Consider the following 104,753-nt stretch of genomic DNA (forward strand, 5'->3'; position numbering starts at 1 on the left):
GACTGGTTCCAAACTTAAATTACAGCAATGAAAAGAAAAACCTGTGGAATAATTATAATTCCAACTAACAAATCTCTCAATGGTCAAAACAGACAGGTCACGGGTGAGATCAGCTAAACGTGGTGAGCTATAGCTTTGAAAGTATATTTTCAAGCTGCATGGAAGGGTTTCTCAAAAAATAAATAACTAAATGGTTTCATATGCATGTTAAACCTTTTCTTTACTTAAGGCTTTCCAAAAATATAATGAAATGAAATTGTGTTGCACATTACACAATATAATAGTTTTCTGTTTTCTGTTTTTTTTGTAAGGGGTCCGTGCATGGCCTGAAAAACGTTGAAGACCCCTGCTAGTGAATGTGTAATGTAACCAGCCTACTACATTACAGGACCGCACCAAGCACTTCAAGAACGCCGTGATCTCACTTCGGCACGCTAGCTCACACATGGGCTCAAGTTGCCCCTTCCTCCCTTTCCCTTCCTTCACTCCTCCTCCTCATTCTCGGCGGAAGCGGGATGTGATGTAAAACGTACATAGAAACTTTTTTTTTGAGTGTGCAAATCTTCTTCCGATGCATTGTTGCTGCAATACCCCAACCGATATCAATTTTCTTGATAATGATCTGAGTTGTTTAATCGCCGCGTGTCTCTGAAGACAAAGGGAAAAGAATTAACCTTGTCGTCGGGATCTTGTGGAGAAACTGCGACCAGGTAAATAGCTGGATGTTGTCGCCGTTTCATAATCTAAGAGTGTGAAGTTGTGTGGAATAGACAAAAGTTTCCCCATCGCTGTTTTTGTTGGCCTCTTTGTTGCTAACCAGAATGGAGCCAGCTTTTTACGCACGAGCATCGGCGGACGTTGTAATATTTGGAGGAATTTTGGAAGAGTGGCATTTACATCTCGTGACAGCGATGACAGCACTGTGAGAATTGCTGTAGGCCTAGATGGAAACAATAGGTGAACAGAATCCTATCTAGACTAGAACTTCATAAAAGAGACAACACATTTTACGCACCGCTGCCGTTAAGTTAATCACGTGAATTCTGAAAGGACGATAGCCTATGTTGTCTTTAAGAACTTTCAGTTAAGTTCAGCCTGACACCTTTTCCTCGTATGTCATACTTTTTAAATATGCTATACGAGAGAGGCAAGCAAAAACAAAACACAATTTACTGTTAGATCAATAGTTAGTACTACTTACTACTAGAATCTAGTCTCGAACAGGCAAGGTTGCCACATTTACAAGTCAAATGAAGCCGAAGTTACTCCAGGCTGTTGGGATAACGGTAGCTATATGAGGGCTGTAGTAGGCCCAATTGATGCCTATTAATTTCTGGCTGCTTCAACGTCATGTGTGGTTGACAGGTGACTTGACCCAACGAACAATCACTTGTGGGCAGTAGGCCTATAGGCTATACTTTGATTAATTGACGTTTATGTAAATTAGCTTAATAATTGTGTTTTGAGACACATTTCACAAGAGGGGTCAGAGAGTTCAGGGCAATGCTTTGTTTTGATGTTCATTTGCCTCGCTTATAAGTTATAATAACCACTTAATACTTTTCTGTTTTTGTTCTACATTAGATAACTTAGCTGTTTTGACTGAGCTTGTATACCTGATATTTTCTGAGAAGCTTTCCCCAGAATACAGATCCTGGGGTACAGTATAAGTGGTTAAGGGAGCTTCCATATGTATTGACAGGATTTGGCATGTTGTTTGGTTTTGCAAATCTAGTTAGGCTAATGGAACTAATCAATTTATTTTTGTTATGCAAAATAATAGATCATAATCGATTAATAACCGACCCCCATTTTGGGTATGTCATTAGGCCTATAAGAACATTTCAAGAAATAAAAAAGAAATGCAAAATATAGTCTAGTGAAAATAGCAGATCTACAAGCTCACAAAGAGTTGTTGCTATAGGCGATCTGTTGTGACTGTGAGGTTGTATGTCTACTATTTTCACTATTTTTGCATGACCGCTGTGCATTTCATTAATTAATGATTTGATTAATGATTTGTTGATTCATAATTTTTAACCTATTTGCGAATGTGAGATACAAAAACCCAAAGGGTTTATAATCCGAATTAAGTTAAACTACATCTGTGGTCATCCCTGCATGAAATTGGTCATAGATTATGCAGAATTGCAGATGGGTGACATAATCACATTCTAACCAGTTTAAAGACTAGTCACTGTTATGTGTTGTGTCCTGCAGGAGTGAGCTCTAAGGGAAGCAATGTAACCTGAAACTGCAGGGTTATGGGTATGTAAATAGCAAATAGGTCAATTGGATCCCCAACACACACAGAGAGAGAGAGAGTTTAGGCTAAAGGAGCAACTACTGATTGCTTCATATTTAGGACCGGTCGGTGTGGTGAATAAATAGTTTTATTATCAAAATGGTGATTTGATTGATTCAGTGGGTCTGCATAATCACAGAAACACTATAGACAATATGTATGGATGACAGAGAGGGTGGGAGAGGGGAAAAAGTGATGATCTGCATTTGAACCTTTCACTGTGCCTCTAGAATACATATTGATAACTAATAAAGGGGAATACTCTCACAGACAGCCCTAGTTATGGTTTGTTCTGGTACTACTAGAACAAACCACAACTAAATAAAGGATAATGTGCGGTGGAAGGCCGTTTAACATATCCTAGTAGGGACAGAGCCATATCTACTGTAGATACAGAGACATAAAGTAGCTGTGACAGGTTTGAAGTTAGTTCCTACTGGAGGCAGAAGAGCCTATAGAGATTGTATCAGTAATTGTCATGTCAACCCTGTCAATAATAACCACCCAATCCACAACAGCTTCTTTCAGTTGTACCATTTTACAATCCTGTATTCAAATGAAAGCCCCAATTATGAGAAGATCAATAAACATTGAGTAGACGATAATTAAAAATACGTGTATGTTTTACTTAAATGGTTGCAACAACAAGTAGAATTTACAGCATCCAAATTGATTCAAAACTCATGTCTGTCATAAACAGCCAGTGCAGTAAAATCACATTTTAGTTAAGGCCGGGCATTATTTGCCAAAATACAGAGTGACTGGGGCTTCAAATTTAATAGGCTACTTGCAAAGAGGGAGTCTGAGGGACAAATAATAGCCAATAGCTGCATAATAGTAGCTGTGACTACAGTGAGAACAAGGATTATTGAAGAATTTAAATGACAGAGTGAGTGCTGCTTGTGTGTTCGTTTGTGAATATTTACAGTTACACTGCTGCCAAGCCATAATCTGTGTCTCATTGTGTCATTAGAAAAACATTATCCGTTAACTGATTGTTAGCAGAGTCAGTGTCGCTAAACATGGCTCTCTCCTCTGAACTGACAATATCTAGCCTTTCCTCAGTTTCCTGTACTGTTGAATCATCTTCAATATGGCTTGCTTACAGTAATATAATTTCAATAAATACTGTTAATTCAGTAAAGTCACTGAAGTGTCTTAATTCTCTGTTTTACCCTGCTAAGTCAAGTCAACTTGGTTGTTGGAGAAACTAGACTTGTTGTGTAGGCTATGGTCTTAATCACTTCACAAGCATAGATCAATTTGGCCTGATCATACAGTTGTATCATGGAGCCCCTGGATAGACATACAGAATATCTTCAAATAAACACCATACATTGACAGATGAACCATTCTCTACATACCTGAATCTAGGTGCATGCATGCACGCACATGCAGTAAATGTTCATTACACTTTATGTCGCTCTGGATAAGAGCGATGCTACATGCCTTGTGTTTATTTGTGTGTGTAAACTGTGTATGCAGGGGCGTCGGACTGGCGGGAAAGTGTGACACACTAGGGCCCCAGGGTGTGGGGGGCCTCAAAAGCCTAGATTACACATACAAAACACTAAATAAAATGTATGTGGGGGACCCACAGTGATTGCTTTTCCGAGGGCCCAGAATTTGGTGCTACGCCCCTCTGTGTACAGTATATGCATACATGTGTGTTGATATCTTTTTGTGTCTGTAGATGCATATACTGTAGATGTATAGGCTACCCTGCAAGGCCAGGCACACTATATGACTATCCTATGCATGTTGGCAGATATCCAGTGCAAATTTAGTTTACAAAGCCTAAAAGTTAAATGGAATTGTGATTATTAGAATATATATGTTCCAAATGTCCAATGTTCAATGTCAAAAACTACATTAAATTGGTAAAAAAAAGGTATGACAAAATAATTGTCAAGCAAAATGTCATGATTGTGAGATTCGTGACAGCCCTTTACAGTATGTTATATAGGTGGATAGTATACCCTGCAGCTACACATTTGTGGGCATATACGGTGTGTGTGTGTGTGTGTGTGTGTGTGTGTGTGTGTGTGTGTGTGTGCGCGCATGCGTGTGGTGTCATAGGTGTATAGTATACCCTGCGGCCACACATAACTGCCCTACACATTACAGTATTGTGCTTCAGTATCTGTATTCTTTACGAGGACAGACCTGGTCTGAAGTGACACGTTCACATTCAGCATTTCAGCGCAGATTGGATTTACTTACGGGAATCATATAAAGTCTGTAAACATCTCTAAAGTCTGTAAATCGTTGGTGTAAAAAGAGCAAAGCATGGGTTGAGAAACATTCACATATTATGTACACATCAAACTCCTCATCAATAAAAGTAGGTGTTTATCCTGTGTATTGTGGCTCAACTGGAAAAATGAGAATACAACATTTCCTTGGTTAAAAATCCTACATTGTGTGTTTTGATTTTGTTGACCTTGACTAGAATGTTTTCGAACAGTGAGTGAGTGGCTGTTGAAGGGCCTGACAAGTTGCATCAAGCACACCCCAGATTCCTCGGATGTTTGAAGCTCTTTTTCAAACCTTGTTATTGTATTACTCTGGGATAGGGATCGTGAATCCCTCCATAGAGCATATATGGGCAACTGGCACCCCAGGGGCTACATGCGGCCCTCACCTTCACTTAATGCGGCCCGCAGGTTAATATCGGAATACTGATATATTATTGATTTCAGCTGTTACAATTCCAAGCAATACAAACATGACCCGCTTTAATTACTTCAGTCTATATTAGTAGCTTAATGACTAGTATAAAAATGTTTGTCTTTTTTATGTCTAATATAAATAAATGTATTTGAAATTAAATAAAAAATGTTACTTTTTAGGATTCCAATTTAATGACACCCGTGTCAGTGTGAAGTTATATGTGAATTGTGTGAATTATACATCATCAGACATCATCTCATGATCAACTGAATTTATGTGATTGGTTAGCCAATTTGCTCGTCTACATATAAAGTACATTTTCCCATCATTGTCAATGGCATTTAATGTTTGTGACCTAATTTCTCCTTTCATTGTCAATGGAAAATATGAGACGTGTGGGGACAAAAGCTGTATATAGGAGGGGCTAGCGGCCCTCAAAAATCACACCTGTGTGAAGTGAGGGGCGCTCTTATCATCGTACATCATCATGACGTAAAATAGACACTGCCTATTTGCTCAGACACAATGATGTAAAATTCTCCATTCATTGTCAATGGGAATTTAATTCAAATATAGCAAAAATAGCATATCTAGAAGCTCAAAATACGTCGTAGAGCGACACGTTTTGATCTTTTTTTTTTTTTTTTTACTTCAAAGTTGCCCACCTCTGAATATAGAGATAGATAGATTTATTTATTTCGTTGTCATGCATCAGCCCACATGGACTTACAGGACACAGCATAACGTTGATGTCTAAATGTAAATCACTGCTGTTTATCTATCAAAACCTAAGAATAGTTTGGTAGGCCACACATTATAATCGGCACGCATATAGTGGACACTGTCCACATACACAGTACATGCCAATAACATTTGTGTAAGTAAAATGCACTGTTTCTCCTATTTTATTAACATGACTCACAGTCTGTGTGAGTCAAGTGAGTAATGTTAATCAGAAAATGTTACTGTTATTATAGTTTACTTCGTCATGACTCGCGCAAGTCGCAACAAGTCGCAAGTGAAGTTGCACTGTGCATATATATTGCACGGAAATTTGTGGGATATCATATCAGTACTGTGGTTGTTTCATACCATGGTGGTATACTGAAAAAATTGTACACTGTTACATTCCTACAGTTGTCCCAAGTTACTGAACTGATGACCTGTCACCTTAGTCACTGAACTGTGAACTGTGCGTTATCTTGAATGACAGTCTAGAACAGCTGGCTGTGGAGTGTGGACACTCAGGCTCAATGGATTCTGTCAGGACCTGTACTGTGTGTGTGCCACCGCCCACCCCTTTTTTCCCCTCACTGTATATGTTTCTTTTCCCTTTTTACCTCCATTATGATGAATTCCTGTTCTGTTCTTTGTCTATATAGAAGTGTCTATTTGTACGTCTCTAAATGTTTTTGATGAATTGAACATGGTGGACCCTATTGGAAACAAGTGTAATGCTTAATTGGGTCGTCCACTCACAGTTAACAGCCTTTGTATTGAGTTTGTGCTTGAAATGTACTGTAATTCTGCAAACTGTTAATAAATATTTCAATCAATCAATCAATCAATGTGTGTGTGTGTGTGTGTGAGAGAGAGAGAGAGAGAGAGAGAGAGAGAGAGAGAGAGAGAGATGCTAATAAAGCCCTTTGAGAGAGAGGGGGAGAGAGAGCATGCTTATGTATTGTACCATGCTTGTGTAAACAGTTTCTCTGATGTGTGGATTCTCCTTCATTGTGTGTGTGTGTGTGTGTGTGTGTGTGTGTGTGTGTGTGTGTGTGTGTGTGTGTGTGTGTGTGTGTGTGTGTGTGTGTGTGTGTGTGTGTGTGTGTGTGTGTGTGTGTGTGTGTGTGTGTGTGCGAGCGTGCATGCGTGCATGCGGGCTTGCAGAGCACTTGAGTCTTACATTGTTTATTGTGTTGTGTAATCAGATGGCCTGCTATGCAGCCACAGCCTGTGTGAGAGAACCAGTCAGTAAGACATTAACCAAGACGGTCTGGGAGTCTGGGAGTCAGTGGGACAGTCAGACTACATCCACCAATGTAAGCTAACAAGCCAGTAAAGCAGTCATGAAATTAAGTTATCTGGTGAACAAAAAGTGTCTTCAGGAAACCAGCAACTTAGTCAAGTCAGCCAGCCAGCCTGCAGGCTGCAATAAAACCCATGAGTCAGGGAGCAAGACAATGAACTACAAAAACAGACAGTAAGCTAGCTTGTAAGCCAATCAACCAGCCAGCAAACTATAGTCAATCAAGGCCAGGCAATTACCCAGACAGTTAAAACATCTGCCTGAAAGTAGCCATAAACTGTCTAATGTTTGTCATTATTTACCCCAGCTTGCATCATGTGTTAATGTTGTTCTGTCTGTGTCATCTACAGTAAATTATGTACAGCACACACTACTCTTCAATGATCTGTTCTGGTGTCAGTTAAGTTCTTGAACTCAGCCTCATTGACCTCCCAACCAGAATGCATGCTGGTTCCTTAGAGAGGTGTGTGTGTGTGTGTGTGTGTGTGTGTGTGTGTGTGTGTGTGTGTGCGCGCGTGCGAGCGGGGTGTTGTGTAGAGAACAGGCAGTAATGCTGCTTTCCGAATATGAGAGAGAGAGCAGAGTGCGTGCGTAAGGCATGTGGATTCCTGTGTATATGAGCGAAAGAGTGCGCGCGAGAGAGAATGGGATTTGGGTTGCGTTGAATGTTTGGAATGTTGAGGCTTTTGGCTCATGTTTGGTCTGGTGAGGGAGGGTATAGGGACTTCTCTCCCTGGGTCTGTTTGGTCTGGTGAGGGAGGGTATAGGGACTTCTCTCCCTGGGTCTGTTGGGTCTGGTGAGGGAGGGTATAGGGACTTCTCTCCCTGGGTCTGTTGGGTCTGGTGAGGGAGGGTATAGGGACTTCTCTCCCTGGGTCTGTTTGGTCTGGTGAGGGAGGGTATAGGGACTTCTCTCCCTGGGTCTGGTGAGGGAGGGTATAGGGACTTCTCTCCCTGGGTCTGTTTTTTAGATGCGTGTTTTTGTTTCTCTCCCTCTCCACCCCTGAGACGGGGGGACGGACGGACGGACGGACGGACGGACGGACGGACGGACGGGGGGGGGGGGGGGGGCAGTCAGGTGATAGCAGAACATAGAGAAAAAGGAAACGAAGTAGAGTACAAAAATTACAACTACATGGGACAAAACTCAGGCTCTGAGCCTGAGGCTGTCACTGCAAGCCTCGTTATTTAAGTTATTTTTCCCCCTTTTTTTACTAATATAACTACTGGAAGTGGTCTACTTACTCTTCAAAGGAGCAATTTAGACCCAATTCACCCAATTCTACCCTACCCATCCCTGCATTCATCTTAGTTTAGCTTAGTAGTAGAAATGGTTTGTGTCCTTTTGAATCCCAGGAAGAACTTAAATCTATGGATTGCAACTTTAAACTCCAAAGAAAACCAACAAACCCTTTGTTCACTGAAAATGTCCACCAAATGGGAGGCGCTATATCATTGCTCATTTTGCAACAGTTGTCTGCTCATCATCTGAAATTAAGGCACGGCTGTTCAATTTCTATGATTTCACTAAAGTACCAGTAAGACGCCTTGAGGGCAAGAAACGACGAGGTCGTGTGCTGTGCATGCATCTGCCTGGGTGACGGAAGACTGCTGGGCTGGCGCTTTGGCATGTGGGGTCAGATCAACATATGGAATGAATTCTGTACTGGCCATATATGTAACGTGTCTTGAGTGTACAGGGTTTGATGAGTTCAGATCAACATATTGAATGTCAGAACAGGTCAGCTCCATATATCTAAGGGTGGCAGCGGGGACATTGTCTTTAGTGTACAGGGTTTGATGAGGGCCCAGGTAGGGCCGGGCTTTAAATTTCAGGCCTGTTGAATGGACAGGTATCAGTCAAAACGGTGACAATCGAAGAGGAAGGACGGGTGGGGAAGGATCAACATATGGATTGTCATAACAGATCAGCTCCATATATGGAGATCTAAGGGTTTGAGGTTTGATGTCAGATGTAGAGTTGCTGGCCGGCTCCATATATGCAGATCTAGGTGATGATCCAGTCTTCTCCATGTATGGCTATCCAGGGTTTGATGAGGTCAGTGTCGTGATATTCATATATGGAGATGGCCATATATGGAGCGTCAACCATATGGTGGCGTGACGTGTCACGAGGCGTAATGGGCTGACGGCCATATATGGTCGCTTGACCTGACAGACGGACGGACAGGTTTTGCAGGTTTTCATAGTAAACTTCAAATGTTAATTTTCCTGCCATTGATCTTCATTGCTCTGAGCTAGAGCACTAGGATACCTGAATGAAATGCCTACTTGAATACAGTAATAAGAACTAGGCTTATGCAACATTCAAAAGTAGCATGCTCTTTCACCCTTTTATAGGCTCTCCTATATCTTCTATTTATCACTCCCCATTTCTCTCCTTCCTCTTTTCACTCTCCCTGTGATCTTCAGTTCTCCATTTCTCTCCCCCTCTTTCATATACCCCCCCCCCCCCCTCTCTCCCTAGTCATGTGATAGTAGAGAAAGATGAGCAACAGTAGAGGAATCTGAGCAGGCCCCTACAGAAGCCAACACATTACATAAAGCTGCTGCTCGCTCTCTGGTGCTGCTCTTAAAGTCTCTCTCTCTCCCTCCCCCCTCTATCTCTTTCTCTGCCTCCTACTCCCCCGTTTCACTCATTCTTTCTGACTTTCTTTCTCTTTCAGTGCTTCTCTGACTAAAAAAACATTTACATTACATAAAACAGCTGCACGAAAAGCAACTGTCATTCTAGGTATCCCTCTCCCTCTCTCTTGAACTGTCTCTCTCCCCCTCTCTCTCTTCCCTTTGTCTCTGTGATTTAATATCTCGCTCTTTCTCTGTTTTTCAAACTCTCCAAAAAAACCAAAACAACAACCTATATCAATGTCTGTGTAAGCTGTTACACAGTAGGCTACAGTATATATATCATCTCTTTCACGCCTCCAAAGTCTGTCTGGTTCTCTTCTCTATTTCTGTTTATCTCCCTCTTCTGGATATCTCTGATTCCGTTATCTGTCATGCTTTGTTTCTTTACCTCTGTCTCATTCTCTTTCTTTCCCTCTCCACCTCTCATGCAGCCCCATCTAAAAACAGTGGTGTAAAGTAACATTTTCTGCCCTTAACTGTACTGTACTGTTAAGTACCACAGACGAAAAACAGTCTAAGTCCAAATTTCAGACTGACCCCTCCACGAAAAGGCCTCGTTGTCCTGAACCCTTATCTATCATTTATATATTATGGATCAATAGTGTGGACTTAGACTGTTATTCGTCTGTGGTACTCATGTTGAGTTGTTTTTGAGCGGTGCCTCCGCTCCATTACGCAGCTACAGTATGTGTGTCCATATGTCTGCCCCTATGCGTGTCCCTGTGTCCAAGCACGGAAAGCTGCAACACAGTAACTCTGTCATTTCTCGACTGTTTCGGACGCGGGAAGGCTCGCCGGAACAGGGCAGGCCCCCTGGGCGTGTTCCTGGGGGTCTGGATGTTCCGTGGACCCCCCAGGGACCCCCACACGGTAACTCTGTCATTTCTCGAGTGTTTCGGATGTGGGAAGGCTCGCCGGAACCGGGCCGGCCCCCTGCGCGCGCGCGTTCATGGGGTTCTGGTTGTTCCGGGGACGCCCACAGGGCCCACACGGTAACTCTGTCATTTCGCAAAGATTTTTTCCAAAAATAATCAAAGTACAGAGCAGAGCACAGTACACTACAATACAGTACAGAGCACAGTACAGAACAGTAACTGTAACAATAAATGTATAATTGCACGGTGCACCGCTCAGTTCACACAGGTGTGATTTTGTGTTTCCAGTTTTCAGTACTTCTACTCTCCACTACATTGCAGAGGCAAATACAACACTACAATTATTTGAAAACTTTTAAATTACTACCGGTAGTTACTTTGTAGATTTTGATTATTATTAAAAAACATACATTAACCACTTCAGCCCTATATACATTTCTGCCATTTGAAAAGAGCCGATCTACAAGTGAGCTTATAGATCTGCATAACAAGCACTTTCTACTTATGGTACTTTAAGTACATTTTGATACCAATACTTTTGTGCTTTTACTCGAGTAAATGTTTAATTCTGAACTTACTGACATACTTGTAATCTAAGTATTTCTTCTACATTGCAGTATTGATACTTTTGCTTAAGTAAGAAATGGGAGTACTTTTTTGACCACTGTCTAATAGTCTACCCCCTCTCTCCTGTCCAGCTGTGTTCTCTAGTGAGTTGATGATGTTCTGTGCAATGTTGCCAGATTTTGTAGGAGAAACAAGCAACCAGGTCTATTAAAAAAAGAAGAAAAATGGGATTAATTTGGTTAAAAAAATAAAGGAGAAAAAATATTTCCCCCCTTTGTTTTTGCCTCTGGGGACACCTCATCCTTTTTTGTGTAGAAACAGGAACTTGGTTTGGCCCCTCCCCTTTCTAAGTCCACTTCCTCCTGGGTGCTTCTGTGTTTATACACTGACACCACGGCGCGTAAACAGCGCCTCAAACTGTGACTCCGCCCACAACCGGGGGAAGTTGTGATTTGCGCTCGTTCACTGCAATGCAATTTGCGGCATTTTCAAAACAATATTGAGCAGAGTAGCGATTATCAAACGTATTTGCAATGCCATACGTTGAAAGATCTGTTGCCCGTGGACAAGGCACGCTACCTCCGCAAGTTAGATAGCATTGGCATAGATGTTTGTCCGTATGTGATTAAGGATTGGACCAAGTTGCATTGGCAGCCATAGAAAATTCTTACCCCAGGCTAAAACCGGATGTGACGTTTTTGGGCGTTCCTGTCTAGCGTGGTGTCAGTGTATTCCTACTAACAACAACACTACAAGTTTTGGGCAGTGGTGCTGATGTTAGCATAATCTGTCTTGAGAGATTAATAAAAACAGTCCCAAATAAGTGAATACAGCAGGTCAGTCAAACCTTATTGTCTAAAATTGTTTCAGTGCAGTGGTTCTCAAACATTAAAACATTTGTCAATTTGTTTTTCAATAATTTTTGAAAATAGCAGATCTATAAGCTCACACCATGTGGCAGATGTTGTGAACTTAATATGCTATTTAATAGCCAGTGTATATTGTTTTAAAGTAGTTCAACTAAAGCAAGCCCACATAAGCAACAACACTTTAGAAACAAGCCAACCCACAACTTCCAAAGAAAACAAGCCAGAGCCCAAAGTCGCTTTATAATAAGCAGACATGGCAACACTGGTTGTGCGTGCTGAATCAGAAAGCCAGTTGCAGACAGTCTGGAGAGAGACAGATAGTTGGGGGATGTTGACCTCAGAATGATGAATGATGGAGATAGAGGGAAGAGACACAGGCTTAAAGCGTTTTAATAAAGCATTTACAGACCACAGCATGACACTTAAGCCTAATTTATACTAGTCATCCGACGGCTTTGCTCACCGAAATGAACAGATTTTCAAGTTTCAAGTAATGTTTTACTGTGACACTGTCGTACACCAAAGTATAAATTATTTTCAAGAATCACAGGTGTTGTGGATTGGAAAAGAGTACAGCTAGGCCTAGGTTTCATTGTTCATGGCTGGGAATAGGCGAGGTTATCGTTTATGTGTGTGTGTGTGTGTGTGTGTGTGTGTGTGTGTGTGTGTGTGTGTGTGTGTGTGTGTGTGTGTGTGTGTGTGTGCGTGCTTCCTTTAGTTCTGTGTTGCATAACAGCTCTGAGTAGGCCTGTGTTTGAGTTCAACTTTTATAAACTTCTTGGCTCTAAAGCAATAACATGGAGAAATGACTCACGCACACTTTCTGGCAGAAGCACGCACGCACGCACGCACGCACGCATGCACGCACGCACGCACGCACGCACGCACGCACGCACGCACGCACGCACGCACGCACGCACGCACATTCACACACACACACACACACACACACACACACACACACACACACACACACACACACACACACACACACACACACACACACACACCAAAGGGCATTGATTGGAATTATTGGAATACATTAAGCAATACTACAGTATACATTGGCGTGAACGTTGTCTGTCACAAAACAACCCACAGTGGTCTTATTGGAGAGCAATTTCCAGCACAGGTGCTAATAGGCCTAATACAATGGTTCTCAATGTGGGGTCAGAGGTCTGCCAGAGGTCTTTGAGTGGGTTCCAGGTGTCCCCAGCTAAATCATTGATAATTAGGAACCAAATAGATCCTTCAATCTTGCTACTGAGAGTGTTCTGTCAAATTTTAATCCACACCGTACAAAGAGGATTCTGGTTCAAAATTGTCCTTTAATTGTCCAACTAGGCAACACAAGCACGACTGAAAATGCCATTCATCCGTTTTGTTTTTATTAGCCATGGGGCTTATAAAAGAGCAGCATGCACATGTAATGTAATGCAGTTACACCAAACTACTTTAAATTATGAGATTCAATCAAACAATGAGTCGATTGGAGACATCGTGTTGATCATTAGCTACTTATAGCCACCTGGTTCTGTGTGTCTTTGTCTTTTAGTCAATCTGTTTGCCAGCCACAGTCTAGTTTTGCTTTGTCTGGGTGCCTGTCTCCTGTAGTGTCTGGCTGTTATCGGGTACCCTTCTGTCCTAGCCAGTCTATTTCTCTGTCAGCCCAGGCATTAGTCTGTCTTTCTTATTCTTATCGTCTATGGCCTTGTTGCACCATAATCCATCATGAAATGGGCATTTACATTTTGTATTTCAAGTTATGACAATTATATTAATCCCCTTCCATTTCCTCCTGTCTTTTGTCTCTCTCTCTCTCTCTCTCTCTCTCTCTCTCTCTCTCTCTCTCTCTCTCTCTCTCTCTCTCTCTCTCTCTCTCAGAGATGTAGCGTGTGTGTTGGTGTGATCGGCGGACCATCATGCACCTCTTCCTGCTGCTGATCCTCCACGTCACAGCAGCCTATGGACAGATAGACCCTGGTACACACACACACACACACACACACACACACACACACACACACACACACACACACACACACACACACACACACACACACACACACACACACACACACACACACACACACACACACACACACACACATCGTTGTCGGTTGGAAACGTTGTAGCGTATAGAGCACCGAAGTCTGACGTCACTTTCAGTAGAGGGCGCCAGTCCACAGGTTCATGTATTTTTTTATTTGCATTGAAATCCCCATAGGGGGATTTTAGGTCGCTTCATATAAGAGCTGTGTTTGAAAAAATGAAATGAAAAAATCCCGGCCTTTCTGTCAGGGGGGTAGCTGTGCGTTGTTAATGATGTCCATTCATATTTGATACAGCCAGTTTCTGGAGAAAATGGAATTAATGTGGCCGCAAAAGCCTTGAAACTACAAGGGTATGAAAGCAATGCCGCTGCTAATATACGTCATGCCCAGCTGTCAACACATTGCGTTCCTGAGATTCCTCGTTGACTCGTAGTAAAGTAACCACGAAACATTAAATATATATTCAAAAATAAATAAAAAAATGAACATGTCAGTTTCTGTTGTGCGACGGGCAGCTGCAGCCACCCCGCCTACCCGGAAATGTAGTCTCTGGGTTGTTTGACCTGTTTCTAGCGCTACTCTTTCCACCTTCAGTCGATGCTTCATATCCATATGAGTGAAAAGGCCGGGATGATCGGTTTATTTTTCAAACACAGTTCTTATATGAAGAGATTTAAAATCCCCCTATGGGGATTTCAATGCAAATAAAAACAAACTAGCGCCCTCTACTGACAGTGACGTCAGGACTTTGGTGCTCTATGTCCAAAACCTTTCCTTTTTTATTATTGTTTTAAAACATTTAAAAATGGCTCACAACGCGTCACGATGCGATGCGTCGTGAGCTTGTACATCTGCTCTTTTCACTACTTTTGTGTGACACTCTTGTATGATGAAGTAGGGACCTAATTTATGGGAAACGAAAACGGTTGTAGTTGTATGTAGGTATAATATAGGTTTCTGTCTGGCAGCAACAATGTAGAGATTACATCACGCGTGCGTGTGTGTGTTGCAGCACACTGTCGCTATGCCTTGGGCATGGAGGATGGCCGGATCAAAGATGATGACATCACAGCATCCAGCCAATGGTATGAGACCACGGGCCCTCACTATGCCAGGTCAGTCCAAGTATGGTACCTAATGTGTTTGTTTTAAGCCTCATTTATGCTCCTTCATGTGCCTAGCACGGCCCACAATAGCAGATCTACAAGCTCACAACGTGTCTCGTCTGCGGCGTGTTGTGAGCTTGTAGATCAGCTATTAAGCAGTCCGCGTTGGTTCTCAAAGAGGGGTCAGGGGTTCCCCGAGGGTCCTTGAGGGGGTTACATTTGGGTTCCAGCAAAATTAGTTAATATACATCAGCTATTTGAAATGAGCAGATCTACTAGATCAGCTATTTTCAATCACATCTTGGGGAAAAAAATGGAAAGATTTGGAATCTTGTATGGGGTCCCTGGCACAACATATTTTCCGATGGGGGTCCGCGGCCAAATTCATATTAATTTTGGGGGTCCTTGAGTTTGAGAATCACTCAACACAATCAGTGGCGGGATTTCTTTCAAAATAGAAGCTCGGGGTGCCGGGAAGATATGGCCGCTTTTACTCTGTAAGCCATACATATTTTTGCTTGCTTACCTCGCTAAGATACCAATAAAAGTCGCTGATGATCACTCGCTTCATATTTTGAACGAGAGGCATGTTGAAGTCAGAAATTAAGACCTCAGTATATGCATCTGGTCAAAACCACGGAGAGCTCCCTAGATAATGCGCGCCGAGCCTTTCTTTGTGAACGGTAAGCGGGGATGTGAACGACAACACGCATGCGCAAAAGAGCAAGGAGTGCAGAAGGACAGGCCAACTAAAAAAAGAAAGAAAAAAAATCAGAATATTTTTCTCTCGGTTGATATCAAAGAAAATGCGCTAGGACGTGTGTACACACGTCCTAGCAACCCGTCAGTTGGATTAGTTATGACGTGCCCACACATCGTACAGTCTGAACCAGTTAATGTGTCCAGGTTCAACCGCGAGGAGGGAGATGGAGCCTGGTGCCCTTCAGACACATCAGACAGTCAATATTTACAGGTTTGTACCTTTTCAATCTATGTATTGTATATGCTCTGTGCCTCTGTCTATAGTACAGACCTGCATACAGCGATATATTTCATATAGTATATAGTACAGCATGAACAATCATATCATATCATAGCGTCGCTGTTCGTGTCCAAAAAAGTTACTTTTTAGGTAATATAATAAAGGAGCTGTGTTCCAATGGATACAATGCAGTTATTATTTAGTTACATACTTTTGCTAATACTTTTCATTAGATAAATATTTGTAAAAACCTAGGGACACGCTTAACTAGTTCCACTTTAAAAAAAAAAAAATCTGAATTTTTTCATAAATAAATTCATAATAATATGTTTGGGAAACTCAAATCTCCCTGCCATAGTTCTCCCACGGATCGATTGAATAGTCTCGCATAATGCGTGACGTATTCAATGTGCAACTTCTCAGTCTATCATTGCCAAAAAGGCAGATCTACAAGCTCACAACGCGGTGCAACCAAACGCGGTGTGAGCTTCTAGATTTTTGGTGCGTGACACCGTCGTACGATGATGTATACATTACGCTTTTACAGTGACGGTACACAATTAACAGTTCCCTCTGTCCCTTAGAAAGTTACTGTATTTCAAGGCCCTAGTAAAATGTAGTGCAAGCCAAGGGATGTCTTGGTTGGTTAAAATAAAGAGAAGATTATTAAAATGCTCGATAGTGGGCTCGATAAGGACCCGGTTCTATAAACCTGCTCGATAAGCTGATCGATAATCTCCATCCCTATCCCTGGGTGCTGTTTTAATACCGCCCACTGCTCCTAATAGTTAGGATGAGTGAATCCAGAAACCAAATTTCATGAGAGGGGAGTGGACAATATGATGATGATGATTATTATCATAACACATATTATATTACATCACAGCACATCATCATATCATATAGCACATCATCACACAGGTTGGTGCCTTACAATGAGCACCCTTGCATGGTTTCCTCCGCCATCGGTGTATAAATGTGTGTGTGAATGGGTGAATGTAATGCACAATCTATGTAAAGCGCTTTGGATAAAAGCGGTATACAAATGCACCATTTACCATTTATCCCCTGTCCATGTTGTAAACAAGTGTAATACTTTATCAGTGTCGTCCACAGTAACAGTCTTTGTATTGAGTTGTGCTTTCATGTGAAATGTACCCATTCTGCAAACTGTTAATAAATACTTCAATCAATCAGTCAATCAATCAATCAATCAATCAAACAAACAAACACGTGTCCCTGTAGGTGGATCTGGGAAGGCTGACCTTCCTGACAATAGTGGGGACCCAGGGGCGATTCGCCAGAAGCTCAGGGAATGAGTTTGCACGTGCCTACCGCCTCAACTACAGCAGAGATGGTCTGAGCTGGAAGTCCTGGAAAAATAGACTGGGCAACAAGGTGAGAGGAGAGGGATGAGGAAGGGATGGAGAATTAGATGATGTCCCAAAGAGATTTGCTTTTGAAATATAGAAACTTCTGTCACACTCATGTATTTAAAACATGCTCATAACTGCTATGTAAATCTGCAACATGTAAGAACTCTAACCACTTAAACTCTATTGCTCTTCAACAGAGGGTCCGGGACCCATAGAGGGTCCTCAGAGTTGCAACAAATCTTTGTGTGATGGGATAATTATTTTTACATTAACAACTTGAACCCTAGCATGATGTAGCATCCCGTTTCTGTGGAAAACGTTATACAAAAATCTATAAGCTCACAATGCATAGTACTGCAAGGAATTGTGAGTTTGTAGATTGGCTAATTTCGGCAAAGAGGATTAGTGTAGAGGGGGGGAAAAAGAGTAGACGACAGAATGAAAGGTCAAGTTTGAGGGTTTAAGTAGTTAACATGAATCCAACTTGATAGTGCTGTCAATGAAGTCTATGAAGCTATCTATGAAAAAGATAAGATTTTATGCGATTATAGTGGGGGTCCCAGCTTCCTCTCTCTCTCTCTCTCAGCTAGGGTTTTTTTGGCCTGAAAAACATTGAAGATCCCTGCCCTATAGTATACTGTTGACCAGCGTTCCCAGGAGTCTTTCCTCAGCCCCCTCATTCCTCTCTCCACAGAAAATATCTTTGCTAAAAATATCTGAGCTACAAGTTCACATTGCATCGTATTGCAACGCATTGTGAGCTTGTAGATCAAACATTTTTGCCGAACGTTACCCTATTTTGTCATCCCCAGAATAGGGATGCTCTATTGCTCATGTGGTTAAAACTGGCAAGAAGAAAGAGAGGAAAAAGTGAAGGAGGAAATGTGTTAATCTGATAAACATGTAAATTGAGAAAAGAATAGGTGAAAGAGGAAGGACGGAAAAAAAAGTATTTGGCTTTTTGTGTTTTAATATTTCATTATGCGCCATTTCTGGTCATTCAAACTTCTACCACAAGAAACTTATAGGGCACTTCCTGGTGACCTCAGCATCCACTGGCAACGCCATTAGGACACCATTAAACACCATCTCATGCGTGTCAACAGTTGCCGCCTTCGTTTCCTGTTGTAGGCTGACCGAGTCGGTCCAAATGAGCTGTTGGGGGTTAAATGCCTTGAACAATGGCACTTTGAAGCTAGCAAGCATACACAGGGAGAGCATGGCTTTGTTCTGCCAAAGGTCAGGTGTTGAGGATGTTAGTTAGAAGACGGAACCATCAATCATGTCAGGGTCAGAGAGAGATGAACCAGAGTACAACCACAGTATGGCTTTGTTGAGCTGCATGAAATATAATAAAACAACCTAACCATGAGGATGTTGCCCTCACTTCCAAACGCACTGTTTTGGCAGCTACAAAGATACAGGCTACTGGCATTCTTTTGCAATGAAAGCCAGCAACATGAAGATAAAAAGATCTGACATTTATAGCTGCTACAAAGCTACAAAACAGTTGAGCTGGTTTCAACTTCAGCTACAAATATGTAGCTTTGTATTTTGAATCTTTTGTATCTGCCAGTGAGTGTCACTCACTCACTCACTCACTCACTCACTCACTCACTCACTCACTCACTCACTCACTCACTCACTCAGATTGTTTTCAAGATTATGTTTTGGTTCTATTGTTATTACACTGTTAAACACTGTTCTCCCACTACTCACTGTGATATTGAAGTTTGTATCTCAAACTACAGTGTAGTACAATATACAAGGTAATCTCAGTCTTGGCCAAATGTACACAAAACTAGGTAAATGTTGGACTTACTGTATGATATGAATGATAATACTATTCTAATATTCTATTATAAGCTTGAATGAAGGATGGAGTTAAAAATAAGAGCACATACTGTATCACATAAATAGGCTATATGTTAGCTAATTGTGTTAATTTTGACAGCACATTTGGATTTAGTTTAGTCACAGTATTTTGAATAAAAATTATTTAGTTTTAGTCATATTTTAGTCATTTGAAAAGTTTTAGTTTTAGTCTAGTTTTAGTCAGACAGTTGTGTGTGTGTGTGTGTGTGTGAGTGTGTGTGTGTGTGTGTGTGTGTGTGTGTGTGTGTGTCTGTGTGTGTCTGTGTGTGTGTGTGTGTGTGTGTGTGTGTGTGTGTGTGTGTGTGTGTGTGAGACGTGTGTGTGTGTGTGTGTGTGTGTGTGTGTGTGTGTGTGTGTGTGTGTGTGTGTGTGTGTGTGTGAAAACTACATATTCTACATATTCTATCCTTTTTTGCCTGACAATCTAAGGTAATGGATGCCAACATCAATGCCTATGCTTCAGTCATTAAAGACCTGCGCCCTCCAGTCATCACCCGCTATGTCAGACTGATTCCTGTCACCAAGCTCTCCACCACTGTCTGTATGAGAGTTGAGCTGTACGGATGTCCCTGGGAAGGTACACGCACGCACGCCCACACGCCCACACAGTTACAAATTCTCCTTGAACTTGTGAATATCAAGTTATTATCATATACAGTAGATGTTTTTATTTGATTTGCATTTAGACAAGGCACACACACATACACTGCTGACACCTGCACGAAGATTCTCAAAATATCATTTTTGAAGAAAAAAAACCATTAAAGCATAAGATAGGCCTTACATTGTGGTAATAAAAATAGTAATAATAATAATAATTATTATATTATTTGTTCTGAAAAGGCAACCTTTTCTAAATGAAGTGCCATGTTTTTATTTTCTAGATAGTGAGTCTGCCATATCAATATTAATTTTAATGACACCACATTAACATTTCCAACATATTTTGATTGTCCACAAATATAAAGTTCTTCCTTCTTTTTAAATATTTTCTTACACATTGTTATAATGATCATTATATCCCCATGCACTGCACAAAGAGAGAGTTGGAAATACATAGCATTTCAGTTGCCTTTGACAGGCAGACAGCCCCGTTTCGTTTGGAACCTCACTCTACGCTCTATATCTCCGAGAAGAGTATAGCATGTATAGAATGTGCTGTGCAGAATGTAATTTACATACAAATGTGGGGGATCTCATAGATGTTTAAACAGACAAGTGGTCACCACCCTTTGTGCCAACGTGGTGCCCATTTACAAGCTCACAACGCGTCGTGATCATGATGTGATGCATTGTGAGCTTGTAGATCTGCTATTTTCAAAAGGAATCTTGGAAAAAAAGTGATAATTGTGGAATATTTTTTGAATTTTATTGAAACATTTAAAAACACAAATCTGTCATGGGGGTCACTGGCCCAAATATTTTTGGATTAGGGTTGGGCAAATGCATTCATCTGGGGGTCCTTGACATGGCAATGTCACTGTGTGAGGATCACTGGTTTAAACAACATTAGGAGAAAAGCCCAAATAAGCACTTTAGAAACAAGAAAAGCAACCACAACTAATATTTACAAGCAACTTTACAGAAAAAGAAGCCCAAAGTCGCTTATAATAAACAGACATGGCAACACCGCTGAGAAGCGCACAGAGCGATTTTGTGTCAAATCAAACATTGCTCTTTGCATTTAAGAGATGGTCAGACCCAGGTGTAATCGGTATGCACGGAGTGTTTTTAGGTCAAGGGGCTTAATAGCAAATTGAGCAAAGCGAATATAATTAACATATGGACTCTCCCCACTCGATGACTGGCTAAAGGGTTGTATAGGCCAGGGTTCACAAACACATATACAGTGTATTTAGAAGGTAATCTCTAAATTCTCTCTCTAGATGGGCTGATCTCCTATAGTGCTCCAGAGGGCCAGTTGATGATGCCTCCAGGATTCCCTATTGCCAGCCTCAACGACTCAACATACGATGGAGTGAACGAGAGGAGGTGGAGAGCGCACGCACGCACGCACGCACACACGCACACGCACACGCACACACACACACACACACACACACACACACACACACACACACACACACACACACACACACACACACACACACACATAATGCATAGATACTGTACATTATGGGTGCAACACTCGAACCAATTGATTTAATCTATTAGAGGGAGATGAACCAGAGTACAGCCACAGTATGTGCTCTGTTGATCTGCATGAAATGTAATAAAACAACCTAGCCATGAGGATGTTGCCTTCACTATTAGAAATGGTCTTGAAAGCAATACTGCACTTTATGCACTCGTTACAAACCTCTATTGCCCTATACAAATGCTGCTAAACCATATAGATGCAATTTATGCCTTTAAATGGCAAATGGTGCATTTATATAGCACCTTTATCCAAGGCGCTTTACATAGATTGTGCATTACATTCACACATTCACACACACATTCATACACCGATGGCGGCGGAAACCATGCAAGGCACCAACTAGCACTGGAGCGATTAGGGGTTCAGTGTCTTGCTCAAGGATACTTCGACAGTAACTCTGGGGGAGCCCGGGTTCGAACTGGCAACGTTGCGGTTGCCATCCAGCCACTCTACCCCTGAGCCACCGCCGCCACCCCTGAGCCACCGCCGCCTTTGTACATTGTTCTTGTGTTTTTATGCTTTGTTTCCTAATGTAATGTATTCCACTGTCTGCCTGTTTTGTTTTTATGTTTTGTGTGGGGACTGCGGATGTAAATTAGCATTGTCCCGTCTAAATAAACAAATAAAGTAAAGTTAAGCAATAAATAAAATAATTGCTAATACTATGACTGACGGCTGTCTGTCTCTGCCAACAGGAAGCTGTCTGGGGGGTTGGGCCAGCTGACAGATGGTGTGATTGGTCAAGATGACTTCCTGTTGACGCGCCAATATTTCGTCTGGCCCGGCTACGACTACCTGGGCTGGAGGAATGACTCCATAGGAACCATGGGATACGTAGAGATGGAGTTTGTCTTCAACAGACAGAGGAACTTTACATCCATGAAGGTAGGAGAGAGAGAGAGAGATCTACATTGAAAAACAAAACATATGAATGGATTGATTGATGAAAATGTGTCACCCGCATTCTCTCTATCTATCCATCCTCTCCCACCCCTCCTTCCCTCCCCATAGGTCCACAGTAACAACATGTTCTCCAAAGGGGTCAAGATCTTCTCCTCGGTTTCCTGTTGGTTTAAGCCCCGCCTTATTGCGGGCTGGGAGGCGGAGCCAGTGGAGTTCCGCACGGTATTGGACGACCGGAACCCCAGTGCGCGCTATGTTACAGTGCCGCTAAACCGTAGGGCGGCCAAAGCCGTGCGCTGTCGCTTCTTCTTCGCTGATGTCTGGATGATGTTCAGTGAAATCTCCTTTCAGTCAGGTACAGGTACAGCTACAGTCAGGACAGAAGTACACATCGAGTAACTGAGACACACAAATTACTTATTTTCATGAACTTTTAAGTAAACATTCCGGATGCACAATATTGAAATTAAGACCGATCTCCGATTATTTGCAGGGTCATATCGGCCGGTACTGATACCGATATATTACATTATTATATTTAATTATTTATATTGAACTTTTTGATATACTGAATTTTTTCATTTTTCATTTTAGTTTTGCTGGTGAAAGTAGATGGTAAACCCGCCTCCCCACTAACAGCTGACGCTCTTAAAGAGACAGAGACAGGTAGACTGGCTGCTCTGCGAGTACAAAGCCATTGGCGGTCACATTATTATTATTGCGTCATCATGTCGGTACCGATATGGCATTTTTATGACCGATATGGCTGATTTCGATACGCTACCGATTATATCGTGCATCTCTAACTTTGGTTAGCCTTCGCCAACTGTTTTTGTCTTGCAGAGGACACCGTAGGTCCAACACAGATGTCCCCAGTAACCACTCCCACTTGGTCAAGTGAAAACAGCCCCATTGTAACCACACCAAAGACTGGTAAGAGCTTACAGATTTACCATATTGAAAAGAGTTACCTTCATTGAAGTCACATGTTTTTTCCTCTCAACCAAGCATTTGCCATAGCTAACAATGAATAAAGTTGATACTACATAACATTTGTTGTTACCTATCTTGTTAGTATCATTAGCATTGATAATTAGAATCACTTGATATACTGATAGCTTGCTAACATCCAGGGAAAGTTTTCCATGCATTCCTTCCTTTTTTTCATCTCTAACCTGTCGCCCATGTCGCCATAGCAACTAGCCCCTCAGCCACTGATCAGACAGATGATGGAAACACGCCAATCCTGATTGGATGCCTGGTGACGATCATCCTGCTATTGGTTGTCATAATCTTTCTCATCCTGTGGTGCCAGTATGTCTGCAAAGTGCTAGAGAAGGTAAGGCCATATATATATTCCTCAGCCTAGTAGGAAAGTCTGTGAAAGACTTCACGTAAATTGCACGCTGCGTTCATGATTTGAGGCTTTTTGTTCAAAACGGGCCAATCCTGCAAACTTTGAAAGCCAATGTTAGCCAATTAGGATGGAATATGAAATATCGGACAGATTCGGCTTGAACACATTACTATAGAGATAGTGAGTAACTATTTGCACGATTTTTGGACAGAATCTGGAGGAGTAATAACAAAAAATGCGTTTTTCAAAAGTCGGCCTCCTGGTGGCACTATAACAGGCCGTTCTGGAAAATTTGGGGCAGAGGTTCATCGTTGGCATCCAGGGAGTGTGTGTGCAAAATTTGGCGTCGACCGGGTTAACGGTGCCGGAGATTAACTGGTAACAGACGGACGGACGGAGTGCAAAACATATTCTCCCCATGCCTTCGGCCTGGTGGAGACAATACGCTCTTGAGCATTTTTGTGTTCAGACAGATACTTACAAATATGGTCCTATACAGCAGGGGTTCCCTTGCGCGGTAGTCGTGCATCGATTGTACCAATACAAGACGAGACACACAAGCTCACTCGCAGACTGTCAATGATAGTTGTACGTGAATGTTGACATGAAATAATAATCCCGTTTAGGGTTTCATTAACACAAACGTGACATATATGGCTTAATGTGACGCATCTGATCGAACACGTGAAACTAAGGCTACGATAAAAATACCAAGGATGTGACAGTGATGTCACTGTTATGCAACACGGAAGTAGCACAGCCTCTTAAGTTGTTTATAAATCACAGTGACATGACATTACTGACGAATCCTTGGTATGGGTATCTTCATGCGACCGAGTCAACTTGTCTCTGCTGGAAGGTTATCGATTCACGTCTCCCGTGGACCATTGTTGTTTTTGGCAGCAAAATTATATTTTTGTTTTAGTCATAGTCTTTTGAACAGTTTTAATTTATTTCTAGTCACATTTTAGTCACCCGGAATGTTTTCTAGTTTTAGTCGACTAAATGTCATGCGATTTTAGTCGACTAAATCTACGGTTGATTTAGTCGACTAAAATGTATTTTGGCGGGCCTTGATGCCGTCGTAAAGGCTGATTTTACACTTGCTGAAAATAGCCGATCTACAAGCTCACAACGCGTCGCAGCGTGACGCGTTGTGAGCTTGTAGATCGGCTATTTTCAGCATGCAACCAATTGTAAAATGGCTGCGACGCGGTGTGAGCTTGTAGATCGGCTATTTTCAGCATGCAACCGATTGTAAAATGACTTATACTGCATCTCTTGTCCACTAGTCTCTTCCTAACATTTTAGTCTAGTTTTTATTTGCTGACAAAATTGTCAATATATTTCGTCTTAGTTTTATTCATCATAGCTCGTTTTTATTTAGTTTACATTTAGTTTTCGTCAGTGGAAAAAGGTGGTCGGCGAACATTTTTTGTCTTAGTTTTAGTCGACGAAATCAACACTGCCGTGGACCAGTTGGGAACCCCTGCTGTATAGTACAGTATATGCATGAATCAATCAAAGTGCTTCTCTCTCCTCCAGGCTCCTCGCCGCATCCTAGAGGAGGACGTGACGGTTCGCCTGTCCTCCTGCAGTGATACCATCATCCTCCAGACGCCCCCTGTGCCCCCCCGCTCTGGACCCACAGGTACTACACTGGTACCAGGCAGGGACGTGCATAGATATATATAAACACTAGATGGCTCAAGGCGGAGTTTCTGACGTCGTTCACCCGGCAGCCATCTTACTTCGGGGCTACAGTACAGTATGTTCAATGGCAGCTCAAACAGAAACAGTCATAACTCGCTCAAATCTTGACGGATTTACAAACGGGTTGGTTTATTACAAACGTTGTCAACGTGGCTATGATTCAGGACGCTTATCTGCTTAATTTATGTTTTTTATATGAACGTCGTATAAAAGCATATAAGTATGCGGACGTCTCTGACGTTTATAACAAACCAAACCGTTTGAAAATCGGTTGAAAATTGAGCAAGTTATGGTCATTTAAGAGTACATGCCCCATATACACAATGTTATGTGTCCCGAGGTAAGATGGCCGCCACGTAACGACGTCGCTCTCCATTGGCCAACAGCGTGGGTGAGCTATCTAGAGTTTATATATATCTATGGGGACGTGCACACGTAGACATCAAAGGGGGCTTCAGCCCCTGCCCTTTTACCTGTCTGTAAAACAACTGCCCTTTCCAGACCACGAATGCAGCATTTACTATGGTGAAAGAAATGCAAATGCCACTCCTCTCCTTTCCATGCCATGCCGGAAGGCAGCAATCAGGAGAATGGCTTTTTGCGTTGAACTAATTTGTTTAGAAATCCATGTCGTACACCGCATCTCCACTAGCTAAAGAGTGCTGGGTTGCGGCCCAAAAATAGCTGATCTACTGCGGCGCGTTGAGAGCTTGTAGATCGGGGATTTTTGTCCAAAATCCCCGTAAGAGGGCACCCTCTTACGGGGATTTCAGCCCCTGCCCCTCCAACACTCTTTGGACGTCCCTGGTACCAGGTACAACCCATTAAGACCAGATACACGTCCCTGGTACCAGGTACAACCCATTAAGACAGAGGTACCTGCAGGTACCAGGTACAACCCATTAAGACCAGAGGTACCTGGTACCAGGTACAACCCATTAAGACCAGATACACGTCCCTGGTACCAGGTACAACCCATTAAGACCAGATACACGTCCCTGGTACCAGGTACAACCCATTAAGACCAGATACACGTCCCTGGTACCAGGTACAACCCATTAAGACCAGAGGTACCTGGTACCAGGTACAACCCATTAAGACCAGAGGTACCTGGTACCAGGTACAACCCATTAAGACAGAGGTACCTGGTACCAGGTACAACCCATTAAGACCAGAGGTACCTGGTACCAGGTACAACCCATTAAGACCAGAGGTACCTGGTACCAGGTACAACCCATTAAGACCAGAGGTACCTGGTACCAGGTACAACCCATTAAGACCAGAGGTACCTGGTGCCATGTACAACCCATTAAGACCAGAGGTACCTGGTACCAGGTACAACCCATTAAGACAGAGGTACCTGGTACCAGGTACAACCCATTAAGACCAGAGGCCGATTCTACAAATGCCGCCTAAATCAGTAGTTGTCAATATGTGTTCATAATTCTAAATTATTCAACATTTCAAAAATAGCAGATGTACATGCTCGCAGCACGGCACGCAGTGACGCTATGTGAGCTTACATCTGCTATTTTTGAATAGCCAACACTAAAACCTAAAATGACACAAATACTTCCCTCTCTTAATGGTGTATGACATGGGTTATTATGATATTAATAACCCATGTATTAATATGATATATTATAATAATGTAATTGTGTACGTACAACTTTGGCCATATATCGTACATAAACAGATCATTTGTACTAATAAATGGCTTTATTTATAGATTTGTTTTTCCAGTCCTCAAAATGTCATCAAACGTCCCTGAATAAACGATCCACTAGCCCCTTTCATACAGATAATGGCAATATTGCCATAATGATCTGACATTAGGCTGGCTTTTTGCTTTTGCTTTTTTACACATCACAAACAAAGCTGGCATGATTCCACATTTCCATATACTGAAATCCATACTATACTGAAATCAATGGTATTCAATGGCTTCCACAAAAGTGAGTGTAAGGCATTCCTACTGCATTGTGTCACTCATTCATTCCTACTGCATTGTGTCACTCATTCATTCCTACTGCATTGTGTCACTCATTCATTGCTACTGCTCTTCCCTCATCTATCCCCTGACCCTGACTAGGCTCGGCTCAGACAGACCCTCACTATGAGAGAGTGTTCCTGTTGGACCCACAATACCAGAACCCTGCGGCGCTCAGGAATAAACTTCCAGAACTGTCACAGAGCGCCGAGGCCTCAGGTAAATAAACTCTTATAATGGCAATTCTGACCAGAACGACAACGTTCTACACTACAGTTACAATCACTGTATACCTTTTTCTCTGTTATATTGTTGCAGAGGAAATGTGCAGGCATTTGTGCTGCTCACAGACACACATGGTATCTGCAATATTACCTCACATTTAGTGCTATGGGACAGTGCAGAAAAACACACTAATGCATTGCACATATCTGAGCAGTACTAAGGGAATACAATATCTTAACTGCTCATTAAGAAACAGAACTGCTATACTACGCCTCCTGGTGGACAATTTGAAGCCCTCTGACAGGGCATTTAGCTGCAACCATACACTGACAGAAGGTAGACAGGAACACCCACAAACGTCACATCCGGTTTTAGCCTGGGGTCAAGAAAATGGTCTCCCCCATAGAGATATAATAGCGTACGATCCTTTGGATCACTTTCAGAGTGATTTGTTGGATGATAGAAATATTGACAACCAAGAAAAATCCATCAGAAGGACATCTGGAATGCAATCGTTCAGTCACCCTCGGAAAGTTGACTTATTATTAAGTATATGAGACGATTTAGCCATGGTTCACATGGCGCTGGTCTGTCATGGCGGAACTTCAACGCACTTTACCCATATACAACGTTAACATCTACATACATGTTCAGATTTCAAATATAAAGTGCTCGCCCTAGAGCCACGGATGTGGCCATTTTATCAGAGTTATAATGTATCCGCATGCACCAGCCGATAGGGGCGCATAGTTGAAAGCACATGGCCAAAAACAGATTAAACTTTGCTTTTTATTGAACAATATGGAAGATACCGGTACTTATACCCGCCCTAGCAGAATTGTAACATCCATGGCCCTGGGGTGAGCACTTTATATTTGTAATCTGAACATCTGTATAGGGCTGTAGGCGTAAGCCGTAAGGACTGTAAATGGAGAATGTGCGTAAAACACTTCAGGCCAGGGCTACCATGAGTTCACAGCGCATTGCGACGCATTGTGAGTTTGTAGATTTTTGGTTTATGCTGGGGACCTGGGGTTCAAGTGGTTTATAGTCAGAGTATCCTTATCTCTTTATACTTTATTGCATGCGTCAAGTTGCACAAGCAAGTACCACTGAAATTGGAGATCTATTTTCCTCTCCATGATCTCCCTCTCCCTCCATGTACAAAACATTGTGTTACCGTGGCGCAGTGTTTAATCGCCTGGCAGAGACACTATGATGTGACTCAATGATGTGATATGATCTTAACATAATATCAAAAACCAACAGCCATTAAGTCATCAATAATGTTTATAGAACACATTGTAGTGAATTCTAAGTAGTTTAGAGACAGTTGGAACTTGGCACGGAGTCATTATCGTTTGGCAAAGTGCGGTCGTTCACTATTTAATATCACGCAGGATTTACACACTGCTTTAGCTCGTATTTCACTAGTACAGACCACACATTCAATCGAACATCGTTTGACATGGTTTAGCGTTTATTCAGAAGAGAAGTGGAACATGAAAAGGAACGATAGAAATGAGGTGCATGTTGACATGCGTGCATATTGATATGCGTGGGATGGCCTTGGCTGTCCGTGGGGACGAGGGGGAAGGGAGGAGGACGAGGGGTTGGGAATAGGGGAAGGAGGGGGGGAGTGAGGACGTAGGAGGTTTCCGAGGGGCTGGGTGACGGGTGAAAGGGGGGGGGGGGGGAGGGTCGAGGGGTGAGGAAGACATGGATGATTTGGCGTTACGGGAGGGGGGGGGGGTGAGGGGGGGGATGTAGGGCGATCCCTGATAGTGAAGACTAAGCCCCTGGGGGAGGTGAAGGAAGAGCCAGCTCGTTGCGAAGCTCTGTGGGGGGGGGGAGGTGGTGGACGAAGGCCAGGTAGGATGAAGGGCGAAGCCCTGAGGGGGGATGAAGGGCGGAGCCCTGAGGGGGGAGGATGAAGGGCGTAGCCCGGGATTGAGGGGCGGCGGCCCTGAGGGGTGCCCGTGTGGGCTCCGATGGGGGTATTGGACCCTGAGTATTGGCCTGGGGTCCGAAGAGAGAGGCGTCCGTCTTGGCTGACATCTGGGACGGCCCGAAGAGAGAGGCGTCCGTCTTGGCTGACGTCTGAGACGGCGCACTCCGTCATTACAGGACCCCCATCTGGAACCTGAAAATGAGGATATGGTTGCAATTAAACTGGTTAAGGTGTGGAACACTGCAAGTTGTCTCGGTGCACTCCTGTGGAGACCCGATGTTGTCCTATCCTGAGTAGGCAATTGCGACGGGGCGCAAGCAATTTCTGAAGTGGTGACAAAAAACTTCCCCTTGGCGGCGGAAGAAAAGTCAGGCTGACCAGACTCTAGGTCTGGAAAAGGGAGGGAGGGAGGGATACGAAGAACCAAGCACGAAATGGCAAGTAGACGTGCAGGTATAAATACGTGGAGAAAGGGGAGGGGTTTGGGTGGAAGGTTATCAGTTACCATGGTAGATAGTCGAGGGGAGGTACTGGATGGGTTACCATGGTGATTGATCATAGATTGAGGAGGAGCAGTGTTAGTCAACGATTTATCATTGAAGGCGTGGTCTTCCTCCTGAACTTATGTTGTACCAACTCCATTTCACTAGTACAGACCACACATTCAATCGAACATCGTTTGACATGGTTTAGCGTTTATTCAGAAGAGAAGTGGAACATGAAAAGGAACGATAGAAATGAGGTGCATGTTGACATGCGTGCATATTGATATGCGTGGGATGGCCTTGGCTGTCCGTGGGGACGAGGGGGAAGGGAGGAGGACGAGGGGTTGGGAATAGGGGAAGGAGGGGGGGAGTGAGGACGTAGGAGGTTTCCGAGGGGCTGGGTGACGGGTGAAAGGGGGGGGGGGGGAGGGTCGAGGGGTGAGGAAGACATGGATGATTTGGCGTTACGGGAGGGGGGGGGGGGTGAGGGGGGGGATGTAGGGCGATCCCTGATAGTGAAGACTAAGCCCCTGGGGGAGGTGAAGGAAGAGCCAGCTCGTTGCGAAGCTCTGTGGGGGGGGGAGGTGGTGGACGAAGGCCAGGTAGGATGAAGGGCGAAGCCCTGAGGGGGGATGAAGGGCGGAGCCCTGAGGGGGGAGGATGAAGGGCGTAGCCCGGGATTGAGGGGCGGCGGCCCTGAGGGGTGCCCGTGTGGGCTCCGATGGGGGTATTGGACCCTGAGTATTGGCCTGGGGTCCGAAGAGAGAGGCGTCCGTCTTGGCTGACATCTGGGACGGCCCGAAGAGAGAGGCGTCCGTCTTGGCTGACGTCTGAGACGGCGCACTCCGTCATTACAGGACCCCAAGAGAGGAGTGCGTAGAAACAGTTACTTGACGGTGGCGAGGTGGGCGTTTCTTAGACCCGAGGGCGCCTTGTCTGATGCGTGCGAGGTTGCATGCGAGATTGAAGTACTGAATTCCGAGTACCCTAGGAACCCAGGGAATGCAGGAGAGGTTGACGTGGTCCGAGTGGAGCGAGTCGATTCGTCCTACGTGGGTTTGAGGTGATGGTTTGAGGCGAGGAGGATGACGTGACTAGTTCTTTAGAGGCTCTCGGGAAGCCGGGTGACGTGGAATGAGACGAGGGGTAGGAGTTCCTGACTGGAGTCTGTAGGGAAGTTGTTGCTTGATGGTGGGAATTGCGAAGCAGGTCTAGTGTGTTAGAGAATGGGGGTGAGTAGCGCCGACGGAGAGCTTGGTAGGTAGGTGTGGTTTATAGTCGTGCCGGTGACCCGGGATGAGTCATCGTAGGGTCTTCCCCCATGATGGTTTGGGACAGAATGGTAGGTTGGAGGTGGTTAGGGTGGAGTTTAATGGTCTGGACGAGCTTCCGTTTGGTGTTGTGAACTGTGATGGTTGTTTGAGCGTAGAGAAGCGGGCGGCTGGTCAATTAAGCCCAAAGGAAGCCGCGACGATGATCTGGTAGATTCGATTGATTCTTGTAATGGACCGATATCACGGGGTAGTTGATCCTTGTCATCGAACGGCATCACGGGGTAATCGATTCTTGAGCATGTAGTGCAGAGGGGCGGTGGCACGCTGTGTCGATGGAGGGAGGCAGGGAGGGGAAGGAGGGAGTAAAGGGGGTACGCTGTGCCGATGGAGGGAGGCAGTGGTGGAAGGGGGCACGCTGTGCCGGGGGAGGTAGGAGGGGTTGTAAAGAGGCACGCTGTGCCAGGGGAGGTAGGAAGGGGTGGAAGGAGGCACGCTGTGCCGAGGGAGGGAGGCACCCTGTGCCGAGGGAGGGAAGGAGGGAGGGAAGGGAGGCGGGAAGGAAGCGCCCTGCCAAGGGAGGTAAGGAGGGAGCACGCTGTGCCGGGGGAGGCGGGAGGGGAGGGGAAGGAGGGAGGGAAGGAGGGCTGGAAGAAGGCTGCAAGGGGGAGGGAGGCGCCCTGTGCCGAGGGAGGGAAGGAGGGAGGGAAGGGAGGCGGGAAGGAAGCGCCCTGCCGAGGGAGGGAAGGAGGGAGGCACCCTGTGCCGAGGGGGGGAAGGAGGGAGGGAAGGGAGGCGGGAAGGAAACGCCCTGCCAAGGGAGGTAAGGAGGGAGCACGCTGTGCCGGGGGAGGCGGGAGGGGAGGGGAAGGAGGGAGGGAAGGAGGGCTGGAAGGTTATGTCAAAGTTAATGAGCACACAATCAGGAAATTGTTTAGACTGAAGATGTCCGATGATGTTAGCGGATGCCCAGCATGCGGGCAGATAACTGGGTAAATGCTCGTTACATCAGATGTTAATGAGCAGACGATCAGTAAATTGTTTGACTGTAGATGTCCGTTAACTGGGTAAATGCATTGCCATGATGGCCCGTTAATTTCTAGTTCACCAAGGGAGTTGAGTGATTGTGCAGCCCTAGGGGATGGGTGGGTAGTGTTAGATGGGGGCTGGGTGAGGGGTGGGTGGGTAAAAGGCTGAATGGAGGGTGAATGAATTCAGTAGGTTAGGAGGGGGTGATCTGCATGATCGTGGAGCATGAGGAAACGAACACACAGATGATTGAATTGTAGCGCAATAGAATGCGTGGTTGTGATGAAAACTAGAGGCTGTCAGTACAGCCAATAGCTACGGCGAGTGGGCGTGAAGGGCACCGCAGAGAGAACGTTGTCCAGCTGTGCTTACACGGCGGTTTGTAAAAGGGGAGCCCTTTGTGGAAACTGGGTGCACGGCCCACTTGGAACCCGAGCCCATTAGCCCATGTCAAAACCCATGTGGGGCCCAGATGGACATGTTGGCTGGGTAGTGTGAATGAATGGTGTTGAAGGAAACTTAGCTTTGTGTGTTGTAGTTGCTTAGTGGGCGGGTGTGTAACTCAGCCTCAGTCAGCGCAGCATTTGGGAGTGACGTCATCGAATCAGCGAAGGTGACAGGTCCGTGGCAAGAAGTGTGCCGGTTTTGAAGTTGCAGCGGGGGGGAGAGAGAGGTGGTCTCTCGGATCGCGGTGGTGTTTGTGTCCCGCGACGTCGATGGGCCAGGTTGGCGTTGGAAGAATAAACTGAACGGTGGTTCAGTGAGACGGCATTAACGAGATCGATGAGGAAGCGGTTGATGGCGGGGTGTCGGCGCTGGAATACGGGGTGGCTGGCTGGCGTTGGTGGCGTCTGTCCGAGGTTTCTCCGACGGGGACGGTGCTGAATGCTGATAGTGTGGTCCGTCCGTGGTGGCAAGGTAACTTAAGTTGAGGGTAAGTTAAGTAATGATTACTTTGAAATCGGACGGGGATTCGGCGGAGGAGCAAACACGGAAGCGGCTGTGTGACTGAGAGATACGTGACGTGAGTCATACGAAGAACCAAGCACGAAATGGCAAGTAGACGTGCAGGTATAAATACGTGGAGAAAGGGGAGGGGTTTGGGTGGAAGGTTATCAGTTACCATGGTAGATAGTCGAGGGGAGGTACTGGATGGGTTACCATGGTGATTGATCATAGATTGAGGAGGAGCAGTGTTAGTCAACGATTTATCATTGAAGGCGTGGTCTTCCTCCTGAACTTATGTTGTACCAACTCCATTCATTGCCAAGCCATGCTTTAAACTGTATTTAAACTGTCATTTTAAACTGTATTTTTTCTGAAACCACTATTATTCGTTTATCTTCGTTTGGCTTGTGTATAAACTCATGCATAATAATACCCCACTTCCAAACGAATGGTGTCGGTAGCCTACTTGGAATTCACTAAAACGTGTTCTATAAACATCATTGATGAATTAATGGCTTTTTAAAATATACATTATGATAAGTTTCAGTGATCATATCTATAGAAAAGTGTCTCTTACCATGCGAATATATCAGGCCATTGTGTTGTGTTGGATCATGTCCAGCAGTCAAGGAAAACATTCCAATCGGACTCTAGCTTGTTTCATTTTCAGTTCCTTGTCGAGTGGCAACAAGGATCTGTGCCTGTGATCTGGCAAGCCATGACGCCTACTTTTAAATTAGTAGTATTTTAAAGCATCTGTGTTTGAAAACCCAACACCCACTGTTTATTCCGGTTGGGAGAACTCTGAACTTTACCCCAGCTCCTCCCCCCAGCTATATTGATGCCCCTGATGACACAACGCTGTGTGTATGTCTGTATGTGGCTAGTACAAGTCACTGATGGTCAGCCCAGTCAGTCCATGATCTTCAAGTAGAAAATGAAAGCTTGGCTCAGTTTGGCTCAGCTTACCATGGATTACATGCTTGTTTTGTTGTCAGTCATCTCCACCTCTGTTGTCTCTCAGGAGGAAACGTCAGACAGACTCTCCCAGGCCATCTGGGTTCAAATCTAAATCACGTTCTTTGATGTAATGTCCAGGCTGTCAAGCTTAATTTCTGAGCTAGTATATCGGCTATTTGTTGTGTACGATACCACCATACAACAAAGTATACCTCAGGCTTTACTGCTGTCTTTGTCAGGCTGTGTTAACCACAGTATAGTTAAGTATGTGCATGACCTGATATGCATCTTTTACCTCTGTCTCCTTCTCCCATCCATTAACCCTCTATCTATTTAGCTAACTCTATCCTTTTTCTATCTCAGTTGTCCTCTACTCTTCCTCCTCCTCCAGTGTTCTTGTATCCTCTCATTCTTTCTGTGTTTCTCTCTGTACTCTCCGTTTTCTCCCTCTCCATCCTTTTTCTTTTTTCTATTCTTTATACTCTGCCTTTTCCGGTCCTTGTCTCGCTCTATTCCTTTCACGTTTACTTTTCCAGCCCTTCTACTTGGTAACCCTTTCTATGACCTGCTCCTGCTGACTTCCTGTCACATGACTTCAGGCTGGCTGAGTGGTAAGAGCTGAAAGGTGTGGCTTCATCCTCTAGTTTAGTCTGTTTCTTCACTTTAAGCACAGATAATGGTGCGCTTTAATAAAGCAGAGGGAGTTTGTTACTGTGATTATTATGAGTAACTATCTTCCACTGGTAGACAGTACAGTATAATATCATATACTTTACTGTAAAGAACACTCTTCTATAACACTCTTCTATACAAACAAACAAGTTACTGTAACTGACCAAAACCTTTCATCAAAGGCACAAATGTATAAACAATATAAACTAAATGAAAAAGATTACCAGCTACTTCTGTGATTCTCGAATGTTTTCTTGTCAAGTACCCCCACCTGTAAAGATTTCTGTTGTTAAAACGTTTCCAAAATATTCCAAATCTTTTCACAATTTTTAGAATATCTACTTTAAATTTGTTCAACTTTGGAACCCCCTCAAGGACCCCTGGGGGTCCCTGGACCCCTTTTTGAGTAGCACTGGTCTTCAGATAATAATAAAGTTATTAAACTTCATGAAAGTAATGGCTTTGTGTCTTTCCCATACTCCACCACCACTACCGGCAGGATGTGGAGGGGGCTACGCTGAGCCCGATGTCACCCAGTGCACCCCACACCAGTGTTTCCACAGCAACGCCCCCCATTACGCCGAGACTGACATCGTGCGGTTGCAGGGCGTTACCGGTAGCAACATGTACGCCGTTCCTGCTCTCACCGTGGACTCGCTCACCCGGAAGGACATCTCTGCCGCAGAGTTCCCACGCACACAGCTGGTGTTCCGAGAGAAGCTGGGAGAGGGACAGTTTGGCGAGGTGAGGAAAGGAGGTGGAGCTAGACTTTAGGGCTGGAAATATTGATTATTTCCTTGGCGATTACTACTATTTTGTATAATTGATTAAATCGATTAGTTTGATTAACTGTTGCACCTATTGTTGCTAGATTCACTTTTTTTGGTGGGCTAGCTCCTCCTATGTCCAGCTTTGAGAGTTTGTGTAAACCACAGACATTGTGTTAACACAAACATTGAATGCCATTGACAATGAATGGCCGGCCAGCTTTGAGTGTTTGTGTAAATTGAAGACAACGGTGAGGACGCAAATTGTGATTGGCCGGAATGAGATGATGTATGATGATAAGAGCACCCTTCACTCGGGTGCAGAGACTAGAAGCAAAGGCATTGTTCAACTCTCCGTCTCTGGGTTCTAGGTCCATCTGTGTGAGGCAGAGGGTCTCCCAGAGTTCCTAGGGGAGGGCTCCCCACTTCCCGACAGAGACGGCAGACCTGTTCTAGTGGCTGTCAAACAACTGAGGGCGGATGCCACCAGCCAAGCCAGGTACATTGTTTTTGTGTGTGTGTGTGTGTGTGTGTGTGTGTGTGTGTGTGTGTGTGTGTGTGTGTGTGTGTGTGTGTGTGTGTGTGTGTGTGCGTGTGCGTGTGCATGTGCGCCTGACTGACTGTCTCTTAACATAAGTGCCAAATTCAGTAGTCTAACTCTAATAGGATGTGCCAATGATTCCAGAGTCAGTTAGTAGCCTTGCCCTTGAGAACAGTTCCTGAGCCGAGGTCAAGAGTTACACTAGTACAATATGTCGGAAGGGACTTGGGCATTGGGTACCATTGTTATAGTCTTTGGTATGAGGATTGGCCATGGCCAATGAGCTGGTTCAAGAATCAAACAATAGAGATATTGTTTCTTCATTCTGTCTGTCTGTCTGTCTGTCTGTCTGTCTGTCTGTCTGTCTGTCTGTCTGTCTGTCTGTCTGTCTGTCTGTCTGTCTGTCTGTCTGTCTGTCTGTCTGTCTGTCTGTCTGTCTGTCTGTCTGTCTGTCTGTCTGTCTGTCTGTCTGTCTGTCTGTCTGTCTGTCTGTCTGTCTGTCTGTCAGGAATGACTTTCTAAAGGAGATAAAGATCATGTCGCGTCTCAACGACCCCAACATCATCCAGCTGCTGTGCGTGTGCGTGTCGTCAGACCCGCTGTGCATGGTCACGGAGTACATGGAGAACGGTGACCTTAACATGTTCCTGTCCCAGCGCGAGATAGAGAGCACGCTAACACATGCCAACAACATACCTTCAGTCAGGTACATATACTGTACACCTTACATACTGTACACACAATGTAACCATATATTCAATCTTTATTTAACCAGGTGGTTGCTGTGCTGACTTTGTGGCGCACCTATTAATGTAATTTTGCCCCGCGCCTTTTTCTAATACTGTAGGTCACTGTTATGCAAGGGATAATCAATCAGAGGTCATTATTGAGAAATAAACCCTGGGGGATGACTCATCAATAATGACCCGCTCCCCTTTGATTATCCCAATTATTACACGAAAATACTTATTTTTTACCGAAAGTAACAAAACTAAGAATTTCCTTGATTATGATAATGAAAGTATTACATTAATCAGGTTTACAATGAAGATGGAGCAGTTAGGGCTTAGCTTAAAACCTGATTTATACTTTGCTGCACAAAGTCACTAACAACACCTTTCTGTCCCTTCCACCCCCCACCCCTCTCTCTTTCTCTCTCTCTCTCTCTCTCTCTCTCTCTCTCTCTCTCTCTCTCTCTCTCTCTCTCTCTCTCTCTCTCTCTCTCTCTCTCTCTCTCTCCAGTCTATCAGACCTGCTCCACATGTCGGTGCAGATCTCCTCTGGGATGAAGTACTTGGCGTCTCTGAACTTTGTCCACCGTGATCTGGCCACCAGGAACTGCCTGGTGGACCGCCGGCTCACCATCAAGATCGCTGACTTCGGAATGAGCCGGAACCTTTACAGCAGTGACTATTACCGCATCCAGGGCCGAGCGGTGTTACCTATACGATGGATGGCCTGGGAGAGCATCCTATTGGTGAGGAAAGGTGGAAGGAAGCGAGTAATAATCACTTGTTAAGGTTAAATAACTTTTCACCTACAATAAAACCTTTCCTGGTTTTACACAGACAAGTCCATCCAATGTGATTAGTTATCGAGACGCAACATCATATATTTACCGTAATGTGTTTTCTTCTGTGAAGAGATTTGTTTTTATTGGCTAATTAAGTAATTCAGAAAAATATTTGTTACAACAGACCTAGATGCGCTACACTATAATCAGTAAGAGCTGGATAGGGGTACATACAGTTCATGCAGCAGCTCTGTTTTAGACTTGTAAAAGACAAAGAAAGCAACACTGTAGCTTGATTTACTTAGGGTGTCAAAATAACAGATCTACAAGTTCACATCGTGTCAGCGCAATGTGTTGTGAGCTGCTTTCGGTGTGCAATACAAGTAAAGTATAATTCAGGGATAAGAGTAATTGCGTTGCAAATATATAGGCTTACACATTTAATTATATTTCCATTTCCATTGGGGGTCCAAGATGGGTGGCTGTAGTGGAAAGTGCTTTAATAAAGATCTCACTGTCTGTTTTACCCCCCAGGGAAAGTTCACCACAGCTAGTGACGTGTGGGCATTTGGAGTGACTCTGTGGGAGATCTTCACCCTGTGCAAGGAGCAGCCGTACAGTCTGCTGTCAGATGAACAGGTCATAGAGAACACTGGAGAGTTCTTCAGGAACCAGGGCAGGCAGGCAAGTTGAAATAAACACCCCCACATAGCAAGGGGTGCATGGGCAGATACATAGGGGCCCTGTATAGTCTCTATAGGGGTTCCCAAAGTTTTAAGCTTGAAATTAAGTATAGACCCCCCTGCTCTGTCCTCATACCATTTTCTGTTATTGTTGGTTATAGGCAGGGGTGCACATAACTGGTGCACAGATGTGCATGCGTGGTCAAAATAAATGTTGTGCGGCAGATCAAACAAAATGAAGCACTATTGTATACTGACGCTAGTACCAACATTTAGTAGCTCTGGTGTCACATACTACAAATGTCTATCTACTTACAGGACGTAAGTAGACTTAGAAATGAATCAAGTGTTGACTAATCATTACAACAAGTGGCTCTTATTTTGAAGAGGAAGTCAGTTTCGGTTGTAACCAAGCTGCCATGACAGTTGTTGAATGTGAAAGTTGTTATGATGCTGCTGCCGGTCGAAGCGCTAGTCTAACCAAGTAAACAACAACACACATGGATTAAACACAAGCTTTTAGCCAAAGTTCATATATTACGTTATGAAAACCACGCATCTCTGTGACTTAAACAATGTACACACTTTGGAATTACGTTAAACATGGAACCTCCACGACATTGGTGAGTAGTTCATTTTATCTGTCTGTCTCATGCTGGCTAAAGTAACGTAGAGACGTCTGCCCGCAGTACGCACCAAGAAACATCTCCAGGAACTAGCCCAAAAAAGTGTGCACAGAAGTCATGACAATAAGTCTCGCTGGTGTGAGTGTGTGTGATGATCCAAGTTAAAGGGAAGGTAGTAATAGTTATTTGTTTAGAGAGATATTATTATAATATAATGTGTTTCTTTTTTTCATCTTTTGCAAGGTGCAGGTAAATCACAAGCATGACCAAAAGTATTTTACATTGTCTTGTACACTTACATTGTCTATTCAATAGATAGTCATTATAGTCATTATAGTATAGTCATAATAGTCATTAAATGTTATATACAATATTGTATATAACATTTAGTGACAGTCATTTGTTTTAGTTTATAATTGCAGACATTTAGCCTAAGTAGGTACTTTGTTTTTGTTTTTTCTAACATGTAACAACAGTCATTTGTTTTAGATTTTATTGCTAACATTAATGAGAATTATGTATTTTAGTTTTTAGTGCCATCATTTTAATTGACTAGTCATTTGTTCAATATGATCAATATGATCTTGTTGTTAAAACATGCCTGACTCCTCCTGTGTATAAAGAAATCTGATCGAATACCTCTGTCTGCTTCTTTCTGCTTTCTTTCAGATCTTCCTGTATGCCCCTCCCCTCTGCCCTCCCTCTCTTTTTGAGCTGATGATGCATTGCTGGGCTCGTGACATCACAGAGCGACCAACCTTCGAGGGGCTTTACCAAGCTCTGAGGCCCCATGTCAACCAGTGAGCCAAGGCCTCTGGGAATGTCCCACTTGGGGGGTTGTTCAATCTCTGGATTGTTGTGAGATGACCGACTGACTGATGTGAACAGAGTCAGGTGGTGAGGATATTAACATTTAAATAGCATTTCAACAGGTCAACCTGATAAACAAAATGGAGGTGGATAGCTGATGCCGGTCGACTCTACTGGGAGACTCAGACTATCCAGTCTTTTAAAAACAATCTCTTCTGTCTCATTCAGTGAAACAAGACGTTACACTCTCTTTCCTGTTTCTTTCTGAACTGTGTGTTGAGCTCTGTTCTGCAGTTTCTCTTCTTGACTTAAGACTTTTGTATCTTATTATATAGTTTACTTTGCTTCTGGTTGAACCTTTGAACATGCCAACAACTGGACAGCCTTTGTCTGTTTCTCTTATCCCTGTGGTTTGTTGTTGTAAAGCACTGTGTTTACCTATGTGTCTGTTTCACATATCCATGTTCATATTCACCCACACTGGAGCTAACTGTTTTTGTTTTAGATATTCTATTTTATTTGTATTTTTTATTATCTTATTATCGTTTCTTGGTCATTGTTATGGATATGAAAGGTGAGCATCACATCACAGTGGTAAGAATCTGCATTGAAACGAAACCTATGGGAATCACAGGCAGAAAATCAGTTGACAAGTTGACAGTTGAAAATCATGACATTTGCTACATTTATACATACCTTCCACACTAGTTGTCAAAGTGCTGTCAAATGTGATATGAGTTTTCAGGCATGTAGTATAGACACAGATTATTTCTTCTATGGTGCTAAAATGCGTGTGTGTATGTAGCCTAGTGAACTCCACTTGGCTGTGGGTAATTTGGTTAAATATGCCCTAAACATTTATTTTGTTTGCTGTCAGGACTGTTTATACGAAAGAAAAATAACAATTCAGCACTTTGTTTACTGTAGAACAATTGGATGGTGTTGCAGTGTAGTTCTTGCTCTGTTGATGTGATGAGAGTCAGAAATAGAGACAGATTTCAAAGTGATACCTTGACAATTTCATCATTTGCCACAATAATGGTGTTGGCTTAAGTTTCCAGTCAACATCTTAGCATTCTAGCATTGTTCATTGAAATCAGTGGTCACTGCTATCAATAGTGCCTGGCAAAATAATAAATAAAGAACAAAACAAAACAAAACAAAACAAAGAAAGAAAGAGTCAAGGTATCTCTTCATTTGTGTACTGTTTCAGGTCAGAAATATAGATGGTGTGTCAACTGTTTGTCTTTGTAGGGACCTGTAGATGTTTAAAGGTAGGGTAAGTGAATTTGTTTGTTTAAAACAAATGTTTTTTTTGTTGAAAGGTGAAAGCACTATATTCTGATAGTAATCATTGCTATAGTGCTGTTTGTTCAGTAACAGGGGTCTCCCTGTCTCTCCTTTAATAAACAGAAAATAGATTTTCAGGTAGGTGATAACATTTCAGCCAATCTGGAGAAAGTTGTCATTTATCAGCTTTAATAACAAAAACATTGCATGGATGCACCTGGGACGTATCCTCAGTGATGTATCCCAAGGTCATCAAGGTTTCGGGTCTCTCGAACATACCCCTCACTCAAGCGCCCCAGTCCTGACTTACGTCCCAGTAGCTACCCTCGATCAGTCTCATTAGGGAAAGACCAAGGCCACACAATCCGTTGGAACTACTCCAGAACTACTCTGCCAGGGCTGGGAGGTACGCTTCTGGCGCATGGAAGGACTAGGCTCTGTGGGTTGACTCCTGTCCGGGTCCCTCCTACGTCTCACCAGGTCCACTCCTGCTCTCACCAGGCCCAGGACCTGTGCGTTGCACCAGAGTCCCAGCACCAGACACTTCATTCAGGAGTGGTGGATTCCTAAGCCGCAATAATAATAATAATAATAATAATAATAATAATAGCTCAAATTTATATAGCGCTTTTCTAAATACCCAAAGCGCTTTACATAGGAACACTAGGAACTGACTTTATTAAAAAAAAAAAAGGAGCAAAACATAACAGTACAACAGTACAGGGTTAAAAAGATAAAAGGATAAACGAGGGAAAGGGGGGAGGGGACGTCCTAACCAGACCTCAGCTGGGGAAGGCTATCCTGAAGAGGTGGGTTTTGAGTGAGGCAATGGTTCCGCAGACTCCACCTGAGCAGCAAGGTGGTGCTGCAGGCTCTGCTTGCGGCTTTAGTGGCCCTCTTAAAGGCCTCACCGAGGGTTTGTTGGGCTTCCTCCTCACGGAGGACACAGGCTGGGGCGCTAACCCATACTGCTCACCCGGGTGCTGTCTACATTCCGGCTGTCACGGTCTCTACGGTGGTCACCACACTATACCTGGTTGTCACATAGCTTAATTTGTATAGTGTTCCAGTTCCAATTTAGTCTGCTCATTTCTTTGTGTCATCACTTACAATCCCACTTGTTTAATCTGTATCACGACTGAGTTCTCTATACTGATTGGATCAAATTTGTATCTCGACCTGAAAATACATTTTCAGTTGAATAAAAAGCTGGAGAGACATAGAGTAGAGACTCCTGTTACTGAACAAATACTCTATAGCAATGAGTACTATCACAATATAGAGCTTTTTAACACTTATTTTAACCAAAGAAAATCACTTACCCTACCTTTAAATATTCAGTTTTTGTATCTATGCAGATAACTGTAGCTATAGATTCTGTTTATATATGCAGGGGCCTGTACATACAGTATATAGATATGTTAACTTAATATGTATGTAGTGGCCTGTAGATATATAGACAAATATCTGTGTCTATATAGGGGCCACAGCAGAACTACTGTGTAAGAACAGGGCCCTCTGTGATGAGGGCCACTGAGCCACTAGGGACTGTTGAGGTGGGTGGAATAAACGCCAAAGAGAAATAACCATTGGAGAAGTCCCACTTACTGCATAACCTGCACTCACCAGTCAATGACCGAGGCACCATTTATCTGCCTGTCAAGACAAACTGTATTAACCTTTTATATTATTTATCTAGAGAAGGTTTCATATTATTCTCCACACTGGCCGGTGTAAGTAATGATCTGCTAATGAGTTTGAGAAAGACATTACTATTTATAATTTAAGCAAGGGCACAGTGAACTGAAAAAACAAAACAAACTAGAAAAGAGTTTTCCACAGAGCGCATATCTTCATCGGGACGGTGGCCTACTATACACAGCGCTGTGTAAGTCTTGGGTTTGCAGCCGCCCAGACCAGAGGAAGTCATGGGGGGAAATAACATACAGTTCTTCTAACTTTTATCATTTTGGCACCCCCCAATGGGCACAGGTGAAATTAAATTTGGGATTGATGGATGTTGTGCTCATGATTTATGCCTATTTGTAAGAAATAGGCCCCTCCTGAGTTTGGCACTCATTGACACCAGAGCAACAGAGTTACGACAACTCTGTTCACGTCATGGGGCCAGGCTCTTCTACATAGACTTCTATTGAATAGGGACAACCGGAAGTTTACGGAATGCATTGTCTATGCCTGGGCTCGCATGAGTACCTGAACCACGTGACCAGGCTATTTTCTGCCCCCTCAATGTCGTAACTCTGTCTTGACACCACTCCTGTGATTATGTAAAAAATAAAATAAAATGATGTCTCTGCAACAGTGACATTTGTCACATTTGTGGCACTCCCTATGGGTCTAAGCAAAGTTGGTTTTGTCTCTAACTTATTTAGAGGCCAATCAATATGTGATTCAAATCCAGACGTTATCACATTACACATGATTTGTGTATGTTTTGGAAATGGGTCAAAATGGGTGGTGTCATTAAAATAATCCAGTGAAAAAAACATTGTACAACCTATGGTTCAAGAGTGTGCTATAGGCAGTGAGGTCAATGTGAGGGCCGTATCTTCTGTGGTTTGCTGCTGATTAGTCCAGCAGTTGGTTAAGATTAGCTCAGGATTCACATGCATGCATACACAAACACACACATACACATGGGCAAAAACATCATCTCCGTCCCTGGCCTTCAGTGTGGCTGAGATAAAAAACAAAACAAAACACACACACACACACACACATATTTCAGTTGGGGTCATGGTGCAGGGTAAAATGTAAAAACAAAGCAAATATAGTTTTTCATCTGCGCACTTTCATGTAAAATAAAGGACGTTAAAGTACGTTTACCATGGCAGTATTGAAGCAGCATGTGGGACTTCTGCTCTGGATACATCTAATACTTAATCCAAATGTATGATCTGTCGCACAACAGTGTCGCATATTGAAAATTGCAGGCCTACACTGTGAGCTTGTTCACTTGTTCATGTTCAACGCGCAACACTCGTGCGACAGTATGAATCGGGCTTTAGAACTAAGGAAAGTGGAGTAGAGAGAAGATAATGGGGATGATGATGATGATGATGATGATTATAGTATTGAGAAGAACTATCTTCATTCAGTTTCAGCCAGCTGTGCTCATTTCAGCCTATTGCCTGCCTATTCTTGCCCTCTGGTCGCCCGATGTCATCATCATCTCCCTCATAATCACAAAATGTTAAAGCACATTTGACCTTTTTTTGATATTTTATCATTCTGTGTCCCATTTTATGTTAAATATATTTTGTTAATGTCAATGTGCCATATATGTATTGTGTGTTCTCTCTTAGAACAATTGTTTGCTCCCACAGTTTTTTGGAGGGCATTTTCTGATCACCTTGTTGTGTTCCTCCCAGTAAGCTTTGGAATGGCATCCGTTTACTGACATTTATGTGTGAGACTAGGAGAGGCAATTTTATTAGGGGAGTCCAAAGACAGAATTGTATGTGTTTTACATTGTTTCTGTTATTGTTGTCATAATACAGTAGCATTTTGTTTGTGTTATCTGTACTGTATCCTAACACTTCTAGATATGCGTGGTGTATGTGAGAATGTAGATGCATGTTTTTGTATGCATGGATAGGTATTAGGTATGTGGGAGTCTGGGAGAGACATTAGATTATTTTATAAGTGACATTCCTTTGAGCACTGGGAAATATTTGAGACTGCAGTCGCTAAGCGTTGAGGTGCCCAGTTTTGCTTGGCTGTGCAAAAAGCCAAAACAGGAGAGAAGGAGAGACTGAAGAGGGGGTGGGGGGTTTTAAGGGGAGAGAAAATAATTGGATGTAATAAGGAAACCACTAAACTCAGTCTCCCAGAGTCCTTTGCAATCGTGAGCCTAGTGCCTTAATTTTCTGGTTTCATTAGAGAAAGAGAGAGAGAGAGAGAGAGAGAGAAAGGCTGGTCTTTAGACTGTGTATCAGTTATAATCTCAGTGTGCGAATGCAGATTTAGTGTGATAACTATTGATTATCTATCAGAATTTATATACTGCTTTTTTCTCTTAACATGTCTGCTCTTGAATCATGTGACTTTTCTTCTTTACAGGAATTCAGGTTGTTTGGACATGCTGGAGCTCTTTCATTTGTAATGGAGCTTTCCTGTCTTCCTGCTTATTTTAAAACTATTATATTTCTAAACACATCCCTGCTCCAGATGACTCCACCCTGTGTGATATTCTGTCTCATCTACAGCATTGTGTCAGACATGTACATATGCTAGTCAGAGTAGCTGTGTATAGTAATATATTGGGAGCCGAGCACTTTTCGTTCTGTGGCCCTCATGTAGGTTTCTATGCTTTCATGTCTCGGTTTGGTTTCTTATAATAAACAGATTTCTCAATTTACACGTCTCTTTGTTGTGTTACATTTAGTGAATATTTAAAAAACTATTACATGTATTCAATTTTCCAAATTAGGCATTTAACTCTACAGTGGTGTTATCCAGAAACTATTTTGTTATTTAATATATCAATATATATTTATTTAAACAAGTCCAGAGACTGACAAAGAGGAAAGGGTTTGGTCTGTCACATCCTGCTCAGGAATGCTTGAGTCATTGATTTGTTTGAGGTTTGAAGCAGCCTGACATTTTGTATTAGGCTACTGGGCCGGCCAGGGATGTCAAAACATAAGTGCTATTTACCTATGCTACTTTTAATAGTTTTATTCTACTGTTGCTGTACAAGCTTCTCAGGAAAAAGGGTCAGCTGAATGTTTAAAATATAAATGGAAAATGTATTCCGGATAATTCCATGTGCTTTTCTGTTGGAGAACAGCAAGGGGCAGTAGAGAGCTAGCTCTGACTTCACTAGTCCACTTGAACAAGTGTTCTTGTAAAATGATAACAAATTTTAAAATAAAATTATGGCGCATTTTATAAATTGTATTAAAATATATCATTTCACTTGTGAACATTGGGGATTTGCTCCCAAATCTAAAAACAAAAAGTCAGGACTCACGTTTCTAATTCATAGCCTACATTATTCTATTACATTATTGATTGATTGATTGAAAAATGTATTAACAGTTTGCAGAATTACAGTACATTTCAAGCACAAACTCAATACAAAGGCTGTTAACTGTGAGTGGACGACCCAATTAAGCATTACACTTGTTTCCAATAGGGTCCACCATTTTCTTTCTTTTCAAAATCTTTTTATTCAGGTTTTTGACAGTAGCCCAGGGGCAAGTATTAAACAGACATATAAAATATAAAAATAAAACTCAATCCCCTATCCCACCCTCCCCCCACCCACAATCCCAAGGATAGTCGGAAAAACAGTCTGGAGGAAATAAAATAAATATATATATACACACATACACAAAATACATGCATACATAATTACAAAAATTAAAAATATATTAAAATAAAATGCAGATTTTTCATAGCAGAGCAGATTTTGTTTCCGCTGTGGTTTGGCGTTAGCCGAGGCATAGGCACGGCACACTATGCAGTTTGTGTGTTGTGGTAGAATGTCATAAACGGGCCCCAGGTCTTGTAAAACTTTTTTTCAGAGCCGGCAATTGAAAACCTTAACATCTCCAACTCGAGACAGGACATTATATCACGAAGCCACTGACGGAGCACGGGCGGGGCAGCATCCTTCCATTTGAGCAGAATGGCACGCCTAGCGAGCAACAAGGCAAAGTCGACCATACGACACTCTATGTGTGTTAGAGGAAGGTCATCCCTTCCAGCAGTGCCAAGGAGAGCCACTAAGGGATCTGGGTCTAGATTTTGATGTAGAATGTTGGATAGAGTATCGAACACATTCCCCCAAAATGGTTGTAATTTAGGACACATCCAATACTGATGGATCAAAGTTGCATCACCGCTCTTGCACTTGTCACAGGTAGGAGTTACGTCAGGATAAATACTAGCCAGTCTAGCCTTAGACATATGAGCTCTATGGACTATTTTAAACTGCACTAAGCAATGTCGTGCACAAAGAGAAGACTTATGTATAGAAGAAAAAACAGAATCCCAAACTTCATCAGACAGTGTGAGGCCCAGATCATGTTCCCAGTCGGCCTTTATCTTATCTAAGGGCGCTGGCCTCGAATTTGAAATGATATCATATAATATTGAAATGGCGCCCTTAATCGTCGGGTCAAAAGACAGAAATTCATCAATAGGGTTAGCATTAGGCTTATTAGGGAAGTCAGGTAGTATAGAGCTCACATAATGTCGGGCCTGCAAAAATCTGTAGAAGTGTGGTCTAGGTATATATTTCATCCTTTGAAATTTGATCAAAGGATGCAAAGCTCCCCTCTATAAACAGGTCTTTAAACCATTTGATGCCCTTTCCATGCCAACTCTGAAAGGTCATGTCTTGCATTGATGGAACAAAAAGGTGGTTGGAAGCAACAGGACTGACCAGGGAGAGGTCTCTATAATTATAAGTTTTCCTGAACTGGGCCCACACTCTCAGCGTATGACGCACCACCAGGTTAGTTATTGAATCAGGCAGGGGGCGGCCAAGCGGTGTACTAAGAATAGCTGGAAGTGATAAATCCCTACACGACTTTAGCTCCAGAGATGTCCATTCCGGGCAATTAGGCTTAAGGTAGAAATGATTCCAAAAGGCAAGACACCGGATGTTAGCAGCCCAATAGTAATGACGAAAATCGGGGAGCCCCATGCCTCCATCCCTCTTTACCCTTTTAAGTAACATTCTGCTCACACGCGGCCTCTTATTCTGCCAAATACTGTATATGATGAAATTGTTGAGTCTAAAGAGGAAAAGAACGATTTTGGAATGAACACAGGGACGCATTGAAAGAGGTATGTGAATTTAGGAAGAACATTCATTTTGATTGAATTTATGCGGCCAGCGAGGGACATTGTAAGAGGCGACCACTGCTGTAATGACTCCTTAACTCTGTTTGCAAGAGAGACAAAGTTTTTTGGGAAAAGATCCTTAAATTTGCGCGTAACCGATACGCCTAAGTAGGTAAATTGACCCTTCTCAACCTTAAAGGGTATGTGACTATAATCTAGGTCAGATGCAGCTTCATTGGCTGGAAATATTATGCTTTTATTTAAGTTTATTTTGTAGCCAGAAATACGGGAGGCATACTATGGTCCGACGGAGCATTGGTTCGACATGCGTCCGCACCTCGGACTAGCGCCTGCTCCCGTGCTTGCGGTTATGGTTAGGTTAGGGGTTAGGGGTATCGGATCAATGAATCGTCGGACCAAACACATGTAACCCAGAAATACGACCAAATTGGTCAAGTGATGATATAGCTGCTGGCAAGGAGGTTAATGGGTCAGAGACAAACAGCAGCAGGTCGTCTGCATACAAGGACACTTTATGCTCTTTATCGCCTTTCTGAATGCCCACAATGTCGGCATTTTGGCGCAAAGAAATCGCAAGAGGCTCGATTGCCAGATCAAAGAGGAACGGACTTAGTGGGCAACCGGTCCACCATTTTCAATTCATCAAAAACATTTAGAGACGTACAAATAGACACTATATAGACAAAGGACAGAACAGGAATTCATCATAAAGGAGGTAAAAAGGGAAAAGAAACATATACAGTGAGGGGAAAAAAGGGGTGGGCGGTGGGGGGGATTCACGTTCAGCTCCGTTCATTTGTTTGTTTTCCTTGGAGGAGCTGCGTTGGGTCCCCAAGTCGGCTCCGTGGCCGTACCTTGAGTTGGCTGTGTGGCCGTGACCGTCTCTTGTGTTGTCCTTGTGTTGGGTCCCCAAGTCGGCTCCGTGGCCGTACCTTGAGTTGGTTGTGTGGCCGTGACCGTCTCTTGTGTTGTCCTTGCGTTGGGTCCCCAAGTCGGCTCAGTGGCCATACCTTGAGTTGGCTGTGTGGCCGCGACCGTCTCTTGTGTTGTCCTTGCGTCCGTGTTTGAGGGATTCCGATTTTACAGGGGCCAGTTTCGAATTGCAGCCATCCGTAGGTGCCCTTTGAGAGCGGTTTTGAAGGAGTCAAGGGATTCGCATGTCTTAATGACTGTTGGTAGGGCGTTCCACATTTTGGTGGCATAGGAGCGAAAATAATTTAGTCCCTTGTTTGTGCCGAATCTGGGTTGTACATGGTTCGTTGCACTCCCTCTACATTATACTATTACAACCACTATGTGTATTTCTCATCTACCACTGCGTTTTTTGTGTCCGTTTGACTCCTGCACGCAAGGAACAAAACTGACTATGTCGAGGCCTTTAGTCCTGCATCTAAATACTGTATGTGTGACACGTCTCTCTCTCTCTCTCCCTCTCTCTCTCTCTCTAGCTAAGGTCAGACAAAAGCCAAAAGGTCAACTATAGCAGCTATATTTGCACACAAATGACTGTTATATTTTAGAAAAAGCTGTAGAATTAATTGTATATGACTTCCAAGTTCCTGTAGTGCAACCTTAAAGTAGCGAATAAAATAACCACATTAGTTAGTAGCCTAGTCTAAATATAAAGCGCACATTCTTTAGAAACTGTTGGTCCCAAGGGATGTTTCAATACCATTGTGCTAAGAGACAACAGTTTTTATATGACAACATTTTCAGTGTGGCGTGATGCTAGAGTAGTTCCTGCCAAAACCCTAGCCTAGCTGTAATTATTTTTTTCAAAGTGAAAGAGAGAACTTGGCCGTGGAGTAGACAATCTCCACATGTGTGATTTCTGTCACGTCGACATCGACCGGAGGTCAAAGTAAGAGAAATGTTCAGGATAGTGTCCTGACCTCTACTCAAACCTGTTTGATATGTGGACCAGAACAGGTCAAGGATTACACACGCAGACACATGGGCATGTGTGTGTGTGTGTGTGTGTGTGTGTGTGTGTGTGTGTGTGTGTGTGTGTGTGTGTGTGTGTGTGTGTGTGTGTGTGTGTGTGTGAGAGCGTGTGAGCGTGTGATCATGTAACTCATTCACATTTTCCCTTTCTGCAACAGTCACTGTGTTGTCATCTTGACCACTCTAAAACATTTATTCAAAAGTACAGTAAGTAAGTAAGTAAGTTGTTGTTGGGTGTTGTATATTTATTACATAAAAAGTCACATGTATTCTACAGGAGTGGTCCCAATGTGAGAATGTTGCATAGATCTGGATATGTTCAAACAAAAGTATCATTATATCTAGTAAAATAAGTCTAAAGGCTAGAGGTTAACAGTAGGAAAGAGCCAGTCAAAAGAGACTGACTGGTAAATCTGCTGTGGGGATGCAGTTGCTCAGGAGGTAGTGAAGCTGCTTGGGAATCGGATGGACCTCAGCTCCCCCTGGTTAGTGCATGTTGAAGTGTCCTTGAGCAAGACACTGAACCCTCAAACTGCTACCGATGAGCTGGTTGGTGCCTTGCATGGTTTCCTCTACCGTCAGTGTGTGAATGTGTGTGTGAATGGGTGAATGTAATGTACATTGTAAAGTGCTATGGATAAAGATGCTGTGTTGTAAATGCATCATTTACCAAATTCAATCAATCAAAACAAAATCACACCCAGTGTGAAGTGAGCGGTGCCGTGATGATGACGTATGGTGAAGGCACTGAAGACGTCTGATGATGATGTATTGACCCACATGACGTCACATGGGGCGGAATTATAAGGAATATAGACACACATACACAGAGCTTCATCTTCCACTTTTCTTTACAGTTTTGGTCTGAATAAGAAATCATTTCCCATTCCCCACAGACATAAACTGACACTCCTATACTGTTTGCCTCCCTCTTACAGGAGAAAGACTGAGCTATACCTCTACCTTAATCTACCCCTGAACTGTATATGTCGGACGCTATTTTAGTGTAGAAACGTCAAACTGGTGTATATGTTCCTTCTTAACCAGTTTTATAGGCTGCTGGACTCTGCAAGGAAAGTTCTTTCTTCTGTTTTTACTTACAGTAAAGTCTACACACCTCTCTGGCTCTGTCTCCATCCCGTCTCCCCCACATACGTCTTCTTTTGTTTGATGCTCTGGGATGCTCATGTGCTGCTGGAGCCACGTAGCACAAAGTCAGGGTTCTCTTTTTTTATTTTCTTCTTATTTTTTCTCGCTCCAGGGGAAGGAGGTGGTTCTGTGGGACAGACTGGAAAGACTATAGGCAATCTTTATCACATCAATATATGGTCTGGAAGGGACAGCTTGCATGAACCGGTGACAACATGTAACGACAGTCTTTCCCAGTGCCTTATGTAATTCAGATGGAAATAGGCCTATTAACCCATTTAGATCTGAGGCCGATTCTAAAAATGCCTACAAAAAATATGTTATATATAGCAACTACCCCAAAAGGGGTTCCCGTCCTAGTTGTTGGTCCATACATAACCCTACTAGGTACTGTACAAAGCCCATCCTGCACCTACTATATACTCTAGTTATTCTTTTCTTAACCACTTGAACCCTAGCTCCATATTATGTCATAATAGTTGAACATTCAGTGGAAAAAGTGAATCAAACACATTGCAGTATGTTGTAGATCGCCTATTTTTAGTAAAGAGATTTAGTGTGGTCCTGGAGGTGAAAAAGGAGTAGTCCAAAAAGAGCTGACAGCTGGGGGATCCTGGTCAACAAACTTGAACAAAGTACAGCATATAGTGTTTACTGTTTAACTTAAGTCAGTGGTTCCCAAACTGTGGGTCGGGAACCATTTTTGGGTTTCAAAGATCGACCCATCTTTATTGGTTGCAAGAAAATATCCTCCTTTTTTTGAGTGGTGTAAACCACTCCTACAACTGGCTTTTTTGTGCAGAAAAAATGAGCATGGTTGCTATGTTCACCCTGTTCACCCGGGTGTGATTTCATTACGTCAGACATGATTTCATTACGTCAGACAGACCTTACACCACTCCGTTCACACGGGTGTGATTTGTTAGACTACATGTATGTTGGTTGTTTCCCAGGGGTTTGAGCCATCACTCCACCAGAATCTGCATGATGCAGAATCACATGGTTCTGATTCTGAGGGGTTGTATTGTTTTATAGGCAGTTTGACCAGAGTACAGCAAGCCCGGATGGAGTTTCACTGGGTTGGAGGTTCAGAATGGAGATGCCTGAGGGGCCCAGGCTACGACTCCAGCTACCTGCCCAAATTCCTTTAGGTACCAACAGCACAAGGCCAGGTCTGGGGATGTGATTAGTGTGTTTTCCACCTATATGTTTATGGACTAGTCACTAGTCCCTTCTTAAGGTGAGGAATGACTTTAATAATTTGGACTAACAAGGGCGCTGCTGAATTGTAAAACCGTTTTAAATATGTTCAATGACAGTGTATCGCACACACGCACGCACGCACGCACGCACGCACGCACGCACGCACACACGCACACACACACACACACACACACACACACACACACACACATTTTACAGAGCCTGCAAGGCCTGTGTGATCAGTGCTTCCCCTAGAGGACAGGGGTCAGGGCTTATGTGGGGTCAGTTGCTGCGTAGATGCTGTGTTCTAATCTATACTATAGTATTTACAGCAAGGAAACAGACACATTCAACTATTTATACAAATTTCCAAATGACTGGCTGTTAAGCTGCCCTCACTCACTCACTCACTCACTCACTCACTCACTCACTCACTCACTCACTCACTCACTCACTCACTCACTCACTCACTGCTCACTCACTCACTCACTCACTCACTCACTGCTCACTCACTCACTCACTCACTCACTCACTCACTCACTCACTCACTCACTCACTCACTCACTCACTCACTGCTCACTCACTCACTGCTCACTCACTCACTCACTCACTCACTCACTCACTCACTCACTCCTGTCCATTGGCTCTACAGCTATTAGTCAGCAAATTAAAATCAGCAACTGGATATTAATGTTGAAGGGGATGCTTACCAAATTCCGCTATAAAAGCCTAGCCTAAGGCTTTCCCTTTCTTTTAATTAGAAGATATGGATTGACTCACTGTGGACTTTTTGCAACAGCTACTACACTGACTGTATATGTTTTTAGTTCTGGAAAAAGAACAGAGGATAGTTACATCAGCTACTGTACATTGGGAAATGCCAAGCCAGTTTATCCATTCAGTCTAACCATGGTGTGTCTGATTAGACCCAGCTACAAGGCCAAACAAGCTGCTAGAATATCACTAGTAGATGTACTGTTAACTTGAATTTGATTCACATTTCTTATATTTGTGAACGATAAGCTTTTGTGTGTGATTTACACAACAAGTATGACTGTACCAACCAAGTGTTGTTTAGTTCCTTTTTACAGGCAGGGTTGGTATGCAAGACAAGCAAGACAACAAAGCATACTCTCAATCTCTCTCTCACTCCCACACAATGAACATGGTTCTGGTTTTCGTGCGCATTCGTGTGTGCGAACACAAGCTTGCAGTTGCACACATGCACGCAAGCATGCAGTGTGCATGCATGCATTAGTTGCAACATAGCAAGTAGCTAACTTCAAATCTCATTTTCTCCATTTCTCTTTTATTAAATCTTGCAGCTGCTGCTGATGATGATAAAGGTAAACACAGTGCTACTGTGTCTACAGTTTCCATGAGTCTTTATGTGTTCCTGTTTGAGTGAGGGCCCCTGCAGGCAGCGGGGCCCTCATTATGGAGCCTCTAAAGAAAAGCCTCAGATCAACCCCTGACACCTGCATCTCATTGGGAACAGCCTGCCTTTGATGTTTACACAGATGTTATAAAAATGAGCTTTTGTTCGGCCTGATCGCCGTTTTCCTAGTGGCAGGCAGTAGTGGCTGGCAGGGACAGGGTGGTAAAATGTGTACACATGTTGTTACCTAGTGGCAGGCAGTAGGGGCTGGCTGCATGAGGCTGGCAGCAACGTGGGGGTAAAGTGCATACACATGTTGTTACCTAGGTGTTGCCAGGTAACAGTGTATATATACAGTATACAGTATGCACTGTATACTGTATATACAGTGCATACAGTATACAGTAGCTATACCTGCTACTGATCAGCACCAGCCTGGAATGGGTTCATTTCTATGGATACAGTCCCCGACACAGTCCATCCAGATTTATGCTCAGGTGACATGGTTTGATTACAATATATCCCGGACCCTACAGTATCTCACCTGTGAGGATGACAGGAAAAGACACTGTAGAAAGAAAAACATGCAACACGCATCAATGAGAAGACCAGGAAGAACAATTAGCTCTGGAAATGCTAGTCCCCACATCCAGGCTATGAAAGATTGACACCTGTCTACCACCCACACACGCACACACACACACACACGCACACGCGCACGCACACACGCACGCACACACACACACACACGCACGCACACGCACACGCGCGCACACACACACACACACACACACACACACACACACACACACACACACACACACACACACACACACACACACACACACACACACACACACACACTTATCTCGTTATTTTTGCTGCTACAAAAGGGAGGAACCAAAGCCAAAGACTTTTACTCTTGTGTACTCAGAGACATGTGCATGTATGAGATGTAACAATAAAAAATACTTGATTCTTGAATCAGCTGGATTTGAGCTTATAGATGTTACCCAGAGGGTCTCTATAGTAGTTGTTTCATGCAACAAACTGACGCACTAGAAAACCCCAAAACCTTTTCCCCCCTTTTTTACTGCCTAACGTTACACTGCTGGATAAGGAATAGTGACAGAGCAGTTAATGTTAGCAGATGTCCTAATGCCATTGCTTTATCAAATTCAGGATCACCATTTACACGTCTTACTTGTATAACCTGACCTGTACGTTTGGAAACTACAGCATGACAACAAGAACACAAACAGTAATGATGATTGATGATATATTATATTTTCTTTCTATGCCTTTCATTGACACATTTTTATTTCAATATGACGGTCTTGCTTAAGGCAGTATTTTTATACAATTATAGGTTTTTAGCAGACATTACTTATTCAGAGTGACTTAGTTACAAGTGAGTTGTCTATAATATATATCTGGTACTGTATTGCTATGATTATTTCTGCTATGTTCCGTTTCATAAAACAAATACATTGGACATAATTTGATGATCGAAATGTTGCTTCCTGCATGGTTTTATACACGTGCATGTTGACATTCTAGGCCTGGGCAGGTAATTTAGATGAACTGTAACTGTTAAATGACTAGCTTGAAGTACTTGGAAAAAATATTTTTAAGCGACTTAAACAAGTAACTCGTTTGAAGCAGCTCGCAGTATAATTTTAAAAGGAAAGATGAGAAGCACGTGTGTGTGTGTGTGTGTGTGTGTGTGTGTGTGTGTGTGTGTGTGTGTGTGTGTGTGTGTGTGTTCGCGCGCGCGTCCCCGCGTGCGTGTGAGGTGTGTAAGGTGTGTGTGCGCATGTGTGAAATAAAACAAGAGCATACAATGCATGCATTTTCCCCTTTTATTAGTGCTAAGAAGCATATAAATCAATAAATGTGCCTAGGCCTATACTGTTTAAAGCAGGTGATGAGCATATAGATGGGTTAGACATTCAGATAAGCAACATGTTTATGTGTGCTTTGTGCCACGTGGGTGTGTGTGTGTGTGTGTGTGTGTGTGCTTTGTGCCACGTGGGTGGCACAAAGCACAACTGGAGGAAACCTCTCAGTCGGTAAGTGCCTCAATTCCAGCCTTTTAAAGCATCCTGAGGTCTCAGCAGGGAGACGGGAATATGAAACATGGGGAGCAGGAGGGAACGCGTTCCACTCATAAAATAAAACAAAAGCCTGGACTGTCTTTATAACAAGGAGTTTACTGTATGTACCACTGAGCGAATCCATTTCACCAGTTTTCAACTTCAGAATACTAATGTCCTTGTTAAATATATAAAGCTGTGTTTTAAGTGTACGTGTTGTAAGGTAGGCAGAGTGTTTGACAGGATTGCAGAACTCTAAGAGGACACAACTGGCTGACCACATGTACAGCACTAACTCTTTCCAATGACAACTAAGCAAACAAGGTAGAACGTAGTAACTACAGCAAAACGTTGCCAGTTTACATCTGCTGATGGTCTGCAAAGATCTAAGCACTATATACTACTGACAACTTTGACCTTGACTACAATTGAACAATGATTGCACTGAGCATCCACTGTCAAAAACAAATAAACAATAATATTGATAATAATAATAATGATAATAATAAATATTATAAATTATAATTTAACATAATATGGAGAGGGGGCAGAAACAAGTCTGATGTATCTTGTATAAAAAACCCCTGCAGTATAGTGCAGTATAGCTATACCTATAGCCTACACATTGTGTAATAGTACACATGGATACTAGGCTACTGTGGACTATACCATACAAATCCATCTGAGTTTAAAATGAGAGACCTATACTACTGCAAAAAGAGATAATTAGCTAGGTCACAACAGGACAGCTGAGTGACCAAAAGAATGTCACAAATTACACCTCCTGGTGTGGAGAAAGGAGCAGCGCATAGTGAGCTAAAGTGAATGAAAACAATAGGACAAGGCTTAAAGAAAACAAGTAATTTTTTTTATGCCATTCTATTTTATTCCATTCTAAAACTATCTGTTTATAAATTACATGAAAATGCCGAATTAACATGGCTATTAAAGAAAAGGTTGTGTGTGTTGTTCTGGTAAACGTATTCATAGCTATAAAACAAATGGCATGCATGGTCTGATCAGTTCAATAAAATGGGAATGATGGTCAAATTAAAGGTTTCACATTGATGACACTAAATGAAGTCCAATCTCACAGTAGATCATCTTCCCACAGTGGTTTGTGTAACTTGGAATCCGTTTAAAACTGGAGCTCCTCCTCTGCCTCCTCTCCACTTTCCATCAGCAAGTTAGATGTGGTGACCTCTTCAATATATAGAACCCTTAGTTGTGAAAAGTAGGCCTATATTTGAGCAGCAACTGTGCAAGTGGATAGAATATTTTTCCTATACCATTAGTTATAGTTTAATTTATTTTTAATCTCATCTTTAGGAATGAAGGGGCTGTCATTCGACGCAGTTTTGTTGTCCATCACACAGCTATGTTTTCTTTGTAGTTTCTTAGATAAGGGTTGCTGTCAGGACGGCTCCCGGACAGGTGCGCTGAGGCAGGGCTTAACATGGCAACATAACGGGCAGGTCTTCAGCATTCGGAGCCGCGGTGGTTCTCAGTACCAGCCGTCAAACCGGAGACATGGCGACCCGGCCCATCAACGGAATCCCGTCGTCGTCGTAAGCAACAATAACGACACCTTGGCGGCCCCTTCTTCTCGAGGCTCCCCGAGGCTCCCAGCTAGCAGCGGCGGTGCGCAATTACGCGCCGCGCGTCAGCAGCGCCCACACCGACCAGCAGCTCCCCGCGCTGAGGACGACCCTGCAGCTGTTAGGCGGGAGGACATGATGGTCGGAGATGATCCATACAACCCCTATAAAGCGTCGAACTATTATCCTTATTACAACTACTACAACTCCTACCACAGACCGAGGCCCGCTGCAAGAGCCAGACCGTCACCTGGCCAAGGCACCAGCTATCACCAAGCTGGTACGGGGAAATTCCATTCTCGCATTTACTCTTTTTTCCCATGTGATAAAATGAGCGTATAGACCGCTGTGCTTTCATGCTTGCTGAGTCACAAGATTTCAAAATCTGTATAAGATTCAAAAGATTGTAGACCTATATGTTGTTATGCTTTATATAATGGTTACTGATCTTTTCAGGTAGCCTATAGTCAAATGAGATTGTTGTGGCATTGTTCTTTAACACCGTGCTGTGTTAGTGACTCATATATTTGAGGCACTGGCAAGTTTTTACTACTTTGACACGTCTTTGTCAGAAATGGTCACATTAGGCTACTTATCTTCAAAATATTTTTTGGTAAAGATTTTCCGTTATACAGTCAAGATGATATGCATCACAATTTACCTAACTTTAGATTTTGTAATTTAGGTGGATTATGATTGTGCCATATATCTACCAAACTGTATAAACTACATGCATATGGATTAGATGAAATTCCATCAAATTGAGAGTGACAATTTAGTCAAAAATGTTACTCACTCATTTATTTTTATTTTTTACTTTATTCATATTTTTTTAATTTAGCATGGGGGCAGCAATCAATGTTGTCCCCAATCCCAAACACTTTTTAAACTATTCACAACTTGCTTATACTGAAGTAGAATAAAAGGGGCAGTAGACAACATTTAGTGGCGTGCACAGATAGACACTAGGGGGTGCATAAGGAGGTTAGTGTGGAATCAGTGCGGGTTCCTCAAGCCAATTAACTTTTCACATTATGCAACACCTGTTGCATAAGGTTCTCTATTTCCCCATATCTCCCCATCAGCAATAATCATGTAATTTGCAACATTGTAAAAAAGAAAAAAGACAAGAAAAATACTTTGCCCAACTAAAATGGCTTACTGTGTAGTTGCCAGACTGACGCAAGTATTACAATTAAATATTATTTCACAATCATAACAATGTTATTCCACAGCTTTTTACAAGCTTTGTTGATGCCTTGCCTATATTATTTCCTGTATTTGTATATCCATGTCCATATGTATAGTAAGGCCAAGAATAAGTCCCCATGCACCCCTTCTGTCATATCAGATTGACAGTTCCTTAATACATTACGACAGATAAAGATGGATGACAATGATAGGTACCCTAACCTTGCAATACCATGCAGGGTTTAGACAGTATAGGCCTACCTGTGGAAAGCCTGTTTCTAAATTCTATTAGCTACTCAGAGCTCTGATCCAGTCTAGAGCTACTGTGTCCGCCTGTCCGGTAAAAGCCAGTTTCCTCATCCCTTACTCCAGATCAGATCAGCAACCTGCAAAGGTTGTGTCTCCCAAACAAGATATCTCGAAAACTTGGCTGGGTTGCCATGCATGAAATGTACTGTGCACCTTTGTGTTCTGCAAGTGATGAAATCTACTGACTTTGGTCTAGTGCCACCCACAGACCAAAATGTCCACTTACACAAGGTAGATAATAAGTCTAATGGTTGGATTACCATGAGTGCATTCATGCTCCCCAGTGGATGAATTGTAGCCTATCTGCTGCCAGTAGTGATGCCATGTATTTTCCTATAGCACCACAAAATGTTAGCCTCAATCCCAGCCTTACTCATCTGCGAAGAGAAAAGCCAAAATGTCCACATGCATGCAAGATATCTCACAATATAATGGACAGATTTCATGAAACTTTTATCATGGCCATAAAACTAAAAATTTGAATCTGTGTCAAAATAAATTTGAAAACCGCAAAATAGGATATTCATTAAATATAGTAGACCTATATAATATAATTAAATATTAAACTATTTTTTGACACAGAATCAAATATTTTATGATCATGATTTACCAGGAGCCTGGATGGCTTGGTTCCAGGCTTAACAATAATTTTATCTTTAAAGATTAGTTTTATTGATAGTCATCAGTGAAGACAGACAGTAAAGTGGGAGGGAGAGAGGGGGAGAGACATGCAGCAAAGGTCGTCATGAACGGGACTCGAACATGCGACACATTGTCAGGCCAGAGCCTATATGTGGCATGTGCCTGGACCACTTGGCTAGCGGGTCACCCCGGCTTAACAATAATTCATATAAATAATTTCGGAAATCTCTATGTGAAAACTTAATGGGCTTGAGGAACCCACTGATTCCACACTAACCTCCTTAATTATTATTAATATTATTTTATTTATTCTAGCCCCACTAAAGAGAATGAGGATGACAATGACAGTCAGCTCAGACCACGTTGGTCTGGCTTGGTCAGCCTCTGAGTGCCGCTGGTGGATCTTTAAGTGTCATTTAATGTTGGATGGGATCCTTTAGTTTGTTCTCTCTCAACTGTCATGTTGGCTGAAGGATATATGTGTCCTTCTCCTGAGTGTAGGAGGTCTCCCTGACCTGTACCCTGACCCCTACTACGTCCAAGTCTCTACATACGTCCAGAGACTCCCCATGTACAACCTGCGCTGCGCTTCAGAGGAGAACTGCCTGGCCAGGTACAGTACAGTACACTACTCTGTATACACTACTAAAGAATACAGTGCAATACTAATGAGTTGTGTTGAATATACTATTAGAAGAGTGCTCATATACATCACAAAGCAAAAACATATCACATCCTGCCACAGCTTTGCTATATCCTAACTCCACCCACAGGCTTACACATCCTCGTTTTTTTCTGCACTATACATTATTGCAATTTCATGTTAATTGTATGGGAATATATTGTATTTTATTATTGAACACAAAGCTACTATGACCACATGATTCATAACTGCACCGTTTGCATTGATGACTGAGTACTTTGCAATTTTAATTTAATCCATGCAGGAAGCAAAATTGTGCAATGAGATTTATGATAATTATCAATATGCACGACCCGATGTAACTATTCCTTGTCCAATAACTCTCCTGCAATCCATTCCTAATCTCCTCTCCTCTCCTCTCCTCTCCTCTCCTCTCCTCTCCTCTCCTCTCCTCTCCTCTCCTCTCCGGTCCTATACAGTTCAGCAAGTTATGCTCAAGACTATGATACCAGGGTCCTCTTGAGGTTTCCTCAGAGAGTGAAGAATCAGGGAACAGCCGACTTCCTCCCCAGTAGACCTCGCTATGCTTGGGAATGGCACAGCTGCCATCAGTAAGTCACAGAGACTTTAATCATTTTGAGACAAACAATGGAAATACTTTTACATGCAGTAATACGGCAGTAGACTAGTCACACTACACTACACAAATGGTCATGTATAATGCCTCTGATCATCTTAATCAGAATAAGGTAATAAGCATCCAACATCCAATTAAAAAAACACAGTTGTTATTTGGTCTTCCTTGAACAAGACTTTGTTAGACCATTAGTGATTTATTATGCTTTTTTCCTATGCCGAAATATTTCTTGCTTAAATTATCTGCAGATGAGGGGCTATATCTTGCGCCACCCCTTAACCCTTATCGCTAAACTTATTTGCCATTTTTACTATTTAAAAAAACCTTTTAAAATAGGTCAAATAGCCGATCTACAAGCTCACAACGTCTCAATGTAGATCGGCTAGTTGAACTATTTTAAAATGGTTTTCAAAATAGTAAAAAATGGCAAATAAGTTTAGGGATACGGGATAAGGGTGGCACAAGATGGAGCCCCTAGTGTAAACTCATGTATAACCCTTTAATTCTATCAATCTGCAGGCCAGTAGCCAGTAGGCATTGTGAAATCAACAACACAACAACACAAACATTAAATGCCATTGACAATGAATGGAGAATTTACGTCATATGTGTCTGTGCAAATCGACATGTTACGTCATGATGATGTGCGATGATAAGAGCAAGCAAATCGGCTATTTTCGTCCTACACAAAGATTAAATTCCCATTGACAATTAATGGAGAATTTACGTCATAGCATGTGTTGTACGATGATAAGAGCGCCCCTCACTTCACACGGGTGTGATTTTTACTTGACTAATAATTTGTTTAGTTGAGGACAGCCCTAAATGACAATTACATATGCTGTGTTTGTATGTCAGTCACTTCCACAGTATGGATCAATTCAGTCTGTATGAGCTGCTGGATGCAAGCACCCAGAGTCGGGTTGCTGAGGGACACAAAGCTAGCTTCTGCTTGGAGGACACATCTTGCGACCATGGATACTACCGCCGCTACGCCTGCACCTCTCACACACAGGTTTGGATAATACACATGTACAGTACAGTAGCCTATGTATGAAAATCCTGCCAGAAGCCCATAAGCCTAATATATCTCTTTGCCAGAGGGGATTCCCTATACACAGACACAGATCTGATCTGATCTGTTGATGATGATGTTGTTGTTGTTGTTGTTGTTGTTGATGATGATGATGATGATCATGATGATGATGATGATGATTGTTTCTGTCCAGGGTCTGAGTCCTGGTTGCTATGATACCTACAATGCTGACATTGACTGCCAGTGGATTGATATCACCGATGTCTCACCAGGAAAATACGTACTCAAGGTCTGAGCCTGAGGCCCTGTCACAGGGGACATATTAACATACCCTAACCCCTGAAAGCCAAAGTGCAGTAACTACGTTTTTGGACACACTGACTTATTTATTTGTCAGTATTTATATTGAGCGAAAACAGTAGCCTCAAGAACAGATACAAGAACAGCCCTGCCAATCGGGCTCAGCCCTATTGGCACGGTAGGTTGCGCGTTGGTCTGGCGAGTGGGAGCCCCGGGTTCAATCCCCACTTCTGCGTAATGCTACATACGGACAGCAAAGCAGGCTCGGCTCCAGGATTAAATTACTATATACTGTACTTTGTTGACTGCTGTTCTTATAGCAGTTCCCCTCCTTTTTTGTCTGCATAGTGCATACCAAATCTCTTTGTTTAAAATCTACAATCGCAACGCATTGTGAGAATTTTGATCTGCTATTTTTGGCAAATATTTTTGTTGATTGTTCGCCTGTTATGACATGCTCAGTATAGGACCTATTACCATGCCGTTTGACTAAGGAATGATGTAATTTGTGGACAAGCTAATTATGTTTGTATTCTCATATTGCCAGTGGTAGGCAATAGATTTTAATATAAAAACTATGTGTTTGTCTTATCAGTTGACGGTAAACCCAAATCAGCAGGTTCCAGAGTCCAACTATAACAACAACGTAGTACGTTGCGATGTACAGTACACTGGCACAGCAGCACATGTCTCTGGCTGCAGTATCACCAGGTAAGACTTGCTTCTCCTCTGTATCTCTATTACATTTCTGTTTCCTTTCTACTGTAGACAACGAAGGGATGACTGTGTCCCCCCCCGTCCCCGTCCCCGTCCCCGTCCCCGTCCCCCCGCCCCCCAGTCAACAATACGACTATGCATGGCATGGCACTGATACTGAATTCAATAACACACACATATTACACACAGCTACCCATTGCTCTGGCTATAGCAAGTAGCTACTGAATGTTATCTTTGGAACAGAGGGGTTTAAGACCTTAGAGTGACCTGAAGTCAAGTCAATTTCTTTACAAAGCATATTTAACAACACATTTTGACCAAAGTTCTGTACAATGAAGAGAAGTAAAATCAGCAAAAACATCCATAAAAACAACTTAACTTTAACCGGAGTCCCCCAGGGCTCTATAATTGGTCTGCTCTTTTCCCCCCCTTTAAATACCAAAAGAGCTTGTAGATCAGCAATTTGAGGAAATTATGATGTAGCCTAATGTGAGCCCATGTCATGAAATGTGCTAAACAAATTATTATTATTATTCTGTCCATTGCTGATTTAACTGTTTTTCTGTGTTCTCACAGCTACTGAGCCTGAAAACAACAACTAAACCAACGCAGTGGAGCCGAGGAGAAATTATGCTAAACATGTTGACACTCAAAGGCTGTTTTTACACAAGCACTGCATGCACTGTAAAATCTTGAGTGTTAATTTAACTCTGAGTGTGACTCTTGAGTTAAGGTCCCTGCACACTGCTGTGTGCTGTGTTAAGGACCTTAACATGGATAAATTAACACTGAGGATTTTACACTGTATGTGACTTTCAACTGTCCATCTTGAGTGTCATCAGGTCTCTGTGGGTAACATTCATGATGCCTATGGAAATGCAGCCAAAATGCTGATGTGTCACTTCTACAGTAGTTTTGTAAATGCCTGATTTATTTCCGTACATTCATTCTTTTTTAACCACTTAAACCCTATATACTTTGTTGTACTAATAGCCAATCTACAAGTTCAAGCAGCATCGAGATGTGACGCCTTGCAAGCTTGTAGATCGGCTATTCCCCCCACACACTTTTGAACATTTGAGAACATTATAGGGAACATTTGGAAGATTTTCTCCTATAGGTCTACTGGCTAAAATACAGACGCCAGGTTAGGAAGGAAAATAAATTGAGAAAATGGAGAAAGAGATAAACAAAGTATTCAATCAAGAAGCCTTTGTGTATTGTCAGACATATACTGTTTTGATGTCTATGTAATGTATTCAAGTGTAGATAAAGGCCATTTCCAGATTTGGTGAATGTCATGAAGATAAACATAAACAGGTTTCAGATTTAAAATATTTGTTGGTTGCATTTCAGTAATGGTGCTTAAATACAAAATGTTGCTGTTTACTGTAATTGTGTTGTCATTATAAGGGTTGTTTTCTAATTGTGCCAGTGTGAACCTAAATCAACCACCTACCTAGGAGGACACAAAATGGCCGCAACTTGTAGCTGTCATTTCTCATGAAAACAGGGTAACAGATGGATTTAAGTCTGAATTATGCTTTGGTGACCAGCGACAAATAATTATGTATTTTCAACTGAAATATATAGGCCTACCTTATTTAATTTTTGTTGAGTGACATATTTTGCACAACATTGTGTTGCAGAAGCATAAATCAGGGTTGGAATGTGGACGTCAGTCTATAAGGAGAAATCTGTATATAGTGCAAGATGTATTTTCATGAAGGCCTGTACTTGTAAAGTATAATATCTGCAGAGCATGTATATTGGCTTGGCTGTAAGGTATCAATAAAGTTTGCTTGAATGTGAATGTGTGTAATGTATTATTATTGTTATTATGTCATATGATTGGTTAGTAAATTGTAAATATAGAGATAACTATAAGTGAATAAGGAAGTTAGATGTTAGATCCATTTATGCTATGGCTGGGTATGCAAAGATGGCAGTCTGCAGTGGTTCAACCCTTTTCATATCAAGAAACCTATAGGCAACATTATAGTCATTTGAGATTTAATCTCAATTTTTTTTGAATATTTTGTTATTGTTGGATATGATTTTGTCAAAAATCCCAGCCGTAATCTGAAAATCTCCATGAATGCACTAGGTTGTTTTTTTTTACACACGTGTGTGCATTCAAGGAACAAAACCACTTTGACTGAAACACGCATAGTCATGGATGTGGTTGATATAATTGCGACTGTAGGTGAATACCTGTATAATGGAACCGGCCAGCAACTCTACATCTGACCTCAAACCTCAAACCCTTAGATCTCTGACCTGTTCTGACATTCCATATGTTGATACTTCCCCACCCGTCCTTCCTCTTCGATGTCTCCCGTTTGACTGATACCTGAACCTACCTTTAAACTCTAGACAGGCCTGCCCCAAAGTATTTAGTGCAGCCACGCCTGGCAGTTCTCAACAGGCCCGAAAATGAAGGCCTGGCCCTACCAGGGCCCTCATCAAACCCTGTACACTCAAGACACTGCCCCCGCTGCCACCCGTAGATCTCCATACAGGTCCATCTCAATGAATTAGAATATTTTGTAAAAGTTCATTTTCTTCCGAAATATAATTCAAAAAGTGAAACTTTCATATATTCTCAATTAATTGTGCATAAAGTGAAGTATTTAAAACCATTTTTGTTTTAATCTTGATGATTATGGCGTACAGCTCATGAAAATCTAATATTTCACGAGACCACTAAAAAAATGATTTTTTTAAACGAGAAATGTCGACCATCTGAAAAGTATATTAATGTATGCAGTTAATAATTGGTCTGGGCTACTTTTGAACAAATTATTTCATCAATAGGGCGTGGCATGGAGGTGATCAGCCTGTGGCACTGTTGAGGTGTTATGGAAGCCCATGGTTTGCTTTGATAACAGCCGTAAATGAATTTGTATTGTTCAGTCTTATCATAAGATCTAGGTTGTATTGTCAAGAGGAAGATGTGAGACATAAGACTCTTATGTCTCACATCTTCCTCTTGACAATACAACCTACTGTAGATCCTCTGTGGGGTTCAGGTCAGGCCAGTTGGCTGGTCAGTTAAGCACAGTAATACCATGATCAGTACACCAGTTACTAGTAGTTTTGGCTCTGTGGGCAGGTGCCAAATCGAGCTGGAAAGGGAAATTAGCATCTCCATGAAGCTTGTCAACATTCTGAAGCACAATGTACAATGTATGTGGATCAACACCATGGCAGATAACATGGCCTAAATCATCACTGTGTTTTGTCATGTCCAGAGTCTATAGTAGGCTATACGCTCCATATATGGCCAGTACAGAATTCATTCCATACCCGTATGTTGATCTGACCCCCACGCCAAAGCGCCAGCGCTCGCCCAGCAGTCTGCTGTCACCTAGGCGGATGCGTGCATGCGACCTCGCCCTTTGGTGTCTTACTGGAGTTAGACAAGCAAGATACAGTATGTTCTTATAGTAGTCATTGCATGAGTGTTTGTCCAGTAACAGGGGTCGCTCCAGCTGAGTGTTTGTCCAGTAACAGGGGTCTCTCCAGCTGAGTGTTTGTCCAGTAACAGGGGTCTCTCCAGATGAAAATGCATAAGGTGGGTTAACCATTGCCAACCCTATATTGTTCCAGTTTCATGGAAGCCCATGGTTTGCTTTGATAACAGCCGTAAATGAATTTGTATTGTTCAGTCTTATCAATTTTGTCTGCAATTAATTTGTGTAATTGCTGCCAATTTCATTGTTTATCCTACTGTCAGGGCTCCATTTTCGTCACCGCTAAACCCCATATCCCTAAACTTCTTTGCCTTTTTTTACTATTTTGAAAAACATTTTTGAATAGTTCAACTAGCCAATCTACATTGTCCACAAGCCCATGTTGTGAGCTTGTGGACTGGCCATTTTAAATATTCAAAAATGTTTTGCAAAATAGTAAAAAATAAAAAAGGCAAAGAAGTTTAGGGATAAGGGGTTTAGTGGTGATGAAAATGGCTGAGTTCTCTCTTCTGATTGGATGAAATTGGTATCCCAACCAGAAAATTCATCTTCTGTTTATCTTTCTGTTTAGTAAAGAGCTGAAGACCCTTGTTAATGAACAAACATTCTATAGCAGCATATAGAGCTATTTAACACTTATTTTAACAAACAAAATACACTTACCCAATCTTTAGCCTACAGCAGAAGGTGGAATCCAAACCCCAGCAGAACAACATGATGGTGTATGGAATGGGAAGAAGAGAATCCCTGGTTATAGAAATTCCAGGTCATGGCAAATGTAGAAGAAAAAAGTCCTTATGCACAGTTGCACACCTACGGAGGACAGGTGCGTCGGATAATTGACTGGAGTAGAAAAAATTGAATCCTGCACACTGTCTACACTTACAGCATTTTATTGAGCAACAATTTGGTCGTTCAGCCAGACCTTCATCAGGCCTGATGAAGGTCTGAAAGACTGAAACGTTACTCAATAAAATGCTGTAGTGTAATTAGTGAAGACAGTGTGCGGGATTCCTTTTGTTTTCCCCTTTTTTCCCCTAGGTCATGGGAAATTAAAATTAACTGAATACATTTTTCAATAGATAGACCCCCCTGAAAATCCCCATCACAACTTTGGACCATGTAATTGCAAATCATGCCTCTGTCTGTGAAAACCGGCTCCAAAAAAGGGTTGTCCCATGTTTTTTCCACACAATATGAAGACCTTTGAGCGCCTGTTCCTTGGCCACCTGAAAAATCCCAGATGAATAACCCTGGGACCTGGTCAACCCAAGCAATTTCATGGACCCTCTCCCAGTTCACATACCACTCACAAAGGGAGGGAAGATGCTGCTGCAATGCCATCTTCCTGCTCCAGAGGGCGTACTCTAACCTTGTCTGGAAAACATGAAGAAAACCAATACTATCAGACAAAAGTGATGAGTTTATATTGAGTTCAGCCTTCAGTTGATAATAACTAAAAACTAATTGAATTGAAGTGCAAAAGAAAATTGTTGTAAAATGATCTGAACATTTTATAGTGGTCAAAATGTCCCAGAAGTTGCAGAATGATGTATTGCAGAATGTCCCATGTACACTTAATGTACAATCATGTACAATCTTTAGAAAATAGCTGATCTACAAGCTCAGCATCGCGATGCATTGTGAGCTTGTAGATCGGCTATTTGAAGTGGTTAATGTATGTTTTGTAATAATAATCAAAATCTACAAAGTAGGCCTAACTATTCAGATTTTACGGAGGCCAGTTTCGAATTGCAGCCGTCCGTCCGTAGGTGCCCTTTGAGAGCGGTTTTGAAGGAGTCAGTCAAGGAGTAGAAGGAAATCAGTACAGTAGGCTATTTCAGTAAATGTACTTAGTACTTTCCAGAGCCATATGTATCTAAGGCTCTGGTACTTTCCACCAGACCACCACTGCCAATCACGGTCAAATGCACCGCCCTTCAATCCAACAGGGCGGTGTATTTAAAACGCAGCCGCAGCAGCACTCCCTCACTCAGGCAGCAACACATCAGTGGGCTTGAGCTGGCAAGTTTGTTTGGCCACGCGGTTAAAAAACAAACAAAAAAAACCTACATTCACTTACAAGAAATAATGGACCGGTAAGTAACATAAGCCAATGATAAATGAACTGCGTTGCTATCATAGCATTTTCAGACCGTGTTACCTTTCTCACCCACGTTCTGTCCTCAATTCTTCATTGTGCCTGTTTGAAATGTTAAGCTAACATTAGCCAGTAGCCACCATGGTTCGACACGTGACGTGACGCTCATTCTTCATTATGAGTTTATGACGGTCATGTTTCAGGGAATCAGGGCTAAGCTAACAGTCCACTTGCCAGAATGTGAAACCAGGCATGTTGAGTACACCAAGGTTTTATGTTAGTAATGTTGAGTATGGGTCCCCAGCATGTAGAAACTGCCAGATGCTAACTTGCATATATTGAGCAATTTCCACAATTGGCATAATATGTGACTTGGGCTAAAACGGACATAGGCCTATCCGTCATCACAAATGTGATGTCAGCACATTTGGGCAAGTGGCTATGGTTGTTTTTGGCCCAATGAGTGTTTTTGGTAACATCTGGTAATATGTGTTTTGTTTAGTTACTATTATGGCTGTGGAAATGGCACATTATCAATGTCCAGTTGAGTTGGAAGGAAGTTCAAGTTGTGCTAGTCTGCTAGTAGTGCATCAGACATCACATTACAAGACATAATTTTTGACGTGTTGTAAGCTTGTAGATCAACCATTCCTTTAAAAAAAAAAAACTAACATTCATTATGTTATGGGTCATACAGTCCCAGGAGAGTAAGGGTCCCATATTTGAGTGTTCATGATTGTTATGATGATGGGCGGTGGTGGCTCAGGGGTTTAGAGTGCCTGGATGGTAACCGTAAGGTTGTCAGTTCGAACCCGGGCTCCCCCAGAGTTACTGTCGAAGTGTCCTTGAGCAAGACACTGAACCCCTAATTGCTCCCGATGTGCTAGTTGGTGCCTTGCATGGTTTCCGCTGCCATCGGTGTATGAATGGGTGAAGGTAATGCACATCTCTGTAAAGCGCCTTGGATAAAGGTGCTATATAAATGCACCATTTTATGAATCTGTATTCCATTTCTATTGTAAGACAAATCGATCTTCATATGTAATGTACAAGATAAGGAAAAATGGATCAATCATTTCTAATTTTGAAAAATGTTAAACATGGAAACTGTTGCTGATAATGCAAAAATAATTGTTTATCTCAAATAATTGCGATTAGGAGATTATGTAATTGTGACAGACATCAGTCTTAACGATGCTAGAATCGCTTCTTCCAGAAAGAAGAAAACTGCGGCCTCTAGCAGCAGAATGTCAGAGAAGCCTTTGAGGGTGGCTGATCCAAGCAGGCAGAGCATGTATGCCACACCACAGAGGTGGGTTTGGCCCTGGGGGTCCTCAAAGTTGTAAGAAAGTAGTAAGAAAATGATTCACAGCTTAACATTATTTCTATTTGTCTTTTTGTTCATAATGTCCCATACCCGAAGGAATCTTAACAATGGTGGTGCCTACGTCATCAGTGAAGTTAAAAGCTTTTGTATTTGCCATAGTCATGGATGTTAAGCTGGAAAGTTACAGGGATGCTGCTACATATCAACTTGAATTTATGTGCCCAGTTAAAACTGTATGGACATTTGCATTAAGTGTTTTGATGTCTTTAGAAGCGTTTGAAATGGATCGTGTCAACATAATTTACATTGCTCCCATTTAGGTATTATTTTTTTTAGCCCCTGCTCACAAGTATGTTTTCAATTCATCATTTGGGGTTTAATGTATTTACAGTAGTGCACAACCCTCTTATGGAAAGCTCAACCTCGGAAAACCCCAGTCTGGGACCTCGGAGAGGAAAACCACCTTCTTTGGCGCTCGGTATGTAACTCACAAAAGAAAAAATTATAATAGACTTAATATTCAATGATAACATTTTGGATTTGCACTTACTTACCCATTAGAATGTTTTAATATGAACTTGATCGCTACAGGGCTAGTGGAGTAGGTCTAAACCGTAAAAGCAGCATCGGAGGACGCAATAGCATGTTTGGAGCATTGGGAACAGCCGACAAAATGAAGGACCCCAGACCTCTGCACGACAAGTCCTACGTGCAGCAGTGTGTCAGGAAGCTGTGTGAGGTACTATGAACCCTTCATTACCTTTACCTTCATTACCTTACCTTCGTTTTTTGTTAAAGGTTTGTGTACAGAGTTTTAAACTCTGTATTCTGATCATAGTGGTCATACTTGATTGGGTGTTCAGTATTAGGGTTTCCCTGTCTTTCCACCACTTTAAGCAGAACATTCATATCGGCTTTTACCTGGGGGGGAAACTAACCTCTTTTGCTCATTCCCCCCCCCCCATTAATCACTGCCTCTATTCTTCCTGGGGTCAAGCAAGGACTGTCTAAAGAGGATGAGACGCGAAGACCGTTGTACATGCCCAAACTTGTGCATGTACTGTACAACTTCCTGGTCTCGACTGCGAAAGGTTTCTTTCCTTCCATGGAGCAACATGGCGTCGCCCGTACGGTCTTCGCGTCTCGTCCTCTTTAGACAGTCCTTGGGGTCAAGGAAGTGTCTTGTGTTAGCTGAGAGACTTGGCCTAGCCTCTTCTGGAAGTGACTTTACTTCCTAGGGCCTAAGACCATGTCTTGGATCTGTACATTCAAGCCTTTTCAGCCTTAGGATTTCGTTGGTTCTGTGTATCTTGATTGTCTTTTTATTTCTAGTTCCTCTCAGAAAACTTGTATGGAGAGGTGTCCACCAAAACGTTCCAGTCTCCTTCTACCAAGGAATTCCTGAAAGTGTTTGAGTTCCTTTTTCAACAGCTGGAACCAACCTTTGTGCTGCCTAAATCCAAAGTGGAGGAGGAGGTACCTCGTTTGCTGAGAGACCTCGGGTAATTGAATAATACCATCGTACTTCACATGTATAAACAGTAAAACATTCTTTTAATTGCCGTGAGGTAAAGGCAAAACATTGTTTGCCTATATACCAGTATTAAAGGGAGTGTTTAGATTTCCTTTTTACTAATACGAATGAACCCTACTGATTCAAGGCCTTTGGCAAAGATTTCTGGTTTCATACAATATTCTGTAACTCAAAATGTAATGGGCGGCTTGCCAGATTTGCTTGAACTCTGCTCTGACCATCTTTCTCTGTGGTTTAATGTATACCGTTCTGCTGACCATCTTTGTCTCTTTGTGGTTTAAGGTATACCTTTCCTCTGTCTAAGAGCGCCATGTATTCTGTTGGAGCTCCACACACATGGCCTCAGCTGCTGGGAGCTCTCATCTGGCTCATTGACACGGTCAAAGTAAGGCTTGCTATATACTTCATTGTGCACTGGTGTCGCTAGGAGTGCAATGATTAGTCATAATCAAATCGCTTATTAAACTGGTTGCCAGCAATGTAGTAATTTATCGGCAACTAATTGCTGAAGATTTTTGCAAGTAATCGTGTGTTCTCAACTAGAAAATAGTGTTTCCAGTGTTGTAGCTAAGGAATGAGCTGTGTCCCTTCCGATCTGCAGATCGTTGCAAAATAGCGACTGCAAAGCAAAATATGCCGCATGGCATTCACAAACATGTACGTTCTGAGGCCATTTTACCCTCCACGTCACAAAAAAGGATTGCCTGCAGTATTTGTAAGATGTATTGGATTACATTACACACTAGAAACTCCCAACTACATAGTGGATTTTTGAATGATTGTCAGATCTCGACTCGATTGCAGAAGAGCTGCTTTTATTCTCAGTGCAACACCGTCACACAACTAAGAATATGTACTGGCATGAATAACATTTAAAATGTGCTGTCTATGTCAGATCTCGATAATATTTAAAATGTTCTATTTCTGTCAGATCTCCCGTGGTCTTGAGAGTGAGGACCTGCTCAAGGGTTTTTCTGAAGAAACTGGAGAATTTGTGGAGTGTAGCAAGGTACCCATTAATGTAATACAATAAAAGTAATCAAACATATTTTTATAGCTTTAAATATCTGTTGGATGGATGTGTTTTATTTCTAAATGACGGTCTGATGACAAGATCACTCATTTTTGTTCTCTGAATGTCTTTCATAGCTGTGTGTAGACATGGTGGCTGACACGTACACCAAGTTCATGCAGGGAACCGACTCATTTGAAGAGGAGGATTGTCTATTCCTGTCAGAACTTAGTAAGTATTTGGGGGATGTTGCACATCTTTAAGAAGAAACATGCATTTATTTGAACAGTTAGTTTAGTGAACTTGACCGTTTGTTGTACAGGTCGGTTCTAAGAAAAAGCATTGATTGCAGTTTTGTCTTCTTGTGTCATTAGAAAAGGCATACAGTGTGGATGAGGCCCAGCTGATGTCAATGGAGGAAAAATTCACATTACTGACTGAACAGGTGGATCAGCTGGAGAAGGAGAAACATTTGGTTGGTATTTTGAATTCATGCACCTTTACAGTGCTCCACCAGTGCCGTTAGAAATTGTATATAAATATGCTAAGGACACATTCATAGAAATTGAATGTTTTCAGGAAGGTTTTTGCTGAGCTGAAGCCATTAAAATATAGGCTTTTTAAATGTGAAACGGAGTGCCTTGGATCTCCTTTGCATGTTTTCAGGATGGTTGATCGATTGAGCATAGACTTGAGACTACTTTTTTTGTTTTTGCTTAATTCATGTATATATTTATACACACGTGATGATGCCACTGACGGCTACCTTATTGATCCTGCTGGGAAATGTAGGTGCCAGAGATGGCACAAAAGAGTAACCTCTCAATCCATGCCTTTTGTAAGAATATGTCAAAACAAAAGGTGTCGCCTTTGTCATGTGTGTAGCACCCATGATTTCAGACTGATGCTCAGCACATGCTTTTGGGCCAAACAGTGACTCCTAACTTTTTGTGCAGAACATTTTCCAGAGATTAATCAGAACTCTCACCACCAGGATCCGCTCATGAAGTTGAGACTCGAGAAGGATCATCTCCAGACAGAAAACCAGAAATTGGACACCTACCTTAGTGAGCTTAAGACCTTCATAACTAGTCTGGAAAGGGAGGACTCCAGACTGGCTGAAGAGCTGCAGGCTGTTGGTAAATTTGCTTCCATTTTTACCTAGCCTGTTGCTTGACATTCCACACAAACCTTTTGGTTTTGTTTAATGGTATGCAGCCTTGCATGTATTGACCACTTAAACCCCACAAATGTTTTGATCGGGGTACCCCAGGTGTCTGTATTTCGGTCCACCATCTAAAAGCTCAAATTGCATTGTGTTGGGATGGTAGATAATCCATTTCTGCCAAATGTTCACCCATGATGGCAAGAATATACTGACACTAGGGTTCATTTGGATGTGTACAACTGGATGTGTACACTAGTCTGCAAGCAAAGGAACTGTAGTTAAAATAATTAGTCCCGTCCCCACCTACTGAAACCTTAAGTTGGTCTGTTTCAGTGTGTCTTAGCTATCCTTCCCACTCTACCTGCACAGGCCACCATCTTGATTCTCTGACCCAGGAGGGTGCCAGACTGCAGCAACTCCTGGATAATCAGAATTACACTCCAGCTGATGTGGAGAGGCTCAGCCGGGAGAAGATGGAGCTCCAGAAGGAAATCTCCATCCTCGTCAAGGCTCAAGAGGAGGCAGAGCAACACGCGTGGCAGGAAGAGATGGGTCTGGCCAAGATCAAGGAACGGGTGCGTATACAGTTATACACGCAAGAGTACACACAGTGAAATCCTCAGTGCTCATTTAGATACAAAACTCAATGCCGTTGTGGTGCTGCACAGAAATGTATATTAGCGATATTAATAGTTGTTTAATAGTTGTTTAAGAAATTATTCAATTAAACTGAACAATTAACAATCGCAAATTCGATGGAACGCACATGTGGTCCATTTTAACTGTCTGTCTGTGTCCCACATGGAGATCTGTATGTGTCTGAAGAGTGCAAACTGACTGTGAAAAGACTGGTTAATGGTATTGTTTAAAGTCAAAATTGCTTCCCCATCACAGGTTCTCTTGAGAGTGGCAGAGTACCATAAGATGGCCCGTAAGCTAAAGTTGATCCCAGCATCTGCAGAGAATGCCTGTGGACATGATTTTGAGATACAGACCGCATCCATGGATCAACCTGGTGCTATGGTCAAGTACAAAGCACAGATCCAGGTATGTAACTTATGGATCTGAATCCATATTGATTGTCTGGTAAAAGCCACCCATCTATTTTTTTTTTTTAAACCTGTGCTATTGAACTGCCTTTACATTTGTGTTTTCTTTTGGTTTTTTTTACTACAAATGTAATATTGAGCTTCCTCACTTGGCTTTCGGGAGGTGTAGTTGCAGACTATATGGCATTCAGAGTTTGCATAATTGTAGTAAGCCAAGATGTGTAGTTTGTATGATGCATGTTTAGATGTATTGTATGCTACATATTTATCTAGTCATTCTGTCATATGTTTAGTTGCCACTGAAGAAAATGATCGCTGACGTGGAGAGGGAGAGTGAGCAAATGGCCAACAAGAAGCTCAGTCTACAGGCGACTAATGAGGAGGTAATCTAGTGCAAAGTTATTACCGTATACTAGGGGACTAATGAGGAGGTAATGAAGTTATTACGTAGTAAACATTAAACCACCAGGAGTGAGGAAGAGATGAAGTAATACAATTTGAACTAGTAGTCTGGCAGCTGGGGGTGTGGAGTGGGAAATTTGATATATAGTTTTTATTTTAATTGGCCTAAAATATTGTCTATATACATACGTACATTCATGAATCCACTTGCCGACCGGCTGTTGGTATTGAGCATTTTCTTTTATAGGGGTTTATATGTGACCATACTTAACATCCTATAAGGCGAAAATGTCAACATTTCATTTTGCTTTAAGTAGCATGTGAGTGTTAAACTAGTTTTCCCCCATGATTCTGAACCCATTCCAAGCATTAGATTTGCACAAAATACTCCTTGGGCTAAAAACGGCCATAGCCGTCATCACAAATGTGATGGTCAGCACATTTTGGACACATTTGAGCAAATGGGTATGGCAGTTTTTAGCTATGAGTGTTTTGTGCAAAACTAATTTAAATGGATTCAGAATCATGACCACACCATAGTTTGACATGTCACACGCTATATATAGGATGTTAATGTTTACCAGACAGTGGCCTTGTGGTTAGAGTGTCTGCCCTGAAACTGGGAGGTCGGCGTTCGATCCCCGACCAGGTCATACCAAAGACTGTAAAAATGGGACCCAATGCCTCCCTGCTTGGCACTCGGCATCAAAGGGTTGGATTGGGGGTCAAATCTACTAATAAAATGATTCCCGAGCGCGGCGCACGCTGCAGCTCACCGCTCCTTGGCTGCGGCTCAACCGCTCCAAGAGATGGGTCAAATGCGGAGAACAAATTTCACTGCGGTAACGTGTGTGTGTGTGTGTGTGACAAATCGTTTGACTTTGACTTTGAATGGTATGGTGTGTGTGTGTGTGTGTGTGTGTGTGTGTGTGTGTGTGTGTATATAGGCAATATTTTAGGCCAATAAAAAAAACCTATATCAAATTTCCCACTTTAATCAAAAGAAACCTGTTTGCTGCCGTACTACAGGCACAGTCTGAGTATGCATGTGTTTTAACCACTTATGCCCGGTTTTATACATACGATGGTGTTGCAAGCTTGTAGAGCAGCCTTTTTTGCTGTGCAACACCTTAGCTACTTTTGATTTAGCACAATTAAAAACGACGTGCCAGGAGGAGGCAAGAAGCCCAAATTGCTTATACATGGCCTCGAGTCTCGACCATAATAAAAACATGATTTGTAAACGAGATGCATATAATTTAATTTACAAATGCAATATAATATAAAAACCTAATGAAACGATTAGCTTTTTGTAACCCTACCCTTCTGGATGGGAACCCAGGGCTTAAAGTTCTCAAACCCTGGAGACGGATTTCCGTCCTGAGGATTTCATAGGACCATTACAATTTAGGCATTTAGCAGACGCTCTTAATCCAGAGCGACTTACATTAAAGGAGAATTCCATACTAAAAGGCTTTCTTACCTTTCTTTGTAGTTGTTACGTCCCCACCAAAGAGGTCCAGGTGTTTGTTTGTTCTTTGTGCAAAAACTCCTTATTGGCCATTTTCCATACCATAAGCCCTAAATTAATTGAATGGGGCTATGGGGTGTTGTGCTAATTCGCTTATTTCCATCGCTAAACTTTTTTTTTTGTTGTATATCCTCTCTTCATAATGTAAATAATATCCCAAGCGGCACACTTTATACTAATTTCGATGGAAATAAGAGAATTAGCACAACACCCCATAGCCCCATTCAATGCTTATGGTAGATGAAATAGCCAATAAGGAGTTTTTGCACAAAAAGACACCTGGACCTGTTTGGTGGGGATGTAACGACTACAAAGAAAGGTAAGAAAGCCTTCTAGCATGGAATTCTCCTTTAAGCAAGAACGGAGAATAAAAAATCATGGTAATGCATACAAAGTAGTTATCATGCATAAGCTAAGGGCATAACAGTGGAAAATGTATATAGTGAAACTGCAGATAAACTACGGTGCTATGTTTACATAAAAGGCTATAAGTCTACATAAACTGCTCTCTAAGTCTGCATAAAAATGCTATCTAAGATAGTTGAGCCTTTTCATACACCTGTAGGAGTTCTAGGCTAGGTCAAGTACTACGGCAAAGTAAGTTGGAGTCTGAAGAGGTGCGTTTTCAGACTGTGGTGGAAGATTGGGAGCGAAGCTGCAGTTCTGATTGCAATGGGAAGTGCATTCCATAGTTTTGGAGCCAGAAGGGAGAAGAGTTTGGGCCGTGTGGAACGTTGTCCCGGTGTTTTTAGGGAGGCTACTTCCAGCTTCCCTGTGTCGGCTGATCTGGGCGCTCGGGAGGGTTTGTAGGGTGCATTAATGAGATTGGTGTAGTTCCGCAAAAAAATATTAAGGGGGTATGTATGTGTACAGTAGATTGCCGTGGTGTGAATGACATGACCGAAGCAGTCGCAACACAGCAGGCTTGCTATGCTAGTGAAGTGATATGAGGGGCTCAGGGGGGGCAACAAAGTGCCAATCCGATCCTCATAATAATTTTCTCCGTGTCTCCGCCGCTTAATTAATAACGAGCGAGCAATAAGTTGAAGGATCAAATTAAGTCTACCAGGCACGTTTACATTAATTTAATGACCATTTTTCAAATATTTTCTTTCATTTTTGATAAAATAGCCAGATGTTGAGGTGCCCAGATGTCATATTGTGCCCACCTATCCTGTATCCAATGTTGGTTGCCAAACCAATGGGTTGTCTCTCTTGTAGCCTAATTGACTTTTATTCTCGCTTGCAATCTTATGCAAGGTGCATAATGGACTACTGAAGGCTACATGCCTATAATTGTCTTTTAACTTTAACACACTGCTATTCACCATGTGACTGTAAATTCAAGCCCTACAGTAAGTTCAAGATATGAATATTTGAATTGATTGGCCAGACTAGCAATATAATACAACAGAACTTCAAAAGCTGCTTCCATCCATGAAGCATGGATTGGCACACGCATTCGGTAAAAACTTTGGGAAAACACCTTTTTACCAACCCAAAAATTGATGTTATTAATTTGATTTATTTTTCTCTTACAGACTTTTATCCCCGTCTAGTACAGGGGTAGGCCGATGCAAGTTTGGGGGGTTCCCCTTTCACAACATTTTACAAAACATATATTGGGACATGGTCTGAAAATGTTAAGTCTTGGGATTTCTTTTGGCTTTAAGCCATGGGAACCCCTTTTGGGGTTCTGTACAGTATTTAAAAATTGATGCTATAGAAGTTTTTTTTTTCCCAGAACTTAGGTCAGGATTTAGAAGGTGTTTTTAGAATCGGCCTCAGTTTGGTTTAAATTGTGTTAAATCAAAACTTGTTTCAATCTGTTAAGTTTAAATGTGGTTGTAATGTACCAGCCAGATATTAATCATGTTAAATGTGGTTGTCTCAGATGGAAGGTCAAATCCTACACAAGATGAAAGAGTTAAAGCTACTGAGAGAGAACAACTGCAAACTCGATCTACAGTTGGAACATGACATGCAGGTAAAGTGTGTGAGAGTGTATAATGTTGTGAAGGCCCGGGCCTAAATGGTCTCGTAGATGTGTGTGTGAGTGGGTCCTCTGTGGGAACAAGGAAGTCAAAACCGTGCTGTTTGTTCTGATTCATCGCCGTCTGGATAAAGTTTCTTTGGGTCTCACTTTGATTTAATATCTTGTGTGTGTGTGTAGGAGATGGAATGTGAGGAGCAGAAATTGACAGCAGAGAAGGAGTCTATTGAAGACCACGAGAAACTCCTGCAGAAAATGTTTACAAGTGGCCATGATGAAGTTGTCCAGAAACTGAAAGCCACAAAGCAACAGTTGGTGTTTTCTCACTGTATTTACTGTCGAAACCTATTGCATTTAACCCTTTAAGATTGGGAAAGCCTGTACCTCTAAAACCGGGAAAGCTTCTGTGTCATTGTAGATGTTGCGGTGTGTGTATACACATTAGCAACAGGATTTCTGTTTTTTTTAATAAACCTCTAAATGGGTTAACTGAAGAGATGATTGTTGTGGAGGAGATGTTTGTAATTGCAGTATATTATATTTCAAAGGTAGTTGATTTGGATGTGTTTATTTGATCACTCATACCCAACTCTGATTTTAGACATTGACTTAATCTGTACCCTAGGTACCACCTGGTGCAGATTGAGACCACTGAAGAGAGACGAACAGTGCGTAACAACCTGTCCACTATCTTATCCACTGCTGCCGAACACGTGGCCCTTTGGGAGGTACAACATGTGAACTATAGCTAACTTAATGACTTGACACTATCTGACCCGTCAGACTAGATCAGGGCTGCTCGACTTTAGATGGCTCAGGGGGCACTCTGCAAAATTGCAAAAGTCCAAGGGCCGCAAGCTAAAGATTTCAGTGTTTTTGAGTAGTTTACAATTTTATTTTGCAACGGACTACACGACTAGTCTAAAAATTAAGGACTGCACAGTAAAAAGCCACATTTCCATCTAAGGCCAAACCTCACTGAACAAAAACATTGTGATTAATGATTCATTCACGTAGAGAACATAATGAACAGATTATCACAGGTGAATTAAGTAATACTCGGCTGACATCAGGCCATATCACTTATCTTGGATCAAATGATAAAATACCTACAATCTTGTTCAAAACAATAAAATAAAAAAAAATTGTATTGGTATGGCCATGACTGGCTGCAGATATATTAAGCGGTTGAGTAGCACTGGACTAGATGATATACAGTAAATCTAGACTAGTTCAGTTGTTTTCAAACATTTTCATGTTTCAGAAAAAGCTGATTGTGATTCTTTATCAAATAATTTGGGGACCCCAGACCCCCACTCCATTACCACTGGACTAGATGGTGTAGATCTGGTCACACCAAAGAGATCCCCAGTGACTGGCTTTTTTCAGTATGAAACAATCTTTCTTTTCCGTTCAGACTTGTTACTTGGACAACAAATATTATTTAATTAACATCTACCTCAACCACTTAAGCCTTAATTTATACTTGAACATGGTCAGTGAGAATAGTTTTTTTTTTTTTTCTTTTAAGAATTACAAGCATTGCTGAAATGATTATCAAATGGTTTACATGTAGGAAGTTAAATTTGGACATTGCAAAATTGAGTATTTAATCATGGTTTTATAACTTATCTTGTACCCCTTCCAATCAACAGAAATTCACGGAGAATCAAAAAAGACAAATGCATGGCATGTCGGCATTGACAGTGGAACACCAACAGTTTCAGCAGATCAAGGATATGGTTGACTCCTTCAAGGAAAAGGCTGATGCTTTGTATGCTCGATGGGACAAAGCTGAGGCTTCTTGCCAGTTCATGGGAGAAAAGTAAATTGAAATGAGAGAAGGGAAACGCAGACTTTCACAGTAGATCGAGGTCCCAAAGATGTTAAATTTGTTAAAATTGTTCGATTTGTACTTCAGTCATAGAACTGCACAGATCCATTTGAATAATTGTATTTGTGAGAATCCCCAGCAATAAAGGATTTTTAATGTGATCAGAGTGCCTTGGATGCCTTTTTCTTTTGTCTGTCACTTTATACTATGGATTTCTTAACCCATTAAAACCAGGAAACTTTTTTTGTGTAGGTAGCAAATTCAGATGATGTATGATAAGAGCCAGAACCATCGATTAAGACTGAGTTACGACAACTCTGTTCACTTCATGGGACCAGTCCAATGGTGGCTCTTAGCCTCTTCTACATAAACTTCTATTGGTGAATAGGGACACCGGAAGTTTATGGAATGCAATGGAGTCTATGGGCTCGAGCAAGTACATGATCCATGTGACCGGGCTGTTTTCTGCTCCCTCAATGTCGTAACTCTATCTTACTCTATGGCTCTGATAAGAGCACACCTCACTTCACTTTTTTTTTTTTTTTAATAAACCTGAGTAAGTTTTCGATGTAACCACTAGATGGCACTGTTGTATCTAAAATCTTAATGTTGCAAGCAATCTTATATTACCCACAGGCATTCAGAAGGCTATAATTATGGAACACTGTTTATGTCCGCATGCAGTGCAACTTTTTTTCTTTTCTTTTTTGCTGACACGATAAAAGTATGGTACGATTGGCAATATGAAAGATCTTATTTCATTGGTCGAATGATATACAGCTGCCTGTCACGCTATTCAAAATAACTATATTGTTGAATGTAAAAAATGGTTCGTACTATAGATATATATAGATATAATTATTTTTTAAATTACTATTTCTTTACTTAACTAATTAGTTAAATGTTAGTTCATAAGTAAATCGTATGCATGTACATACGAAAAAATATTGTCCACATCGAAATGTTTTTTTTGGGGGGTTTTTTCCTCCCCTAAATATCTTAAGATAGAAAAAAATAGCCCTTGATGTAACATTCATGTGTTTTATTCTAGGCTACTTTATTCTAAGGATAACGGACCGACCCACTTCCGCTCTCTCAGCAACTCCCCATATGTCAAAGCCTTTGTGCTTCAAGACAGCAAGAAGGAAAAAAACAGCTGGATCCAAGGATTCTAGCTAGCGCTTTCGCTTGCTCTCAGTTTATCAAGCTATTACTTTCCTCATCTCACCATTTTTAATAAGGTACGATAGATTAAAGTCCTCCAATTGTTTTCAGGAAAAGTAAGTCTTTGTGTGCGTGTCTGTGTCTGTCTGTGTCTGTGTCTGTGTGTGCGTGTTGTGCTCAATGTGTTGTAGAACGGTTTTACCTGAACCATGTCTGTTTTGACCTAATTTTCCAAGTGCCTGATTATAGCTAGCCAGCAAGCTAACTAGCTAGCTTCTTGGGATGCCATGATCAGCCATCTAGCTCAACTAATTAGCCAGCCAGCTTTTGCTTTTTGCTAGAACTAAGCAAATGATGGCTAAACTGGCTACATCCAAGTCTAAATCTTGGGCTAGTATATGATGCTACAGTACAGTAGCTGGCAAACTTGCAAGGTAGAAATACTTAAAGGCAGCCTATCATAGACTATATCAGCATTTTGATGGTTATTGTATCTGCTTATGTTGTCCAAATGTTTTGGGACACTTTTGGTGTGACTTGTTGTTTCTGTGTGAACACAGATCAAAGTAACATGATGACATGCAAGTCACACTTACATAAATGGCTGCAATTTTGATTAGTTAATCAAATGTGAAATATACCATGACATTGGATATTATTTATCTGTACATTTAGTCAATTCTTGGTATGATATAAGCCTATATAGTTTTTTTAAATTAAAGTACTATAATGACAGTCAGGTTAAATTGCGGACTAGACCCAATGGACTCAGCAGAAGTCAGGCTTACTCATTCGGATGACAGCTCTTTTTCCATTCTCCAAGTTAGTTTAACTACAGGTATGCTTTTGTAGTTACCGGTAGCTTGCAGTAGGCTAGCTTTTAAAATTATTAGACATTCAAACTGGCTTACACACACACACACACACAACACACGCTTTCTCTCTTTGGCTACCCTACAGATTTATCAACTTTGATTACAGCAAGTACAATGGTTAATTTAGTTGTGCAGTAGGGGCTGATTGATACAAACAAATTATTGAAGCGGAAATGGAAAACAGCCTTTTTGTAACATTCTAAGCCCTTTTTTTTTAATCAAACTCAGAAATGCACGTCCTTCCACATGTCAGTGTTTGAAAACACTACAATCCTAAATAAAGCTCTGGAAGCTTCAACCCTAACATTAGAAACTCCTGTCCAGCTGTTGCCATTGTATCGAGAGCTCAATCACTCAGGGAGTTAAAAACATGTCTTATGTTTGGGTTACAAGGCAAGAGAACCCATCCTTTTGTTTTGAGCACAGGCATAGGGTGGGAAATAACACTAGTCACCAGCCAACTACTGGGAAATCTTCAGCTATAGTTGGCAAGTGTGTCTACAGTACACTACCAGCCATTTTAGCAAATAGCCTACTGTAACCATTCAAGGGTAACTATGCTATTTAGTGGTTGAAACGGCTGCACTGTGTTTGGAATGTTTTAAAACATAGTGGACTTGTAATGTTAAATATACATACTTGTTAAAGAAAAAGAAAGGTCCCTCTACTGTGTTTGTATGTTAGGGTGGTCAAATGCTCCTTTTAAAGTGTCACACTGCTGTCTAATTATACCAGATTATCCTAGAATTTTGTGTTGGCTTTGATCTAGAGATTAAGCCGTTTGTAGAGGATTAAGTAGTTTGTACAGCATTGGTCTGGTTTTCTACATCCAGGACCAGGATCAGAAAGCGGCTAGTTTTGTGTTTAATTTATCAGTTACTAAAGGGACAATCCACTCTAATGTATGCTCCATCGTGCAACAGTTTCACTTGTTAAAAGAACAGTAAGAAAAACTATGGCTATTGAATGTGACAGTCCTGTGTTTACTATACAACACTACTGACTACTATATATCAGTAATGTTGTGTATATGTTTTGTACAGTACACACAGTCCTGTGGCTGATGATGGTGTGTGAAGATGGAAGCTCCTGAATACCTGGACCTTGATGAGATTGACTTCTCTGATGATGCAGTGGTCAGTATTAATTACAGTGACCTAAAAAAATACATGCAGCATGAATTGAACCAACCTTTGGTCAAATCTGCCCACAGGAAATTGGTAAATGAAAATATGCTTCACGCAACATAATAATTCACAATAATCGGTGCAACACAAGAATAGATGACAGATGACAGTGAATTGATCATTTAAAATTAATCTATCAAACTATACTATAAGAACTGGTCAAACATTGGCCAAAGAGGCAAACAAGTGAAAAAGCTGATCTACTACAAGCTCACAACGCCTCGCAGCGTGTGAGGCGTTGTTGTGCTTGTAGATCGGTTATTCATTGTTGTGCTTGTAGATCGGTTATTCATTGTTGTGCTTGTAGATCGGTTATTCTCATTGTTGTGCTTGTAGATCGGTTATTCTCACAATATTTGTCTATAGAACCGAGTGAAACAAAATGTAATGCCTCAACTACTACATTCCAAGTGCTTATCAGGGTGGGGTGTCCCCAGTTCAAATATGATTATTTTTGGAGGGTCATGGCCTGAAAAGGTTGAGAACCACCCTCTCCAAGACGAAGGTGTTGGGAGTTTCGGAGACTATACGAATTTGGCAGCACCTACATTAAAAAGGAAAAAGAGAAAACTTTCATTTGAACTGAGCTATTCATTAGCCTTACTTTCTCTGTTGCTCTCTGCAGTATTCTGTGACGTCCCTAAAGAGCATTCCAGAGCTGTCAAGGAGGAGTGATGTCCAGGGAGAAGAGAGACCAGGTATAGCTCCCTGAAGCCTCCTTCTATGGTGTTATTCAGTATGGCTGTAGATATCCATTATTTTCTTATCGATTACTTTGTTAATTCATCAAATAATTGAGAAGCAATTTTCTTATTTATATCGACAAATTTATGCAAAAATACATTCTACTTGATTTTTTTTAATAATCTAAATTGATTAGTCCGATGAACCATTTGTAAGCACTATTTTATAAAGAAGAAATGCTGATCTATAACATCACAATGCATCGCATTGCAACACGAGCTTGTAGATCAGCTATATCGACCTAATTTCCCCCTCTGTATTCAGCATCTCTTTAGTGTTCTTGCCACTAAGGATGAAGTTATATTTACGCTGAACTAAAGCTGTGCATAGCTTAATCTTATGTTGGTGTGTATATGCAGTAATTATTCCTTGTGCACACAAATTAGAGTGCCGTCGACTAGCTTGAAGTGGATTAGTTTAAATTAAATTACACTAAAGTTCAGGTGTCCTGGCGAAATAGTCAGATAATGTGTTTACCACATGATCTGTGTCTCTCTTCCCTGTCTCCTTCTACTGCATGGCCTATGTACCAGAATTACCCCCAAATACTGTACATTAAATAAAAAGGGAAATATAAACTTAAACTTAACTTTTCCCCTGGCTTCACCCAGTGCCAGCCATCAACTGGAGCCGCGGTGTCTCGTCTCACTCTGGAGGAGGCATCAAACCCACAGGCCTCGCTGACGTCCACAGCAAGTTCCGCCCGGTGAAGAGGGTCTCCCCTCTGAAACACCAGCCAGAGACCAATGACACCGACTCGGATGGCAAAGTCCAGGGGCAGGGACAGGGACAGGGGCAGGGACCGGGGCAGGGACAGGGACCGGCGGAGCAGGAGGAAGACAGCAAAGAGGACTCGGGCACGGATAAACCACCCCAGCCTTCAACCTCTTCTGACGGTCATGGGGGGAAGGCAAGGGGCTTGGGTGTTGGTGGGGGAGGAGGAGGAGGCAACAACCCTCAGGCTCTGTTTGGAGAGCTTGAGCACTACGATCTGGATATGGATGAGATCCTGGATGTGCCTTATATTAAATCCAGCCAGCAGATGTCCACACTGCCCCGCGTGCCCCACGACAAGCGCTCCATCACTGGGAGTAACCTGGGAGGAGGCACCCTGGAGAGGAACCCACGAGGGAGCCTGAAGAGCTCAGCCCTTCCCCACAACGAGCCTCTCAGTGCCCAGACACAGGTGAGGAGGTCTATGAGCTGTGGACATGACACACACATCCTTCCTTGAAACGACTACCTGCACTTGCTAAGACCAACTATGTTGGACCTCTCGTGTTTGTTAGTGGTAGTTTCAAATAAGAGTCATTCAATTCAATTATGTGCCCAACCATAATTATGCCGTCTCATCTGAACTGGTTCTACAGTAAGTTGTGTAATTCTGTGGCATTTACAAATCTCTCGCTCTCTCCTCTCTCATTTTCCTTTTATCTACCTTAATGTGTTGTGTTTTGTACTTCAGTAATAGAGCAGTAATAGAGCATGCATAAAGTCAGTGGCAAAGTGACTTTAACTTTAACGTTGTTTAATGCAAAGATAGGACTTTTCTGTTTGGATGTATGGGCTGTCAAGGTCAGAAAGTAGTTTTTTGCCTCTCAGTGAGCGTTCCCGCATAACATCCGGGTATGATGATGATGTCACGTGCATACCCTCTATACCACCATATTCCTGTCCATTCTGTAGTACTGTACTGTTCTAATATAGTGTATGTAGTATCCCTGTCAGAGTGTCAGTACCTATGCCAGGGTAGCTTGTCTTTTAGATGTGTGGTTATGCAGCATACGATACATGTGTGTTGTACTTCCCTGTAGTACTGTGTGCTGTCGCCAGTGAAGTGGTCAGACCTGAGGAAGTCTAAATCCATGGATCCAGACTTCCACCACCATCACCTCCACCGCTCCCCGGGTGCAGGAGGAGCCTACCTCCCTGACCACCACTCCCCTGGACACCTCAGCTGCTCCTCCTCTCTCTCCTCCTTCTCTGATGCAGGTATGTTTCATAACACTAATAGTTATCAGCATAACACAAAGTTGAATCAGTCCGATGTTTTGATATTTTCAGGTATTTTTGTCTCCACGTGGCCGAGACTATGTTTAGCACCCTGTCCATCCGTCAGTCCGTTAGTCCGTCTGTGAACAGCTAACCTCTGGCTCCGTTGGCCAGATCTGCATGAAACTACACATATTCCCTGGATGCCAGAAACGAACCTCTGCCTGAAATTCTTCAGATCGGCCTGTAATAGCTCCACGAGGCCGACTTTTGCAAAACAAATTTTTTGACTCCTACAGTTTGTGTTTAGCACGACCAGGGGGCCGATGCATTCTGAACATACTGGCCCACAATAACCTACCTGACCTGGCAGGGACTTGTGCTGCGAAGCGCACTTTTTCTAGTCTAGGCATCTCTTTTCCGTCTGTTATTTGATAGCTTTTTCCATTTTTAATATCAATGTTTTTCGTATTCAGTAAAAGTTAACGTTTATAATAAATGTTCAAATAATAATTTGATACAGTATATCACCCAGCTTTAGCCATATATTTACCTAATGCCGATTCATTTCCAGATAAGCTGCTGTCAGCGAGAGTCTACTCAGACTCCCAGAGGCCTGGTGTGGAGGCTCCAGGTGGCCAGCTCCAGGGGATGAAGTTCCCTCTGCCAGGCTGCAGTCTGAGCAGGCAGGACAGCTCCAAGGGCAGGCCCCCTGGACTAGGAGTCTCCAGGGGCTTCGGAGGAGCAGGAGGAGGAGAGGTGGACGAGGAGACAAAGAAAAACCAGAACATCATCAACATCATCAGAGAGGGACAGATCTCGCTGCTGGTGAGTGTGACATCATCACAGAGGGACAAATCTTGCTCCTGGTGAATGTGACCTTCATAAGAGAGGCGCTGTTGGCTACCAAATAGTTAACTACCAAATAGATATAATTTTAGGGAACCACTGATATAGCTATGTAAGTTTTTCAGAAAAAGGAAGGGGGGAAAAAAGGATTTAGAAGACATTTGTAGAATCTGTCTTAGATCTTAAAACACTTGCGCCCACGCAAAAGTGGGTGAAAATCACTTTCACCTAGAAAATCCATTCAGTTTTTTTTTATTCAGCTGACTGTGGAGACACATGCTGGAACTTTTTACTTTGAAATGTTTTATAGTTTCTGAGTTATTTAATTTAAACGCCCAATGCATTCTCAATGGCGAAAACACAAACTTTGGCACCATGTATTAAAAAAATAAAATAATCATTTGTTTGATTTTTTTGATTTTTTTTTATTAATGGGCACTCTACTCTACTATATTCTGTAGCCACATCTAGCAGCAGACAACCTGGAGTTGATCAGGGACGAGGATGGGAACAACCTGCTCCATATCGCAGCCTCCCAGGGCCATGCCGATTGTCTCCAGCACCTCACCTCCCTGATGGGGGAGGACGGCCTCAATGAACGCAACAGCCAGCAACTCACTCCTGCAGGCCTGGGGGTCAAGGTAGGGCAAAAGGAGCAATAAACAACAATAAAATGTATTGGGACAGCAGACAATCTAGGTTGTCATTTAAAAATTAACAATTAAGCTGGAGAAATCTTGAAAAACATGTCTTTCAGAATGGCCATCTGGAGTGTGTGAGGTGGATGGTGAGTGAAACGGAGGCCATAGCAGAGCTCAGCTGTACCAGGGAACACCCCAGTCTGATCCACTATGCTGGCAGATATGGACAGGTAACCAGCACACTTTTATTCCCTAAGAATTGCCGCAGCTTGCAGATGTCATTATAGGAAATAAACAGTGAAAATATTTATGTATATACTATGGTTTGAGTGGTTACATGTAAGTGGTTAACTAAATTAGTTACACACACTCACATCTGGTACCTGTCTCTTAGTTTGGGGAATGTTCACCAAGGGCATTAATGATGTCTGTGTGTGTGATTTCCATCTCTCGCTCTCTCCAGGAAAAGGTGTTGCTGTGGCTGCTGCAGTTCATGCAGGAGCAGGCCATCTCTTTGGATGAAGTAGACCAGCATGGGAACACTGCAGTTCACGTAGCAGCCCAGTATGGACACCTCACCTGTTTACAGGTAGAAGAAGTAGTTTACAAGTAGTTTTGTTTATTTGAGGTTGAGTGGTGCACTCAACCTTTTGGGGGCCAGCTAGCGCCCCCCCTAGCTAATATCCAGATACGAGGTCCAACTGCTATACCACCCCCATTGAGAAACACTAATGCATGGGAACACTGCTGTCCATGTATTGGCCCAGCACAAATGCCTCACCTGTATGCAGACTGACAGATGGGTGACTGGATGGGATAGATAGGTGGATATATGGAGAGTGAGGTTCATACAGTAAGACTCCATCTCAGTGGCTGCAGTATAAATGGAAACCATGCAATATTCTTTTACCCACAGCTCATGTGAGCAGCATTTCCTATTGTTAGCAGCATTCTGCCTTAAATGCATTCAGATTTATACAATATACCACACAAATAATACACAATAAATTACAACAGAACTGCATTCATTTTAACACCTCAGGGTTCTGTGAAAGCCCTGGTGTGTTTTCTTTTGGGCTTTGCCTGTTTCCTGTGGGCCAATCTGAGAACCCATTGACAAAAAAGGGAAAAAAACGCCTTCTGCTGTTTGTTTCCATTTGAATTTGCCTCTGGGGGGGCCGCCCAATAGAATGTGGATAACTGGAGGCTGGCCCTCCTCTTCCGGTGGGGTGCCTATGTTTTCATTCCCACTCAAAACAATATATACACGTTCTGAATGCCCCTGCTGACAGAATCAGTAGCGCAGCTCGAAATCTGTTCTTGAGAGATTACTTGTGGGCCAACCTGGCCACCAATCAAATGTCTGGAATGACGATACTTCACCTCCACAGGACCAGAGCCATAGAGTAAGACAGAATTACTCCATTCACTTCATGGGGCCAGGCTCTCTACTGTACATAGACTTCTATTGAAAAGGGACAACCGGAAGTTTACGGAATGCATTGGAGTTTATGGGCTCGCGCGAGTACCTGAACCACGTGACCAGGCTGTTTTCTGCCCCCTCAATGTCGTAACTCTGTCTTACCCTTAGGGCTAATGTATACGTGTGTAACTGGTGTGGGGAGAGCTCATGGGCTCATGGGTCCATTTGGTTGGATTTTTACTGTGTACAGTGCAGTACAGACATAAATATAAAAGTTAAATACAATGGATAATGAGTGAGCCTTGGTTGGCACTGTAGTGCGAATAAGACTGTTGAATAGCTTCCAGACAGGAAGTATGTCCAGCTGCTGTGGTCAGATTAGTGGGCGGACTACCTGATCTTGAGCAAAACATTGTGATTCTACAGTAGCCCTGTTCTAAAGTGTGTGTGTGTGTGTGTGTGTGTGTGTGTGTGTGTGTGTGTGTGTGTGTGTGTGTGTGTGTGTGTGTGTGTGTGTGTGTGTGTGTGTGTGTGTGTGTGTGTGTGTGTGTGTGTGTGTGTGTGTGTGTGTGTGTGTGTGTGTGTGTGTGTGTGTGTGTGTGTGTGTGTGTGTGTGTCCGTGTCCTTTCTCCCCCTCCCCCGTCCGTCCCCAGACCCTGGTAGAGTACGGCTCTAATGTTACAGTGCAGAACCAGCAGGGAGAGAGGTCTTCCCAGAGTGCCGAGCGGCAGGGTCACACCACTTGTGCACGTTACCTGGTTGTTGTTGAAACCTGCATGTCTCTGGCCTCGCAGGTGGTCAAACTTACCAAGCAGCTCAATGAGTGAGTCCCCCCGTCCCCCCCACTGACACTATTACTGTTAACCATGTCTGCCCTATGTAAACTCAGTTGTAGTAAAGTAGCAAAAACAGCAGATCTACAAGTTCACAATGTGTCGCATCACAATGTATTGTTTGTAGATCGTTATTTTTCCAAATGTGTGATTTGTTTATTCTTTCACTTGTTCTATTACATTGTTACCTACTGTATATGCCCAAAATACGCATGGCATGGTAGGTTTACTATCACTGTGGCCATAAAACCCTAATATATCCAAAGTGCATAGCCAATATTTCTGAGAGAGAAGCGTGTACCAGTCCCAGAAGAGGGACAAGAGTTTACCACTTTCAAAAAATGTAGATTTGTTTTCAAACATTTTCAAAACATTTCGGAGATAAATATAAATATAGGTAAAATAGCTGACCTACAAGCTGAAAACTATAAACACATGCGTGTTGTCCCACTTGCAGACAAGCCACAGAGAGGCTGGCTCTACAGAACCAACTGCAGAGTCTACTGGATCCCAATAAGACTGAAGGAACACCCAACAGGTCACCCAGGTAACAAACACACACATGAACACATGCATTGCACACATCCCCTCTAGCCTACCTTCACACATCCCCTCTGGCCTACCTTCACACATCCCCTCTAGCCTACCTTCACACATCCCCTCTGGCCTACCTTCACACATCCCCTCTGGCCTACCTTCACACATCCCCTCTGGCCTACCTTCACACATCCCCTCTGGCCTACCTTCACACATCCCCTCTGGCCTACCTTCACACCTCCCCTCTGGCCTACCTTCACACATCCCCTCTGGCCTACCTTCACACATCCCCTCTAGTCTACCTTCACACCTCCCCTCTGGCCTACCTTCACACATCCCCTCTGGCCTACCTTCACACATCCCCTCTGGCCTACCTTCACACATCCCCTCTGGCCTACCTTCACACATCCCCTCTGGCCTACCTTCACACATCCCCTCTGGCCTACCTTCACACCTCCCCTCTGGCCTACCTTCACACATCCCCTCTGGCCTACCTTCACACATCCCCTCTAGTCTACCTTCACACCTCCCCTCTGGCCTACCTTCACACATCCCCTCTGGCCTACCTTCACACATCCCCTCTGGCCTACCTGCACACATCCCCTCTGGCCTACCTTCACACATCCCCTCTGGCCTACCTTCACACATCCCCTCTGGCCTACCTTCACACATCCCCTCTGGCCTACCTTCACACATCCCCTCTGGCCTACCTTCACACATCCCCTCTGGCCTACCTGCACACATCCCCTCTGGCCTACCTTCACACATCCCCTCTGGCCTACCTTCACACATCCCCTCTGGCCTACCTTCACACATCCCCTCTGGCCTACCTTCACACATCCCCTCTGGCCTACCTGCACACATCCCCTCTGGCCTACCTTCACACATCCCCTCTGGCCTACCTTCACACATCCCCTCTGGCCTACCTTCACACATCCCCTCTAGCCTACCTTCACACATCCCCTCTGGCCTACCTTCACACATCCCCTCTGGCCTACCTTCACAAAACACTGGTTTCTTACACTGCAGATCAGAACCCCAAATGGGTGTGGTCTTCCCATGGAGTATGTTTCTAGTATACAGTATTATTAAGCCCTGGTCCCAGGGTGAAAGACTACTTATCAAAATGGGGTCATTAGCTGAGAAAGTTTACTTTCCCAAATGCCAAAACTGTTTTAATTCAAACTAAAACGACATTGTCCTATTAAAGGGAAATTCTTCACAGAATACGCAGATTGTTATCTCTCTCTTACAGTAAAATCTGTGAAAGAATGTAAGAAATGAGCCAATTCTGTCCAGTTATTATCATAAATAAGCACCACAAAGGTATTAAAATTACAACCTACAATTTGCTGCGATAATATCTCAGCCAGTGACATAAATATCGACGTTGCAACCAACGATCCAATTTTCTCTGCCAAAAACCTGCGTGCGTCCTGGAGTTGCATGCGTGTCCATGTGGATCTGCTCAGAGCTAAAGCGGCTTAAAGTCACTGGCAGTGACTTTAAGTGTTATTTAGCACCAACATTAGGACAAATCTATGATGATTGATAACAAAGGAAATGCAACCCCCGCTATGCATGATGGCATAGGTGTCTGTAGTACTCTCTCTGAATGAGAGAGATACTCTTTAAGAGTTTTAACTTGACTTCAGTTCTATAAGCTGTAGAACTGTATTCACTCTAATTAACGAATACACCATTATTGTCTCCACCAGGCCGAAGGCATGGGGAGAGAGTATGTTTTTGCTATGATTCCATGCTTTCATTAGAAAGAAACTAAAAACACAATGACAGTAAAAGTATAGTCACATCACAACAGACTAGACTAGAGTGACATACATTAGGATATTTGCTATTTATTGTGATATGGCATAAGTGTTATATAAAAATATAAAGATCGGATCGGGAAAGATCGGTATCTGTATGTCTCAAAATCAAATGATCGGAATCTGGAAAAAAATACGTGATCGGGACATCCCTAGTCGATATACATGCTGAAACACGCTCCTCCGTCCCACCTTACATATAGGCTATTTGCACGCTTGCGCGCATGTGCCTGAGGGGGGTGCAAACAAAATATTTGCAACGGGGCCTGTCACTATGATGTTACGCCACTGTCTGTCCTCAATGCCCCCTTCAAGAGAAACAGCACTGCACACCCCAGTAGGCTAAAATGTACACATTTCAAACGGCCTTCCCTCTTGTCCAGTGAGATTTCAAAACATAATCTGGATTTGGTTTACTTTTTTTATTCGTCCACACGTAAAATCTAAATTCTCTGAGGACAAGCTCAGATGGTTCAGTAAAACTGTGTGTGATGGCTGTCATTTCTTCTCATGTTTTATGTCAGTGTCGCCTAAAGGAACATTTCAGAATAGAGCTTTGTGTGATCACTTCTATAGAGCAGAGAGAACATGCTTATGCACATCTTTGCTAGAGATAATTGACTAAAATGCTGACTACGGCAAACTTTTGTTTAAAGCTGTCTAAAAACTTAAATATCAATTTTAGAATAATTTTACATTTATAATTGGTAGTAATAGTATCAAGTGCCAGTGGAAGTACTGTAGGTGTGCAATTGTGCATGTCATTAACAACTTACCTGCCAACACTGATTTGTGAAAATAAGAGAGATGTTCTCTCTCCCTCTCTGGACTTCAGTTCCCATCAGCCCTCAATGGAGGCGTGGTCAGAGATGACACTGACAGCAGAGGGCACTCCTGGAGACAGCCACTGGGTTGTTCGACAAGGGGGTGTAGCTCCAGACTCAGTGACACGGCAGCTCCTGGGAAAGGACATGTCGGAGACACTATGTCCCAGAGATAGGCTGCCCACAGCTGGCAGCCTAGCCAGAGAGGGTCCCTGTGGCTCTGTGGCTCCTGGGGGTCCCCCTGGAGGCCGCAGAGTAGGTCTAGTCGAGAAGAGAGAGCTCAAACTAGCAAGACTCAAACAAATCATGCAGCGCTCTCTCAGTGAATCAGATTCAGACACTTACCCACCAGAAGAGGGTAAAAACCCTGGAGCCCCATCTGCAGGTGCGACACGCCCTGATAGGCCTACCCACCTGCCAATCGCAGAGGAGGAGCCAGTCACAAATAATCTCAATTTGGTGACGAAAAAGCACCTCCCCTCGTCTTCCTGTTCCTCTACTGTTGAACGAAAGCTGGCATTTGCTCATGGGGCTTCCAAATCCATTGACGTTGCTGGGTGCAACCGTTCTCCAACGTCTTGTGATCCAGAGACTATGGATGGTAAACCGGCAGATGGTTCTGGTGAGTTTCTTGACCATAGCAATGGTCAGAAAGTTGCCACCAGTCCCAAAAGTGCCCTGAAGTCCCCTTCATCTCGCAGGAAGACATCCCAGAATCTTAAACTGAGAGTCACCTTTGACGAGCAGATCCACAAGAGCTCCAACCAGGAAGCAGAGCCAACCAAGGGGCATCATGGGAAAGAGAGGACTCCTGCAGGCGGTTCTGAAGGTAAACGACCATTTGGAACATTTAGATCCATTATGGAAACATTGAGTGGCAACACAAACCACAACAACAACAACAACAGCAGTGGTAGCAATCAGTCAGCCACTGCTGTTAAACATTCTGTTGGTGGAACACCTGCAACTAAACATTCTGTGTCCGGAAGCACTCAGAACTCGCCTGGCAGGAAGTCAACAGAAAGTAAAGGCAGTCCTGGACAAGGCCCCAAGGGCAAGAACAAGACCACTAACGTTTAGTTCAGAATAAGTGCCTACTCAAGGGCAAGGAACAAAACTGTAGCAGTGGGTTTTATAATATTCAGCTTATTAAGGTTTAGATACATGAGCAACATTGAGAGACAATGCTAATTCTACCTAAAGTTATGACCAACTAACATTTTATTATTTATTGTCCACTCTGTTTTCAAATTTCAGTTTTGCAACCCAGACTTCCTCAGCCAGTCTGGGAATTTTAACTGGTAACTATCTGGTCCCTGCTGAATTTAGTGTTAATCAATAGTAAGACTTTTCCCCTCCAAATGTTGCTCATGTATAATAACTGTTTACAGTGTTTTCATACAATGTGGGGCTGAAACATGTTTCTAGGCTGTTGTTTCTATGTTATCGTTGGCATGATGTATTTGATATGATGTTAACTGTAAGAGGTGAATGAGAATATGTGTATTTCATACCACTTTGAGACGTTTAAGCAGATTAGCTGATGGATGTTATGATGGTTTGTTTCCATTTGCTTGTCAGTCCTATAGAAACCATATCTCCAGAACAGAACTTTGAATAGGAAAACAAATTGATGTTCTTATTCATATACATACATTTACACAAATAGTTTTGACTTGAGCCTAAGTTATACTTATGTGTGCTGTACCAAGCACCCGAAATATATAGCCACTCTTACAAGCTCACTACAAGTACACAATTCATCGCAGCGTGACATGTTATGAGCTTGTACAGTAGATATTGGTATAAATCATTAGACCCATGGTCATAATATAGGAGAATAGAATTATCAGCGCATGTAATCAGAAATTACATGTTGCATGCAATATCTTTTTTTGTGATAGACCAGTGGTTCTCTACTTTTTTTTATACATTGCATTCAAATCTTGGTGTTTTGCTGATTATTTTTGGGCCCACTTGCAATATCCCCATGGCCAACCAGTGGGCCCCGGCCTACAGGTTGAGAACCACTGTGGTAGATGTCTAAAGGTAGAAAAAGTCAAATAAAGGTTTTGGTCGGGATGCTGACAATGTGATACTGTAACCACATTTTGGACATTGTCCACTCAACACTAAAGATGAAATTGTAAAATATTAGTATTTATGTTTTATGCACACAATTATAGAATTAGAACGTTTACAAATAACGTGGTTATGTTCACCAGCACAGCAAATGTATTTGAAACCACTGTATATGTTTAACAGTATTTAAAGTTTTTTTTGTTTCGTTTTTATATTGTATTCCACTTTTTTTTATTCTCTTGGTTATTATCTATGCAGTATTTGTTTGGCATTAAGTAGAATTTAGTTGGGTGTTGTGACTATGAATATAGTGAGATTGGGAGGTTGTGGGATGCACAACCAGTATTAACAAAGGACTGTAGTTGACCAGCAAGCTAACAGAAAATACAGATTGAGAATCCAGAGAATGTGTACTCTGTCCTGTCAGTGGAACTGTGTTATTAGCCTATTGACGCCTGAGAAGAGTTATACAAATGTTTTTAGATTTTTGTCAAATGATATTTTTTTTGCGGTGTGTGGTCACATGGCTGCTCGCCACTATTTCAAGTTCGGTACCTGGCCCCAACTGTCGACCGTTTTGTAACCACAAGTTAACAAAGTTTTTCTTTAAATGCCATGCTTAGCATCTTAGTTATTTTACCTCTAATTTTGTGAGATGCACGTTCCTATTCACATAATGAAGTTGTTTTAATGACATGACTCATGTTCACAAATTAGGCTTTTTTTAAAATGACAGCAGAACCACACCCAATCTCCTCAAGAATAGTTGCTGTACCTTACTGGTATATACCGATATCATAGAAAACAGCTTCAAAACACACACAATATAAAACATGCATGCATGCACACACACACACACAGTTAACATATTGTTTGTCCCTTAAACTAGTCCAATAACCAGGCACAACTTATAGCATTTACTTTGAAATGACTGCATGTGGTGTTCAATGTAACTGTTCAGTAGTCTGCTAAGTTCAGAAGTCAGAAGTTTGGATGAGTAAGGGTACTATGTGCGGTCGACTCTTGTGTTTAAACACTGCCATTGGTTTTGTGTCCATAGTTCATGAGTGATGGTGCATCTTTTGAAAGACATTTCAATTTTACACAGGGCAATCTTAAGCATTTATTCCATAAGTTCAAGGTTTTAGGAACGACCCTAGCCCAATATTTTGGGTCATGGTATGTATATCTCAGAATCTTGAGGAATGTAAAAATGAACATGTAAGACTCGAAATGTAAGTGAAAACAGTTGATTTTAGGAGTTTGATACTGACAAACTGGGATAAAGACATTAAATATTGTCTTGATTGATTGATAGATAGAATACTTAGTCAGAAATGTATTATTGGTGAAATTGCCCCTCCACATTGCCTGGAGAATGTGTGTCTCAGCCTTACAGATCAGTATGATTAATGTCTTGAGATTTACTTGGAATGCAGCCTTTGTTTGAATTAATATCAGTTTTATAGCCATAGGAAATAGAATATTTCCTGTTTCAAATCATGGGATTTTCAACAGGGGTGATTTTGTTTTGTTAAATTTGTAGTTTTTTCTTTTTTTTTTAACCAAAAATACCTGATTTACATGAGATTGTGATCGACTATTTTCGGTGCCTGGCCTTATAGGATTGATTGACATCAGTATACCCAGCCACTTGGATGTTTACTCTCAATGCAAAAAAAGATAAGACAAGACAAGTTATTACACTACTATTGCAATAGTTGTGAATGTTGAATCATGATTGTCTGACCTTAGTGATATCTTTCTTTTAGTCTTGTTTCTTAATAACCTACATATACTGTACCGAGACAGACAGAGCTCAACATTGAGCAAACACAATGTTCTCTTTAATATCCTTTAATTATTTAAACATTTTGTTGATCAACGCAGAACTGAAATAAACTGTAACTTTGTTCTCTGTGTACAAAATGTTTTCATTTCACTGGATACTTGTGTTTAAATGTCTGATAGTTAATTGCAACACAGATAAATATCTTGTCTCAACTCAAATCTTAGAAGGCAGGACATAAAATGTCAGTAAATTAAAATATTCCAATTAAACTAATGTGCATGACATTGCTTATCGCATCAACTTGGTGATTGATTGAACACATTGTGAGCTTTGGTGTGTTTATAATGGCTCTCATACTGCCTTATAGGACATTAAGAATATCTTTGTAAGTCAGAGGCTTGGAGTGATGTCTTAGACGATGTTATAGCTTCATGTTTTGTGTAAAGTCTTAATACTACAACCATTTGGAAAAGATCAAAGTGCTGTCAAAACAGAGCTCTAAAACTGGTCAGAGACCCAGGGGAGATGGGGTTGTTGACAGCTGTCAGTGGCAATATGGGCAGAGCTTTAGTTATATGTGTCATAAGGAGGCATGTGGAATTTGACAAAATGTCACCCCAGTTAATAGTAATAATAGTGCTAATAATAGTAATCCATAGTTGGCTTTAAAGACCCAATCAGTGATACAAATTAAAACAAATGTGCAGGATCACCGCCAAAAGTAAAATGGCAGTGCATGGGGACATGTTCTCTATAGTTGAATGATGGACTAACACTAAACACACAAGTTTGAAACGGTATTTTGTGGCTGTAATAGATTTGGTTAAGTTTGAAATATAAAAAGAGTAATCTCTCAAGGGTTCGCAGATTGACATGGGAGTAAAACACCTATATTTTGATGATGCGGTATAAAGTACCAAATGGCATATTTCCCATCTACCAATCAAACACTAGAATATTATCCCTAATTTATGTTCAATATCCCAGATTGTGCTTGTAATCCATAGGGCACCAGTAAGAGCATGCATGCTGCTCTTCACATTCATTTTTCATGAATTAAATGTCTTGCCCTTTGAGGGTTGATTTGTCCAGTTTTGCAGAATATGTCACAGATGTGAATTAATGTCATCTAGCCATCTGCCATAACCTAATAAAACTGCAGTTTGTATTGGCATATGAAGCTTTTCAAAATGCAATTTTTGTACGGGGGAAATCCTTATTGGAGCTACAGTATAGGCATTTAATCACAACCCCAATTAAGCCATCTGATCCATCTGTACAAGTATACTGCTAGGTCCTGCTTTTCCCACATCACATAAAAGTCTATGACATACATTGTTTAGTTTGTTTTGGGGTTTGTTTACTATTTTCTAAAATTAGAAGTAAAAATTTTCATGATGTATAGGTTACATCCGGTCTGAGTGAGAAACTCCCCTGACATCTAGATTGATTTCATCTGTGAATTGTGTCTTCTGGTTATTTAATGGACAATACATAATGGACGATATATTTATTTCTCTGAGCTTCACAGTATCAAAAACAGTCACTTAACAGGGCAGGATTTATGGTGTTTGTGTAGCAAATTGGCCTTTGATGCTTCTCTCACAGCCCATGGGTTCTCCCTGCGGAACCTAATGGGTCTCGCACTAATAGTGTCCCTCAATCATAGTCTGGAATATGAAACATGGTTTTATTGCCTGACAATTAGCAAAACAACACTGAGAGATGTGAGGACATGGTATGTAAGGGTTAAGGAATGCAGAAGCACACACACACACACACACACACACACACACACACACACACAAACACAAACACACACACACACACACACACACACACACACACACACACACACACACACACACACACACACACAGACTTCCTATAGGCCTAGTCACCCCTGCCCGCAGACATTTTCCACCCACCACAGCACCATCCACTCCCCCAGTTCATGTAACAAAAAACAAGAGCTATTCTTTTTCTCTCTTCTCCACTATCTTCCTCTTCCTCCTTTCCTTTCCTTAGTGGGAGAGAGGGGATGGAGGGGGGGACGGGGGGGACGGGGGGGTTGAAGTTAAACTGATAAATTAGACCTCATTTATTGGACAACAGTCTGAGTCAATACCCAGGGTGCCTCTCTCGTCCACACACCTTGGAAGGAAGGCGCGGGAGCCGGCTAATTGGTGCATGCTGTGAGGGGAAGGAAGCGTTTAGGGTGCGAGGCGAGCGGGGCGCGTGGTGGTGCTGGCGGGCAGCGCACGCCACTAAAACGGACGAGACGAGCGCTTGATTTGACAGTTGGGGGAGTCGTGTATAGATTTTTGTGTCTGTTGTTTTGGCTTATTTGTGTGCTTCTTTTACTCAGTCAATCAAATTTAATTGACACCGCTGGGCTGGGGCGGGGGCGCGCGGCAGGGATGACAGGTCTTTTAATGCCAAAGAGAGGAGGTTCTTCTTCCCCTGAAGGGGTGGGGGGTGTTCTAGCCATGCCCACCCCAGTGACAATTCCTCCTCCGCCGTCAACAGTATTAATTGATGTAACGACAGCGATGATGGATACTAATAAACACAACCTTTAAGAAAAAGCTAATTAGATCGCCTCCTGTGCATGCCACCGCAGACACGCTGGGGCCAGTGGGCTTCCATGATAAACACGATTTGTCTTATGTGCAGGCCTTTCTCTGGTCCTGTCTGTGTAAACTCATAGACTGGATTCTCATTCTCAATAAGCATGGTGTTTTAAATCAAATATGTTTGCATTGTGAAGCATCAGACATGCATGCCTAGCCTACAGTATAGGCAGGCCTATAGCCTGGGGACAGCAGGCGATTTGGTTTACTAGGCCCTAGTGGCCAAGGAGTGTTTTGTAATTTGTTAAAATGTTTTGACTGACTTGCTCTGTTATGTCTGATATATGGAGATAGGAATGGAACAGTAAGTATTTACATGGAAATCAAAACCAAGCATTGTTCTGGTGCTCTGCCTTTGATGTCAAGTTGTGACCCATATGACCTGTGTGTGTGTGTGTGTGTGTGTGTGTGTGTGTGTGTGCGCGTGAAGGAGGGAGGAGCACATGGGGTTGGGGGCTGTAGTGAGTATGGTGTGGACGTGTGGTCACAAATAATGAAATGCATGCATGCTATTACAACATATTAGAGAAATCCCACACAAAACTGTTTTATACTATCACCCACCAAATCCAAAGAGTGGATGTACTGTAGCTTTTATAAGATTTGGAGTTAGAACCCATTGTCCCACAGTCAGCCTACATGTCAAGATAATATAAATATAGCCTACTAACTAGACGCACACACACACACACACACACACACACACACACACACACACACACACACACACACACACACACACACACACACACACACACACACACACACACACACACACACACACACACACACTCACAAGTTAATATAGGTTGGTAGTGTTGTGTTGTGCAAGAAGTTGCTGGTGAGCACAGATTTCAACAGTAGCACCAACATTGGTACAAATGAGGACTGTCCATTCCCTGTTGTGCCAGAAGAGGGCAGCATTGCTGTTCCCATTTACCCCGACTGTGAATAATGGTGAACTCTTTTGGTTCAAAGAAAAATGTGCTCAGTTTTAATAGGCTTAACTACAAGTCAAGTCAACCATACATGAAGTCTCTTCGCGGCAGCCATTCAAGTGCAGTCAAATGGTCAAAACATACATATTAGACAAATCAGGATCTGTCACTCGGCAATATATGAAATAGTATTGTTTTATCATAGTAGTCTAACTTTCTGATGTAAAAAGGTCACAGGAAAACTGTTAAGCAGTCTGGTTTGGCCATAGGGTTCGGCCATAGCCACTTGCCCAAATGTGATGACCTCATCACATTTGTGATGGCTATGGCTGTTTTTAGCCCAATGAGTGTTTTTCGTGCAAAACTTTAATGCTTGCAATGGATTCAGAATCATGAAAACCCCCTAGTTTGACACGTGCACATGCTACTTAAAGTATAGTGAAATCTAGAAAATGTTGCCTTATATAGGTTGTTATTTTGGTACCCCAACTTTCAGCAGCTGTCACAAAGTTTCCCAAGGTCACCAACTCGGGCACCCTAGCTAAATTATTAGACCCAGTGCATGCCATGGGTTACATCTGTGCACAATTTGGCGCTTTTAGACACATTTTTCGAAAAAAATCCCTAAGGGCCTGGACTACACGTGGTTCGGGTGAGACATTTAAGACTTTTTTAATGCCTAAAAAAAAGAAACAAAGAATGAAATAAATCATTACTGCATCAAAGGTAATCAACTAACTATAGCCTACTATAAAAAATGGTCAAACATGATTGTCAAATAATAAGAAAAAGACAAACATTTTGAAAAGCCTATTTTCACAATAGTTATCTGTGGAACCAAGTCAAACAAAATGTAATGCCTCAACTTATACATTCCAAGTGCTTATCAATATGATTATTTTGTTTGGTCACGGCCTGAAAAGGTTGAGAACCACTGTCCTAAAAGTTACTAAACTGTGATACTACTGTATCATCGTTATTTTTTCTTTAAAAAAAACACATTGGACATTTATTTTTATGCCTGCCTGTCCTGTCCTGAGTAAACAGAGAGAACATCACAGTAATCACAAATGTAATCCACGGATTTGGCTTTTAAGACAAAGGAGAATGCTAGTTGGGTCTCAGTCTACTAAGAGTATTTGGCTTCAGTACCATCCTTCATTTTGACCAGGGAAAAGCCATTCTCAGTGCACTATAGCCAAACATAAACCTCCAAAGGGACACCCAATTAATCATTTTACTTTGACACAGATTTTTTCATTTAACATTTGAGCACAATTTCATGACACTCATGAGCTCACCCCACTTCATCTGGGAACTGAGCTGGCCCACAGTAACAGTTTGCTGCTGACGGTTGTTATGTTGCAGAATCTGGCAATCCAGTTATGACTCCCACACCAACATATTCGCTGAAGGGGCATGGCATTTGTACATATTCATTCGAGACTGCGAGTGAAGGAGAAAATGCTAACATTGTTACTTATTACCTAAGTTTTGTGTCCCTGGCTGAATATAACACTGCAGGTACGCATACCTGTTGTCATATTGTTGTGCTGTATTTGTTGTTACTGGCAGAGCTGTGTAACATTATTTGCCTCTTCTCTTGGCCAGTTCTCACACGTAAAATAAACTTTAGTCTCAACGTGGCTTTTACTGGTTAAATAAATATATAAAATACACTGTAGGGTAGTCTTATAGGGGACTAATCTGAAATACAGTATGCTGTAGAGTTGAATAAAAAAGGCTACTATAGAGAAAGGGTCTAGCAGCCATGTAAACACAGGAAACTTCATATATATAGGGATCAGTACCGACTATCCAAGGGTTCTGTACCCCTTCATTTTCCATCTACACAAAATCTCTTTGCCGAAAATAAGATCTACAACCTTACAGCGCGTTGTGTTGTGATGCATTGCTGCACTTGTAGATCTGCTACTTTGCCCAGAATAGGGACACCAGGGTTCATGTGGTTCCCAGGACCATACCTGATGGGTGATGGCACTGCTTAGCCCTTTGACTATGACTCATGGTATTCACTCTGACCATTTTTTCCAAAGCTCGTTAGATTGTTTGATTTCCAAGGAAGGAAGCCACTGGACGATCTGGAAATCAATTTGAACAGCAACTTGAAACTTTCTTGAACTAAGTAATTCAACATATAAAAATCATTAAGATTATTATTTTTAATTAACGTTGCCGTTTGTGATTTATTTTGAAAGTCTATCTGAAAATTGTCCCTGGAGGAAAGATTGATTTATTAAAACGCAGTGTTATCGCTTTAGCCAACATTGAGTCAAGTATTCAAGTAAATTCGGTAACATTTGTATGACTTTGGAGAAAATATAAAAAAGGAAGACCTTAACAACAACAAAAAAAGTCTTTAATATATCCAAAGTGAACAGAATAGACAATGCCATATACTGTATGCCAGTATGGTCCTTTAAGCCTATTAAAAGGCAAAATCTTGAGTGTTAATTGAATTCTAAGGGTGTTTAAAAATGAAGACTCAGGATTCTACTTTGAAGCTTAATTGTTAATGTTTTGGTTCTGGATATCTATTTTCATTTTGTTCCCCCCTGTGTCTAAAAAATAATAAAAGGGAAAGAAACTAAATTTGAAGGGAAAAACATCAGTCCTCTGAGGGAACCAGTATAGATCAGACTCCCTATTAGGCCTGGTATGTGTTTTTTATGGTGTTATTTGTATTCATCTACAGTCATACATACCACACTTCAGCCTGTATTTACCCAGCGTAGGCTTCAACCATGTGGGCAAAAATATTGACATGAATTCTTTTCATGCTACTATGGGCGAGTATGCATCAAATGGGTTTAACTAGCCACCAGAGGTTTAACAGAATATAAACAATGTTAAAATGACATTTTAAAGGGCTACATTAAACACAGCAATAATATTTCTGCACTGTGTTTCTCAGCCAGTGGTTTGGGGCCCAAAATGGGTCACAAGATATTCTAATAAGATTCTGGACAAAGACCCATGCCATTGGTGGTTTGAACCTTGTAACCAATTTTGAAGGCTGTCATATACTGTGAAAGTGTACATTTGGGGACAAAACTTTAGTCAAGAAGCCCAAGTGACAGCAGCAGCACCACCACCACCAACAACAACAAGAACAACAACAACACAAGATTATAATGAAGCCTTTGACTAGATTATGGCTAGTGTTGCCAGAATGTCAGAATGGCCTAGTGGTTAGAGAGGCCCTGCAGCTGTACGTCTTTCATATGATCCCGACAACAATGCTTCGTAGTCTCAGAAACACAGGTTAATCGTAAAGGCTATAGGAGTCGTTCAAATATAAGTGCTATGTTATTCCGGAAGAATACATTATTTTTATACTTTCAAATCTTTCCTAAAATAGCAGATATACACTACAGTGTGTGTAGTGACTACACACACAAGCTCACAACGCTTTGCATAGTGTCATATTGTGAGATTATATCTGCTATTTATTTTATTTTAGAAAACTAGATTTTCAGGCCGCTACACAACTTTCAAATCTAGTCCTACATTGTGCTGAGCAGAGCACATTGAGTTAAGGCCATTTGAAATGCTAAACACTGCCATGGCACCCCATATGTGTGCAATTTAGATTCTTCGGTGTGACTATTCTCATGCCAGAGCCCTGAACAGTGTTTGTGCCAAGTTTGGTTGGTGCGGACTGGAGCAACGGTGCGCCTAACAACGTGTGGCCCCTGGGGCCCTGTGGTTGCAGTAAGCTAGGCTGTACAACGTGTCTTGTGGTCCTCTGTCCCTTAGTACTCATACTCTGTCCCTGGCATCACTAAGATGGGTTGTACAACGTGGCCCATGGCATCACTGGGCTGTACAACTTGTTGAACTGTTATGTGTCCTGGGCATTGAAGTGGATGTGTGTGGACTATTTTAATTGAAAAACTGAAAAACTGAGCTTTCCCTGTGGCATTAAAGCAACACTACTGTATGTAGTTTGGGGTGTCAGTGGCCACTTTGGACACAAATGACATGGCAGACAACTTCAGTACCCCCCCCCCCCCCCCCCCCCCCA

At 42.2% G+C, this 104,753-nt stretch overlaps 4 protein-coding genes across 5 annotated transcripts; all 4 read left to right on the top strand.

Moving 5' to 3' along the window:
• Window positions 1-516: 516 nt before the first annotated feature.
• Window positions 517-41,938, top strand: ddr2l (discoidin domain receptor family, member 2, like). 2 transcript variants are annotated; one of them, XM_079516224.1, is made up of 20 exons: window positions 517-710; window positions 13,849-13,947; window positions 15,031-15,133; window positions 16,031-16,097; window positions 17,352-17,504; window positions 19,787-19,934; window positions 21,244-21,349; window positions 22,214-22,403; window positions 22,530-22,776; window positions 23,265-23,354; window positions 23,618-23,760; window positions 25,324-25,429; window positions 27,584-27,700; window positions 34,887-34,961; window positions 35,522-35,766; window positions 36,161-36,288; window positions 36,839-37,036; window positions 37,573-37,807; window positions 38,378-38,527; window positions 39,822-41,938. In XM_079516224.1, exons 2-20 carry the CDS (start codon window positions 13,887-13,889, stop codon window positions 39,954-39,956), a joined length of 2,697 nt encoding a protein of 898 aa, XP_079372350.1. In that variant the 5' UTR covers window positions 517-710; window positions 13,849-13,886; the 3' UTR covers window positions 39,957-41,938. The 2 variants fall into 2 exon arrangements, with proteins under 2 accessions (XP_079372350.1, XP_079372351.1); XM_079516225.1 differs by lacking the exon at window positions 34,887-34,961.
• A 15,255-nt stretch (window positions 41,939-57,193) lies between these two features.
• Window positions 57,194-63,518, top strand: lox (lysyl oxidase; the record flags this gene model as incomplete). The annotated part of the gene is made up of 7 exons (XM_079516960.1): window positions 57,194-57,740; window positions 60,104-60,215; window positions 60,725-60,856; window positions 61,741-61,897; window positions 62,112-62,207; window positions 62,814-62,929; window positions 63,512-63,518. 7 exons carry the CDS (start codon window positions 57,194-57,196, stop codon window positions 63,516-63,518), a joined length of 1,167 nt encoding a protein of 388 aa, XP_079373086.1.
• Window positions 63,519-68,378: 4,860 nt separating this feature from the next.
• On the top strand, window positions 68,379-80,523 carry LOC306933485 (kinetochore protein NDC80 homolog). The gene is made up of 17 exons (XM_079515731.1): window positions 68,379-68,510; window positions 69,729-69,824; window positions 70,231-70,317; window positions 70,431-70,578; window positions 71,172-71,341; window positions 71,656-71,758; window positions 72,305-72,382; window positions 72,523-72,616; window positions 72,760-72,860; window positions 73,380-73,524; window positions 73,923-74,128; window positions 74,448-74,600; window positions 74,896-74,985; window positions 78,430-78,522; window positions 78,709-78,839; window positions 79,154-79,256; window positions 80,184-80,523. The coding sequence occupies exons 1-17, from the start codon at window positions 68,503-68,505 to the stop codon at window positions 80,355-80,357; spliced, it is 1,980 nt and encodes a 659-aa protein (XP_079371857.1). The 5' UTR covers window positions 68,379-68,502; the 3' UTR covers window positions 80,358-80,523.
• Window positions 80,524-81,470: 947 nt separating this feature from the next.
• On the top strand, window positions 81,471-97,240 carry sncaip (synuclein, alpha interacting protein). The gene is made up of 12 exons (XM_079515754.1): window positions 81,471-81,603; window positions 83,445-83,537; window positions 84,214-84,286; window positions 84,944-85,518; window positions 86,147-86,324; window positions 86,899-87,152; window positions 87,635-87,814; window positions 87,931-88,044; window positions 88,278-88,403; window positions 89,891-90,060; window positions 90,528-90,617; window positions 93,272-97,240. Exons 2-12 carry the CDS (start codon window positions 83,481-83,483, stop codon window positions 94,338-94,340), a joined length of 2,886 nt encoding a protein of 961 aa, XP_079371880.1. The 5' UTR covers window positions 81,471-81,603; window positions 83,445-83,480; the 3' UTR covers window positions 94,341-97,240.
• The last annotated feature ends 7,513 nt before the right edge of the window (window positions 97,241-104,753 follow it).

This window comes from Electrona antarctica, assembly GCF_951216825.1.
Source record: "Electrona antarctica genome assembly, chromosome: 12".
In the NCBI taxonomy this organism is placed as follows: Eukaryota; Metazoa; Chordata; class Actinopteri; order Myctophiformes; family Myctophidae; genus Electrona; species Electrona antarctica.

Coding starts and splice junctions, on each gene's coding strand:
- ddr2l (XM_079516224.1), top strand. CDS start 13,887: ATGCACCTCTTCCTGCTGCTGATCCTCCACGTCACAGCAGCCTATGGA. Junction 22,404..22,529: donor GGAACTTTACATCCATGAAG/GTAGGAGAGAGA, acceptor CCCTCCCCATAG/GTCCACAGTAACAACATGTT. Junction 35,767..36,160: donor GAGAGGGACAGTTTGGCGAG/GTGAGGAAAGGA, acceptor TCTGGGTTCTAG/GTCCATCTGTGTGAGGCAGA.
- sncaip (XM_079515754.1), top strand. CDS start 83,481: ATGGAAGCTCCTGAATACCTGGACCTTGATGAGATTGACTTCTCTGAT. Junction 88,404..89,890: donor GACACCTCACCTGTTTACAG/GTAGAAGAAGTA, acceptor GTCCGTCCCCAG/ACCCTGGTAGAGTACGGCTC. Junction 90,061..90,527: donor CTTACCAAGCAGCTCAATGA/GTGAGTCCCCCC, acceptor TCCCACTTGCAG/ACAAGCCACAGAGAGGCTGG.
- LOC306933485 (XM_079515731.1), top strand. Junction 71,342..71,655: donor CGTTTGCTGAGAGACCTCGG/GTAATTGAATAA, acceptor TTGTGGTTTAAG/GTATACCTTTCCTCTGTCTA. Junction 78,523..78,708: donor AGTTGGAACATGACATGCAG/GTAAAGTGTGTG, acceptor GTGTGTGTGTAG/GAGATGGAATGTGAGGAGCA.